The following is a 144,179-nucleotide window of genomic DNA, read 5'->3' as shown; positions in this document are numbered from 1 at the left end:
TGTATCTTCTACTTTTTACAAAAAAAAAATCACTTTTTCCTACTTTACCTACATTCTGATACTCTAGCTTTTTAAACCGCTGTATTCCTTACAGTCTAGAAAAGATGCTGGGACAACCTAACTAACTTCCTTCATAGAAAATACTTCTTTCCTACATACCCTCTATCAGCTTTCAGACTCCACCTCCACTAAATATCCTTCTGCCCTGCAACTTTTTTTCCTTCTTGATCCCTACTTCCCTACTACCTGCCACCTATAACATACATATCCCTTTACTTAATCATGCTACTCCTTGGCTGGGCCATCTGCCATCCTGCCATGACTCTATAATAGCGTTGAACACATCTCCAACTTTGTCCCAACCACCTATTCATACCTCCTCCCTACACTCTCCACACAGACCCATTTAATGATGGCCCTCATCTGTACTCCACATATAGACTGATTAACTCCATTTCAGCTGAAACCAAAACAAAATTAAGTGGAAAATACTCTACAAAAACAAGTATCAATAATTTCCCAATATACTAGAATCCTTCTAGGAGGAGACCTTCACCCTAATCCTGTCCCCACCTGTCACAATGAGCATCAAGACAATTCACTTCCACACACTACTCTAACCCTGCAACCATCAACCCCTAATTCCAGTAATCTAACTTTTGCTGCCACAAATGTTAGCAGTATAAGAAATAAAATTACTGAACTATATGCGTTGCTTACCCAAAATAAGCCTGGTATTCTTGCTGTAACTGAAACTTGGCTTAAACTCAGTATAAACAACTGCAGAATTACACGTCCTGGCTACAGTATCATCGGTAATGACTGTATACAGAGGAAATGTGGTGGTATTGCTTTAATGTTTCCCAAAAACTACCACAGTTCCATTTACATACAGCAGACCTTATACTTTCCTGAAATTAAACAATTATAAACAAATATGTATTACTGTCCTTTACATGCATCCTGGCAGAAATCCAGCTGTAGTGGAATACACCCCACATTGGATATCAATAAGAATTCCACAGGAATAAATACTACTAGGTAATGTGGATGTCAATTGGTTGGACATAGACACTAATTCCCCTACATCTAGTGTGAACTTATTTGGTTTCACCCCACTAATTAATAGCCTCACTTATTATTGCAAGGTATCAAATTTCCAATTAGACTGGATCCTAGTACCAGACCCTAGCAAATGCACCACCTCTATTACAATTTCGGACTGTTTCAGTGGTCATCTCCCCATCTATATAACCAGACATCTCACACATCTACTTAAACAGCATGTTTATAAAATAACACACAACCTTTCCAAGTTTAACCCAGAAATGTTCAGTACTACCCTATTGTCTGTTAACTGCGACTTCCTAAAAATCCTCCCCTTAGATGATGCTGGAAATGAATTCAGTATGACTTTTAGAGTTGTACCTCCTAGAAGGAAAAGACTAAAAACAAATAATGCAATTTATCTAAAAAGAATAGAATATCTTGAAAACTTCAAATTGCTTTGCAATCATACTTAAAAGCAAATTAATGAAGACAAAATATACTGTAATAACTTTTAGAATAATAGTAAACACAACCCTAAAAAGTCTTGACAACCATTAATGAAATATTGCATCCCAGCCATAATTTCACCCCCTAACTCCTCTCCCAATAACTCATCATTCAAAATTGCAATACAATTTAACTCTTATTTCCTAGATACCATAGTATCTCTAACCAAGGATTCCCAACATCTAATCCTAACCCTGCCCAACAGCTATGCATCGTCACATTCACTTTTACCTTCAAACCTGTGCACATATCCTATATAAAACAACTCTTAAAGAAACTCAAACTCTCAACTCTACTTCAGCTGATGGCCTTCCACGTGAGTACCTGAAAATACCAGTGAAGAGCATTGCCTTCCCTGTCTCAATCCTTATAAATAGATAAGTCCAGGAATTCCACATTCCCTCGGTCTTAAAAAGTCATACATTATTCCTCTGCACAAGGAGGACATTCAACAGACATTACTAACTTTAGATGTATTGCAATCTTATCCCCCTTCTCCAAAATACTTGAGAAATGTATTCAAAAACAATTGCTAAACTGTCTCCTGCAGGAAAAACTCCTGTCCCCCACACAACATGGCTTCCATCCTTTCCGTAGTACTTACAGTGCACTTCTAACCTATATAGATACTGTCAATAAAACTAGAGATAATGGCAAATTAGTCTTCTACTTATTTCTAGACTTGTCTGAAGCCTTTGACACAGTTTGTCACAGCACACTTCTACTTTAAATGTCCTCATTATGTCTCTCACAGCCCACCCTTCTATGTTTCAAAAACTATCTATCCAATAGGTATAAGACAGCAAAATGGCACTCCAACCTTTCTCTCTATACCTCCTAGCCATCACTGTTGTATCACAAGGCTCTGTCCTTGGTCCCCTCATTTTTAACATTCTCAACAAAACCCTCCACACATCCACACCTAAAGTCAGCTCCTCATTGGTCAGATCCGACATTAAGCTAATCACTCTAGATATCCACATCCCACCCCCACCCCCACCCCCATTAAGGAAACCATAGTAAAAAATTTCTCAAAAGCCAACTTCATGCTTCTTAAGACAGACGTGGCGAACTTCATGACACCCATGCAGATGGACAATACAGTTGTGACTACTGAATCCAACACAAATGCACTCTATAAGCACTTATACGAGTGCATGGATCGTGCTATCCCAAACAGAACCAAGACACAATCCTCCAAAAAAAGGAAGCCAATCTGGTGGTCCCCTGCCATAAACAAACTCTGCAACAGAAGGAAGAAACTGTTGCAAAAGAGAGTAAAATCCCATGAAAGGAGGAGCTCCCTGGTCAGCCTCGGTAAGAAGCTGAGATCCCTTATAAATTCTCCAAAGCTAGCTAAAAAGAAATTTGCCACTGATTCTAAGGGCAACCACAAAGCATTCTATAGCTATGTTAAGAATCTCAATGGCAACACCCAGATCATCTCTGAGTTACAGCATAACGGCAAGAAAATTACAGAACCAACTGATATTGCCAACATCCTGGAAGATAGGTTCAGTGCTAACTTTACCCCCCTCTCACCCCATAAAGGGCCCATATCTATGCAGGAAGAATGCAGAGTCCCTGTAATCACATCTATGCAGGTAAAAGCTGAAATCTCTAAAACCAAAAACACAGCATCTATGGGACCGGACAACATCCCAGGCTGCGTTTTACATGAACTTCAGAACAAACTAGCTCCCCCACCTATGCACCATGTTCAGTCATAGTTTCATGTCAGGCTTTGTGCCCACTGAATGGCACACAGCAACAGTTATCCCACTCCACAAAGGGGGAGCCACCATTGATCCTGGGAACTATCACCTATTAGCCTGATGAGCCTGGTCTGCAAGGCCATGGAACATACCATCATGGAACTCATAAAGAAAGAAATTGGTAACCTCCAAACTCTGGACTCCACCCAGTTTGGGTTTGTGAAAAGTAGATCATGTCTTCTGAACCTGATCAACTTCTTTGAGGCAGTCACCAAAGCCGTAGACGAGGGTAAGGTGGCTCACACAGCCTATCTTGACCTTGCCAAGGCTTTCGACACCATCCCCCATTCTGGAATTATAGCTAAACTCACTAAACTAGGTATAAATCCCTACATCACAAGATGGGTTGCCAACTGGCTCACTGACAGAACCCACACTGTAAAAGTTGCAGACTCCAAATCTGACTTCAAACCAGTGACAAGTAAAGTACCACAGGGTTCAGTCCTGGGACCTCTCCTGTTTGGTATCTACTTCTCTGAAGTACAGACTAATAATACAGAAGGCCTCTGGCTAACGAAGTTCACAGGTGACTGCAAACTAGGAGCCATAGTCGAGTCACTGAGACAGATGCCTGGTGTCAGAGGCATGGCCTCAAGCTCAATGCCAAAAAGTGCATTGTCATCCCCTTTGGTAAAAACTCTGTACCCATGAACTACCACATAAATGGCAGTCGGGTTCCTATCAGTTCGTTGAAACTTCAGCAGTTTGAACACCATATGTTCAAAGTGTGAAGTTTGAAAACTGATTAGTGTGAAGCCACAGAACACCAAATTATTTCTCAGGGAATGAATTCAGTGGGTCGTTTCTGTGGCTTCACAATTTTCAACACTGTGGTGGAAAGTTACAGGTTGGGATCAGGTTAGTGTGTGATTGTGTGGACGTTAGGGTTAGGGCATGGGTTAGGTGAGTTAGGGTTTGGGTGCAGGTGAGGTGGGTGTGTGATAGTGACAGACTTTAGGGTTAGGGTGGCATAGGTGAGTTAGTTAGAGTTAGGGCACGGGTCAGGTGAGTGTGAGATAGTGACAGACCTTAGGGTTAGGGTTTGGGTTAAGGTAAGTGGATAGATAATAGTGTATGTACAGTTTAGTGTAGGGTTAGATGTAGGATTTTAAGTGTATTTGTGTGGATTGCTGTTTATTTGGTGTGTTTGTGCTGTGTGTGTGTGTTTGTTGGAGCAGCAATTTTTTTCCCTGGAAAAAAAATCGCTGTTCTAAGCCTTCGATGGTTTTGCAAATCAAGGTTAGAAGTTCAAACATATGGTGTTCGAACTTTTGCCATTTCGACAAAGTGATATAGACCCATGGCAGTCTACTTAATGCTGAATGTATGATAAGAGACCTTGGGACCCAGGTGGACAGTATTCTCTCTTTTGATAATCACATTGCCACAGTAGTCAGGAAATCCTTCTCTGTGGCACACCTCATCCAGGAAAAAAGAGGTCATCATTCCCCTCTACTCGGCACTCATTAGACCCATTATATAGTACAATGCCCCTTTTGGAATGTACCTCACAAGACATCTGCAGCAGCTGGATAGGCCACAGAAGTACCTCACAAAGAGGATTACTGGCCTCAAACAGATGCCCTACACTGACCGTCTCAAAAAACTACAGCTTTGCTCAGTAGCATATCACCTACTCTGTGGAGATCTCTGCCTAAGATATAAAGCTATGTTAAACCCAGAGCTGATGGACATGCTACACCTAAAGAAATCCCAATCCCTCTGAGCTACACACTCTATGGACCTAAACCTTGTCACCACAATAAACAGGACATGCTGGAAAGATAGATTCCTGTCCCAGAGACTTCCTATACTCTGGAACAAGCTACCCATCTATGTCAAGCAAAGTTCCTCATTAGCACTCTTCAAGAAAAATCTTGATGAGTGGATGGGAAATAGGAAATACACCCTGGGGATCACTTCTGTGACTCTGCTCGACAGGGGCCCAGGAAATTAACTTTCTTGGGTGGCGTAAGCCAGGGAACCTTGTTGGCTAGGCTTACTTAGGCCCTTGGGCCAATAGCCTAGTACCTATCTATGAACCTATGAACCTGTGAACTCCATCATTACTAACCTTCAGGATTCATAACAGCCAAAACTTACACAATGGTATAACAGAGTTGCTAAATATGCAGCAAATATCCATTTCTGAACCCACCACTTTATAGCTCCAAAAAGCTTAAATTGGTTAGAACTACCCCATCAACTAACATATACAGAGCTTCTTACCACCTATAAAGTTATTCAGAATCCATCTGTCTGTCCAGCATTAAATAACATTCTACACAACTACGTCCACAGTCTGTTATGATCCAGTGACCAAAAACTCCTGTCTGTCCACAAACCTATCAAATCTGCTGAGCATTGTCTGTACTCATACCATGTTGCTAATGCCTGGAATTCCTTATTTCTATCCATCAGTTAAATACCCTTCCTACTGTTCCTCAAAACTTTTCTAAAAGAATTCCTAGGCAAAGGCTGGCTGTGTTCTTGCTCAACATCCAAATAAACTATATCCCTAAATGTAAACAAATACCAGTTCATACCATATTTCTCCTTACTCTCTCTTCTTTACTCACTTTCTTACTTATATCAATATCTATCCCCTGGCTTTCTCTCTAAATAAACCATAATCCTGTTTTTCTCTCACTTCATATTACAATTCCTGTTTGTATTTTACTAACTTATATTTAATTTCTCTATAAACTGCTTAAAGTTATTTATTAAATCATTGTTATCGAACTTGAATCTGTTATTAACCAATGTTTTCATATTATGTCTAATCTGGTATAATTATTTAAACTCGCTGGGTTTTTTTTGTATTATTTCTAAAGACTGTAAAATTATTGCTTTTAAAATTTTTTGTAATACTTTGAAGCTTTTCTCCTGAGGCCTCCACTGAAAATGGTTTAGAAGTTAGAGCTAAATTTGTCTGCTAGTAGACTGGCTATGTCCTTAGGGTCTGAGTATGTGATATCACTTAGGATTACATCTGTGCAGTGTTGAGCATTGCTTCTGAGGTTTCTAACACACTTAAAGAAGGGCTTAGGATTGTCTTTTGAATAGGTGCCTATTTTTACCTAGAAATCATGAATTAAAACTGAAGGGAAATTTACTACCACTTTAATATGGAATACTGAATAATAAACAAGTCATACAGGACATCATCATAAATAATTTAGTACAAACAGCATATCCTTTTCAACACTGGAAAAATAATCACATGATACAATTAAAAAAATGCTATGAAAACATTTGAAAACATTTAAAAACATTCATAGTAAATGTTAGGTATATAATATAAACCTCCTACCATTTATAATAGCATAACCCTACACTTTACAAGAATGTAATTTTAAAATAGAGGCAAAGGAGTTTTGATTGTTGCGGCCTGGAAAGTTCTCTGCATTAGTTTTCAATTTCCAAAATAAGTAATGTGCTTCAAGAAATTCATTCCAAGCTCCCCACATGGACTGCCTCCAAAACAAAAAAAAAACTATCATAATGGTGAAGTTGCTTAAATAAAGCATTACCTTTATGTTTTTCCTGATGTGATAAAGGCATTCATATACCTTTTCCTTAAAATGTTCTGTTTATCTATGTAAATCTCTAGACAAACTTTACACATTGCAAAGTATGCCACACTTTTAGAGCCACAGTCAATATAACTATGGCAATAAATAGTCCAACATGCTTCAAGAATGATTTTGTCATCTTTCATAATAAATTGACATTGTGTCTACCTTCTGCATCGCTCTGTTGTTGATGCTTCCAAATAATTGTTGGTCCATATAATTTTTAAGAATATTTTCTCCCTTATGCAAAAATATGTGTTTCTCCCCCCAAATTCTAGTCAGTTAACCACTATACATAAAAATATTCCATTTTTATATATATATAGCACCTCTAATAGGATTGATATCAACACTGTGAATCATAGCTATGGCCCTTGAATAGCAAATATCATTCCCTTTGTCCCTTCTGGGGGGGGGGGTCATCATTTCATAATATTGAGAAATAAAACCCTTAATGTTGTTTACTGATGCTATTTAAAAAAACTGTCAGGTTATCCTCTATTACTAAACATACCTCTAAGCTTCTGAACTTCAGACCCAAATGTAATGAACTCTGATACCATCCCTGCCAACAGAGCTAACTGTCCTTTCACCAAAGACTTTTTCTAATAGAAAAGATGACAGCTGTCATAATGCAGAAATTAATATGAATAGGTGGGCTTTCTGTAAATATTGGAGATACAATTATTCTTAATATTGTCCTTTGTAATTTCAATGTCCAAATAGCACAACCTATTATGTGATGTTTCATAAGTGAGGTAAAAAATTGGGTTGTAGAATTAGTACAATTAATAAACTCAAGCAACTTTTCTACAAGTCCTGTCCACAATATACATATATTGCCTAAGACCCTAACATTTTCAGTTCTTTTATGATGCGTCACATAATAGTTTGTGCTATCTGGACATTGACATTAGAAAGGACATTCATTGCCTGTATTCTTAAATTACATTCTCATAAAGTGTAGGTTAACTTCATTATAAATGCGTGGAGTGTTATATTATACACATAAAAAACTATGAAAAATTTTAAATGTCTTTAAATGTTTTCATAATTTTCTCAAAAACTGCATTATGTGAATATTTTCCAGTCTTTAAAAGGATGTGATGATTATTACTTCTGATGAAGCCCTATATCAGTTTTCCATAGTAAAGTGATAGCAATGTTCCATGCAGCATCCTGTCCCACCCAGAAGTAAATATAATGCCAAATTTAAAAATAAACCCTTATGGTAGGAACCCAAAGATAAATAAATATATATATATATATATATATATATATATATATATATATATATATATATATATATATATATATATATATATATATATATATATATATATATATTCTACAATAAAAGAAAAAAGCTCATTGCACACAATAATAAATGAAACTCTTAAAAGGACCAAAATGCTCTTGTTAAATTTAACAGTAATCTCCAGTCCATGAGCAAGTCAACCAAGGCTAGATAGGAGGTAAAAATAGACGGGAACCTCAAAAAAATTAAGAAAAAATAACATGACTTCCGAAAGATAAACTAAAAAAGCACAAAGGATGCTGCATGGAGCATTGCTACCACTTTAATATGGAAAACTGATATGGGAGTTCACCAGAAGTAACAATCATCATTTATTTTTTGAGACAGTTGTAGCCAATCCACACTGGGGGCTTGAAATGAAGTTCTTGAAGAACATGACTTATTTTGGAAATTGAAAACTAATGTGAGAACTCTCCAGGCCTCTTGTATTACATTGTTGTCCCAGATTATTAATTATTAAGTTAATTGCAAAAACTGTCCATCTTCAGTAGCAATTATGATAAATATCAGACTATCAAACAGTTTTACAGCAAGGTCCTATTGAAATTCACTGACAGGTTAGCATTCTGTCCAAACCTGCACAGCTAAATAATACAGGGAGAAAACAATACACTGGCATGCATAGCAGATAACAACTCCAACATAATCTCCTCCAGTAGGATCACATTCATTGAATCAACATGAATCCTCATTAAACAGAGCACCATAGAGTATCCTTTTGAAAGGATCTGATATTAGCATATTTGCAAGAAGTGAATGTATAGTGATCAAAGTTATAAAGTTAGTGTTTAATAAATCAATATTTGCAAAATATGGCATGTAAAGCTTAACTAAAAAAATTGAACCTTGTTTAAGATTTGACTTAACGAGCATTTATCAAATTATGGGGTGCATTAAAAAAGATCAGTTGTTACTTCTTTGGTGGCAATTAGCTGTTGCATGCAAATGAAAAACTAAAACTGGAAAAATGTCTACTAGCCTCATCTTTCTAAATTTTTGATTATAACCAATTTTATCTCTGAAAATTGCAGTAATAAAATTACAAAGACATCTGAAAGGATATCTACCAAACTACAAAGTTTGATAAGTTTTTCCCTTTCAGGAAAATTGTAGCACATTAGATGTTCAAGTACATAATTATAAAAATTTGAGTGATTTGGCATATATTGTTTACAGAGAAGGATTTGTATTTCGATATGACTAATCTGTTCTGATTGTCCCTATAACTGATTCAGCAATAGCTTTTAATGATTATTCTAGTCAGAGTTCGGATATCACTCATTAACAGTATGGGATGATTATTTATGCTACATATACTGAAAACAAAGATTAAAAAAGCAGAAGTAGTGCAGAGCTCATTTCCAGTTCAGATGAAGTCAAGTCAACTTATTTAAAATTATAGTGCGCCATTGGCTTGGCTAGCTATAGTAGTCATAAGGGAGGTATTTTGGACTTATTTTGCTGGATTATATTCTTTTGCAAACCTTTTCTGAGTATTGTTGCCTTGGAGACAAAGTCAATTAAAAAATGGAGAGAACACAGAAAAATAGAACACAGAAAAATAGAAAACTAGACCATAGAAAAAGTTTTTAGATTGTCTGCAGATTACACAAACATAAGGATTGCCTAGTAACTTCAGCATTATAGTATTCTTTTTAAACTTTGATTTCCAATAGAGAAGAGACAGGCCTTTTGTTGTAGCAATTTTAGGGGAAAAACATATCCCAAAATATTACCAATTATCCAAATCCAAGACTATAAAAATCAACCAAACAGATTATAATGCCATAAGAAAGACAATAGCAGGTACTCATCATATGGTATGTTATTATTTGCTGATATATGCTACTGTGTAGATCATTGTTTGGGCACATGTATTGAATGTATATTGACAATATAAACATGACTTGATGTTGTGTCATTTTATAAAGACTGATGATGTCATGTCAATGTGCGATTTTCTAATGGTATGATGATGTCATGTCCAGCAACAGATATGAATGTGTTCTATAGCAGGCAGCTAATTATAGCAGAATCTTGGTCACCAATAACATTGATATATCCCACAGAAAAAGCTGAAGATCAAGACAATTTACAGATGTATTTACATGACTGCAGCTGGACAAACCATGAGTCTTAAAGGAGGATAGAAAAAGCAAACATCAACCTGAAAGCAGACAGCATGGACAGATACAAATTATAGTTAGACAATGCTTGTATTATAACAGAGATAAGTATAATGCACTGCCAAAATTATGTAGAATTCAATGTATTTTACTTTATGAAAAATATCCAATCATAATAAATACCATTTTCCATATTTTAACATCAAATTCTGAATATATTTGCCAGTACAATATTACAGCTGTACATCTATGTTAAATGTAATAAACTGACATGATAGCAGCGTCTTTGCCATCCATACTCACTCATTTCTTAAATGCACTGCTGGCATAAAACAACTTAATTATTTTAGCACAGTACTTCATGATGAAATAATGAAAGCCCTCACATGGATACAAGCTGCCCACTATCAAAAACACTACAACCTATACTCATGTATTATTCAAATCATTTCCCAATAGAACCAAGGCTTGTTAAATTAATTGGAAAGGTTACCTAAACTATTAGCTGCAAGGCAATCTATGATGCAGTCATATTACCAGCATTCAAATTTAAATTCCTTGACAGTATATGAATGATACATTTGTTTTACTACTTTCAAATTTCCAAGTAATCTGAAAGAGAAAAGCCATAAAATGTGTCTGTATTGATTCATAATTACTGTAACAAATGATTTTTCCTACTGAATGCCATTCTGACAAAACCTGTAAGCAAAACACACTTTTGTCAAATAGAAAAAAAAAACACCTCCCAGCATGTGTATATACCAACTCCAAAGTCAAACAACAGTGGTAAAAGGTAAAACCTCAGTGCCTATGGAAATGTTTTTCTTATGTCATTAATATTTAACTGAACAGCATGCTGAAAGAACCCATTCAGCATATTGACAAGATCTTGGACAGTTTAAAGTAGCCACTCAACCTGCAAGTTTTTGTAGGAAAGCAGAGTACCTGGAGAAAACCAATGCAAGCACTGGGAGAACATGTGGACTCTTCACAGACAGTAAACTGAGGTCAGGATTGAACCATGTAGCCAAGAGGGCTAAGGCAGAGATCTTAACCTCTGAACCACCATGCTACTCTATCAGCAAGATCCCAAAATACACAACGGATAGCAGCATTAGACAAAAGAATAAAGGACACGATACAGTATGAGAATTTATACAGCATTCAGAAACATGCATGAAATGAAAGCATGTATAAATCTGTACGCTGTATATTGCAATATGAATGTAACATTTTTCATTGCATGTAAGTGTGAATTTTATTGTACTCTTTTTGTCTTAGCAAAGATGTTTGCTCTCTCTGTTTACTGTATGTATCTTATATGTATATGTGTGTATGGATCAACATCACTTGACCTAAAGCTCATTTGACTGACTCCCATTTCACTGACAGCTTACAATGCTGAATTTCAACATACTAAATCTTAAACCATAGACAAGCACACACAGAACACCAATAACTAACCCTTTCCAGAACTTAAAAACTACTTACGTACCCTCTTAACAGAAACGGGACAATGTACAACCAAAGTATGGGTGCTATGCCCCCCCTCCAATGTAGGGTCTGTGCCCCCTACACTCCTTTTAATTATATACATACAGTATATACAGTGGGGAAAAGGGCATATACCCTTAACTTGCCTAACAGTACTCTACACGCTGCCACTTCTGTTGGGAACGCACAAAACATTCGCCAAATTACTTTAGATACTTTGCATAAAAATGTAAAGAGACAAACCTACATTTAGAAACACTACAACACTACCTTCTAAATGACTATCGGAATTCAAACAGTCAGCACTGTAAGATACAGTAATTCTTTTTATCACAAGCAAGTCACAGGTGAAGGAAAACCCACAACAAGTCTATGTCTTAAATGTCGGTCAAATGGGAGTCAGTCAAATGAGTTGCCAGTCAAATGAAATTTAGGTCAATTGGGTTTTGGTCAAATGGGTATCAGTCAAATGAGTTTTAGCTCAAGTGAAGTAGACCCATGTGTGTGTCTGTGTGTGTGTGTGTGTGTGTGTGTGTGTGTGTGTGTGTGTGTGTGTGTGTGTGTGTGTGTGTGTGTGTGTGTGTGTGTGTGTGTGTGTGTGTGTGTGTGTGTGTGTGTGTGTGTGTGTGTGTGTGTGTGTGTGTGTGTGTGTATATATATATATATATATATATATATATATGTGTGTGTGTGTGTGTGTGTGTGTGTGTGTATGTATATATATATATATATATATATATATATATATATATATATATATATCAGCTTGAGTTTTTCTCCCCTAGCCTCTACTGAAAAGGGTTTTTTATTAACCTGTAATACTTTCTTGGTGATCATATATAATAAATAGATAAATAGATAAATAAATAAATAAACAAATAAATCATAATTGTATATACTGATGATAAACCAGTGTAAGGAAAGAGACTATGTACAGACTGTTGCTCAATAATCTATGCTTTTGGTCCTATACATTCTTTAATATAGTGGAAATTCAGGGATTGGAAATGCCTTAGAGTGAGGCACAACAGAACTATATGAATATTATTTACAAGATTTTACCATGGTGAAGACTAGCTTTAGTTGCTTTGACAGGTGACATGCAGCCCTATAAATTTAGAAGAAATGAAGAACATAGGCACAATTACCAACTCAAAAGACACCAACCCTTCCTGTAGCTACACTAGTGATGTAACAAGTAATGTACACAGCTTATCATATAGTGTGGTCAATTACCTACACTCCACCACACGGCACCCCTGTTTCTCTCGGAATGTTTTGTCTTCACTAGACTTCAAATGGCAAGAATGGAATGTGAATCAGAGCAGCATGCAACTTCTAGAATGTACCGATAACCTGCATTATGTGGCTAGTTAACAAATCTAATAAAATGCAATTAGTCACTAAAACAAGTGTGGATATCTCAGAGGTAACAAAACCTCCTAAAAGACTAGACTCTTCTGAAAATGATATCCTCTTCTATGCAATCTACACAATACACCCTTTCAGTAAATAATTATTTCCTGTTTAAAGTTCACAAAAATCCATACATTAATGCAATCAAGGCCATCATAGACACCTAGCCAAATAATGCCCTTGCATAGAAAAATAAGTTAATTAACATTTAATTTCTCAGAGTTCCACAGCCAAGTAGTCAGCACCTCCACTATCTGTGTTCTGTAATATTTTGCTTCCTGTACTTTGATTTCATAAATGTCTCATCATACAATGCACCCATAAAACACAGGCCGCATTCATAGTTTATTTTATATTTCATGTCAGGGTCATGAATTATGAACTTAATGACAGGTAAAAAGATACCACTACAAATGCTGGAATGCTGCAGGTTTAAAGTGCATTACCACCACAGAATAGTCTTAAGACTCACTGGAAATGCATTTTGCGTTTTATTGTAAGACTCATTTAATCCAGCTTGCATTTAAATGAATTGTAGTTATTATTATTTCACTCCCTCATTAGTGCATTTTATATGTTGTTGCATTTATTAATTTTTTTATGAACTGTTACTTAATATTAAGCAGTTAAATGTGACTGAATACATCAACCTCATTGCATATCTTTAAGTATACAGGCCCTCATCCATATATATGTCACAGTCACCTGTGGTGTCATCAGACTTCAACATCCCTGACTTAAATTGTAATGCTCACCATGTTAAACATCATTATTGTTTACTTAATTTGCACTGTTTTTATACAAGTGTTCTTACCTATTACTTTTCCTTTCCTATACAAGTGCAAAACTGTTTTGTAAATTCAGTTAAACCACTTTCTTTTATAGTATATTCAATAGTCTTGGAAGGAATTTTGTCAGAAACCTGTCCATTGATATGTAGTTTTAGCAATATATCACCAGGCTTTGTTTACAAATGGCATCTGCCTCTTAAATCAGCTAAAGAGAGAGACACAGATAGAAATAAAGTATGGCATGAGACAGATTTGCCCAAGGGCACTTTGAGGCAGGGGTAGATTGTATCTGAGTGGGAGGAATGTGGGGATAAAGAGTGGAATAGGTAGGAATTCATAAGAAGAATGGAGTTAGTATAGGTTGGGGAAAGAAGGGTTCAACTTTAAGGAATAGATTGTCAGGAAATAAGATTATTAGGGAAGTGAATGAGTTGCAAAAAGCTATTTTATAGGATTAGCTCAGTCTTTTGGCATGGAAATTTAGTTATTCCCTGCCACCCAGCTCAGTGACTTGAATATTGTGAGGGTGCTGTTAAGTGGAGAAGAGGATTTCTTGGTGAACCACTCTTTTGTTCCCCCTTCTCTTCTTAGCTTGTTAGGTAAACCTAGATATGCTCTCTCGCAATTTAGGGATTGACTGAGGGAGGGTGTAACACTGCTTGCTTCCTTTGAGGGTGAGTGTTCAATGACGCCCATAATGTTAAAATGTTCTATAGGTGTTTTAACAAATGAAAGCTAATGTTCAATATTTACTGTGTTTATGAAATGTAAAAGAAGATCAATTATTTATGCTGTAATTTTCAAATGCGGTTTTGTCAATAAACTGGACGGAATGACATATGTGTTGTAATAGTTGTCTCAAAGTGCTTGGGCAAATGGATGGTATAGTGCATTGAAAATTAAAAATAATTCACACTTAAGTATATCATAAGTGAAGACTCATTTATTCATGTTTCTGTTATTTGATTAATCCAGTCCAGGGTCAATGGGAAACTAGAACCTTTCCAAGCTTAGTACATGTAAAGCAGAGAAATTAGTCCAGTACAAGGCCTTACCTCATCAGACAGTGCAAATACACACAAACTAACATAACCAGAGTCGGTTCTTAAGGACTACCAGATCAATTGTGGCACATTTTTTTGATGAGGGCAGATACCAGATCACCTGGAAAAAACTCATTTGAATACAAGATAGACCTGCACACCCCACACAGAAACTACCCTAGTTGAGAACCAAACCAGAGAACCAAGTTCTTTGAGGCTCTCAGTGATGCCCTGAAAGTAAAAAAAAAATGCATGAAATATATCTGTGCCAAATGACATGTGATTATATTATACTTACTCTCATTATTGCAAGACTTGAATTTGCCTCACAATAATACAGAAGCAAGATAAATTATGAAATACAGAGACTTGGACATCAATGAATAGTTTATTGCACAGTTAGTTGCTTTAGTGAAGCACTACAGAATGTAAAGAGCTGTTTATTTCATTATTCCCAAGTACCTTAATGAAGGAAGGAAGTTCTTATAAATGAAATCCATGATTAATGACAATTAGAATTTTATAGCTTTGGGCATACAAGGGTCAGAAACCTTCAGCCAATAAAGTATTCATAGCAAATTGCAACCAAATACTAAGGCATTCAGTTTTAAAATTATTTCAGGTTTTATTAATCTTTCAGGTGTTCTACTTAATATATAAAGTATGGCACACACCAGGAAGTTGAGTAGGATAAGGCATATTATATAGCAAATGTCAGTACTGTGCTGGTGCATTGTCATGCTTAGTAGATTCCAGCATTAGAAGAGCAAAAGACATAGGACAAGGCAGATATGGAAAAAAAGTCCCAGGATGAGTTCCATGAAGATTTAGAGAAGGTGCATGACCATATTCCATGTACTTGGAATTTGTGCCAATAGAAAGAGTGCCATTTCAAAGCAACTGTAAGTCATAAAAAGGAAAAAAGTGTTTGTAAATATGCACCTAGCAGCTACTTGAGTATTCTGCTTTCTTGGTAATTATAGATGTGTCATTTGGCTGTGTAACTTCTAATAGCTCTGTAGTTCTAGTAAGAAACTTCAGTAGTCATGTGACACAAAACAAGGATACCCAGAGAGAAGTGAATGGAAGAAAAGTTTACCAGATCTGAGCCTGTGCAGAAAATTATCATTAGACTTTGTTGCTACTATGCACAAAGCTACTCACAAGTATATATGGCAGCAAAACATATTGGTGTAAAGTCATCAGACCTGTATCTTCTTGACATATAGACCAAAAGAGATAGAAAAAGGTCAAGCACCACTTAGTGGTGGGTGAAGTCAGGTAACTAAAATGATTACTGGACAGATACAGAAATCCAAAATCATAGAGAAAGTGTACCAAAAATGCCTAGCAAATAGTTGCACAAGATGAGTTCAGCTTCAACCTGCATTAGAGCTGTCATACACCAAGAGGAGTACAGAGAAAGATTATGAGTGGGCCCTGTTCTAGAACTTAACTCCTTCTTGTTGTCTCAGCTACTATGTTCAAAAAATGGTTGGTCCTTTTTAAGATGAATAATGTGTCACTAATTTACCCTTCAGGGAAGTTATTCTAGTATTCACCTATGAACCTATGAGCAGGGTGAATGTATCCTTAAAGAAGCATTGCCTAAAGCAACTGGTGGCTTTGGATTCATTTCTGTATGCAAGGTCACTCTATAGTAGTGATTAAAAATGTCAGTAGGAGCAAGGCTGTGGGATTACAGGATATCCAACTTAAGGTGTTGGATAGTGTTGGGGTCTCATTGTTAATGTGTGCTTTCAGTATTGCAAGGAAGGTGTAGACTATATCTCTAGACTGATAACTGGGCTGCTACTCCCCATTTTCAAAAAGCAAAACATTAGGGTGCTCCAAATAAGAGTCATGATCCCAACCTTCATTGAAAACTATAAAAGTCTTGTTAATAGTCATGTTTCTAGTCCAGGAGGAGCCATGTAAATTCTAAATTGGTCTGGTAACAGCAGTCTATCCTTCTTCAGATGTTGGAGAGGGTCAATGAGTTTGCTATCACTACTTTTCTATGTTTTCTGAACATGGACAGGGCAAATGATCATTAGCTGTGAACATTATTTGGACTCCTAATGGTATGGGTTGTCTCAGTGCCACCACTGTGTGCCATTCTGTAACTATATTTGCAAGCCAAAAGTTGTGCCTTCATTCCCAGGGTTTAAGTGTATCACATTCATTTTCAGCATAGGATTCCACTGATGGTATGTACCATCTCCTACTTGAGTTTTTCATTTGTTGATATCAAGTGATGGTGAATGATTGAAGAGAATCTATTTTGGATATATGAGGGCTGCATCATATGTCTCTTACAGATAAATGTTACTTTATTTTCCTAAACTGACTGGAATTCTTTAGCATGTACTGGAACCACCTACAGCTTAAAATGGTATAACTGTGAGGAAAAAACAGACCTCCAAATCAAAGGTCATGGTTGCTCCCTGGAAGATACTTGATTGCTCCCTGCAGGTGTGGAGATAAATTGGTACTTCAGGTGGTGTTTGGGTATCTCGTTCACAAATGAGGTAAGAAGAATGAGGAGAATGACCAATAGGAAACTTCAGTGATAGCAGGACTTCAAGCCTCACATAGGACTGTGATGAAGGGATAGTTAGGTCATAGAATGAAGCAGTCAGGCTACCAGAAGAGCCATGTTCACACCTTTTCTTATGGTCATGTGCTTTGGCTAATGATTAAAAAGATAATATCACTGACATAAGTAGAGGAAATATAATTCCTTGTTTGGGTCACTTACTCTGACTGATTGAGATTATTTGCAATCTTGGAGAATACCACTCATAGATACTTTGGACAGACAGAAGTTAGTTGAAGTAGCTTGGTCACCTAACAAGGATGCACATTCAGTGCCTCCTTAAGGAGGGGTACCAGGCACTATCTACTAAGAGTACACAGAGTAGACTCAGGACATGATAGCGAGACTAGATCTGAGGCTTCCCTGGAAATAAGGTTATAGGTATATACTAGGCTAACAACCACCAGGCCTTTTAGAAGCCTAACCCTGTAATCCAACTCAGTTGCATAACTATGTATCACATGGGCATTTATTATGAGGGGATATGTTAGGAAAATTCTAACAGTTATGTTGGGGGGCAGTATGTTAGTTTGGGCATTGCTGTCTGCCTCTGCCTATCAGAGACATGGGGGCCAGACCCAGGTGAATTTCTGATTTCTCATCCATTGTTCAAGGTTAGACTTAAATAGGGCTGGGGATAGACTCTGCTTTACATGGATGGTAAACCTTTTCCAGAGCATGGAGATCCTCTGAGACACATATATGTCTAGCTAATATAGCTTATTTATGTCAAAAACAAAATTTATATAATTGAATCTAGTAGTTCTGATGCCGTTCATTTTGTGGGTGTGCAAAAAGTGCATCAGGAATGAATCTGAGGATGTCTTGTGTGCTAGGCATATATCGTAGCTCAGTAATGTGTAGGAGACAGAATATAGAGACAGGCTGTTAAGATGATCCATATAGGACAATATGTTTATATCTTGGATTCTCCTGATAAAGATTCTCTGTGGGCATTCCAGCTATTGCATATGTCTAGTCATGTACATACCAAAGGGGGCATTATACTCATTGATGGGACTGATAAGGGTTGATTGAAGTGGCACTATGTCTTCCTTGGACCTGGCTGTCACACCCTTGCTTATCAGTTGGGCCATATGTTTCCACAAGATGAACCATGAACTGCTGCTGAGTACAAGGAAGTCTGATCTGCCTCTACAACTTGCTACTACCATGCCTCACTTTTGCAAGTGGCTTAAAAATGGATGGACAACTGACATGTGAAACATTTTATTCTATACTGAGAAGCAGAGTTTAGGAAATGTGCATATTTTCATGCCAAACCTAAAAACTGACATTGAAATTTTTGAAGTGATGTACAAGCAAACGCCAGAACCAATGGTACTAACTGAGGGTTAATAATTATAATATTCCAAATAATAAATACATGAACAGCACTTCTAGGGCAAGAATAATAGCTGTTAGATTATGTCATGGATCTGAGTTGTATGTCATTATTGTGAGTGAATACAGATACAAATTTATACAAAACAAACAAACAAAAAAAATTATGCCCCAGGATTCAATAAACTCCATGTAGGTTCTACACAGAGCCTACAAGGAATGTATTCATGTATAAGATACTGCTTATTGCATGGTATTGCACAGCCTCGCACCATTAATATTAATGATGTGCAGCACATTGTAGCAAGGTGTTTTGGCTCACCCCAATGTTGCTGGCTGTGAAATCTGTATACTGTGTATCATCCCACACAACCTTTTAGTGCCAGTAATGTAAAGGCAAGCATGCATTTCCTGAAGGATATGATGTATGGAACAGAAATGCATGTCATTATATACTGACAGCAATCTTTAGTGATTTCACAATAAACCACATATTTTAAAAGGAAAAGGCCAAAAATATGATGCAAATATCTGGACATTCTGCAAAACTGTGGAAAGTCTTCCTTTAGTGTTTTAATTTCCTTTTTTTTTTTTTTTTTTTGCCAGTGTTTGCTCAATGCGCAGCTTGGCATAAACTTGTTTAGTTGTGCTCACCTGATCTGCATGAAGCACAGCAGTGTACAAACAGGAGGAATGGACTAACCAGGTTGTAGACAAGACCTAGACACCACACATATAAACCAGATACATTCAATTAATGATATTGTGTATCGTGCAAACACGGTAAGTGGCATTGATTCACAGCACGAAACTTGCAATAACTACTATGATAAGAGATATAATCGCACTAATCCTGTGACAGCAGGTGTTAAGTGTAAGCATGGAGTACAGATGGTCCGGGGTTCTAGTACAGGGTGTGCAAATTCTGTTTTACTCTTGTGAGATTGCAGATTACAGCAATTAAGTGCAACATACACAACTGTTTTCTCAACCTTCTTGTTGTAATAGTTGTAAGTGCAGGAGAACCATATATGTGGTACATTTGACTAGGCCATTTACACAAGTGCCTTTATACCTAATAATCTAGAAATTGCATTGTTTGCCACTGTTGCACATCACTTACTATAGCACAAACATGGCACTCACCAGTGCACACCTTTGCCTAGCATGTTTGCGTGATGGAAAGCGATGAACAATTTTTTTCAAATGCTGCAAAATGTGTGCACTCTCAGTAAGCGCAAAACATGCAATAGGTGGGAAATAGCAGCATATAAAATGCAGCTGGAGGGAAATGTTTATTAGACATTGAGTTTGAACTATGGCAGGCATGTCTGGAGTTGCTGTAGAGGGTGTTCACTTTTGGGTGCAATGTTGGGGTGTCCAGAAGTCCAAGTCTTTTGTTGGACACCTAATTAAGGATCATGGAGCTAGATTGTTGCAACCAGTCTCTTCAGGCTTAGAATATAAATCTGAAGCCTGGAACAGTGTTGCCAAAGCCTTAACCAGTGTAACAGGTATCCTCCGCACAGGTAAGCAGATATCATTTTGATGACCTCCGGAGGAGGAAGCGTGATATCCTCGACCTTTGGATTGAGGGAATGTCAGACAGGGGACACCCCACATTTGTGTAAGCATCAATTTCAGTGAGTAATTGAAAGAAAAAAAGCTGAATATAGTAAAAACTGGTATTCATAATGGTGTTCTGTTTTTCCACAGTTGCTAAGGAGCGAGACTCGAATGTTTGGTCCCATGCCACACATTTAGGAAGGATGTGAGAAACAAGTGGTTTGTATGCATCAGAACAGTACTGTCTAAATAAACATTTTAACATTAATAATAATAATAATAATAATAATAATAATAATTTCTATAGTAACTTTATACAATTAAGTTAAAGAATGCTTAGCTGGTATTTAATAGAGCTGAATCACATTAAGCATGCATATCCCAACTGTAAAAGAAACTATGCATGCCTTAGTCTGTAGCACAAAGCAATGGTGCCATATTCTCAAATAACATTGAGCATGCATCTCTAAACTATAAAAGGAAAGTATGCATGCGGTAGTCTGTAGGACAAAAAATAGTATGGTATTTTAGCGTAGTCATAGGTTGTGGGTTCAAAAAATACACTTCCCAAATATACAAGACTGTTAGGTTTTCACCATTATTGGAATGTAACTTCATAACTCTATACCAGTGGCAGAAGTGACCTTTTATAAACTGAAATCAGTATAATTGAAACACACATATGTGCAATATATGCGGAAATCAAGGATTGATGGCTGCAATCTGTACCATAGTGTGCCTCTGTTATAAACTGGGTAGTCTTAAAATTAAGGAAGAAGCTTGTTAGAAGTTTGTAGTTTTAAACATAAAAGTAACAGAATAGAATCAAATAACTATATCAATGCTTTGCATGTCACATATGAAGCTACTAATGCTCTCCCTAATTTCTCTCACCCAGCCCTTTTGTCTCTTTTTTATTTATTTTTTGTTTAATTTTGTTGTATTTTTTGTTTTTTCCACAGCACAATGGGGTAGGACTGTCCCACGAGAGCCACCTTCCTCCATTCCACTGGCTACAGCACCGCTTGCCAGCACCTCTGGTGCAGAACCTGGCAGCACCCCCTCTGATGACCCTTCACTACCCGGACCCTCAGGTAGTTCTGCCCTGGAGGATAGCCCTATGGCTCCCTCCAGGAGCAGTGGTAGAGGATGTGAATTTATCACCTGTGATGAATTGCCAGGGATGGTGTGTAGGATTGTGCACTGCACTGTTAGTGCATGCAAATGCCAGATGGAGTGCAGGTCTCCATCCTCATACAGAACACCCATAGGATGCACAGATGTTGGGCCCTGCAGCTAGTGGCACAATGAGGTGACAGTGATGACAGTCCACTGGGTGAAAACTAGACTCAAACTGACAATTAGCTCGATGTGCATGGGACCGAAATTTCCCACCCTCTCCCTATCCATTGTGTTCACCCACCTCATCTGTCCTTCACCATCCATGTTGCTTGCCTTGTTTGCCTTTTCTTTCTGCAATTGCTTCCTCATCTGCCCAACTTACCTCACCCAGACATTCCTACAGCCCTTCCCCAAAATTGCTTTCTCTGTCTCAAAAACAAAAATAAAAATGGCACCTGTCCCACAAAACAAAACATCATCCCATACATGGATCTCCATTTCACACACATGTCTTCATGATACACATGATTCTTTCTAATGCTCTATACAACAGATTGTGTTGTGATCACCCCCTCTCTCTAAAGGAGAAAGTCCAAATTCAGCAAAATTTGTGCATATATGTTCATGTTTTATTCTGGAAGGGGTGTCTGAATGTGATGGAACATCTGCGGGGAGGAGAACAGCATCCTCATGGGCGTAGGTCAGCCACAACATCTGTTAATAGCCAATGTGGCTGTTCCTAATCATGTTCGCAAAATGGCAGTAGTTCCACTAGTCCATCAGTGAGTGTGTTGTCCACAACCAGATGTGGTAGGCCGTGGGGTCATAGTCCTGGATTTTCCCATGAAGGGAGCATGTCCAGCAGACATCACTCTCAGGTAGCAGCACTCCATCTGACCTTGGGTGTGGAGGTGCCAGTACAACTCCTGGCAGAGTCAGTTCTCATGGTCAGGAGTGACAATGATGAACTGCCACCTCTACCATGCATGGCTCACACCTGTCCAACATCCTAAGATATAAAGATAGCACTGAGCTTGGCTGCATTCATGCAGACTATCATGCACCACTTTTACAAGGAGGACCCCTACACAAACACACACACACACACACACACACACACACACACACACACACACACACACACACACACACACACATAGATAGCCTGCCTCCTTCCCTTTCTCTCTCACACACACACTCACTGACCTTTTGTGTCAGCCTAGGCCTCCTGCCCCCCCCCCACCCCAGCACCCAGTGCAAGTGATGATAACTGTGCCATATCCCTGTTTTCTCCCTTTTGAATTCAGGGATACAAAAGCTTTGTGTCTGATGCACAGGGTGCATAGCTATGTTAGTGCCTAGTATATATGCATTTGTGTTGTTGAACTGATAATTGTACATGTCAGTCATATTTTCCTTGCAAAATGATGCAGTGGATAGCATCATTATAACAGTACTTTCTAGTGTATTCTGTTATAAGGGTTTTGAAGTCATGAACTGCAATGTGTGTCATTACTTTATAAACTTTCTTTTTAATATTTTCCTGTACATACATATGGTGCACATCATAAAACCCGCCACTGCATTCAGATCTCAGGATTGTATGACAGCATTGTAGTCAAACTCATCAGAACAGTAATGCAGTATAATGCTGTCTTTTACAGGAACCTCACCAGACACATGCAGCACTTGAACAGACCACAGTGCTCTCTCAACTAAATAACACAGGGCCTACTAATACTAACCATAACATGATGTATGTGGGCAGATTAAAATACATGTCAAGAGAGAGAGAGAGAGGTGCCAACAATATAATCATGTCATATAGCCAACTGCACTGAATCAAGTGTTTCAAGAAGACATGTTTGTGACATGGAGAGCTATGGTTTGGTTCTGGCTCTGAGCTGAGGGCAGCAGAGCTCACAGAGTTCTTGTAATGTGTCCCTGTCCACCCTGTAGCACTCTACAATTTACAGCTCATGTAACATATGGAAAGTTACCCTGGGCTTGAGCACTCTTCTCCTTCTTGGTCTAAGCCTATTGTCACCAGCACCAGCAGCACTGGCTTCAGCCTCTAGCATATATGGATGTAGAATAGCTGCAGCAGCCCCTAGTATTGTGTCAATTAAAATGTCTTTGTCTCTACTCCAATGGTATTGAAGGATTGAGGAAAAACCAGGATGGAGGCTACATGGATACTTTATACATTGTTGAATAGCTCCACCATGTTGGATTCTTTGATTAACATGCAATTCACTTGCTTTTGCTATAACTAGCATCTATTAAACACATCTGTTGCTTGCTCATTAGTGTGCTATGCACACATCCTCACACCTCCATGCACCTCTACACACCTTTGCATAATTAAGGTAAGTATAGGCAAAATATATATTTCCTCTGTTCGTGTGATATTGCACAAACATGGACCACAAAAAGTGCAGGAAAGGTAGCACACCCTGTAGTCGAACACAGGACCATCTATATTCCAGCCCTAACACATACATTTGCTGCCACAGAAATAGGTACACAACAACCCAGAGAAACTTGCCAGTCATTCCTCTGTTTCTTGTGATTGTGCTAAGGCGCTAAGCACCATATCGAGCAAACAATGGCAAAGTAAAAAAAAAAATAATTAAACTGGACAGAGACCACACATTTTAACAACTAAATAATGAGGATGACACAGAACTTGGGAACTGTGCACTGGTTGCATGCACTTTCACCCTTCACAGCCCTACATGTTCACCTCTATAAGTGTAACCTGACACAACCCCACCTGATGTTAGCATTCAGTGTTGCTATGCAGTCAACTCGAACACTCTGGAAGTGCCCACACAAATTGAACATCCCTACATGGTTAGTCTTTTTTGGGATTCAACAATTCTAATGAGTTTTTACCTCATTTGCATATTGACCATGCTAACAGTACAGAATCTACATGGTTAGTAACCATATAGGCAGGGAAATTGCATGGGAGCCCAGTGCTGTAACACAGGAATACATGTTTTAATAAAATGGGACTGTAACCCATCAGCTACATCCTGCATATACTTACATTACAGTATAATACTCTGTTTCATGACATCTAAACATTTTAGCAGCCTGCATTACTTACGAGTATATTCTTCATTTGGGGGTGAGGGAGTAAAGCTGCAATTATGTCATGGCATTTAAAAAGGTATTTTTATATATGTTACTCAGATTGTCTAGTATCCACAATCTGTAATTAGGTAATATGTGTGGTGTTACATGTTAAGATCAGTTCTGTACAATTGTAAGATTCTTTACTTGCTCTTCTTTCCATGTAGACTCCTTTCTGTGGCTGTATTTGGAAAGTTTTGAAATGCATGGCCAACTGGAACACATAGTCTACATGGTTGCTTTAGGGGTTATTGAATCACTCCACCATGTTGGTTTGCTTCATTATAATAAAATTCAGCTATGTTCATAGGTTCATAGGTTCATAGGTAGGTACTACCTGGGGCCTATACAAGCTCAGCCAAAAAGGTACCTTGACTTTTGCCACCCAAGAAAATTATTTTCCTGTGCATCTGTTGAGCAGAGCCACAGAGGTGATCCCTGGGGTGAATTTCCTAATTCCCATCCAATCATCAAGATTTTTCTTGAAGAGTACTAATGAGTGGTGTATGTATGGTGTAATTGCATGTCACAAAGGTTTCCATATTTGCACATGAGTGCATGCCGCTATGCAGAGTTTACTGAATCTAAAACTTTTCACGGTCATGTGTGCATCACGCCGCAATGCTTACATGGTCAAAATTATCATGTAGTCACTATTGACTACCCCCCACCCACCCGATGGTCTTACATTTACCAGAGATAACCTTCATAACATGGTTAATCAGGTAGGGAGTATTGTGACAGCAATTATTCTGAGTGTGAGAAATAGGATTTAACCTTTAAGTAAACAGACGCAGGCTAGGAATATGCCCTATAACTTTATTATGTGCTCAGGTTAGACTGCCCAAGACATGACTGATCATTACTGTTACTGTTCTATGTTTGGCTTATGTTATAAAGCTTAATTAGTACAGTTATGTTGTTGTGTTGAGCAGACCATACATTTTGTCCAGTGCTTTTTTATAGCATGAACCTTGGAAATACTTCATATGTATCAATAATATATTTCTCACAATGGCATTATAATTAAATGTTATAATTTCAAATAAAGCTTCTTTTTACTAACATCAATCTACTGAGTGACTATTCTATGAAGTCTACCTTTACACATTTTTCATCTGATAATGAAGATACTGCAGCTTTCATTCTGTATTTGCTATTCTACATTATTTGTCATCCATATGGTTACCCACAATTATTTATCTGAAAAAAAGATGACATTTGACAATCTGCTTTGACATCAACCCCCTTTTCCCAATTTTGTACAGGGGGTGCAGGAGTCACATGAACAAATGTCATCACCTTTAGCCAGTGTTCACATCACATGGAGGCTAGCCCTGCCACAATAAGTCTAGCAATAGTAAAAGTACAGACTGAAACCTGCATTACTGGTGACAACATTACTAAGCAAAGATACACTAAACAAGGAAGCATGCATGTATACAAAAGAAAAAAAATAATGATTACGAATAAAACAAATGATTATGCACAAAATCACATTAACTTAAATTACTCAGCTTTACCATTTCTCCCCTTCTCATATAATAATGAAATAATTCAGATTTATTCCATTTTATATATATATATATATATATATATATATATACACACACACACACACACACACACACACACACACACACACACACACACACACACAGGTTTTCACAGTTTGAATACCTCCATATTGTGTCACATCTCAGCAAGTCACTAATGTATATCAGACCATTTCAAAACGGTTAAAAAATAGTGTGTAGAGATTGTTCAGAACCATTATAGCAAAATAAAACAGTGACAGTTAACTGATGTAACAACTATTTAAGCAATGATTACACAGCTGAGTTTTAAGCAATGCCATATAGTGATCCTGTGCCTGGAGATAGACCAGACACTTGCTAAACTTGTACAGTCTTTGCTGTTATGAACTGATAAACCCATGTCATTCCCTACTACAGCCCTTCTTCTACACAGCAGAAAAAATACCTGAATTTAAACTCAAACAGTTACATCACATAGTTCAACACAGGTTGTTGCCAAAGGCTTTGAGGAAATCACATGAAAAAGTAAAATATACCACCTTCCCCAGTAGCAATTTATTAAAAGCTTTCCAAAACCACTTGTTTTGGCTATAAAAATTAAACAGTTTCCAATATCAATTTATGAAATAAGGCATTCTATAATTGCAGTTGCTCGATAGCTGCAAACAAAAGTCACAACTACCTTGCAACAATGTTGTCTGAAGCAGACACGTTTTCTTCTAAAACAAGCTCCTTAAGGAGGAGGTTGGCATAATGGTTAAGGTCTTAATCTCACAGATAAAAGATTCTGGCATCTGATTATTGGCTAGGCTTATAATAGTCCATAGCCTGATAGACTAGTATTTACCTATGCACCTACACTAGATAAAGCTTTTAGAACAAATGCAAATGATGCTGCTGGCAGATGAGCTCTAACAAATGTATAAAACTTAATTGCGTTATTTTGATTTTATACAAGTATGTTAATTGCCGACAATTCCACTTCACACCTTTGTAGCAACAGAAGTGACAGCTTAACATGTAGCCATTCACAGTAGTTATAATGTCCATATAAACAGCTAATAATCAGGGACATAATGTTTCTAATTCGTATACAACTTTCTAAATATTAAACATTCATTCTCTCAGACAAGTGTGATGCTAAGCTATGAAGTGAACACAGAGTGCACATTTTAATTTATCAGGCATAAAGGAAAAAATGTATCGAGCAGAAAGGAAAACTGAAGCTGCAGACTTACTGTACTTCTTGGCAAGGTGACATTTTTATTATGTTATTTATTTACAATCTGTTGATTGGGTGAGACAACTGGTCTGCTAACTCCTTTCAGTTCTGGCCCGGTAATTTATACAAGTAAAACAATAACAACTAGAAAAAAACCACAAAATCAAAGCATTACATAAAATGAATATCCAAGCAAGTTTGCATTACTCTGTTGATATTTTATGTAGCATTTGTATATAATGTGATCTGTGCAGTATCAAATGCCTGGTTAAGTTAGGGGATAATTGTAGATGAGGTATTCAACACGGGGATGGAGAGGAGCTGTAATAGGAGGTTGAAGAACATAACCAGCATCATGAAAGCAGGTACATTCAACCTCCTTATGTAGGTGTTCACTTCATGATTTGCTTTTGATGTCATTGGGACATTGTTTCCATATGACAGAGCCCAATCTGAAAAGGCTATTCCCCATACTGTTGCATTTATATTTGGGCTGGTTTAGAGTGAAAAAGTCAGACAGACTGCCTCTTACTGTGCAGGTATGTTTCCTGGTGAATGGAATTCTTTTTAGAAGTGACAGTAACCAAGGAGAATAATTTTGCATAATAATGTACCATAGTGATTTTCTGAGTAATGAGTCAACAGCCAAATTTTTTAAACAGTTACAATGATGCATATTCATCAGCTATGAAAACAAAATTCATTATTTTGTTTTTGACAACTTATAATTTGTTTGGGTGTGAGTGTAAGTATAGTAGGGGAAACCATATTTGAGTTTGGGGATTAACAGCTTTTTGGAAATAGCAGTACATGAAGCCAATGAGACTAAATATGAGATGCAATAACAAAATCTAATATGGAAGACAGTTTTAGATATGGCACTGTTCATATGTGTTATAGAATTGATTGAGGGATCCATTGCACTTCCGAGATACCTTCACTGATGGCCACTGAATGTTAGAAAAAATGCCTGGCAACCACAATCAGAAGACTGTCTCATATAATATGATGTTCTGAGAAAGAACATAAAGCTTATCAGTCAATAAAATAATAGACAGTTATGAATACCAGATAACAGAATGTTTTTTGGCCAAGTGAAAAGATATAGTTAATATTATGCAGTACAGTAACTGACAGATAATTAGAACTAGGCACATCGGCCAGCCATATTGTTGCTCACAGTCAGTAGGCTAAACACTTTGCATGAAATCTCAGGCTAAAGGTAAATAGTCCACTTTTCTGAAGACATGGGCTGCAAAATGAAAAGTTCAGTCAAACTTTAAGATTAGCTTATAGTTTCCCCTTTTTAAGTTATTGTGTTTTGTTAACGAATGGAGTCCTCAGTGCACTAGATGCCCCCCACCCTTTTTACAGGGGAGCTCAAATTTCAAACAACTTATGCAGAATAACATAAAATTACTAATGTACTTTGACATATACAGAGCACTGCCTAATATTAATAACCAGCATCAACTTCAAAAATTCCCTCATCCAAGTAAAATTTCGGTATCTCACCATTTCAACATACAGTTCAACCTCATATTTAAAGAGAGAAAAAGTAGAAGTGAGAAAGATGTAAGCAGAGAGGGAGATGCATTAGAATTTAGAGGACTCCTAGACATGTTCAGACTCAAAACTCTGATATTTCCTTATCCCAAGTGCCTAAAAACTAAATATTATTTTAATCACTTCAGTCATGAGACAAATTATTCCATGCCCAAGAGGACTGAAATACAAAGTTCTGCTGCCTGAACTCAATCATGTTTCAGAAACTACATTTTACTTACATCAGCAGATCAGGCTAGTCTTATCACTAAAGGAACAAAGAGCTGAGAGTTCGGTGAGCACTGGTCATGTCTGAGAGAGGTATAGATTATAATTTCCGGAATGTGTACAGAGACATGATGAAGCTTGCCATATATGTGCCAAATGCAATTTAGAATCTAGCCCCAAGTAAAATCATATCCTCACCAAGAATAATGTCCAGATAAAAAGAATGATTTTTTGATACAAAAAAAAAAGATTATGGGCTTTAAAAATTTAGTAGCTAGGGTTATGCTATGGGGATCCAATATATGCCAGCTTGGAACAAGGTGATTGACTGCCCAGTTTGCTTCAGAGCTGAGCTGCACTTTTCTATTCCATGACTTCCACATACTAGCCAAAACACTTCTTGCCCCCCTTTGTGCCTAAGTCCATTTTTTGGAATTCCATTATACAAAGAACGCAGTAAATACCTGTCTGGATCATAACAAGGGTGACTTGCTCAGTGCCAGAAATCTCAACAACAAACTGACAGATCTCGAGGCTCTTCCGCAAATTGATGACACTGATATTTGTAACCAAGACTTAATTTTCAGGTAAAGACAGTACTCCCTCTTTGCTAGTTATTGGTACCTATCATTCATTTTTACCTGCTAAAAGCTGAAGGGGAGTATCAATGATTATCAGAAACACAATTATCCCTAAATAGATTTTTAGCAATCTAAATAAACAGAATTCACTGAACTTCAAAGTACCCTCCTGAACAAGACAAATTATAATTTCATAGCCTGCTGTAAGTTAACTTCCATATCTCTCAGGAGAACCACTAAAAGATTTTTAAGACTGCTTACTGACCAATCAATCAAACAATCAGTCTATCATTCAATCAAAATAAAATAGATAAATAAAACATTCCTGATGGGTGATTTCAAATATCCACCAGTTAATTGGTGTACGTATACTACGAATATTGGGTAGAGCCAAAGATTCTTAAACTTCCTTGTATAAATAGTTAACCAGCTCACTGGGGTCCAACATTTTTTTGGCCTCATCAACATCACACTTACATATTTTCCCATATTATATTCCCATCTCTGATTAAATCTGATCATAAATCAGTAATCTTCATTAGGCATCTAGGCCTGCCTACAAATAGCAGTCTTGTTAAAATTATATAAGAAGCTCTCAAGACATCATCTGGAAGATTTCCTACCCAATGTAGTCTCAGCTGTCAGTTGAGTAAATGATATTTACTTCCATCCATGTATTACACAGTGCTTTCCCAATGTCTGGAATAACCTGTCACTTATAAAACAGAAGAATACCCTCACTTCCTTTAAGGTAAACATTGACAATTAGGTGGGTGCCTGTAAACCGTATCCTAAATCTGACTTATTTTGCCATCCTAGAAACAGAATGCAGCCAAAGAGAGTTGACATTAGTGAGTTCATTGTGATTCATGGACTGACTTTGCATTACAAGCTCAGTGAATAAGGATGCATGAACTCACCAGTATTAGAGTGCAGCATTTTTCAGTGCAGTAATAGATTACAAAATAGACTTTGATAAATGCAGAGCAGAGGACAGTGAGCAAATACTCCCCACAAAAGCTGTAAGAAAAGTATCTTCAGCATGTATTAGCACAGAGACAAAAGTAAATTCTGCAAGAACTAGACCAAAAAAAAAAAATCCAACATAACTGGGGTATTAAAAAGTTACCTTTCATATTGATACAGTAAGATGTATTAATCAACTCAAAACACAAGGTAGTCAAAATAGGATACAGTTTAAATAGACTCACCATTGCTTCAAATTAAACTGAGGACAGCAGGTCTGTCTTTGCCAAATGTTTTCCACCAGAATACAACACTCATGTTTAAAAGCATTAAATTTATGTTTGCAGCAGGAAGACAATTCTCAAATTAAAACCTTCCTAAAGCTTTTACCACAGAAGCTAAACAGGACCAAATAATGAAATGGTAAAAAATAATAAATAAATAAATAAATAAATAAATAATAGTAAATAATAATAAAAAATGAAATAATGAAATAATGAAATAATGAAATGGTAAGCCAATACATATCGTTCCTCACACAAGTCAAAGACCAGATCAGAGATTGTGCTTCAGTATAAGAAATACTGCCCACTTCAACTCAGTTATTTGACATTCAATCTGCTTGCCAGAATTGTGGGTTCAGCTTTATTACTGGTAGATTTTTCAAGACACTTTAAAATCTGACTTTTTAAAGGCTTTCAGAAGTCCAAATAAATGGCACAAGCAGTCTGTCCTTACCTCATCCTATTAACAATTTTTTTTTCTTCATAAAGGTTGGTGTCTGCAGAATCGCTGTTGAATACTGGATAGAATTCTATGTTTATAAATATTAAGACTGATTTGTTTCTGAAGTTTTTCTCAAACAAAAATTATCAAGAAAACTGGCAAACAGCTGTTTATTTTTTTTCTTATTTTCATTTTTTTTTGTCATGGGGAAGGTGGGACTGACTATAGAATTAATTAAATTAAGTAGAGATCAGGATTAGTTCTAGTTAGATAGCAATTTTGTTAATACAATTGGGCTTTCTTCCCACAAAGGAATAGTTTTTCTACATGCATTTTTCAGTTATTAATACTTCTGTAAGAAAAAGCTTAGTACAGATCATTTACATTTAAGGGATAACTGTTATAGTAACATCAGCTAGAGTTCCTTTAGTGAGAGGAGGGCTTATGCAAAACAAAGAAAGTGCCAGAGAAGTGTCCGGGAGACTTTTTCTTGGACATGTTTCATATAACACAACTAGGATGAGAAACTGGATTTCTGCAATGAATAGTATTGATGACTAATCAATTGATCCTTCCCTTAAAACAGAGAAAAAAGAAGGATGTTAAGTAAAAACATTACCCATAATGCCATGGACTACTGAAGTACTTGTGTGAAAGACATCCCACAAAGCTAACCTTTCCAGATATTGAGACTGACCATGTATCTTCAGAAGTATTGTGGTACAAAACACCAGGCAGCTCAGTGGTATAAAGCACTACTTGGTTGATTATGAGAAAATGAATATTACTATATGCTGTTAGGAATACTTCAGTACCAAGGGTATAGCTAGGCATATTCAGTGTACTCAAATGAGTACATTTTTTTTCTGAGCATCTCTTGAAAACTTCAATAGATCACTTGATACAGGAAGCTGGTGATTTGGAGAAAACCATCAGGATAGTTTCAACATCTTTTCTACCATTGACAGAACTATGATTGATATTTAAGCAAGAAAAGCTAAATAATTCAAACAGGACCACAAGGAATACAGTGATGTATAGCCTATCCTACCCCTCCCACTCACTTGGTACATTCTAACACAGCCCCTTGTGATACGGAGCATGTGGTTGATGACACTGAGCAGTCTGGGCCGGCCCCTTTAGGCCCCAATCCTCTCCGATGTTCAGAGAGAAGACACAACCGCCAGAATTATATCCAAATGACTGGGAGGAGGGCGAGTATCTGGAATGGGAGTTATCCTCGCCAACAGTGGAGGAACAGGAATCGGAACTAGCCTCCTTGTTTGATAATGTGAACGAGGAACCAGACATGGCTGTTTTGGGTGATTGTACACTGTAAACTATCACAAACTCAACAGGTGACATTGTTATTTACAATTATTCTAGTGAAAATTTTGACATGGCTTTGGCAGACTTGTTATGTAAAGGGTTTAACTATGTTCCTACTACCCACACAAAAATTCAGCATCTTATTGCTGACTTGAAACTATTTTTGTGTAAAATCAACTTTCAGTTGTTATTTAGAGAGAAGTTTCTGAATGAATTGCATGACGTTTTGAAAAAGAGCAGTGTATTCAACCCCCAATTGGCTTTACCTTTGCTCATATTTGAAAAACTTTGTGATTTTGAATTCAGGGCCTATTTAAACAAGGTTGACCAATGTGTTTGTAATAATTTATCAGGCCCAGAAAATTAGCTTTTTATTAATTTGTGATCAAATAGATTTATTCGGGTTATGAAACCCGATAAGGGAGGGGGGTTGTTTTAATGAATGTAGAGAATTATTTGAACAAAATGTTTAAATTCTTATGTGACAACAATTTTTATGAAGAAGTTTCACTTAACATGATTAATATTATACATTCAAGAATTGATTGGTTATTGCAGGATATGCTGGATCAAGAACAAATTGATTTTTCTACATAGTCCTTTTTAAATGTTAAATTTCCTTTTATACCCTCTATATTTGGCCTACCTAAAACCCACAAAGATTTGAGAGATCCACCTCTTAGGCCTATTGTTAATGCCTCCAAATCAAAAAAACACATTAATTGGCTAGGTATGTGGAATGTAAACTGAAAAATGTTATGTAACAGTATCAACACATTTGTAGGGATTCTTGGAACTTTTTAAGTAAGGTATCCAAGGTCGTATATGATGAGAAGTTGATTTTTTGTACAATTAATGTTGTAAACTTATTCAACGTTATTCCTCATGACATTGGCTTAGATTGGTTTCATGAGATTCTGCTAGAGTTGGGTACATTGTCAAACAATGACATTAACACCTTGGATACACTGATGGAGCTTGTTTTAAAAAACAATTTTGTGTATATAGAGGAGCATTACTTTTTGCAGAAACAAGGTGTTACAATGGGGGCAGTGTGTGTCCCCATTTTTGCAAATATGGTAATGCTATTATGGGAAAGGAAATTTGTTCTTGATTTTTTTGGGCCTTCTCCACCTTGGTCTTTATATTTGAGTTTTCTGGATGATGTCATTATATTTTGGAAAGAACCTGAGGACCAATTGTGTTGATTCATTGAATACTTGAACCAAACCACCCCCTTTCTTACTTTTACTGTTACTTGGAGTAAAACTGACGTCAACTATTTGGATGTTCATCTTTCCAAGGATACAGTTAATAAAAGGGTTGTTAGTGAGATATACAGGAAACCAACTTTTTCTAATGGGTACCTGCATTTTGATAGTTGTCACCCTATACACCAGAAGAAAGGCATTGTTAAGGCACAATTTGTACACCTTACTAGAATTACTTCTGTTGATGCAATTTATGTAAGGGGAACAGAAGTTCTTACTGATATGTTTTTATCCAGGGGTTATCCCAGGATTTTGGTTGAAGCTATTTGTTCTGAAGTTACAATGAAGAGAAGGTCTGGTTTATACCCTCCCCTTCTTTCAGGTTCAGCTGAAGTGACAAATATTCCTGTCTTGGAGACTGTTTCTGACTCTAATACTGATTATAACATTTCCTTCATTACTACTTATACCCCTGAATGTGCCCAAATATACAAAATTTTGAACACATATTGGCACACACTTAGTGTACATGATGACTGTAAGGAAATTTATAATAAAGGCATCAGAATAGTGTATCGGAGGGGTAGATGTTTTAAAGAAATATTGGAAAATGTTGTGGATGTAGAAAAGATGGTCTCTACAAGAAAGAATGGCACTCATAGATGTGGCTCGTGTAATTACTGTAAATACCTCACTGAATTGGATAGGGTGTATGTAAATGGGACCTGTATTCAAGTCTCATTTTATTGTAATTGCAACACTGAGGGCATAGAGTATCTTGCCCTTTGTAAATTTTGTAGTTGTTTTTATATTGGGAAGACACAAAGAAAACTGAAAGAACGTATATACGAGCACACTTTAGATATCAGGAAGAGAAACCATAAGAATGCTTTATCCAAACATATTGGTGAGAATCCTTGCCATGAGTTTGGTTTTGTTGGTATTGACCATGTGGTTAGAAATGTGAGGGGGGACCTTGGAAAGACTTTTTAGAACTTCAAGAACTTAGATGGCAATTAAAATTAAATGCTTGTGCTTATCCTGGACTGAATGAATTTGTCGGTATTAGCAGTGTTTTAAAACTTTGTTCTTATTATGTGTAAATATTTAAACTGCAGGTGAATATTTTTATTAATAATATTTATTAACAACATTTATTACATTTATTAACTGTTTCATTTATACATTGTTTTATGTAGTGCTTTTATATGCATTGTATTTTTGTATATACGTATACATTTTTTTAGGTGGATTTTCCTTTAATTGTTAATTAATCTTGTCACATGACTGTTTTTGGAGGGATATTTAAAAAGTGAAGTGATGTTGGATGGTTTTAATACCTCTGTCTGTGGATATAATCTGATGAAAGCGCTAAGGTTTTCAATAAATTCTGGTTGTCTGTTCCTGGTGTTGCTTGCTCCTTGCCTTCATTGTGGTTCTTGGTTTGTGGAGATGTCTAATAGTTTGAGTATAGAATGTCTTAGAGTAAAGTTTTTCTAGTGTAATCAAGTGGTTATTTCCATTCCCAATATCCTTAGTGATTGGATGGGAAATGAATGCTGCATTTGGGAGCTAACAGACCCCACTCTGATGCACTTCCTGCATATCTGCATAACAAACAGCACCAGAATTAGCCATTCTAAAGATTTAAACCTTGCCTGTGATATAAATAGGACCTACTGAAGAGACATGTATGTATCCCAGAGATTATCCCATCTCTGGAACAGGCTGTCCATCCATGTAAAGCAGAGTTCCTCCCTAACCCCAATTAAAGTGCAACCTGGACAGTTGGAAATTCAACCCTGGTTTGTCTCCTATGTCTCTAATGATCACAGACAATCTGTAAATGGTTCATCTCCCAGGCCCTAGCTTGTAAATGCTTCATCTCCCAAGCCTCTGCTTACACCTACCAAGGGTATCAGAACTTGTCAGAGATTTGGGATGCATAGCTAGACTTAAAAAGGCCATTTTGGTTGTTAGCCTAGTAAACACTTATGAACCTATGAACCTATGAACAGACAGAGCACCATAATGTTGCCAGATTGTCAAAAGGGTCTGTATTCCAACAGAAAGTAAAACAACCATTGCCAAAAAGAAGAATATTACAGATATAACTATTGTAAAGCTTGCAGTGTTAGAGATGAACATTGATTGCCCATGCGGTCCACCTCAGTTAGGGCTTTACATGGGACTAGTGCCAATGGCCAGAGGTGGTTTAGATTAGGAATGAGGCAAGAAGACAAGCAGGTGGCACTGGTTAAAGTTATCCCAGCAGGTATAGTAATAGGCAAGAATTTTTGACAAAGCACCTTGTGAGATTACATTTGCATGGAAAGAAGTATGTGGAGAAAGTAGTGGGAAAGAGCCAAAAAGCATGCACACCTCCAACAGATGCTGGTAATGTGGCTACTGCATGGAAAAAATTTAGTTAAGCAGAGGGAAGCTTGAACCTGAGCCCCAGTTGTCATAAGATGCTAGGATTCCACTTTGACGAGCTACCTTGACAAGTCTAAATCTGAGTCTGATATCAGAAAATAGTAAGCTTCCATTAAAATTGGAAGGAGAGTCACCACAAAGAAAGAGTTGAGTGAGGCAGCTTTCTCTCCAGATCCTACCATATAGAACCTGAGCTATGCAACCAAAGATGTGGCTTCCTCACATGTCCTCGATTCATATAGCTAAGAAAATAACTTTCCAGCTATAAATGAAATGGGAAAAGTGATTTTGCAGAAACCGTTATGTACTGTTTTGGGAGATTTTCTACTTTCTTCAGTGGATGTACAATCATAGACAAGGTATATATATATATATATATGTTTGAAGATTTAGGGGCCACTTTTGTATGTGATCTTGCAGCTGTCTTTCTTGCTGAAATATGGGAATGGCTTCTCCTTCTTTATTCCCATTATCCCACCCATGTAGAACCAGGCAGTTCTCATATTCTGTTCTGTCTGTCCTGATATGTGCATTCAGGTGACTCATTATCAACACCAGTTCATGTGGTACTTTATCTAGTAAGTCCTGCTATTGCTGTCTGAAGGCACTCTTTTCATCAGTATCACAATCCTGCTGTGAGACATTGGCTGAAATTATGAATAGAGACCCATCCTTACACTGGAGTGGCTTGTCATGAGTCTGTCACTAATCCATGCCATCCATATAAACCTTTATTTTTATATCATCAGTATATATTAACAGTTTATTTTATTATTTGCTGATTCAGAAAAACATTTAGACGCTCTGGTTTTGAAGTAGAACTGCAACCTAGTAAAGTTATAATATAGATGCGTAGATACTGAAGGGAAAAGGGCTAATGAAACCCTAAATGGATAGGGGTGTATGTTTACATAAAAATGTATATTAAGATCATATATAGTTTGTGCTTGTGGAAAATATAAATGCAAACATAACGTAAACTTTTGGTATAGTGAACATCCAGCATTAAGACGTTTAGAAGATTAATGCAACTAGGAAGTAAACTATTTAAGAAAAGAGAAGAATGTATAAGCAGCAAAGTTTGAATGAAAATGTATTCCATTTTATTGCTAGCCAGAAAACAGTGCCCTCACCTTCATAATGCAGTGTTTATTATTTAGAATCTAGTTTTCTGGAAAATTTAACTCTTACATCATTGTTTTTGTCTCTTTCACAGTGAAAATCAGGATAGCTCGCTAGGAAAAGCAAGAACATTTGCAGCTCAAACATGCACAATAAAAAGATATGAAACGTAGTTGCGATGTTGCTGCTAACTAAATAACATACTATTTTCAGAACTAGGGATGTTTACCTATATTATGCACAATAGGAGAACCATGAAGCCTTATTCTTCAGTGGCATTTTTCTGCATGTTCAGGTGTGTGGTACAGTACAAGAATGACAGTCTTCTCATTACGCCAACAAAGAACTTCTGTCTTCAGTTTACAGAGTATCTGAATGCATGGTTTAAATCATACAAGAAGCCATTTCATAAACTGCCGTCAATGACTTCCACTACATTACAATCATCTTAGTGCAACAAGAAAGTCTGTACACAGCCCTAAGGAGGACTGCATAACACTGAAATTAACAAGCCACATAATATGTTATTCAATGGTAGCTGTGCTTTTTAAATCAGATGTCACGCATCTATGCTTTTAGTCAGATGTTATTTAGGTTGAGTATTAGTTGTTTTAGAAAAGGCAAAGAAATCTATCAGTTTTATTATACTCATAATGTTGCCTAATTCTGTGGGCCAATCACGAATATGTATACAGAGAGAATTTTAAGCACAGAATACCCTGATAGTCCCAAAATATGTTAAAGGTAGTGTCAAATGCCATGGAGAATAGCTTATTGCCTATTTTATACTAAAACCAGCTTGCATCAGGGAAATTAAAGTGATGCAATTATTGTCTAGCATGAATGTTGCCATTAGATGACAACCTAAATGACTGGTTGCCAAAATATTGGAAAATGCCTTAATAAAGCAAGAGAGCAGGCATTTTTTGTATAAAAATAAGAATATGTAGACAGTGATCTCCATTTTCACCTGTATAAGTTATACTGTTTTATAAACACCCAGACTATATTTCTGCTACTTATGTAGATTCACATAAAACTGGTATATATAAATCCGTACATATATAACCTTACTTTTATAGCATCGGTATATATTTATTTTCAAAAATGACAAATTAACTTATTAAGGAAACTGTTTACTTTAACAAAATGTACTTGAAGACTCAGCAATTAAACTCATGAAATTCAATTACCTGGCTCCTTTTTGTATGAAAAAATGACCTCTTCAACAAAGGTCAAGACACTTTTTAAGCAAATTGCTAGCATTCTGCCTATGTGCATGATTTGAATTTCACTAATAATTTTTTAAGTGTTTTCCACCTCTCACCATTCTGTGTGCATTTTTGTATTTAGGGAGGTACAAATTTGAACATTGTCACTTGAAAATTAATATATGAAATAAAGAACCTGATATAATTCTAAGAATATGTTTAAGTGGGATTCTAATGTACAAAAGGCTTCTTGAAGGCAAAAGTATACATGAGAAGACACACTGAATGAATTAGCTTCAGGCTGTAATTCCATGTTTAAGTAGCAAGTTACTAGAAAGTTAGAGAAATTGAAGTCAGAGTGTTATATTTTGGATGGAATTGGTACAAATGTTTTAATTTTATGCTTATTACATAAGCTGATGTTTTAACTTATAATGAGCAATGCTGGCATTCATTATACATGGCAAACATTATTCTATTTATAATAATATGAGTTTTATATACAGTATACTTAAAGCATAGTATCTACTGTTTTGGGGGGCATCAGAATTCATTTGCAAGTCACTCTCACTGCTGCAGTGAAATGTACTAAACCAAGAAATTTGGGGAAGGAGAGATGCTGAAGTCACTTTCTAAATCTCATCTTGTTGTTTGTTGACAGCCTGATTTCCCAGTAGACTATTTCTAGCTGTGTTTCTGTTGTCTTCGGTGTGTACCTCTCTTTCTTCTTTCCAGTCGCTGTCTCCCAAATGGCTTGTGGAGACTTTTCTCATCTCTGCCTCTCTCTCATCCTTTTTTACAGTAAGGACTATTAGCTTTTCTTCCAGTCACTGTGTAGCTACTGGTTGTCAGTGCTATATTGATCCCATGGGATGCCAATTTTCGTTTCAAGGGCAGGATTCAAAAGCTTCTGCTACATATAGTTTCAACATATGCCTTCAGATGAGCCTTCAAATGGTCTATGACTACTTCATTTGTCCAGAAAGTAGGCTTCACTTATTGGTTACCTTATTAAGGTTATATTGCAGATACACACTGGAAAGTGTGAGGAGTATTTTGGTTTGTTGACAAGTGTTTTTTCATGCAGAGAAAGTAATATTTACAACTCCTAGGGTAAAAATAAAAGCATAATAGGAAGAACTGGAATACTGCTTTACAAGCTAAACTAACCTACATTTTCTGCACTAATAACAAACTTACAATGCTACTGTGAATGTGCACTACAAGGCATATTCTACATTTTACAATACAGCATTACTGCATTATTCATTTCCTACGTAATATTTTCAAACATTAAATTAGACAAGTGCTAATTACAAATAATTTTGACACTGTACTAAAAAATAAATAATTTAAACCAAATGATGTGCACATTAATAAATCCACAATGCTAGTGTTACATACTCCAAAATAAAGCTCATGTTACTTTGTTTGTGTTCAAGCCTACAGAAAAGATACTCCTTCCTAACAAAAAAAAATAGTAGCAGCTAGATGTGTATGGAACATCAGTATATTTGGAGACACAAGAAACATTGTCACAAATCTCTTCATGTGTCCAGAGTTACAGTTGAGCCCTTTCCCAACAAATGCTTCATCCTTTCCACATGCTACTATTATTCGTATTGCCTGGCACATTCTTCCAAGCAAAACAATAACAATGAGGCACAGCTCAAACGAGATAACTGGTGCTCTTTCATCACTTAATACGTGCCCTAAACTACAGAACAGTTGCCAGGGGTGGCTCATGCTATCGGACTGCAGGACTGCAACCACCCCCCCCAGCTGTAAAACTGAAAAAATATATATTTTTTAAACTAATTGAAAAAAAGAATTTTTAAAACAATTAGCTTGTGAGTCCCGAAACGAACTGCACATGCATGCTCGGCGAGTTCCGGGTTTCTGTAAATCCAGACTACTGGTTAACCAGTCTGGATTATGAAGACAAGGCATCTATGCACTGTTGCCCAGAAGTCTATGTCGACTGGAAGGGGATCAGACTGCAACATCTGCAGTTACATACGTGAGGATACAAGTACATGGATAGCTACTGATTGGCTTTGGGAAATTTGTATTTCTTACAAGGAAAGGTTTGTTTCATCTCCAGGAATGAAGAGGCAGGGACTTTATTTCAACTAAGTTGCTGCAGGGAATTTGTATATCAATGCTGCAAGAGAATGTAGAGGTAGGGAATTTGTGTGTGTGTGTGTGTGTGTGTGTGTGTGTGTGTGTGTGTGTGTGTGTGTGTGTGTGTGTGTGTGTGTGTGTGTATACAAATGCCCCCGGAGTTACTCAGGTTCAAACCCTGTATCTTGGGTACAGGTAGCAAGAGCCTGAATTCCCTACCCACCACTACTTGTGAAAACTGTCCAGATTTTTTACTCATATTTTTGTTCTGTTCTGTTCTGTTCCTCATAAAATCTGTGGTTTTCTGGATTTTTTTAATGAGTGAAGGATTGAATTTGTTAAATAATGACAGGCATTTAAATTTCAGACTTCATATTCTTCAGAAAAAACATGGTAACAAAACCTTTTATTCTAGCAATTTTCCAAGTTTATAAGATCAATATCTGAAAATGTTCCCTATTTTTGGGGCTGTATGAAACAATGAAATATAAAGTTGTTTGCTAGGAGCAACCTCTTCATTAGTTACAGATCTCTTTAATGTGGAATTATTTAGATGACTTTTACTTCTGCAGAGATTGTGCATATTGACTGATATTGGTGGATTGTAGAAGTTTGAATAGATTTTTATAGGTTCATAGGTCCATAGGTACTAGGCTAGTGGCACTGTTGCCTTTACAAGCCTAGCACATAGAGGTGCCCTGGCATCATGTCGCCTGACATTAGTTCCCAGTGCCTCTATCAAATAGAGCTACTGGAGTGATCCCCGGGGTGAACTTTCTATTTCCCATCCACTCATCAAGATTTCTTATGAAGAGGCCAGTGACGTGCTCTGCTTGACATGTATGGGAAGTCTATTTCAGAGCAGGAGCAGTCTCTGGGTTATGAACCTGTCCCTCCAGCATGTTTTGGTGATTGTAGTAATGAGGTTGAGGTCTCTGGAACATGTGTTGTGGAGGGATTGGGATTTCTTTAGATGGAGAATTTCTAACAGAGCTGGGTCAGACATGGCTTTGTAAGTCAAGCAGAGATTGCCTCTTAGTAGACGATATGAGACAGAGAATAGCTGGAGGTTTTTTGAGTCTGTCCATGTAGGACATGTGTTTAAGGCCTAGGATCCTCTTCGTGAGTTACTTTTGTGGCCTTTCCAGCTGTTGCATGTGTCTAGTGAGGTACATGCCAAATGGGCATTATACTCAATGATTGGCCTAATGAGTGAAGAGTAGAGAGAGATGATGAAATTTTTCTTCCTGGATGCAAAACCCAATGAGATGTGCCACATTCTCACCACAGTGACAATGTGGTGGTCAAAGGAGAGGTTACTGTCAACCTGTGTCCCCAGATCTCTTATAACAACTTCAGTGTTCAGTGGGCTCCCATCGATGTTGTAATTAATGGGAACTGAGTTTTTCCCAAAGGGGACGACAACACATTTTTTGGCTTTAAGCTTAAAGCCATGGTTTCAGCACCGGTCAGTGGTCTCGGTGAGGCCTTTCTGTAGGATGTCTACATCACTTGGAGAGTTAATAGTGACTCCCAGCTTGCAGTCATCTGTGAACTTGGTCAGCCAGACTCCCTCCTTGTTGGCCTGGACTTCTGAGAAGTAGATGCCACACAGGAGAGGACCCGGGACCAATCCCTGTGGGACTCCAATTGTGACTGGTCGGCAGTCTGACTTGGGAGTCCACTACTTTTACACTATGGCTCTATCTGTGAGCCAATTTGCAACCTACCTAATGATATAGGGGTTGATGCCTAGTTTGGAAAGTTTATCAATAATTCCTGAGTGGGGAATGGTATCAAAGGCCTTAGCCAGATTGAGGTAGGCTGTATGAACTGCCTTGCCCTCATCCACAGCTCTGGTGACTGACTCAAAGAAGTCAACCAGGTTGAGCAGGCATGTTCTACCTTTCACAAAATCAAATTGCATGGGATCTAGAGTTTGGAATTCCCTATATCCTTATTAATTAGGTCCATGATGATGTGCTCCATAGCCTTATATATCAGACTCGTCAGGCTACTGGGGTGATAATTTCCAGGGTCTGTAGTCACACCCCCTTTATGGAGAGGGAAGACTGTAGCAGTGTGCCATTCAGTAGCAAGTAGCAACAAAGCCTGAGGTGAGGCTGCGATTGAACAGGGCACACAGATGTGGTGCCAGTTCACTTTGTAGTTCATGTAGAACACATCCAGGGATATTCTTGGGTCTTATGGAAGCTGTATTCTTGGCCTTGGACAATGTAGCTTTAACCTGTGCTGCAGTAATGCTGGGTGCTTGGCATTCCTCTGGTATTGATTTATGATGGAAATGTTCTGAATTGGGCAGTTTTGTCATTATTGATGCATGCATTTTGTTTCATTGTTTACTGGAAAATGTTCAAAACAATAAATTTAAAATGCCCTCTAACAACTGTACTGTATTATACAAGGAATATAATTTAATACAACCAGGAAGGTGTTTATTGATTATCTGATCAGCTCAGGTACGCCCACTCCCAGTTCTTAGTTGGATGTGTTCAATTAGGAACCAGTTAAATCAATTGTCTACAAGCACAAACTTTTTTGTTACTGAATATTTTCACTGATTGAGTCTGAATGCTACTGAAAGTGATGAAGCCAGATTGAAGCAATCACTTCTCTTAGATTTTAGTTTTCTTTGGGGGGGGGGTTACTTATTGTCCACACCTAGGGAGCTAAGTCCATTGTGTAGGATTTCTGCTGTGAAATTCTGCCAGCTGAACTATACCTCTCAACTGTCCAGATTTTCGCAGAAGGAATAGATTTTTGCTTCTTATTTTTGGTTTGTTCCTCATAAAATGTGTGGTTTTCTGGCAAATCATTCAGGAATGAAGTTGCTAAATAATAACAGGCATTGAGTTTCTGATTTCATACCCTTCAGAAAAATGCATGCTAAAGCAAGACCTGTTATTCTATCAACTAAGTTTATACAAGTGCATTTTTTAGAACTGTTTGTTTGTTCCCCCAATATATTTGGCCTTGTCCAGATTTCCTGTGTTAAGAGGTTGAGAGGTATGCACAAATAAATCTCTTTATAGAATTGGTTATATCCAAACCTCTCAACTGCCCCCAATTTTGGCTCAAAATGTTGCTCTCCCCCTAATAATCCCTCTGCAAAATGGCAATTTTGGAAGAAACATGGATGGTTTACAATTAATAAATAACTGTAATGATCAGAGTTACAAATTACTTGTATTTCAGAAATGCATGTAGGTTCTCTTATTTTGTCAGCTGTCCAACTTAACAGTACTAATATTAAAAAACTGTCCCTTCTTTGACAGGTTCCCAGATGTATTTTGTGCCGATTTTATATTTTTGCATCATATTTTTGGTCCGTTTTTCATACAATTGTGGTTTTCTGGCAAATTAGTGGCAAATCATTAAAGATTGAAGTTAGAAAATAATGACAGACATTTGAGTTTCAGATTTCATACCCTTCAGAAAATTCATACTAATGCAAGACTTACTATTCTATTATCTTTCTAAGTTTATAAGATCAATATTTAAAAATTGTCCTTATTTTTGGGCCTTTGTCCTACTTCTATTTATGGCTTTGCCCAGATTTCTTGCTCTGAGGTTGAGAGGTATAACAAATGTGTCAGGGCCATCACCATCAGCCGGAGACATACTTGTTGTACCCCATTCCTCCATGTAGTGACTCTGGATGTGTCCAAGCAAGGCAAGGAGTAGTTATGCAGTTTAAGTGTGCAGAGTGTCCCCCCATTCAAGGTAGACACAAGAATTGCAGTGGCTTTCCATCTGTCCTTGATTTTGCAGAATGTTCAGGATTTCTGTCATATTTTTATACTGTTGATTTATACTTCTTATTATTCAGAAAATGCATGTTGTTGCAGTGCCTGTTGCTCTGTGTTTAAGTAGCAATACTTTAATGACCATCAGGTAAGCTGGTCTGAGATTGTAAGATGCAAGTAAGCTTTAATAAGCATACTGTTAAAGAATTATCAACATTGAAAGCCTTTTTGCTGTTGCCATGCAGAGAATATTTACATAACTAGATAACGTATAAGCCTTAGGTATTGAAATGCATATGACAGTATTTGTAATAAAGGACAGGATTACAGTATTTTCAGATGCTCGTTACATTTGTTGGAGACTTGCAGTCATCTTTGCAGGCTTTATCCATAAACTAAACAGAATGCTAGTCTATCATGTGTGGTCTATAATCTGTGCAGTAATCCTTTAAGCAATTTATCTTGAGCTTGTTTCTTGCTTGATGTTCATTTTTTACTTTGATCATGTTTTCCCCATGAAACAAGTAGATAGCTGTGGTCAGGCAGCAGGTCTTTTTTGGATAAGAAACATTTTTACAAGTCGGGGTATCACAGAGATTGCTACTTTCAGCATGTTACTTGGTACTTTTATAAAGCTGAATATAAATTATAATTAGAACTGCAGTGCAAGGAGAAGTGGTTTAAGTTGAGTGCTGCTTGTTTTATTTATACTTGATTTTGACTGGCATTCCAGTAATGTATTTAAAAAGTAATTTATTTTTCATGCCTCACAACCTTTTTGTTTCCATCTAGATATTAAGTAAACTGTTATGTAGCCAATGCATTAAAATATTTTATTTTCTTCTCCACTTCATTTTGTCTTGATTGGACTCTGATAATGATGGTTTGGTACCCAGGGCAGCATATTTAATTAAAGTCCCATTTTTTGTGGATTTGATCATAGCTCCACCCCTTTCTAGTTGGTAACACCCTTCCTGTTGGCCCCACCCATTCAACTGTTGCCTGCAGCCCCCCCTATGATTTGAAGTCACCAGTTGCCACTGACAGTTGCAAAGAAATGTGCACTCTATACCTCAGGAAAAAGTTTCAAATGTAAAGGACAAATCCCACACTTAAGGAAGAAAAAGTACAAAGTACATAGCAGAAATCTGTGCTATTGACTACAATGCAATATAGCTGAAAAGAGAGGTTAAGCATGTATCTTTTGTCATGCCTTTAGCTTATATCCTGATTGTATAATATTTTCTTATAAGTTATATTATTTTGAATGCACATACACCAGACTTGATTCTCTTTGTGCAATTAACAGGGAAACATGAACAAGTTATGTGGTATAAGCATCATTCCATAAGCCCCAGTAAAGGAAAGGAGGCTGAAAGCAGATCTTAGGGAGCTGTAGGCAGGTTAACAGGGACACCCCAATACTTTGAATGTCCATCCATAGTACCAGTTCTCCACCATTTGCCACAATACTCTAGATGTCTATATAATATTTTGGGGGGTACGTTGTTTAAAGATGTGTTGAAATTAATTAAAATTCTATGTAAAATGACATATCCTGGTATGTTCTGGCATTTGTGCCCAAGGGCCATATTTCAGTGTAAGTCATGCTCACTCATAGCTTGTGTGATAACATGGACTCAGAGTGTTTCTAGTTTGCAATATTCTATTTTATGAACTTGGAATTATCTGGCCTTCCTATCTCTGTCTTTAACACCTACCTGATGAATACTTTAATTTGCACATCTTACCTCCTGACTCCATCATTCTTAATTGCTATCTATGTCATACTATTTCTTTAAATACATATTAACTTCTGCAGATACTTTTGAAATGTGTTTTATTTGTAGACTTAGTTGCCATGTAAATAGCTTGAAATGTGATAGCAGTAAAATATTTTTCTTAAGTTAGTGGACTCTTGGTTGTAACCCCTCAGCTGAACCTGAAAATGGTCTGTTCAGATATGTGCTCTGCTTCAGTCAGCAAATGCATACACACACACACACACACACACACACACACACACACACACATAGACTCACACACACACACACACACACACACACACACTCACGCACACACATATATGCATACATATGTATGTATGTGCATACATACATAAAAATAAATAAATGATAAGTAAATATAGTTGCATTTACAGCCATTCCTGACTCAGGACTTCAGCATGCAAACTGACTGTTTTTTTTTTTTTTTTTCAAAAAAGGGGAATGACCTATGTAAAACAAAAGTCAAACTTAATGTCCAGTAGACAAAGACATCAAGATACTTAAAACAAATCAGTGCAAACAGTTTATAAAGCATGTCTTTCAGAAAACTTCTAAGTACTATTTCATGATAAGAACAAATAAAGCACATTTATAAATCTGGTGTTCTTTAAGTGAATACATGCCCACATGCTTACTGTTCAAATAGTCCTCATATTGCACAGCCAGCTATTGGCATAATTAAGACAATATTTTATTAGAGCAATATGTGATAATAAATTGATAGCTTCCCTTTTCTGCTCCAATTACCAGAAACATCATTAAGGTAAAATTGCCTTATAGAGAGCACAAGTCTTGCAGAATTCATAACCTTACAGCTTGCCAAGCATGGCTAATTTTGTACTGTGTCAAGGCAAAACTGGACCAAGATCTGAACATCTCAGGTTTCTGGCAAAAAAAGGAAATTATGACTTTGGTCATTGAACGCTAAGCTGTAAAGATCAACCCCGGGATTCATGAAGCTTGCGCCAGGTGCAGGCGTAGCGTAGGCGGTATAATGCTAAATATGGCCGCTGAGCGATTCAGGTACCATCCAATTCTATGTGCACTACTGGCGCATGCCAGATCTGCGCAGCCCTCAGCTTAGGTATGCTAATCACCCCATGCGCAGTGCCGCACCATGCAAATGAAGGTACATAGCAATACATGAAGTGGTGCAGATGTAGCGTAAGCCCACAGAAATGTAAACCAAAAAACACGGTTTACATTTTTCCAAACAGAACATCGGAGCCATGAAAGTGGACCAGACTCATGTATTACAAAGTTAACATATGCCAATGGCTAAATATACAGTCAATGGCATAAGAAAAGATGCAGAACACCTAAAAAACAACAGTTAATGTCATGTCCACAGTAACGCAAAGTACAACCACAGGGCATGTGTGCGCAAACGGGAACACAAAGAAAATATATACAAATGTCATAAAATCGCAATGTAATGCAAATCAGGATTTCACCATAATGCTCAATGGTATGCATGGTACACCACAACCAAGCTGCAAGGGTTGCTAAGGGTCTGTGACAGTGTTCGGCACAGTAACTATGAATACACACCCTATGACATCATCTGTGTTCACAGCACAATAGTATAAAGTGTGATAGTACCCCACACCGACCTGTGTATTCCCAAACACTGCACCATAGGTGTAAACATACGGGTAAATTTCAAAATGTACATGTTGGGAGCTGCCATAGCTGTGATTCATCACCATGTGTTAGACACTGACGGTGTTGTGGAGGATGATGCTGACAACCACCGCAGGCCCTGGAGGAGGAGAAGAGTGTTCAGACCAAGGGTAACCTACCAGGGGCTACATGATCTGGAGATAGTAGAGTGTTACAGGGTGGACAGGGACATCTTACAGCAAATATTTGAGCTGTGCTGGCCACGCCTGAGATCCAGGAAACAACAGAGGGGAACCCATCCCAGTGGACATGAAGGCATGTGTAAGCTTGCGAATACTAGCCACAGGTACCTTTCAAAGGCCAACTGGAGATATAATGGGGATCTCACAGGCATCAGCATCCAGGGTACTACACCAGTTCCTGGATGCCATGTTACCACATGCCAATGAGCATATATACTTCCCCCGAATGCAGGAGGAGTTGGCCAGCAATATGCATCACTTCCACCATGTGCCTCACTACCCGGAGGTACTGGGTGCGATAGACTGCACGCACATACATATCAAGTCACCACTCGGTGAGCATGGTAGGAGCTACATAAACTGCAAGGGATTCCACTCCATCAACTGCCAGGTGGTGTGCAATGCCCAGGGCATTATCATGGATGTGTGTGCTGGCAGCCCTAGAAGCTACCATGACTCTCATATCTGGCATGCCTCACAACTGTATCAGGTATTTGTCAGGGGGGACATCCCACATGGCCACCTTGTGGGGATGCTGGCTATGCACTGGAGCCATGGATGATGACTCCCATCAGAAATGCACACACACCCATGCAAGAATGCCATAATGAGGCACACGCACAAACCAGAATCATCATAGAGTGTGTGTTCGGGATGCTGAAATCACGGTTCCGTTGCTTGGACATATCTGGTGGAGCCTTGCAGTACTCTCCAGGCACGTGTGCCCACATCTTCATAGCATGTGCCATGCTACATAATATGATCCTGCGGAAACAGCTGCAGCAGGGACAAAATGGTGAAGGCCCTCATAGCCCACCGCAATTGCCAAGGCCATCACAGGCACAGAGGGATTCAGACCATGAACACCCTGTGCCAGCCCCAGTAGGCAGATGGAGGCATGCCCAATATGCCTATGCCTTGGCAAAGAGGGAACTTATAGCACATAATCTGACAGTTTTGCTCCTACGGACTGACACACCTCTCCACCTGCACACACAGTAAAATGGATGGCACACACACACGACCACCTATAAATTGTAGTGTATAGGTGGGCTACTGTGTGAATCCTACATAGGCAGCCCTCAACTATTGTACACACAACAGCTATTGGAACAAGGAATGTCAACACCTGAACAGTACACGCACCTATCAGCATATGTTGGTACTGTGTGTATAGGTTCCCAGGTACATTAGTAGGTACAAGTCCGATTGTCAGAGGCCATACATAAATCAAGGCAAACAGTGTCTGCTGTCGCCACAACATTGAGTAACCAACTGTTGCTCAGTGGAGCAGAGGCAATTGTGGGATCCCATGTGTGTAATCACTGTTCCCCACACACTCTGCATGGAATCCCTGGTGTGTTAATGAGGGGCTCCAGATAATGTAATCATGGATGTCGTGTCAAGGCATGGGGTGTACCCATGACAGGTATCTGTCACCCCAGCATGCTCCACCTATGGTTGTTTAAAGGTGTAGCACATTATAGTGTGTGGCTCACTGTGATATACATACCCAACGCTGGAGCACATCCATTACACATCACATGGACATACCATTAATAGGACTCATCCATAAGTAAACTAATTGAGTTACCCATGTGATTGCAGTATGGAGTAACAGCCGTAGTATAGTCCACATACAAAACGCCATAACACATATACAAATCCCGGATGCCTAAGTGGTAAATGCAGTGACCGTCGTGCATGTTCCTGGTACCACATCCTGCAAGGGATGTAACGTAATCCCGAAGACACGAATAATGCATGTCAGATGCAGGTCAGCAGATCATGTTTAGCACTAGTGGGAATATGCGTTGCCCAGTGCTGGTAAGCGTCATTTAAATATAACTATACGGATATGCGCGAAACAGGGTTAAGCTTCTCTGATTATCGCGCAGATCACGGTCAATGATGTCCAGAACAGGTGAAACCAGCATTAATCACCCCTGTACTAATAGTGCCTGCTCTGAAGGGTAAAACGACCACTGCCAGGAGTAGAACACGTAATCATGTACACAATCACCTAACACTATGGTAGCCAAGATGTACCTACGGCAGGTGTGTAATGTGACAGGTTCAAGCACAAACGTGCAGAGTCCAGGAAACAGTATACACCAACAAGTACACAATGACACAATGAAAGGTGTATTCTGCCTGTCACTATCTCTGTCAGATATATATACATATATATATATATATATATATATATATATATATATATATATAAAATACAGATAGAAAGGGTGATAGAGAGATATATGTTGATATATACGGAGTCACCGATATCTGCAAATATATAGATAGGTCAACAACATGTACACAACCATGGAGGTACAAATAAACAGGATACTGCCAACTATGGAATGTGTCACATACTGACACGCGTAACCACGAGGCTGAAAGACCAAAAGAACACAGTAACGGAACACTAGAACCACGAGTAATATTATCACGATATGAAGGGACATTTAGTTACCGCTGCCAGTGTTGCAGTCCACGTAGGTACTGTGTTCAACTGTGTTTGTGATTGCCGTAGTCTGTGTATATGTGTGTTGAGGGTGCTGTGTGCATTTCCGTGTGACTGTAATGTGTGTGTGTGTGTCTGCATCGTGTGTCTGTTAGTGCTAACTCGGAGGTAGATCATTATGGTAGGTGTGGTTATAGCTAGCCGTAGGCATACAGTTACCACCTGTCCCACATTAGGAAGGACAGCCCCTCCCTGGGCAGTTGTGTCCTGACATAAAACATTAAAAAGGGCAAATGTCCGAGATTGTAGGACATAATTATGTCCCATATATTATGTAATAGTTGCATTAAATAGTTATGCCTGTATGTAAGAAACGTAAATGATACATGAAATATGATAAGTAGCCAAAGTCCTACAAGAATAAGTATGTATTCAGGATAAAAGTATGTGCTATCCTGTGTACTGACCGTGGGTATGTGTCGGCCTGTAAACACCGATGTGTGTCCCGCAAATGTCCCACTATGGCCATTTGAAAAGGTGACAACCCATGCCAAAGAGGTTCAGTTACCAGCACAACTGCAATGAGTGCAAATATCTGGGACAGAAATACACGGGACAGCTGTCATTTAGTAACATTCCTTTACATATCGCTGTATTTCCGGAGGTATGGAAGTATCAACCTCACCTGCATACTATATAGAAACCAATTAACAATGGCCCAATGTATATGCCCGTAGCAAAAGTATACTGATAGGTCTTTAATTAGGGAAGGAGCCCACACGCATATATGGAATATGTAGAAATGCAAGCCCCACAAACCTGTATATGCTACATACACCCACCTACATCTCCCACACACGAAACTATAGCAATACAGACTGTAATAACAGCACAAACATCCACTCACTCAATTACATCTGCAGAAGCGTTAACATACCTTGTGAGAGACACATTTTTAAAGGCGCCATGTGAAATCGTAGCCATTGTATAATGGAACAGATGGCGACAACCACCACCTCAGAACACAACACCTGCAACACATAGACCTCACAGTCAGAGTGTCAAACAGTCACAGCCCTTAAGGCCAAACACAATGCCAGACACACTAGTCATTGGTGACTCCATAGTCAGACACACTGACGTCCCGCTCACCAGACTGAGTAAGGAGAAGGTCACAGTAAGCTGCCTGTCGGGCGCTAGAATCCGCCACATAACGCAAGCACTCAGGTCTCTCAACAGCAGGTACAAATATGACTCAGTCATTGTCCACGCTGGTGTAAACGACCTGAGACGTACCTCCTTGGACTACATGAAAAGAGACATTGAGGAGCTCTCTGATTATGTAGCCCAGGCAGGTATGACCCTGACCTTGAGCAGTATCCTACCTTCACCAAGAATGATGCCACAATACAGAGATAAGATGATCAGCTTTAACAATTGGCTTAAACTCTGGTGTCATTCAAAGGGGATCCAATGTCTGTCTGCCTGGGATGACATGCTGGACAAGCCACGCTGCTTACAAGGGACGGCTTGCACCTGTCACCCTGGGATTCGGATATTGGCAAAGGCTCTTGCCACCCCATAGTGCCTTTTTAGGCAAGGCTCAAATTCTAAACCTACCACCCTAGAACACAAAAAGGAAAAAACTAAGGGTAATGCTGCTCAATGCCAGAAGTCTAAATCTCAAAATGCACGCACTCGAGGCCCTTCTCAGTATGGAGAACATCGATGTCTGTGCAGTGACAGAAACCTGGTTCAAGGCTCCTGTGAGCACCCCAGCACTATCAGGTTTTACCTCTTATCATGCGTTCCGGCCCCAAAATCCGGACAATACCAAGAAAGGAGGGTATCCATATTCATCAAAGACACCCACACCTCAAGACTGGTGGCAACGCACGATGCATCGGAGACCATCCAGGTGCAATTAACCATAGGCAAGACTGCTCTGCAAATTGTAGCATGTTACAGGCCACCCTCACAAACTCAGGAACCTCACATGGCCTTCCTGAAAACACTAGAGGGGATAAATGTATCACCAAACACCATCATACTAGGTGACTTCAATTACCCTAATATAGACTGGGAACACTACTCAAGCCCAAACACCCTAGCCCAAAAGTTCCTGGAATTCATAAACTCAAATGCCATGGAACAACTAGTCACCATCCCCACAAGAGGAGAAAACATACTTGATCTCATCATCACGAACATGGGAGCACAATGTTCAACACCGAAGTATACCCCTCACTGGTGAGATCAGATCACAAACTAATCTCGCTGGAGGTCCTCATCCCACCCCCACCTGAAATAAAAAGACCACAGTAAAGAACTTCTCGAAAGCCGACTTCACACTTCTAAAGACTAGTGTGGTCTCCTTTAAGGCCCCGAGCCGACGGAAAACAGTACTCAAGCCGCTGAATCACTTACAAATGCCTTCTACCAGCACCTGCAGGACTGCATGGATAAGGCAATCCCAAGCAAAACAAAGACTCTTTGTACCAAAGGCAAGCGTCCACTCTGGTGGACCCCAGCCATAAACAAACTCTACAACAAAGGAGGAAGCTACTACAAGATAGAGCAAAATCCTTAAAAGGTAAGACACCCTTGATCACTATAAGTAAAAAACTAAGAGCTCTCATAAAATCATCCAAAGCAAATTTTGAGAGAAAAATAGCTAAAGACTCAAAAGACAATCATAAGGCCTTCTTTAGCTATGTTAGAAACCTGGGAGGAAACTCCCAGATATGCTCAGAACTAGTTCAAAATGATGTGAAGATTACTGATCCTACAGATATTGCCAACATACTGGCTGACAGGTTCAGTGCAAACTTCTCCCCCCAAAAGGAGAGATATCTATACCAAGCGATTGCAGCCCCCAAACATCTCCAACGCCCAAGTGAGAACTGCTCTCTCCAAAGCAAAAACACAGCATCCATGGGACCTGATGGTGTCCCGGCTGTGTGCTCCACGAACTCAACGAGGAATTAAACCCACAGCTAGGACAGCTGTTTAATCATAGTCTTACCTCTGGATACGCATTCCAGGAGTGGCACTGCAACTGTGGTCCCACTTCACAAAGGCGGTGCCTCCACCGACCCTGGAAATTACCGCCCATTAGCTTGACAAGCCTTATCTGCAAAGCCATGGAGAGGATCATAATGGACCTCATAAATAAAGACATAGGGAATTTGCAGACTTTGGATCCATCCCAGTTTGGCTTTGTCAAAGGCAGATCATGCCTTCTAAACTTGGTTGACTTTTCAAACAGTCACCAAAGCCATTGATGAGGGAAAGGCAGTCCATACAGCCTACCTCGATCTGGCGAAGGCCTTTGATACAAAACCCCACTCGGGTATCATTGAAAAACTCATCAGCTTAAATGTTAACCCATACATCACAAGATGGGTTGCAAACTGGCTGAGTGACAGAACCCACAGGGTCAGAGTTGCTGGCGCCATGTCAGACTCAAAGCCTGTCACAAGTGGTGTACCACAGGGCTCAGTCCTGGGCCCACTCTTGTTTGGCATCTACTTTTCTCAAGTACAAGCAAACACAGGAGGGTTATGGCTGACAAAGTTTGCAGATGACTGCAAACTGGGCGCCATAGTAGAAAACACATCTGACACAGATATCCTTCAGAAGGGTCTCACAGAAACGGATAACTGGTGCCAGAGCCATGGCCTAAAGTTAAATGCCAAAAAATTGCATAGTCATACCCTTCGGGAAAAACAAGGTTACCCCTAGCTACCAAATAGGTGGCAATCCACTGAGTACAGAAGAAGTTATCAGGGACCTGGGGACCCAGGTTGATAGTAGACTGTCATTCGACACCCATGTAGCTAAAGTAGTTAGGAAGACCTTCTACATTGCCCACCTTATCATGAAGGGATTCTCATCTAGATCAAGGGAGGTCATAGTCTCCCTATACTCATCACTCATCAGACCAATGATTGAGTACAATGCCCCATTCGAATGTATCTGACCCGACACTTGCAGCAGCTGGAGAGGCCACAAAGTTCCTCACCAAAAGGATAAAGGGTCTCAAACATCTGTCCTATGCTGCCCGACTGAAAGAACTCCAGCTCTATTCAGTAAACACTGCTCAGAGGTGACCTTTGCCTAACATACAAGGCCATGTCAAACCCAGATTTGATGAATATGCTTCACCTCAAAAATCTAGATCCATCAGAGCCACAAGGGCGGAGACTTAAACCTCAACACGGCTATTAATAGGACGTGCTGGAGGATAGATTCATCACCCAAAGACTCCTATGCTGTGGAATAAAATCCCGGTATATGTGAGGCAGAGCACCTCGCTGGCCTTGTTCAAGAGAAATCTTGACCAATGGATGGGAGATCGCAGATATACCCCAGGGATTACCTCAGTGTCACTGCTCAACAGAGGCACAGCAAAATAATGGGTATAGTTCCCCATACTAAAGGGGTGGCGTAAGCCACAAAACTATGGGCTAGGCTTGTAAATGCCCTCGGGCAGATAGCCTAGTATGAACCTATGAACCTATGAACCTATGATGTTACAGGTTTTGTTTGCAGTAGTCCCTTATCAGATGGTTGAGATGACACGTACACTCACATGTAGAACCACATACTCTAGCCGTGACACACAATCCACGGGGGACATGAATCCAAAATATCTATGTCTCTACACATAGCAGTTGCAATTACACACAACAAAACCCATACAGGTCGTCTCCCCGAAGGTAGGGCAAATGGGCAATGCCCAAGTGGAGAATTCAATTATACCCCACTGTTGCCGCATAATCGGCAAATGGAGTAGCTGCACAGCTGATGTGCATGTAATAATTTACTCAGGAACACCAATTGGCGGCAGGAAACCACATGTTACAGGTATCGACGTATATAAGGATGACTTGCCAGACATTCAAACCGTATGCTCATACCATAGAACTGTTTAAACAGTGTAAGAGAGAGATAGTTACAAAGGTTCGGAACGCTAACAAGGTATGTAGAACACTCAGTATGTTAGTGTATGTATAGCCTTTGTATTTAATTAAAAGTGTCCGCAATGCATAAAGTGGGAAAAGGTATTATGTAGTGATGTCTTGCTGAGCATAGTAACGCTTGTAGAAATTGTGTGTCCTGCAGTGGGCCACAAGGTAAACATCACAGACACCACAAGGGATGCTACATGAGGGCTTTAAACAGAACAATTCCATACCACCCGCCGTCAGTGGTAGGGTATGTCCAACAAGTACATGCCATAGCAGGGGATAGTATATGTTGATATACTGTCACAGTAGGCATGTGTATGGGCATATAACGACAATGACATGCCTAAGGTGGTCCTGCTGTGCAAGTATGCTTTGCATTATGGGATAATATGTAAAATATGTGTAATGTACAGTATTGTAGGTAGATATGTCAGATATTCTACACAGCATAACAGTCATATCATGCATACCAAAGGTATCGTCTATTGGCATGTACAATATACAATAACAGGATACATATGGCTTGTAGTCACGGGACACTGTAACAGCATGATAGCTAATCAAAGTGGAACATCTACTCAATTAACCATGCACAAAGGACATGTAATAGCTTCACAGGTTCATAGTGGGGTAATATGCTGTCTGGCAAGTCTATGTGTAAGCCCAAATACAGTGTTTACACCAGCGGCACCTCTCTAGGGTAGTGTCCTGTCTGTGAATAGCAGAGCCATGCTCTGCACCTCTGCACAGTACAGCCACTGCAGTGATCCCTGGCGTACGTGTGTCTCCCATCCACCAAGTGAGGTATCACATGAACAGTGCTACTGACTGCCCCTGCGTGATGTTCATAGGAATCATTTTCCAAAGCATGGTGAGTGTCTGGTTTGGGAATGTAACCCTCAAGCACATCCCGCTCATCATTGCGTGTGTGCAAATATCCATGAGCATGTTGCTCTCAGTGGCTTTTGCTTATGTCACTTATGTGGAGTATATCCATGAATATTGTTGCGGACATGGGCCCTGTATGTTTAGCAGAGGTCACCCCTGAGCATGCAGTATGCAAATGTGTACAGTCGTGGTGTCCGTAGTTCAGCCGCATACGTCAACCTTCGGAGCTCAATAATCCTCATGGCGTGTTAATGTTGTGGTATGTAAAGCCGTAGCTGTTCTGTAAGGTACACCCTAAACGGGGTGTTGTACCCTTGAATGTGTGTATACGTCAGGAGTTCAGAGGTACAATGGGTGCTTATGTTCCAGCTACAAACCCAGTACAGATAAGGGTGGCCACGTAGAAGGATATCCACGCCACATTGGCAATATGGTTATCAAAGGAGTGGGTGCTACATACGTGTGTACTACGATCACGTACAATGTGACATGTATGTAGGGGACTACCACCTATGTGATAGTCAGTGGGTGATTCGTGTAATGCAAAGGGAATGTTCATGCACCTTGTGTCATGCAGCTTGAGGCCATGATATTGATATCAGGTATCCGTCACAGTGACACCCTTATGGAGGGAGTCAATATCAGCTAGTGGATCAATCATGGTGCTTTGTATGCAGTTGTCTGGAAAGCTAGTCAGGGAAATTCCCTCTGTGCTAGCCTGTACCTCAGGGAAGCATATACCGAACATGAGGGGCCCTATGACTGAGGACTGGTGTAAGCCAAGTGTAACTGAAATAAAGTAGGTACTATGGTATGCTACCCTCATTGTGTGGGTCCTGTCCGTGAGCCACTTTGCATAACATCCTGAGACAAAGGGGTCGATGTGCAGGTGGATGTGTATGTTGTCAATACCAGAATGAAGAACAGTGCTGAAAGCCAATGAGAGGACAATGTAGGCTGTGTGGACCCACTTACTGTCATCAACTACCCTGGTAACTATATCAAAGGAGTCCACCAGATGTAGGAGTCATGCTCTGGTCCTAACAAGTCCAACCTGGGTGGCATCAAAGGACTGGAGCCCACCAATGTCTCTGTGAATGACTTCCATGATGATGTGCCCTATAGCCTTGCAGAACAGTCCAGTCAGGCATATAGGGCAATAGTCCCTCTGGTTCACTGTGGTGCCACCTGTGTGGAGTGTGATAACTGTTGCTGTGTGCCATTCAGGGGCCACAATGTCTGATACAAGGCTATTACTGAATCTGGTGGCCAAGTGGAGAGACATGTCATTCAGAGGTTTGTGTAAATCACAGCCTGGGATGTTGGACGGCCACATGGAGTCAGTGTTCCAGGCCTTAGAGAGTGCAGGTTAGTACTGTGTAGTTAAGACCGCAGGGACACTGCAATGTTCCTGCATGGATTGTGGCCCTGTAGGGAGTGAGAGGGTGTAATGTTAGCACTGAACCCATCCGCCAGGATGTTGCCAACATCACTTGGTTCTATAATGTTCCTGAGTAACTGTCGTATGTCAGAGCAGATGTGGGTATTGCCATTGACTACTGACATACCTCCATAATGCCTTGTGGTACACCCTGGAATGTGTCGCAGTAATGTTTACGTAGCTAGGTTCGGAGTATGTGATAAGGTATCCCGTAGCCCTACTGTGGCTGACCAGTGAGCTACCCCACCCATGGGATTGTACTCCACTTTGCAACAGCCTCCACCTTTTGTTGTACATTATATCCATGGAACTGGACCCGCAGAGTGGCGTCCGTTATCTGGTGGGTGCCATCATGGCTCTGTTTGGAATAGCATGATTCATGCAGTTGTGTAAGTGATAATGAAGTGCACTGGGGTATGTTTCAGCATTTGTATGTGCATTGTCCATCTGCACGGGTGTCATGACATTTACTACTGCTGTCATAAGATGTCTGTAGTAGGCATTGTAGTAATCTTGTACTGTGTATGCCGTGAAGGGTGTGGTGCCGGGATGTGGATAACAAGGATGATTAGCATATGTTCAGAAACCACCAACGAGGGGATAACCCCAGGTGTGGACCACCAGTCACATGTTGGTAGTGTCCATATCTTGGATATTGTTGGTCTTGGAGGTAGTGTGTATGGGTTGATCCAGCCGAGTGGAGGTTATGAATCCCGGACAACGTTGGCCTAATGTGTCGGTACATGAGTGGCTATCCCAGTTAAGTGTGGGGTAGTGTTAGTCTCACATCAGTAGTACCTGTCTGAACCCTACTGTCCAGTACACCAAGAAATGAGGGCTAGTAACCGTTGGGTATGTTGTTGAATCCGTAGCATGTTACAATGTGTATAGCAGTTCTGGCCACAGTTAGTTGCATGTGGATCACCTCTGATGCATTGTGCTAAGTAACTAGCCAGGAGGTGTGTACAACATAGTTGAATATGGGAACACCTCAGCCGTGGGTGTTTTGGTCCAGGTTACATGACTGAAAGGTGTGGTCTGCGTATACATGACTGAAAGGTGTGGTCTGCGTATAACGGATATATATATATATATGATATATATGCGGAGCCTAGAGGCAGGTCCCAGTCACTACAGAGATATTGAAGTGGTCCATTATAAGGAGTGCCTTGCCTGCGTGCGTCAGAGATGAAGATGTCAAGCATCAAGTCACATGACCCCATGTTTTGCTTGCCTGTTCCCATTCTGGTGGTGAATGTTATTGGAAACTGTGCAAGACAGGCAGTATAGGAGCAGCAAGAGCCTCACATGTTATCTGTACTCCCAGGGCTGACAGGTGCAGGTCATCTGTGCCAAAGCATCATGTTTTGTTGACCATGTCAGTCAAAGCGGACAGATACTGGATGCCTGTGGAATGACAGCAGAAGCATAGGCAACTGTTTAAGTGAAACAGTCAGTCATTGTACAGTGGTATCAAGTCCGGATGAATGCATAATGCTCCCCAGGGCTTGGCCGATACCTTCAGGGCTACAAGACCAGTGAGCTATTGCATGTCCCTGCACATGTAGTCTGTGAAGTTGCATCTCAGGGCAGTCACACTAACATGACAGTCAAATTGTACCTGGCGAGGTGTGGCATGGGTGCATAGGTTATGCTGCAGAACCAGTTACCCGACAACTAGATGTAAGCGACTATCGCCTTGTGTAGCCTGCTGAGTGGGACATCAGTGTGACCACCTACAGAGTCACCTATGACTGGTGTGTTGTGTATATTATAACACCCTATTGGCTGTATGTGATGGGCACACATGAGTCTGTGGGCTATAAGTTATTGTTGTTGTGTTTGGTGATGGGGGCTGCCTTTGGTGCCTACACAGAGTATGGAGAGGTTCTGCAAAAGTTGTACTCATACTATGTGTGGCCTGTGGTGGTGGAGATCTTGTGAGACTATGTGATGAGTGGGGTGTGTTGCAAATGTTACACATCCCCACATGACTGTCAGGTTCAGTCTGGGTTGGTGAGAGCATTACCCCCAGCATGGCTACATGTGTGCATCTCCCACAGGCTATAGTGTCGTATGTTGGGAGGTGAGCATTGACTGTGTACATGAGACAATTGCTCTTTTGCCACATGTATGCCATATTCATCATATAGACAGGCAATAGCACTGGTACATGACAGTTGGACATGCCTGTATATTCAAGCATGTCTTACAATATATGTGAGTTACGTGTGTACAACAGCTGTTGTACTGTAAGCAAGCTGGAAATGTAAGGACAGACAGTGTACTTGTGAGAAATGGTTTGGAATGGGTGCTATATTAATTAGTAGCTCATGAAGTGCTTACAAGTTCTGAACAAGTGCTGAGCATGAAGATACAATACAGATAGGGTGTTGGATAATATCAACCCACAAGTGGTGACGACAGTCATAATTGGAGGCACTGCACTATTACCCTGCTGAGCATGGTCTGCAAGTCCATTAAGCTTTATCAATGTAGATGTTAGCAGTACAGACGTAGATGACAGTACGGATGTTTGACTGCATGTACCTTCGTATGTCACAGTAGTGTTCTACCAGTGGCCTGTTGACAGAATTAACACTACAAAAGGTGTCAGAGTGACATGTGCATATCACACCAGTGGCAGCTACAGTAAAACAGGGTTAATGTGTTGTACTCCCCCCTCATTGTAGCCCATACCACACAGACAAATGTGAGGCATCTGTGTATGTAAGGATGTGAATGGCCATGACCTATGAGCAATAGCTGTCTCAGTGTTGTGGACAACATACAGAATGGGCTTTGTGGGTGAGGTGTGTGAAATATGTGCACAATCTGACAGATGATATTAGCATTGTCACCGCTAGGTGAATATCCCTGTACCCATTAACTACCACCTAGGCTGCGGTCAACATTATGGACACTGTGTAAGGGATGGTGCTGTGCAGTTCACCTCCCTGAGTTGGTGACATCTCCAGGCCTATTAGGTAGTCATACGAGGCACCCATGTCATGACAGGGTGCCATCCATGAGCAAGGAGATCATTGGACAGGCATACTCAGCACTCGGGTGACCAATATTGGATCACATATCACCTTTAAGGGGTAATGGCCATGCATGGATGGGCGATACCAGCCTTCACAATCCTCACTTCCACTATGCAGCATACTGGCTACCTTGCATAAAGACATGTGCTACACTATGATGTTGGACATGCTACATGTACATATCCTGATCTGAAAGACATACATCATGGACAGCCACCGTCCTACTACTAGGATCGCCACATGCTGGACAGATCCCTGTGCCATACATGTGACATACTCCCACCATACCATGCAACCCTGTCCATCAAAGCTGCACATGTCATCTCTGTCATACATGGTGTGATGACCGCATGGTCAACTGTCTGGATCAGTAATGGGGCACTGATGCACCTCGCGGTGGCAAAATGGCTGTCGGATACAGTTAGGAAACCTTGCCCGTACATGCTATAGTTGATAACCATCCCTGTGAATGACGTCCGGGTAGCCATTGTCCCATGTCTATCACATGTGCAACACAGGTGATCCGTAGCAGGATGTTGAACTGCTGTACAGTGCCGTGTAGATGTATATGGCAAAACACATGCATGTAAAGATTCCCATGTGTATGTGTGCATTGTCACTGCTCAAGTCCATTAAGGCAGTGTATGTGTTGATATGTGACATATACACAGCATCAAGGTCAACAGCATTACTGTGGACACATTCAGGCATGTGCTGATAGGTAAGAACACCAGTGCAGGCAAACAGACATGCCCACATCAAGACAGCATTCACGTGGAGTATGAACAATGTAATGAGGTGACACACATATATGGTGATGATATCCAATGCATAACGGGTGTTACATGTGTGTGACACAAACATGTCAGTCATGTCAATATCATGATGATTTGCAAAGATAACTGTGCAGATGTACTAGATTTAATACAAATGTATGTGCAGCAGCATCTCTGTACATCTCTGTGATACTGTGACCTGTCATTATCTTACAGATAATGCCTTGTTCACACCTGCCAGCGTACAGCCGCCAGGAGGATGATGTCCTCATCCCGTACCTCTATGAGAACTATGAGGTGTTGTTCAGCCATGTGCCACAGCATGCCCAGCAGTGTGACGACCTGTGGCAGGACCTTCGCAGGAGGGTTAATGATGTGGGTGGCCATAACCGCACCTACCAGCAGGTGCGCAGACACTGCACAGACTTGATACGACATGCGAAACAGCGTGCCACTGCAATCACCAGGGAACAAGGTGGAACAGGTGGTGGGCCACCAACCCAGCCCCCACTCACACCCACCGAAGAGCTACTGGCCAGTCTGGGGACACCCTCAGAACAGCATCCACAAACACTAGCTGCCATCGTGGGGGTGGGTGTCTCCCAACCAATGAGCCTGGAGTTGCCTGGTAAGTCAGTACTGCACATATGACTATTATATCCCATTTAGTTGCATGTGTCACTGTACATTATGTAATGTAACATCTTATGCAAGGTATGTTTACACACATGCTGCATACTACAGTATGCTACCCTGTGTATGCACACATGTGCATATTATATGCTATTGTACAGGTGAATGTGTTAACATGCACAGTGCACCCTGTAGCTGTCATACAGTCATGGATAATGTTCAAACTGCTGTGTCACCCCTATACAGGTACATCTGGCGTGCCGCACAGACATCAGTCCGTTGCAGGTGAGACTGTCATCAGTATCAGGCATGTTAAAGCATAGAACTATTCGCCATGTGGCCAGTTAACACTTGTATACTTGATGTTTGGTCCAGTCACGATATACAGGTCACATCTCCCATCATTCACACTGGCTACCCATGTGCAATATATACAAATGAAATGATACACTGACATGAAACCACAGTATCTGTCATTGCTACATGTGTGGACAGCTGTGCATACAACGGTGGAGGTGTTGTACAATGTAGGCATATGTACTATACATTGGAACAACACATGTGTGGTAACAGTACCACACATTGAGCTGGGATATGGGCAGCCCACAGGAGTCACCATTGTGTTGTATGCCCCTGCAATGGGTGCACACATTGTGATGTGCCATCTGACATGTCCCAGACACGTAGAGTTCTGGCTGCAATATTGTCACACTATCCCATAACACATACCCCACATACCAAACATACAACCCATTGTCTGCATAGCCCTGTGGATGGTGACATATCTGACATCTATGGGTGTATGTCATATGGGACAACACAGACATGTGAGATAGATGGCCATCACAAACATTTGACCAACACATGTTCACACATGGCCATGGGGGATGGCCAGAGACATGTAGCCACACAGTAGATGTGATGTGTTTACACCCTGTTGCACATTGTCCACACATGGTCCAATTATAGCCTTAGTTGACTGATTATACAGTTGATGTGGTACACTGGACATCATAAAAGCCTGTGCACAGCTAGTGGAGGTGTCACTTAAGTCTACCATATAAGATGTGTTGAACATCACGACTGTGTCATAGCATGACAGTAGTCACCTGTACAGCTTCCACAGACATTGACACCACATCAGGCCACAGATACTGTACATTTCCCTTGCTGCTGTAGACATCACCATTAGCTGTGCACCTCGTGTGTGTGGTACATCAATGTCATGTGGGACATGGTGAATTGACAAGTCTGCCATGTATGGACATGGTTGCCAGGTAGCTAGACTCTGTAGTAGTTGTGCAGAGGTGTCATCTGTAGGTCTTCCAGTGACCTGTCACATGACACAGCATGGTTTGGTGTGTATGCACCTCAGCATCGTGGGTCACAATCCAGTAATGTCATGGGTATGCATGCAGTTATGGCTATGCAATGTGTGCATATTACACACTGTATAGCAATATAGATGCCTCATGATGCCATGCAATGGCACAGTGTCTGTACTTCACACTGTATAGCAATGCAGAAGCCTCACACTACCCTTCCATGCTCATGCACATTTGCTAAACATGCATTCTATCTGTAGGGCATACAGACAACACTGCAATGTGATGCCCATTACAACACTGTACTTGTGTCAGGACACCATTGTGTCAGACATGTATACATGTTAATGCACACGTCAGCAGATTACATGTCAAGGTCACTTCAGCCATGTGTACTGTTAACCTGTTCTGGTCCACATGGTGTATCACAGGGATGCATGCTTACTACCATGATTGTGTGAACTGCATGGCTACTGATATGACACCTGCTTGCTGTTGTGTGCAACCCAGGGAGGTATGCTAACTAACACTATTAATGTCTGAGCTGCATGCCGTCTGCTGTATCACATGCATGCTGCATGCCGTCTGTCAAATCACATGCATGGTGTGTCTGTGTGTGTGTGTGTCTGTGTGTGTGTCTGTGTGTGTCTGTGTGTGTGTGTGTGTGTGTGTGTGTGTGTGTGTGTGTGTGTCTGTGTGTGTGTGTGTGTGTCTGTGTGTGTCTGTGTGTGTGTGTGTGTGTGTGTGTGTGTCTATTGTAATTTAGAGTCTTTCTTTGCATTCACAGGTGATGTAGGTGCGTTATCCTCCTGCGGTCCATCTGATGTTAGTGTCCCAACAGATACTAGCAGTGATGAACATATGCATGAGGTACAGGCAGGGTTGTCAGAGGCTGAATCTGTGCCAATGGTTGCCATCCCAGCTATGTCCCCCTCTTCCCCACACACAGTTCTGCTGCCAACACATACCGCATCACCAGTGGCCATAGAGGAAGGACAGTCAATGTCTGTTAGCGTGGGACAGGCACATGTGGTGGCTACAGAAGGTGTGTCTCCACACCATGGTGTCAGTGTAATGACTGCAGATGTGCCACACAGGCATGTGGCCAGTGCTGCTCATAGGAGGACCTCTGGCAGACATGCACCTGCAGGACAGAGCGCAGCAGCTGGTGTCACCAGACGCATGTTCCAAACTGTAATGGCGGCACAGGCACATGCTGAATGGCAGAACAGAGAAGGGCAGAGGCTGCAGAGGGCTGCTATCCGTACTCTAAATGACAACATCCAGGCATTGGCAAATGCTCAACAGCAGATTGCTGATGTTCTGGACAGGCGATTGGGTGACATGGTCGGAATCCTTGACCATGGCATGGCAATCCACAAGCATGAGCTGTCTGTGCTGGAACATCTAGTAGGAGTGAGGCATAAGCCACATGGATGTAGGCCAGCTACACCACCTAGTGCAGGTCAACGTGAGCATGCCACCTCACATGCCCGCTCCAATAGTGCCGGCAGCAGTAGCAGTGCAGCTGGTGCTGCACTGTCCACACCAGGCCATGTGGATGTGGCCCTGGATGTTCCCAGTGGGGACACAGTTCCAGTGGACATGTGTCGGACAGTAGCCAATCTGTATCTCTGCCCGGTAGTGCCCGTTTAACCCCTGGCAGGCACAGGTCACATGGCCGTGGCCGGACACAGTGAGCTCTACATCCTGGTCTGTACAATCTGGAGCTGTCAATAATACCCCTGTGTAGGCCTCACAAAAGGCAGAACTGTGTGCACACATACACGCACAAGGCAAAAACATTTGTAGGGCACCGCAACACCCACATGCATAACGACCACACATGTCCAATCAGATCACCGGCCCTTACCCACACACATGATGTCATCCATTGGTGCAGCCTATGCCTCTGGCAAACATTATCACCCTATGCATATGATGAAGCCTGTGCCACATCCCTGTCATCCACACCATCGGTGCAGGGTCACGCTCAAATGGTCTGATGCACAGGGTGAACAGAATAGTGAGAGAAGTGTATATTACATTAGTTATGTAGTGTTGACATGCACCAGACATACCATGTAGTACAGGTTTATCATGCATTGTTATATGGTCACAGTATGTGTCTTGGTAACAACAATAACAGCATGTTGGTAATGATGCCATGGTTCCCTCCTTACGGTCTACTTGCATGTGCTAACAAGTAGCAGTGTTTGCAGTTTCCCATGTGTAAATGTGGAGTACTCACAGGCACGTATGGCAATATCAGCATGCTATACGTAGCCTCAACCTGACTGTTGGAAAGGCTAACATACCACAGATGTCCACACTTCTACTGATCCAGAAGCATGTGGACTGTTTAATAGGCTACAGTGGCTAGAGACGTGACATCCATACCAGGTCACATCACAGGTATGTTGACATGGTGCGGGGGGTGTACACAGCGGTCCGGCCGATGATAACTTTAGAGGCCACTTGATAGCATGAGGCCTCACTGTGTAACAGTAATACCCTGTCACATTACAGGAACATGCCCACACTCATGGGGTCAACAACACTATAATGCACACTCCATAGTGTTGAGGTGAGGACCCCTGCCTATGTGGTAATCACCCTCACAGTACTGTGCACCCACACAACGCGACACAGAGAATGAACATGTACAGGTAGCCAGTAAGGCTGAGACCGATGGCATCAACAGGGTAGTAGACTGCATCACCATGAGGGGTTAGGGATCCTGTCTGTTCTGTATGGTAGCATACACCCTCGCTCCATGCACCAGACAGCCATACATACACACACACACACACACACACACACACACACACACACACACACACACACACACACACACACACTGTGGAGTCCAGAAATGTCATTCACATATGGATAGCTGACATGTGTGTGATACACACCACCCCTGCCTATGTCATGCTTTCCACACTGCAGTATGTACAGATCTCTACAACAGTGTACAGGGGTGTGTAACAATTGGGATGTATTCCCCACCATATGTGGCATATATGGTCACACAAGCAAACAAACATGGCAGTACTGTGAATGATACACCTGCTATATGATGATACTTCTGACAGACATGCAGCAGTATTGGCCGCATTATGTGTACCAATGCTACCTCCGGCAATTGTGCTACTATATGCACATGGGAGGATGTAAGTGTTACAGGTGTCAAGTGACTTACAGTCAGTAACACCCAACCGCTGTGTAGGGTTTATGTCTTCACCGTCAAGTAACAGTAACATAGCGTACTGTTTGCACATGTAATGGTAGGATGGTGTGTGACACACCTGTGAGCCGTCCCCGGCAAACATCCATCTGCAAAGGTGGATCACCACTTTATGTACACACATCCAGCCATACCTGATGTACATCCTACCGTACTGTCAGTATTTCACCATATACAGGTGTCAATGTTGGGGCTGCATTGCAACTGCATGTTGTAGTTAGGCACAGATGAATTACATACATCAGCTACTGCACATGCATGGTAGCTGCATGCACACCACTACATGTACATGTGTGTTGGTCCTACATGCCTGTCATGTAGCCATGTTTGTATGCATTGCAATTGGTGGACATGTGTGATGACATACATAACACATGGACTGTTGTATGATATGATGGGTGTCATGGGTAACTAGTACAGAGGGAATGTGTCCTCAGTCAACATTGCTACCTCATGTACTGTTAGCATTCAACAGCCATGGACCTACCTTCCATTTGCATGCGTGTGATTGCTGTAGCCACTTGTCTGCACGGAGGACAGCAAAAGCTATGCTATGTACATATGTGTTTTGTGTGTGTGTGTGTGTGTGTGTGTGTGTGTGTGTGTGTGTGTGTGTGTGTATGGTCCATGCACATATTCACTGCGATTACATGTATGTCATATCCAAACATGTGTGTTCTTTGGTGTACAGCGACAGTCATCTTTCACAGCTGTGTAAGACCCAGGGACCCTGTTATGTGTAGAGCCGACCTGGTCATGTACAGTGGTATCATTGCATTGCATAACACATGATGGAACCCTGTCAGTACATGTGTAGTCTGCACAGTTGCTGTAGACCTATGTACAGTCCACTGGTCATGAGTCACATGGTGTTGTGGTAATGTATGGCTGTGTGTTGCTGGTCCAACGACATGGTGATGTCTGAGGGCTACATAGTAGACTGTGGTGTTTACCTCTGTGATCTGCACCTGAGACATCTGTGATGGCTCTTGCGTGTGTACTGGTCAGTACATGTGAGTGGCCTTCATGTACGTGGAGACAGTAACACCATACTGTGCCCTTCCATGTTTAGAATCCGTGTGCATGCAAGACGGCCCTTTGCAACTGCTAAGTGTGTGAGCATGCCCAGTACGCTGTTGTGTAGATGGACACACAGTACATTCCAAACGGACGTGTGATACTAAGTCTGTGAGCATACCCACTGACACCTTGTGTCAGTGATGTGCCTCTGTGTATGGGCATGGCCATTGACATCCTGTATAGCGATGGTGGTCATCCAGGCAACAGATGTCCATTTTCCATGTCAGGATGGATGCCTACATTGAACACACTGGTTGACTGTCTTGAAGGGTGTACTGTCTGTGGTGCGTCTCGTATCTATGTAGTGTTGTAATAGTGCTCCATAGATGGGCAGTTGTCCCGCTCACACCACTGCCGTGTGTTTGTCTACGTCTACCTTGGGACAGTAATATGCTTTTAGATTGCTCATTCTCTATACATTCCCTATCGGCATGTTTGCCTTTGCGGATGATGTCATCCACCTAGAAGTATGCCTCTGGAAGTGCTGTGTTCCAATAATCTCGGTAGCGCATTCTGTAACTGCATAATGCTGTAGTGTGATAAGGTAGTTAGGTGTATGTTCAACTCCCAGCCCTGCCAAGTGTGTGTGTGTGTGTGTGTGTGTGTGTGTGTGTGTGTGTGTGTGTGTGTGTGTGTGTGTGTGTTTCTAGCTGCCTGAGGACAGAGTAATGCTTTTAGATGGCTCACTCCACATACATTCCCTATCGGCGTCTTTGCCTTTGCGGATGATGTCATCCACCTAGAAGTATTCCTCTGGGAGTGCTGTGTTCCAGTAATCTCAATAGCGTGTTCTGTAAATGCGTAGTGCTGTAGTGTGATAAGGTAGTTAGGTGTATGTTTGACTCCCAGCCCTGCCAAGTGTGTGCCTGTGTGTGTGTGTGTGTGTGTGTGTGTGTGTGTGTGTGTGTGTGTGTGTGTGTGTGTGTGTGTGTGTTTCCAACTGCCTGGGGACAGAGTAATGCTTTTAGACGGCTCACTCGACATGCATTCCCTATCGGCTTCTTTGCCTTTGCGGATGATGTCATCCACCTAGAAGTATTCCTCTGGGAGTGCTGTGTGCCAGTAATCTGGATGGTGTGTTCTGTTACTGCATAATGCTGTAGTGTGATAAGGTAGTTAGGTGTATGTTTGACTCCCAGCCCTGCCAAGTGTGTGTGTGTGTCCAACCAGTAATCTGGATGGTGTGTTCTGTTACTGCATAATGCTGTAGTGTGGTAGACTAGACAGGTAGGTGCTCAATTCCAAGGCATGGCAGGTGTGTGTGCTTGGCAGTTATACCGTATGTGTTGGTATCTGTGGGTGGCTAGATGCAGGATATGTTCAGTTTGTTTTGTTGCTGACCTATATAGTGTCCACAGCCCGCATATTCTGCCAAGACACTGGTTTGTCAACACATACATTCGCCAATAAGTATGGTGAGTAACTGTCAGCAGCCCTACTCTTACCCTTGATACGGTCTGACCTGTGTGACGCAACATAACACACGTGCCTTCATAGTAACAACACTACATGATGCAGGTGGCACATGTAGTTTCCTTTTCATTCCTATCTAATGCATTGCTGTCATGTGGTCCGCTGTTGTGATATAAATGCCATATCTACATATGTGTATACATGTATATGTGTGTATGTATATATATATATATATATATATATATATATATATATATATATATATATATATGGTTTCCTATGAAACCATCGAATTTACACTACATCGAAAATGAGAAGATCGGGACTTCTATATTGAAATTGCAAACCATCGAAAACGGAAATCGTCGACTTCCAAAGCGTCGAAAATGAAATGTCACAGCACTTGTGTATGTTTAACGGGTCCCCTTCTAAAGACCGAACCCGATTGATTCCCTAGTGTGCGACAGTGACGGAGGTAGGAGTGGTCAGGTAAGTGAGTTCGGGTTAGGGTGCAGGTAGGTGAAGTGTGCGTTAGTGTCGGAGCTTGGGCTAGGGGTGGGTAAGTGAGTTAGGGTTAGGGTGCAGGTAGGTGAAGTGTGCGTTAGTGTCGGAGCTTGGGCTAGGGGTGGGTAAGTGAGTTAGGGTTAGGGTGCAGGTAGGTGAAGTGTGCGTTAGTGTCGGAGCTTGGGCTAGGGGTGGGTAAGTGAGTTAGGGTTAGGGTGCAGGTAGGTGAAGTGTGCGTTAGTGTCGGAGCTTGGGCTAGGGGTGGGTAAGTGAGTTAGGGTTAGGGTGCAGGTAGGTGAAATGTGCGATAGTGTCGGACCTTAGGGTTAGGGTTTGGGTCAGGGCTAGTGTGTATGGTATGTAGTGTAGTATAACTGTATTTATAACTTCTCTCCTGTATGTTCTGCACTTTCCATGTAGTCGATGTTTTCAATGTCGACGATTTCTGTTTTCGCTGTTATGTACTTTCGATGGTCTAGTCTCAATGTAGTCATTCTCGATGTAGTGTAAATTCGATGGTTTCATAGGGAACCATATATATATATATGTCCATGTATATATGTATACAAATAATATATATGATATATGTAGATGTAGAGGTGGATATAGATGTGAACATATGTCTGGGGACATCAGCACTATTGAATGTTTGTGCCGGATGATCTGTACATGATAACCTGGAATCTATGTATATCTGCCATGGCATGGTGGTAATGCACATCATCTGTAGTGTGCAGGGCCCCATGTTGTAGTCGTGTAGACACTGGTTATTTTGTTGCTGGGAAGACCATGGGACATCGAATATGGTGATGGTAAGGCACCTGTTGCCAATTGTGTATGGATCTGAGCGACACTGAGCAGTGATTAATAATTTGGAGGTTCGGTACGGGTCATATAACTATTCATTAGAAGACTATACTATGCAGATGAGGTTGACTATGGTGTATCACATTTATCATCAGGGTGTGCTGCTGGTCCCTGGAGTGTATGTGTGTAGTCAACCGGGTGCAGGTCTCGAATATAGTTGACAGCATGGGAGGGGGGGGTCAGGCATACTGTACGTACATTGCAGAACTGTGCCTCGGTACTGTTCCTGCCTTAGCACACCTAAGCTAGGGGTGTGTCTAAACCTGCCTGGTGACATTGGGAAGGATGACAGCAGTGATGGGGTAGTCAGAGTGTACAGGCTGCACAAACAGGTGTTGATCAGCACAATCAGCAGATGACATGGCCAGCCTGCACATGAACAGTACGTTAATGCGAGCAAGCAGCAAACACACAGGTTTCGTCCACACTCTACACCACCGGTGTATATCTGCAGGGACATTTCACAACACAGTCCAACCAAATGACACGGGCTGCAGCAGGCAATATATACCAACATGTGCAGGAGGCTGGGGCAGTGAGGATGTGTATGCTGCCGAACAACCCTTACTGGGGTGACATAAGACTTTATAGACCGAGGGTGACTTACCAGGGGCTACATGGGCTGGGGATGTTGGAGCACTATGGGGTGGACAGAGACCTCCTACAGCAGCTTGTTGACCTGTGCCTGCCACACCTGACACATCAAACAGGCCAAGGGAAATGCATCACAGTGGATACCATGGGATGTGTTGGCCTAGGTGTACTAGCCACAGGTACCTCACACAGCACAACTGGGGATATAATGGGTATCACACAGGCATCTGCATCCAGAGTATTGCACCAGTTCACAGATGCCATGTCAACACATGCTAGTGAGCACGTACATGTCCTCAACACACGTGATTAGTGGACCAGCAATATGCATCTGTTCAACCACATGGATGACTACCCTGGGGTATTGGGTGCTATAGCCTGCACACGTAGCACCACCCGGGGAGTGGGGTAGGGCCTACAGTCACTGCAGGGGCATACCCTCCAACAGCTAGGCCATATGCGATGGCCAGGGCATGAGATTGAATGTGTGTGCTGTCTGCCCTGGAAGCTATGATGTGTCCAATATATGGCTTCTGACACAGCTGTAGCACACCAGTGCCTATATGGACATCCCCTACAGTCTCCTAGAGGGGGATTGTGGGTAAACACTGGTGTAGTGGCTGATGACACCCATCAGCAATGCACACACACCTGAACACTCACACCATACTGAGGCGGATGCACAGGCAAGACATATACATGTACATGTGTTTGGGATGCTCGGTTCACAGTTCTGGTATCCAGACACATCCGTTGGAGCTCTGCAGTATTCACAAGCTACATGCATACAAGTTGTTGTGGTATTTGCTATGCTACACAATGTTATCCTGCAGTAACAGTTGCAGCAGGAGCAGCATGGGGCAGGGCCACACAGCCCAACACCACTGCCAAGGCCTGTACAGGCACAGTGTGACTTGGTGAAGGAACTACCTGAGTAGGGCACAGTCGGCGAAAGCCCGTGCACAGTATGACCTGCCCTTGGCAAAGAGGCAACACAAGGCATATGCACTGACACAGCAGGCACCCATGGATTTTCCCTCTCTGACCCGCACACAGTACAATGGATGCCAAACATGACAGTACCTGTACTCGGCCATGTATAGGAGGTGCACTGTGTGCAACCAACATAGGCAGCACTCCAGCACCATCCTCAAGTCCGGAACACACCCAGGGTATGTCTATTGACCTAACAAGTGGCAGTTGTATTAGAATGTGTAGTTACCCATTGCTATGATATGCATGTGAGCATACAGGTGACTGTGGTGGCCAAATGTTAGGGCAGCAGACAGTACACATCCATAGTGGCACCATGACCTCTGTAGCACATACGGGGGTCACAATGGTAGCCTGTAGTACACAGGGTGTCCTACCCACTGCAGATTATGGGCTGACCATCATGTGTGTCCGTACAGCCCACACACGTTCCATGCACCTGGACAGATGTGGACCAATACGGACGAATGATATACGATGGCCTATGGATATGCCCAATGAATGACCCCAACCCCCTAAGACACACACAGATGACAGCAGGCCAGGCAGTTTGATGTAGGTTGTGTAAGCTAGGACGTCCAACACCACTGTGCTGGTAATTAAAGCTGGGAACTGACGTACCCTGGTATCCCTCCAACCAGCAATTTAGGTAGGTCCACACACTGACATGGAGTACCCGGCATACCAGTACAGTAGCGGCAGATGTGTACAACTGTTGGCTGTGCCCCCCGTCACACCTACACATATGAGAGTCATGTGCACCACCCACGGTGCTGTGTAGGACTGTGGTTGTGGTTACATGTCCCCCCACACTATGCAGACATGTAGCAACTGTCAATGCCACATGACCATTAGCTACCCTGCAGACACAGCATGACACCTGTCTGTGTAGAACGGAGGGGTCAGCAACACAGTACTATCTATCTGGACATGTGACACATGCAATACAGTTGACCATACTTTGCATGCTCACACACATGACAGTATGACGGTATTGTCGGTCGACAACATGCGTAACAGTCATACTGGGCATGCTCACACACTGAAACACAGGACGGCCAGGCATGCATACACCAGTGGTCCGGACATATCTGCCAGTACATTGCTATACTGTTGGATGTCTGCGCTGTATGGTGTGTGTGTGGTCTATTGTCTGTACATATGCCATGGTCTAGTGTTAATTCACATGAGCTATGTGCGCAGGGTACTTCTACCATCACGTGTATAGGGCAGTTCTTTGTTTGCGGACAGGCCGACGCCTTTGGATACAGACCGGGTAAGGCACAGTCCAGCAGGTGGGAGCTGTTGTGTGTGGGTTTGCACAGTGTTAAGCACTGCTGACCTCTGGTCACAGCACCTTATACACGTTTAGACTCCACATTTCTTTGACAGTGCACTACTGGCATACTGGTAGACAAACATGCTTACAGCCGCTCGCTCTCCGACATTTCCACTTACATTTGTCACTCACGCTGGGTGTGTGTGATCCCTTGTGATGCGTATTACATTGGACTACATGACTACAGTATCGGGTATGTGTAACCATTTTGCGATGGCAGGCATTCGACTGTATGGACTCGGCGGCCTGTCCAGTGACGTAATCATATTATATACATGTTCCTCATATGATCTGCTCCCATCTGCCTGCAATGCTGACATGTGACTTGAGTTTGTTAACGCAGCTGTCTGCCAAGTCATGCTACCACATACCTACTGCACGTTGACCACCTTTCAGATTGCACGACAGGAGACTGTAGGAGTGACACCTTTCCCACTTTGCATGGGACAGTCCCTCATCACACATCTCATGTGACAATACCAGAACTCTCCACCAATCGGGGACACATTTCTGCAGAATCAGGAACAGGTCAAGAAAAATCAGGGACACTTTTACAAAAGTAGTGCTATTAACTTGACACATTGACAGAATCAGAGCATATGACTTAATACACATATTCTGAAGTAACAGTTGTTTATAACTCTTACTTATTGTCATGAGTCAGTAAGTGTAATTCACCACCTTTCCTTCAACAGCCACTAATTTTAGGAGGGATTAAGAAGAACAGAGTTAGACTTTCAGTCAAACTCAGGGACATACCTGACATTCAGGGACAGTTGAGTGGTATGTACAATACTCTAGCCATTGCAACTGTCCTGATTAGGGAACCTTCTCATGTTGTAGGTGTCTGTACTGGTTGCTTGTTACAGGTCTTGTATACCTGACACGTCGATATGTCATATGTAGTAGCATAAGCAACTATACTGCTGCTAGACTACGCTTTGATTTGTTCTGATATGTATATTTCTGTACTATGCATGGCTGTAGGTATGTTCTGCCCTGGTACATCTGACAGAGCAGGTTCCACTTTGGCCATTCAGACTGGTGGCAGCCCTATAGACCCTATATGTAGAGCAATCACATGTGTCAAGGCAACACATACCCACAGCCAGTAGTAAACGGACGACTTCCACGGTTTGCATACGTTAAGGTTATTCATGTAGCATTATAATTGATAATACTGTTTCCTATTACATGTAGCTGTTACTGATACAACAAATTGATGTCTGACACCACTACACACATTATATAGCCTCCATTCCCGAACTCACAGGCCATGTGCCATAACTGTAATTTTGCAAGACACAACTGCCCAGACGGGTGTGTCCCTCGCAGGCATATGGGTGTTGAACCTCTTCTATTATGCTATCATCTACCCAAGGTGGTCAGCAAATTATGCACTTTCCATCAGTAGCAGAACTCACATACCAATGGGTGTGAATGAACACTGTATCAGGAACAATGCATAACACCCTGTGGGACACATTTAGATGATTGGTTCTATTAACCAGACACATTCACAGTCACAGAGCATATGTATTCATTCACATTTGTCGAGGTACATGCTGTCATCTGTCATTACCTGTATTCCGCCACCTGTTCACCTAATATCACTAGTTCTGGCAGTGTTTAGTTGGACTTTGTTACATTCTGATACATAACTATGGACGTCCATGCTAATCGGGTGCAGGGCACTGTTTAGGTCTCTAAGTGTTCCCCGATGGTTTACAGACTATCCGGTAGATGTGCTCTTCAGGTTTGGGAGGTGCAGGCGTATGCTATGCCCACATAGGAATATTAATGACTTCCACTGGGCGGGCCTACTACATCTCTGCCAACCAGCACCTGCACACTTAAGCCCATTAATGCATACCCATGGTCCACCTACCTGGCACCCCTCTACAGCAGTCGTGACAAATACTTACTGCGAGCGCTGCTGGGGTATGAGCACACCCCTACACATTTCCCACTCTCCCCATCTCGGGACACATGTCGTACATTTTGTCAACCCATGTATTATCACACTTGCACAACCTACTGTTCCACGTACACCTACATCCTGCTTGTAATAATGTCAGCAGATTCACACGTACCCTGAATTGTTGGGGTCCCGCATGGGACACCGTTATCCATGTTTAAAGTGTAGACCTTGCAGAACTCTACCACTGGTCCTTTCCTACCGGTGTTTTGGACAGCGGCAGTGTATTGATCTGTATAGCCTGTCTGTATGTCTGTATGTATGTTTATTTATTGGACCTCCCAGTCCATATGCCCAGGCTGTAAATATGTTACCCCTAATTGCTGTGAAGTAACCTATTTATGTACATGTGTATATCTACATTGAAATATATATTGTGTTTTGTGTGTATGTGTATATATCACTACCTGTTGTTTGTATATATCTATATATATATATATATATATATATATATATATATATATATATATATATATATATCCTTGTGTGTGTGTGTGTGTATATATATATATATATGAATATATATGCGTATGTATATATATATATATATATATATATATATATATATATATATATATATATATATATATACATCTGTGTGTCCGTTAACCTATACATTTCCCGGAGATGGACACTTACACATGCGTATTGGTCTCTGCTTCAACTGCATACTATTGCCTTAGTCATTCTGACACCAACACTTCACTCAGGTGAACTTGCGCTTAGTATATTGCACGTTATGCAGCGGACAGATGTCGCACATTTTTCATGTCTGGGGTGCCGCTGCTAACTGGGATGTGATACAGTGTCATTCGACCTATTACTCGTATGCGCAGCCTATTATTCCTGATTCTGTGTTTGTTTCTGTGCACATTCATATTATTACTGTTGATAGGATGTGTGTTTGTGTTACTGTGACTGTACGTCAACATATTGTTGCCTTCATGTAGTTGTGTCTTTCTGCTTTTCCTGGTTTGGGGTTGTCACAGCAGAACTCTGTTCCGCTCATGGGTGGCGTATAGGTTTTACGTGCTGGGCTGCCAGACCTGACGCACAACGTCCGACAACGATACGCCCATTCACGCATGTCTCCACGCAAATGACGCTCTATCTGGGAATCGCACCTACGTACTAGCTGACCTCCACGGGCCACTCCATTGCACCCGACGCAACATATCCTAGCACTTCTGTGTCCATAATCGCATATCCATAGTTTCTCCTGCACACCTGTGTTGAGTTTCCACGTATAACAGCCATTATACACCTGATATCGCAGCCATGACACACCTTTACACATTGCCCTCTCATGAGCGTTGGGGCCCTACACACATTTTGTACCACCTCATGTATTCACAGGCTCACCATCCATTCATATTTGCACATACGTGCCTTTCCTGGTGTTATGGATTACGAACGATTTGCGGGTTACAAGTGTAGGTGGTCGCAACATGTACTACATTCCATCTGTTTACAATGTTGACGTAGCACTTTAACGATGTTATGGCCACTGGTATAGCCCTGCCTCTAGTATGAAGAGCGGTGCTCTACTCACACTTGTGCAGCTTTATGTGACATACGCTGTGAGCACTTCATAATTCCTTACTTGTTCTGGATTCCCTTCACGACCCTTATGTTTGCTTTCATCTTTCGGCATTCCTTACATATCTATATCTATATCTATATATATATATATATATATATATATATATATATATATATATATATATATATATATATATATATATATATATATATATATATATATATATATATATATATATATATATATATATATATATATATATATATATATATATATATATGTGTATATGTATACATATATATATATATATATATATATATATATATATATATATATATATATATGTATATATAGATAAATATGTAGATATATAATTGCATATTTCTGTTATGTCTGTGGATATTTATCTATACACACATCTATCTATATATATAAAAGTTACAGCTGTACAAGACAACATACATTTGCTATGCTAATAGCTGCGTACACCCGCACAGGCCCACTTGCATCTACTTATTCTGAGATATATATATTTACAGGCACTTCTTTCGGATTACATGTGCCTTATTCCTTATGACAGTAAAACTTTGATGGAATCCGGTTAACTGACCCATGCGAACGCAGTCACCTTTACATGTATAAATGTTGGCTTTACAGCACAGAGGCATTCATTGCACAATTAATATGTGCTATAGTCGTACTTGAACCGGGAATGCCTTTACGTTGGGCGGATGCTGTAACCACTACACTATTGGTGTTCTGGCTCATTTATATGTATACCCATGGTTCATAGCTACTCTGACATACGCCTCACCGCTTCCCTTACACAGCAGGCATCCATTCTCCTGCTGGGAAAACCACAGTACTACAATTAGGACATTCCCTGTTTCCTACTGCTCTGGACCCATGCTGCACGTCTACTCACTCCAAGGATATTCATAACTCCTATGCTTATAGTCCTCGCACATACTCGTGTTTGATTGTCAGGGTGTTCATGTGCTGGTCCGGGTTTAGGCTCATCCGACTGGTGACTAGAACTGCCCTGGCACTGTTCAAAGATCAGATGTAGCACATGGACAGAGTTAGTCCAGAGTTTAACATTCTACCTGTGTTTACAGATGCAGGTGTTTGGGCACCTCTGACCACATTATTGGGTCGGCGCTACATAATTTAGGGTGGGGAGTAGTTCCACTACATAATGCAGGTTGGGGGGTGGTTTCCACGTGTTTCCCTTCCCATTTGACTATTTCATTAATTTATAGATACAATGAATATTATTCTGGACATCTGTTATAAATTCACTACAGGTATGCAATAGTCCTGTCAACAGATGTGGCAGTTGGTTGGTGTACTTCTGTGTACGGACCTCTCTGATACTCGGGGAATCATTTCTACAGGGACAAGGATATGACAACTCAGGGATAATCACGGACACTTCTACCATATTAGTACTATTAACTTGGAATGTGTTGACAGATTCGTAATACTACTAATTTTCTGCAGTTAACTGCATCAATTACTCTTCATTGTAGTAAGTAGTCATTCACATTCAACACCTTTCCCCCAAAGGCCACTGGCTTTGTGAGTGGTTAAGGGGCTGGCCAGTTATTATGCGAATGCTCTGACCGTTGGTATCATTGACATTGTCATATGTACAGGTTGGGATGTATTCTGGGGACTAGGGTTGCCACCTTTTCAAATGGCCAAATGGGACATTTTCGGAACACACATCAGATTTTACAAGCCGACACATACCCACGGTCAGTACAACGGATAGAACTTTACTTACTTGCCTACATAAAATATTGTTGTAGCAGTTTAGTTGCTTATTCTGTTTCTTGTAACATTTATGTATTGTAGATACTGCAATAATTATTTTCTGCAACTATTACATAACATATGGGACATAATTATGTCCTACAATCCCAGGACATTTGCCATTTGTAATGTATTTTGTCCAGACACAACTGTCCAAAGAGGGGCTGTCCCTCGCAAAGGAGGACAGATGGTAACCCTACTGCAGACACCAGATTGTTTGGGCTAACACATAGCCATGGTCAGTGCAGGTTTAGAACATTCATTTGTTTCCTAGCTGTGAGACTTATACCTTTGGCACTTTTGTTGTTTGCCTGTTTCTTGTACGAATTACATTTATTCTATCCTGACATGACCGCTTTAGGCAACTGTTACATGCAGTATGGTACATAGTTATTTCCTACGATCACAGGACATTTGGCATTGTATCATTGGTCAGGTCACACCTACACACACATTAATTGTCCCTCACACAGTGGATCAGGGGGTATCCTGTTTACATCAGTACCTTCATCACCCTTATACCATGTGTCACTATGCGAATGTGTGCAATATATTCTCTCGCTTATTCGTGTCAGGACACGTGCGTCACTGGCAGGTGTTTGATCCTGGGTAGTAGGTTATGCATGACCATCTAGGGCTAGACAGTCTCATGCTCCACTAATGCACATTCAAACATGTCCAGATATCTACAGGACTGGACTTCGTGTCTTCCATTCTAATGTTTACACAGGTTACTTATCCCATGAGAGATATCCCAAAAATTGAACAAGACCGAAACAAGACAAATACCGACCATTCTTCTGGTGTTATGAAAATGTGCTGGGGGTTTTACATGCAAGGGATACATAGTTTGCAATCCTGAAACTGCCTAGGGTGACACTACCTACTACATATGCGTAGTGGTCACTATGGGTAGATGTGGCTGCACCAAACCAGTAGGCCAAGTATGGCTGGATTTGGTGGACGTTCAGGTATGGGAGCGGGTTGTGTACTGTGGAGGGGATGCTGGGTAGTCCATTATACATCCAGGTGTGTTGCATTTGATATGGCCAGTTCCATCAGGACCAATCTGTGGGTATGTGCTGGTGACATGTCTATACATTTGTATCGCACATTTTAATATTCATATGTTTGTGAGATTGTGTTCTACTGTATGGCGTATCTGGTTGTATTGCAGATGTTTATACATGTTTTTGTGTTTCTTTCTGCTTCACCCACTGCTCCCTCATACACCTCCAGTTCATCTATTCTGAATACGACACAGTATCACCTTGGAGGATTGTACCATTACCCATCCCCCCCAGACACATATTCCTGACACTCCATACATCACTGCTTTGGTTGTTGGCCCATGACACAGCCAGAGTAACACATTGCATACCCTACATATGTCAGGTACCTATATGGTTGTGTGGACTACCCTGCCATGTTTGCTTTCCACATGCTATACCTCACGCACATAGGTACACACCCATACTTAACTTTTATTACATGGTTGGAATACCCGGGTAATACCCGTTCAACTGTGACACATCCTGACAAGTTCGACTTGTACCGCTGATGTGCGGATTTTGGCAGACTGTTCTAATCATTGGTAGGATGCCACCTTTTCCTATGTCCAGGATGGGATATATTCCGGACACATATCCGAATGTACTGGACAACACGTACCCACAGTCAACGGTATGTATAATACTGTTCCTTTCAGCCTACATGTTGCCTTATTGTTGTAGCAGTTTATATGCTCCTGTTTCATTTACATGCTTATTCTATTTCCTGTCACATTTGGTATGTGAAATACGGACATACCTTTTTGTATGTGACTATTACATGCCTTGTGGGATATGATTCAGTCATATGGTCGCTAGATATGTACATTTATCGTGTATTTTGTTATGGACACATCTGCCCAGCTGTGTACCCTCCCTCACACTATGGGTCAGCTGGTGACTCTAACCATTGGGCTGGACGTACCTATTGGTGGCGCGCTAACATATGATGCATTTCACTTCCACTTGGTATAGCTATCTACACTGCGTTTGACTACAGGCACACGGTTTTCCATGTCATTTGTTCGCGGGATAGGGACCCGTTATTCCCTACCGTGTATTTTTGTTTGCTTCTTCATTTTGTGTTCGCAGGAACTATCTTGCATGCTTTGCATACGTTTCAGTATCCACGGACACTGACAGATGTGATTACTATCTTGCAAGTTGTTACATGCAAGCATTTAAGGTTGCACGTCGACAGCTGGCATTTCCACGCCTCTGTGCGGCACTTCGACACGCCCTATGCACTCACACTCTTTTCCTGTGCACGTGGCTGTGATGGCAGCGCACCTTCATTAATATGCATTTGGCGCTACTGCATCATCTTCACGCCGCACTGTCGGTGCAAGCCTACCGCCGGCCTTGCGCCGAGCTTCATGAATCCTGGGGCAAGTCTGTTAAATGAATTAATTTGAGTGGAAACATTCCATCTTATCAGTGAAGCATTCATTACACAAAATTATTGCTACACACCTACATTAAGCAATATGTAAAACAAACACACATACAACACCCATACACTCAAACACAGGTCTCATAAGTCAAAATTAGGTTCTGGTATACCTGTATGAAAAGACATTGGGCCAGATTCACGATGGCTTGCACAGAGTCTACGAGTAGAGTAAGACTCCATGCAGCCATCATGTCCGACGAGCGATCCAGGAACAGCCTGTAGGGCGTAAGAGAGCTCCTAAAATGTCTCCTACACGGACAGGGCTGGGATATGCAAATTACCTCACTTGCAGCCGAAAGGCATGCAAATGAGGTAAATTTGCGATCCAGGAAGCACAAACCTGTCCGAGTAGGAGACGTGTTAGCTGCAGAAATGTACTCAGTTGACAACTGAGTACCGTTCTGCAAATAGCACAATGGAGCCTTGTCAGCTCCAAATAAAGGTTGCATATGGTTGAGGAAGCATGCCAATGACCAAATATACGGCCATTGGAAAGTTCCCAGATGCAAAATTAAAATAAAAAGAAATTTGTTTTTCGGCGATTTCCGATGTTTAAGCGTAGGGCAGCGCCGCACAAACGGGGTGCGCTATAAAAATCATATAATAAGACAATAAAAGCCACAAATGTGGAATTTATGAAAATTGTTAAGTGACAATGTAAGGGAATAGCAGGCTGAAGACAACATGGCCACCGAGTAGGGGTTGCTAAGGGCAGAAGCCCAGTCTAAGACATGTAACCAAGCATTAGTAGGCAATCCTATGTAAATGAGTGTTAGGATAGTGAATCACACGTTTACATAGCAAATGAGCACAGTCAGTGGAGTGTAGGAGTAGGATATGGGGAGGAACAGAGTAGGAGATAGGTGACATCACAAGGAGGGTATGTATGAAAGTAGTAAAGCTCATTGGAGCACAGTGGCATGTGTTAGCTGTCAGTTAGACATCATGGAAAGAGGTGTGTCAATAGGTAGGCCAGGGAAAGCCAAGAAATGGAAGGTGTATACTGTGGATAACACCAAAGTTTCTTGCTGAGCGGGTATGCGCGTGTGTGCACGCCTGTGAACTCGAGTAAGACAGAGTGTGCGCGTGGAAGCGTGAGTGCGCACGTTTAAGCTGGAGTACGCATGTATAAGGCTGTTGGAAGACCTGTAAGCGTGTTTGTGCTGGTGTGCACGCGTTTTAACCCGAATAAGCAAGTTTTAGTCTGTCTAAGCATGTGTGCGCGCGTGTGAGCTGCTGTGAGCATGTTTCCGCTTGTATGCGCGTCGCTCCTCCGAGGAAACAGAAAGGAAAAAGGAAGCACAACAAATAGTAGGAAGCTACCAGGGAATACTAGTAGAGCTAGCAGGTGAAAACAATCAGAATCAGGCAATTACACAGACAGAACACTAACCCAGCCCAGCACTTAAAACTCTGCAAACAATAGTGCAGTTTGTTTCTCTCAACAGACACTGCAACACTGGAGTAATCTACTAGAAGTGAAAACTGAAAAATCTACACTCAGACAAAAAATGCTAGGGGCTGCCATTGCTGTTATAAGGCAACATATGCAACATGCTGAGGGTGGTGACAATGCAAATGCTGCTGGACAACCCACAGTGAGGAGACGGAGAAGAGTGTACAGGCCCAGGGTCACCTACCAGGGGTTACATGAGCTGGAGATAGTGGAGCGCTATAGATTGGACAGAGACCTCCTGCAGCAAATTGTTGAGCTGTGCAGGCCATGCCTCACACACAGAACCAGTAGAGGGTAACCCATCCCAGTGGAAACCAAGGTATGTGTTGGCCTAAGAATACTAGCAACAGGTACCTTTCAGAGACCAACTGGTGATATGATGGGGATATCACAGGCATCAGCATCCAGGGTACTGCACCAGTTCCTAGATGCCATGTCAGCACATGTCGGTGATCATGTATATTTCCCCAATTCCCGTGAGGTATTGGCCAGCAATATGCGTCTCTTCCAGCAAATAGCAGAATACACTGAGGTAGTGGATAAAATAGACTGCACGCATATACGCATCAATGCACCAGCCGTTGAGTGGGGTAGGGCCTACATTACCCGCAAGGGCTTCCCCTCCATCAACTGCCAGGTCATGTGTGATGCCCAGGGCATAATAATGAATGTGTGTGCTGGCTGCCCTGGAAGCTACCATGATTCCCATATCTGGCATCTGATGCAGCTGTACGAGACATTTGCCAATGGGGACATCCCACATGGTCACTTAGTGGGGGATGCTGGCTATGCACTGGAGCCGTGGCTGATGACACCCATCAGAAATGCACACACACCTGAACAGGAACGCCACAATGAGGCACACGCACAAACACGAAATGTAATCGAGCATGTGTTTGGGTTGCTCAAGTCACGGTTCCGGTGCCTGGACACATCTGGTGGAGCCTTGCAATACTCACCAACTACATGTACCCAAATTGTCATGGTATGTGCTATGCTACATGATATGATTCTGTGAAAACAGCTGCAGCAGGACCAGCATAGGCCTGGGCCAAACAGCCCCCCACCAGTGCCAAGGCCATCACAGGCAGAGCGTGACTCAGAGGAGGAACAACCTGAGCCTGCCCCAGTAGGCAGAAGGAGGCATGCCCAGTATGCCTTGGCCTTGGCAAAGAGGCAATGCATAGCACATACACTGGCTCAGTAGGAACCCTGGAAATGATACCTCTCTCTGACTCACATATAGTAAAAGGGATGCCTAACTTGACACTACCTGTTTCCAAACATGTATAGGGAGTGCAGTATGTGCATCTGACATAGGCAGCCCTGCAGCACCACCTGAGGCATGATTGCCATGTGTTAAGCAATGTAAGGTAGTGCTAAACAGCATTTACCACCATGTAGTATATGCAAACTTGATGACCTTGAGTATCATCCTACCCTCACCAAACATGAGGCCACAATATGAAGACAAGATGATCAATTACAACAATTGGCTTAGGTATTGGTGTCAGTGAAAGGGGATACAATGCCTGTCAGCCTGGGATGACATGCTCGACAAGACATGATACTTCGCTAGGGATGGATTTCACCTATCACCTGTGGCCTTTTGGATATTGCCAAAGGCTGTTGTCACCCCCATAGTACCTTTTTTAGGTAAGGCTCAAAACACAAACCCACCTCCATAGGTATCACAAGGGATAAGAAACTATAAGTAATGCTACTCAATGCCAGAAGTCTAAACTGCAAGATGCACGCACTCCAAACTCTCCTCAGCATGGAGAATGTTGATATCTGTGCAGTAACAGAAACCTGGTTCAAGGCTCCCAAGAGCACCCTAGCATTAACAGGTTACACCTCATACCATGCTTTACAGCTGCAAAACATGGAACAAACAACAAAAGGAGGGTGAGTATCAATATTTGTCAAAGATACCCACATCCCCAGGTTGGTGGCACAGCATGAAGCATCGGAGACTATCCATGTGCAACTAACAGTGGCTAAAACTGCCTTCCAGTTCATAGCCTGCTACAGACCACCCTCCTAAACCCAGGAACCACACTTGGCCGACTGGAGAACACATGAAAATATGAAGGTCTCCCCAAACACCATTATATTGGGTGACTTCAACTACTCAAACATAGATTGGGAGCATTACCCTAGCCCCAACACCCTAGCCCAAAGGTTCCCAGAATTTATAAACCAAAATGCTATGGAACAACTTGCTACCACTCCCACAACAGGGGAAAAATACTGGACCTGATCATCACCAACATGGGGACTCTATGCCCAAGACCAGAAGTGTATCCCTCACTGGTAAGATCAGACCAGAGAGTAATCTCACTGGATATTCACATCCCGATCCCAGCCCATGGCCAGAAAAACACAGTGAAAATTATTCACTAAAGCAAATGTCACACTCCTCAAAACTGAGGTGGAATCCTTCACAGCCCCTGTGCCTGTGGAAAATATGGCCCAGACCTCATAACCCTTTATAAACACATTCTATGAACACCTTCAGGAATGCATGGATCATGCAATCCCAAATAAAACCAAGACCCAATCCTCCAAAGCCAGGCATCCTGTCCGGTGGACCCCAGCCATAAACAAACCATACAATACAAGGAGGAAGCTACTATATGATAAATCAAAATTCCAAAAAGGGAAGGCATCTCTGATCAGTATTATTGAAAAACAATGGCCACACATAAGATCATCTAAGGCCATCTTTGAGATAAAAATTGTACAGGACACCACGGATAATCACAAGGCATTCTTTACTTATGGTAGGAACCTGTGTGGAAATCCCCAGATATGCTCAGAAGTAGTCCAAAATGACAAACAATACACCAACCCACAGACATTGCCAACATCTGAGCTGACAGGTTCAGTGCAAAATTCTCCCCCCCTCTCCACCAAAAGGGCAAATATCTATCCCGGCAGAGTGCTGGCCCCCTGACATCACAGATGCTCAGGTAAGAGCCAGCCTCTCCAAAGCAAAACACACAGCATCAATGGGACCAGACGGTGTCCTGGGCTGTGTCCAACATGAACCCCAAGAAGAATTGAACACAAACATAAAACCACTGTTCAATCTCAGCCTTACCACAGGATATGTACCCAAAGAGCAGTGTACAGCAACAGTGGTCCCTGTCCACAAAGGTGGTGCCTCAATGGATACTGCAAACTATCGCCCCAGAAGCCTGACTAGCTTGATCTGCAAAGCTATGGAAAGATCATCATGGACCTCAGAAATAAACATATTGGGGACCTACAGACACTGGATCCTACCCAGTTTGGCTTTGTTAAGGGCAGATCCTGCCTCTTAAACCTGGTTGAGTCATTTGAAACAGTCACCAAGACCACTGATGAGGGGAAGGTGGTCCACACAGCCTACCTGGACCTCGCAAAAGCCTTCCATACAGTACCCCACTTGGTCATCATAGATAAGATCACCAGCTTCAATATAAACCACTATGTCACTAGATGGGTTGCAAACTGGCTCAAGGACAGAACCCACATGGTCAGAAATGCTGGAGCCATGTCAGACCCCAAACCAGCTACAACTGGCATCCCACAAGGCTCAGTCCTGTGATCTCCGTTGTTTGGTATATCTTTCTCAGAGGTACAGGCCAACACAGAAGGACTGTTGGTGAACAAGTTTGCAGATGACTGCAAACTGGGCGCCATAATCGACCCTCCAGCTGACACAAGCATCCTACAAAAGGGCCTCATAGAAACAGACAACTGGTGCCAGAGCCATGTCCTCAAGCTAAACGCAAAACAGTGTATAGTCCTCCCCTTTGTCAAAACCTAAGTTCCCACAAATTACCACATAGGTGATAACCCATTAAGTATGGAATAAGTGATAAGGGACCTGGGGACCCAAGCTGATAGCAATCTCTCATTCGATAACCACGTGGCCAAAGTGTTTAGAAAAACATTTCATATAGCCCACCTAATCATGAAGGTATTCACATGTACATCAGGGGAGGTCATCGTGCCTCTTAACTTATCCCTCATCAGGCCCATAATTGAGTACAATGCCCCTTGTGGGATGTACCTTATCAGACACCTGCAGCAGCTGGAAAGACCACAAAAGTACCTCACCAGGAGGATCAAAGGGCTCAAACACATGCCATTTGCTGCCCGGTTAAAGAAACTGCAGCTCCACTCAGAGGCAATCTGTGTATGATGTATAAAGCCATGTCCAACCTGGAATCAATGGACATGCTGCACCTTGGAAACTCAGAATCCCATCAAGCTACGCGCTCAAGAGACCTGAACCTCAGGACTGAAATAAATAGGACATGCTGGAGTGACAGATTCATAACCCAGAGGCTCCCCCACTCTTGAGTAAACCCCCACTCCAGGTTAGCCAGAGTCCCTCATTGACTCTCTTCAAGAGGAATCTTGATGAGTGGATGGGAGATTGTAGGTTTACCCTGGGTATCACTTCTATGTCACTGTTAGACAGAGGCACAGTATACTAACCTTGAAAAATGTCATGGCAAACTCCACTTAAAATGTGTGTTGAAAGCCAAACACACTCTGGCTAGGATTATAAATGCCCTAGGGCAGATAGCCTAGTATGAACCTATGAACAGAATCACACACACCAACTAGTACAACTGTGGTCAATGTGGAGTAATGTTTGGCAATGTCCACCCAAGTTGGTGAATACACAGCAATGTCGAACAAGCCTGGTTTAAGTAGGCCATAGCTGAACAAAATGCAACATGCTCATAATTGCCCAACTGGCCCTTAACCAGTCTGGTCTGCTCAGTATGAACATTTAAAGCAGTGATGGGACTCAAACCCATGAGACTGTGCACCATAGTGAAAGTACTGAACCACTACACCATGACAGTATTGCAGTGCTCAGCCAGTAAGAAAGAATGTTGCCAAGTCTTTGCAAACTATCACATGGAAACCCTGCAGGCACAGCATAATCCCTGTTGAGTTATGACACAAAGGAGTCTGGCAGTAAGAACACAACAATACTTCCAACACACACAGTATAAATGTCAATACTGGTCATGTTTACACACAACCAGAAATGTAGTGGACTCCAGATCACAACATATGGAAAGGTCACACTGGGCATGCTCACACACTTGGATAAATGAGACATATGTCAGGCAACAAACCATGGAAAGCCTGAACTGGGCATGCTCACACACTTAGGCCATGTCTGAGTATAGCAGTCAGTCACACATATCTGGCAGTTGTATGTGTTAAGCCAGAAACCTCCCACGATCCAGCAATCTGCCCTGTGCACACAGTTAAATGACAACAGACACATATATTAATATACTGGAACCCTGTCATGATCAAACATGTTACGCAGATACACAAGTTGATCATAGAAACTGGGAAAGCTACGGCAATAAAGAACTGCAAACAGTAGCAGCAACAAATATTGTGCATCCCAAACATAAATGTAGGTGCAGTGGTCGATACTATGCTGTCTGCCCTGGGGAATTCATAAGCCTAGGCAGAGTGTATTTGGTGTCCACCTCCCCAGTAGAGTAGCCTACTGTGCCTCTGTAAAGTAGGTCACAGAAGGCACCCTTTAAGGCTAGTTTGCTGTGCCTCTGTCAAGCAGGGACACAGTGGAGATCCCAGGGATGAAATTGCAATTTCCCATCCATGCGGCTGTATTTTGCTGGAAGAGGGTTGTCGAGGGGCTATGTCTAACTTTAATTGGGATTCAATTCCAGAGTGAGGGGAGCCTCTGGGTAATGAACCTGTCCCTGCAGCATGTCCTATTTATTTTTGTGCTGAGGTTTAAGTCCCTGGAGTGTGTAGCTCTAAGGGTCTTGGATGTTATGAGGTGGAGCATGTCCATTACTTCTGGTTTTGAAATGGCTGTGTACGTCAGGCATAGATCACCTCTGAGTAGGTGTTAAGCAACTGAGTAGAGCTGGAGATCCTTTAGTTGAGCTGCATAGGACATCTGTGTGTAGCCCATGATCCTCTTGGGGAGGTACTGTTGTGTTCACTGTAGTTGCCGCAGGTGTTGGGTAAGGTACACCCCAAAAGGGGCATTGTGGTCAAACATGGGCCTGATGAGTGAATAGTAGAGGGCCACAATGACCTCCAATGATCTACATGCAAACACCCATGTGATAAGGAGGGCTATATAAAGGTCTTTGCAATGACTCTGTCAATGTGATTAGCAAAGGAGAGGTTATAATCTATGTGGGTCTGTGGGATATTGCACTGTTATGTAGTAGCTTCCTCCTTCTGTTGTACAGCTTATATATGGCTGGGGTCAACCAGACAGGTCTCCTGTTTTGGAGGAGTCATGGTTTTATTTGGGATAGCATGATCAATGTATACCTGTAGGTGCTCATACAATGTGTTTGTAAAGGATTCTGCAGATTGGGCTGTATTACCCTCCAGCACGGGGCCTTTGAAGTATTCCACCCCAGTCTTCACAAGTGCAAAGTCTGCTTTTGAGAAATTCTTTACAGTGATTTCCTTGGCTGGGGGTGGGGACGGGATATGGATGTCCAGGGAAAGTTATTTATGGTCTGATCTTAACAATGACGGTTCTACCTCTGGTGTGGAACATAGAGTCCCCATGTTGGTGATGATAAGGTCCAAGATGTAGTCCCCCTTGTGGGTGTGGTGACTGATTCTGCCATAGCACATGGATTCACAAATTGTAGTGGCTACAGGGTGATGCTGTTGAGGGCCTGAGTAGTATCCCCAGTCAATATTTGTGTACCTGGTCAACCACTATAATGGTGTGTGTGAAGACCTGCATATCCTACACTGCTCCCAGGAAAGCCAAGTGTGGTTACTGGGTATGGGGGGGGGGGTCTGAACTACACACCAAACCAAAAGGCAGTTTTGCACAATGGTAGTTGTATATGTATGGCCTGTCATGCTTAGTGCAGTGGTACCAACCCAGAGGTGTGTGTATCTGTGATGTATATCGATACACCCCCTACTTGTGTTGTGTGTTACAAGTCCTGTGGTCACAAAGCATGCTATAGAACATAACCTGGCAGTGCCAGTGTGCATATGTGACCCTGAACTAGGCGTCTGTTAATGTACAGATATTGTTAACCCCCATACTGAGGATAACGACGGTAATATAACCACGACTTTATATAGAAAATTATGTTGGAGAAATAGTATTCTACATTATGACAGTCAACATCCATGCTATGTGTTTCGTAACATCGTGAAAGGTCAGATGACCAGAATACTTAGGATATGTAGTAATGAGCTAGATGCCATGAAACTAATAGAGTATCAAAAGCAGTATTTTATAGACAGAGGCTGTCCTGCTGAATTAGTCAATGGTGTAATGGATACCCTCCTTGGAACGTCTACGCATGTAACAAGGGTAGGCTATGTTCATCATAGGAGAGAGAATGATAAAGGTGTAGTATATGGAATTAAATATACTAATGATGTTGAGCAATTAATTAGGATCATTAGGGGAAACTGGAAGATACTGCTTTCAGATCCTGTCCTTTCACAGTTAGTAGGGAAGAAACCCATATTTAGGTTTTCTAACTGCTTAAATATAAAAAGGCTACTTTGTAAAGAAAGATTAGATATAGTCCCTATTGACATAAGGGCAAACCTTAAAACAGGCACTTATGCCTGTGGCAGGTGTTCATCATGTAAATATATTAGAAAAATCCAAGGTTTCAACATATCAGGCATTAACATGGATTTTAAACCTACTTTTTATGCCACTTGTAACACACAGAATGTCATCTATCTTGCAGTTTGCAATCAGTGTGATGCATATCATGTAGGGATGACATCGCGTCGGCTTAGGGATCGTATTTATAATCATGTCTACGATATCAAGAAAACCAACCTTACCAATGCCCTAGCCACGCACTGTCATGACAGATCCCAACATAGTTTCAGTTTTCTGGTCCTGCAGGTGGTGAACGCAAATAAGAGAGAAGGAGATCACATAGGCACTATTGAGATGTTTGAACTGAGATGGATACTTAGAATGAAAGCACACGTTCCACCAGGGCTCAATACAGTAGTCAGCATTCGTCCTGCTCTTTTAGGTTCGTCTTGATTCATGGCCATGCATTTATACTGTTCTAGTTTTTATTTCCACCTGCTTTATACACTCTGCATACAGGCTACTATATAGTGTTTGTTATTTGTCTGACACACCACATTTAGTAATTTTAGTGTTTAAATGTACTATAAGCACTTTCTGGTGCTTTAATTCTGACCAAGGTGTGTATGCCACTATAAATATTATACATCTTGAATTCCTGGTACTCATTGTTAAATCTATGCAGCTGACTAGCATGCCATCTGCATGATATACTCAACATGAAGTTGGTTTATAATATCTTTGTATGGCATTTTTGATAATGAAATGACATATAGTTGATATTATCTGCGGTAGTGGATCAATTATAAAATAGCTGAAATTCTGCATCTCGATATTGTTTAATCAATAATGTTTGATTTATGCAATATGAGAATAGTCAAACATACAGATAAGTAAATATGAAAAAGCATGCTTCAGCTATCATATCTGGATGTGATGTATCTATAGCGTCCCTTTGAATCGCGATGCTATTATATGTCTTAATGTGCAATGACTAGTGGTAGGCGGTTGATATTAGGCAAGTATGATCAGAGATCTACGGTCCCTCAGATAATTCTGAACACAATTATGTGAACAGCAAAATGTTTCAGCATAATGGTTTGTTTCTATGAATTAGAATCTTTTCATTTGGTTAATATAATATAATAAAACATTTTTTGTTAACCAGAATGTAGTTTTGAAAAAGGACAGATAGGATGTTAACGGCGAAATGTTTTAATTTAATCATCTGTGTTCTTATCAACTAGAATTCGTATATTTGGCTAATATAATTTTTGGATAATCATAATATATTTAAAAAGGATAAAAAGGACAAATATGCAAAGATGTAGCTAGCAATGCTATATATTTGCCTATGTCAAATTGACTATAGCGATTGTTATGTTAGACCGATTACGGGGCATAGTATGAAACATCTTGTGTATGGACCTGTTAATAACAAATGGAATGTTTAAATATCCCTTAAGAACATATTGGTCTATTAATCACACGATTGTCTCAAGATGCGTTCTATGGTAATGCTCTGTTGATATATGTTTTTGGGAATGCATCTTGATGAGTGAATATTTGTGCCTTAATTTGGGTTTTTAAAAAAGCTGTATACGAAAAAGTTTTATATTAAATAGTAATATGAATCTGTCTTTTTAAATGTGGAATGACCTTTGTTTTAATCAAATGATTATTGGCTGGCTAATTACTTAATTGATACTGATCTTTTGTATATAAATAGCAAGAGTTTTTTGTGTAATTTGTAACCTGATGAAGCGCACCTGTGTGTGCGTGAAAGCGCTCGTTCCATAATAAAATCGTTTTATTTGTTCATGGTGGTTCCTGGCAATTTTACTCACCAACCCAGAGGTGTGTGTATCTGTGATGTATATCGATACACCCCCTACTTGTGTTGTGTGTTACAAGTCCTGTGGTCACAAAGCATGCTATAGAACATAAGCTGGCAGTGCCAGTGTGCATATGTGACCCTGAACTAGGCGTCTGTTAATGTACAGATATTGTTAACCCCCATACTGAGGGATAGTTAAAGATGTACATTCTTCTTTGGAAAGACTGATGATGTCAGCACCCTATAAATACAGCAGGAGAAGGGAAATCATCCAGTAATGCGAATAGCGTGCTGTGCTAATGCGTCTTTCTCAAGTATCATAACATAGTTAGGTAGGGGTTTGGGGGTGTGTATGTGTATGTATGCAATTCTCTGTGAAAGGAATGACCTTTTTGAAGACTGGGATAACACACTAAAAGATGTACATCCCTCTTTGGAAAGACTGATGATGTCAGCACCCTATAAATACAGCAGGAGAAGAGAAATCATCCAGTAATGTGAATAGCGCGCTGTGCTAACGCGTGTCTCTCTCAAGTATCATAACGTAGTTAGGTAAGGGTTTCAATCCTGCAAATGCTGTGTGTGTGTGTGGGCAGGGGGGTGTGTATGTATGCAATTCTCTGTGAAAGGAATGGCCTTTCTGAAGACTGGGATAACACACTAAAAGATGTACATTCCTCTTTGGAAAGACTGATGATGTCAGCACCCTATAAATACAGCAGGCGAAGGGAAATCATCCAGTAATGCGAATAGCGTGCTGTGTTAATGCGTCTCTCTCAAGTACCATAACATAGTTAGGTAGGGGTTTGGGGGTGTGTATGTATGCAATTCTCTGTGAAAGGATTGGCCTTTTTGAAGACTAGGATAACACACTAAAAGATGTACATTCCTCTTTGGAAAGACTGATGATGTCAGCACCCTATAAATACAGCAGGAGAAGAGAAATCATCCAGTAATGCGAATAGCGCGCTGCGCTAATGCATCTCTCTCAAGTATCATAACATAGTTAGGTAGGGGTTTGAATCCTGCAAACACTGTGTGTGTGGAGGGGCAGGGGGGTGTGTATGTATGCAATTCTCTGTGAATGGAATGGCCTTTTTGAAGACTGGGATAACACACTAAAAGATGTACATTCCTCTTTGGAAAGACTGATGATGCCAGCACCCTATAAATACAGCAGGAGAAAAGGAATCATTCAATAATGCGAATAGTGCGCTTGCACTAATGCGTCTTTCTCAAGTATCATAACATAGTTAGGTAGGGGTTTGAATCCTGCAAGTGCTGTGTGGGGGGCAGGGGGTGTGCATGTATGCAGTTCTCTGGTAAAGGAATGGCCTTTTTGAAGACTGGGATAACGCACTAAAAGATGTACATTCCTCTTTGGAAAGACTGATGTTGTCAGCACCCTATAAATACAGCAGGAGAAGGGAAATCACACACTAATGCGAATAGCGCACTGCGCTAATGCGTCTCTCTCAAATATCATAACATAGTTAGGTAGGGGTTTGAATCTTACAAATGCCGTGTGTGTTTGTCAATGTGTTGTGTGTTTTGCTTTTGTTATTGTATGACAAATATTATTATAACAGTAATTTCAATGCACACATCAGGTATGTGTGTGCCACATACAGATATGTACCTGTCACCTTTAATAGTTCCTGTGTGTGAAGCCAGCCCCATATGAATACAGTTGTTACCTTTGCAGGCATGTGCTGCAGCTTACCAGACCTTAGGTCATACATGTATGTTGGTGACAATGCAGGCTACTGCAGTGATCAGTGTCCTAGGCCAGCTATGTGACACACACCCATGAAAGCTTTGATAGATTAATGTGGGTGAGGGTTCATGTCTGGAGTATATGTCAGACATGTTAAAACACAGCAAAGTCTGTGAGTGATGGTCACCCAGTGTAGGTGTATGGCAACTGTTGCCGATATGCATACAGACACCTTCTTGCTTAGGTGATACACCGAGGGACTGCAGAATACCTTTGGAAATGTGAATATCACAGGAAAGACAAGATAACACTTGTCCACATGTACACACCATTACCCGTTCTACATGATGGGTGCTACCACCTACATGGTACTGTTGGAATACTATGTTAACTACATGCCGATGCCAATGCCACAGTTGTGTTACAGCAATACAGCATGGCTTGGAAAGCAGGTATCTTTCCATATGATACCCTTGTGGTGGTTAGGTGTGTCATGTGTAGAATGCATTGTAGGCCACTGTATGTATTTGCAGTCGTGGATGGACATATCCGTAGTGTGTTGGCATGTACGTGAGACTGCTATATGCCAAAGAGTATTGTTCCCAGGGATGTGTGTGGATCAGTAAGAATATAGTGTAGTACTGCAGGGATATCACTGACACCAGGTTCCTACATCTGTGTATCAGTTGAGGAGACACCATGTAATGACCACTGAATGTCAGGTTATGTAAGCTGTGTATACTACCAGAATGCAGACCATTGACATTTGGAAACCGTATCACCCACAGCATACTGTCAAACCATGTTATGTTCCATGCTAACCATGTTCACAAATGTACACCTGCAACTCAGTGCTGCAAACATCACACATGTACTGTCCACACCCCAACACATGCAGGCACAAGTACACACAACAGCCATGTGGCACATGTGTAGACAGTGCACTTTGGGAATTAACACTGGTGTATACAAAACTGCAATGACAAACATAGGTAATGCATCATGCATGCTCGAATATACCCACAACAATATCATTACACTGTACTGTTAACAACATGATAATATTACTACAGTGCTATGTTGTCATCCTGTGCATCAGCACCATGCTACCCTGTTCCTGCATCAATGTTACAGATGGCAGGAGGTGGCACAGTTTCATCATATGTACAGGGTGTGTACTTGGTTTGCCAGAGTCTGCCATTGACACATCCAATTGACATGTATGTGTGTGTGTGTGTGTGTGTGTGTGTGTGTGTGTGTGTGTTAGTGAGGGACAACAGTACAACATGGGGCAATGTTGCTGCAGTGTGTTTGTGTATGTGTTAGCCCTAGGTGTTAGCATTATGTGTGTGTGTATGCATGCACACAGTTCCACCACTTGGCTGCCATATACGGGTGTTTGTGGACAGCCACAGACTGTACCTGCCAGGTCATACAGATCACTGTCTCTGGCCACGGACACGGTACCTGAGCCTGGCAGGGATGCTACGGACAGTATCAGGTACTAAGCCAGACTGGGTACTGTCATCAGAAGCAGTGGGTTGTTGACTGGACACATGTCCCTGCTGGGACTGTCCAGAGCCATGTGCACATGGTCTTCTCGGACGGTCTAATGACAGCACAGACCCAGCTTTGCTGGGGCTGGTACTGGCACTATGGGAGTGGCTGCAGGTTTGTTGTCGTCCACGATGACTGCCAGCTGATAATGTTGCTGGCATACGTCCACGTCAACTCCTCAACCGTCCTGCACTTTCCTGGCTCCTGGACATGTAGTTGTGGAAGAGATCTAATGTGTCCCCCCAACGTCTATCAATGACCTCGCTGATGTTATGGATGGCAGACGCAACATCACGCATAGTGTCATTCATAGCAGTGCTATGTGCTCTAAGCTCCCTCAGACCCTGTCTGGTGTACCGTTCCATACATGCCTGTGCCTGCATTACAGCCCGGAACATAGCTGAGGTTGAAAGACCTCTGTGGGCATGTCTGACAGGGGCAGTATGACCACGGATGCTCCCACGAGAACCCCTGGACATCTGCCTGTGTGGTACCATGTCAGGAATCTGGCCATGGCTGCTGTGAGGGGATGCATGTGCCAGTGATACCACACTACCCTGGTCAATGCCCACTGTATGCTGTCCCTCAGCTAAGGACATTGGTGACAATGGATGTATAGGCAGGATGACTGTGCGCATTGATGGGGTTGACTGCTGTGTAGTGTCAATTGGATGACCAACGACAGACCCTGTCACACCTCCCTGTGCCATTACACATGTATCATCATAATCACTATCCCCAGCAGTGGCTTCAGGTTCCCTGCTGCACTCCACCACAGCAACATCAGAACCTGTGAGAGGAAGATAGGAAACACAGTTTACAAATGTGTACACGATATTACCACACAGGCGCACAGGCACACATGCACACATGCACACATGCGCACAGGCACACATGCACACATGCGCACATGCGCACATGCGCACATCCACACATGTGCACATGCACACAGGCACACAAGCACACAGGCACACAGGCACACAAGCACACAGGCACACTCCTCAGTACAGCAGATACAAACACAGACACACCTGCAATCCAACACATACATAATACTGTTTTAGGGTGGGTGACAGTATCACAAGGAAAAACATCACTACACACGTGTCAGCATTAGATTATGTGTTGCACAGGAACATGCAGTGCAAGGGTAGACAGCCCTTGTTAATAACAATATACGTGTACTTGATGCTTGTGTGTAGTTGTTCAGTGATTGTCTCCACCCTGGGACACAATGTGTACAAGGACATAACAATGTTGTGCAAGTGTTACAAGCTGTGGGTGCATATATTTGCACACACACACACACACACACACACACACACACACACACACACACACACACACACACACACACATGACGGTGCACATGTAATGACTGCTATGTGTACTTTTGTGGTCGGCAGAACTGGATGTGGTGTAGTAATGTGAGCCATGATCAACATGCTTCTTGTGGTCAGTCAACAATAATAATGTGTGCCAGACAGGCAGCTAGCATGCTGTACCTGACATGCAGTAACATGACTACATCCACAATTACACAGCCACTTGTTACATGGGTTTGTAAGGTGGCCAATTGTGAGCATTGCCTAACATGAATGTATTATTTGTTCAAGACTGTTGCACAAAGACATGATAGGCCTCTACCCCTCAGGTATATTATGTGTGCTGCGTAGATGATAAGTGGGATACTGAAGGGTGGCCATACAGCAGGTGTCATAATTGCCAAACATGTGTGTGTTGTGTACATGTGTATCAGGTATGCCTATACAATGTCCAGTACTGTGTTGCCACACATGTGTGTCATGCTCTGTGTATTGCATGTGAGTGGGGCAGCTATTGAGAATAATGGGATATGCATAGTCTCACAGCAAGCATGCACAGCATGCATTATGCGTAGGTGTGTTACATGTGCACAGACTACACCTCCATATGACATGCACATGTCATTAGCAATAGTATTGCTATTACACACTCACCAGCATGGATTGGCTGCCTTGCTGTCACTCCAGAAGGACCTGGAAAAATATGACAGTGATTGCCAGTGGCCACAACTGTGCCATTGATACTGTGAGTTTGATAAAGTACTGTAGTACAACAGGTGGCTTTCACAGGTGTACAGATTATGCTCAGAATATCAATCTTGCAGAAGAATAGGCAGGTTAACAGCTACACAAACAGTACACATCTCACACATGCATAAACTACCAGTACAGATATCAGTCAACTACAGATATGGCATGTTACCTGCACGCTCCATTTCAACATGCTGGGTGGCTCTGGCCTCCATGATGACACATGTTTGTGGATGTTGCTGTTGTTGGCCTGGAGCCACAACACTTAGGAGGTGCTCCTTCACACTGGTGAGGGGGGGTGGATAGGTACCCCACCACCTGTGGCAAGCTGTTGTCTGTGGATATCAGACGCACGCTGCCGGACATGTTTAATTAAATCACTGCAGTGATGGCGTACCTGCTCACATGTCCGGTTATGTATGCCTATGTCATTTACCCGATGGACAAGATCTTGCCACAGTGCAGCCCTCTCATGCTGGTTCTGGCTGGTCCTGGAAAACAGCACACAGTAATTCTGCACCAGGCTCTGGTGGATCTCCTTATCCTCTGCTGCTGTATAAGGTGGGTTTCGCTGATGCACCATCACCCTGGAAGGAAAAGAAAAATATTTGAGCAAGTCATGTGGCACACAATATTCTAATGTACTGATATCACTTAACTGCCATCTGTCTATCAGGGGATACACATGTTCAATACCACATATCAGTGTTCAGCCCACAACTGTCTGACAGTGCCTGCCACACTCCATACAACAAACTAGTATACACAAGCACTTGGCACACTGTGTGGGATACAATGCACAACCTCACACTGGGGGTATGTATCAAGCTAATGGATGAAGAATATTGTCATCCCATGGTGCAATGAATGCAATGCACATTTACAGTTTCAATGGTAATCCACCCTAGTCTTTGATGCCATACCCCTACCTGACATATGTGCACAGTTGTTACTATAGCCAGCATACTGCTGTCACAGAGTATACATGCTGCCAGGTACACACACATACCCTGTAACACACATGTGATTGCGGCCATGGTACAGGCATCATTACACACACATTACACATACATACAACACACAAATGTATGACAACACAGATGAGCATTAACTGTGTACCTTATAGTACTGTGTGCCCCTACTTACAGATACCTATGCATGAGGTATGTAATCTGTGCAGACTACAGGAAACACACCAGACAGTGTTACCAGGGAATGTGAACATACACCATACTGTAGTGTTTAGGCCTACAACATCAGGTAGTACAACAGTTCATATGTGAGCTGGATTCAACAGCAGTACCACTTACTGAGCATACATGTATTGCTTCTGCCTACGATAGGACACCACAGTCATACACAGGGAAGTACGGCACAACATATGCCAATCTACTATGTTTGCATCCCGATAACTGACACATCTTTCTCTGGCCTCACACCAAGGACACCAACTACCATGACAGACACAAACTCACACTAAGCTATCACACCTTTACAGACCTTGCACACAATCAGTGCCACACTCATTCGACATCACATAACTGGTATTGCACTGAGTACATGTGTGTGTGCATTGTGTCATAGGTAGGTACTATGCTATTGGTCCTGGGCCTAGGGCAGCCTAGCCATATGCTACCCTGCCCTTTGGGACACATGTAATGTGATTTTACTTGCTCCTGTGAAACGGTTACACAGAGGTGACTCACAGGGCATATTACCTATCTCCATAACATTCATCAGGGGTATGAATGACATCTACTAACCTCCGTGTAGGAAGTATGCAAGGCACTCTAGTTGTGGTTTTGAGAGTCAGTCTGCTTAGGGAATGTGTTTGAGGGCATTATCAGTCTTTGTTAGGTATGTCTGTGACCTTTCCACTTGCTGTAGTTCTCATGGGAGGTACATACTGCATAGGACATTGTGAGGTGTAGAGGGGTACACTGACTTACATTTTCCAAGCTGACACACCTTTTGTGATGACACGTACCATGTACAGGGATTACAAGATTAGTGTGCCACTGTAGATATCATAGGGGAGGCTATTGTACACCTGTGTCCCATGTTCCCTTCTGACACCTCCAGTGGTAGGCGGGCAACCACCTATGTGGTAGTTAGTGGGAAACATGCTTTGGAATGGGGTATGGTACTGCAGTATCAACACTGGTGTTCAGTCCATGCTTTGGTCACCAGGCACCTGTTGCAGTACATCTGCCCCCATGTCCCCCTTTCTCACTCTCTCTTTATATATATATATATATATATATATATATATATATATATATATATATATAGCTATATATATCTATCTATATATATATATATATATATATACATATACATTTACATATAAATATATATATATATATATATATCAATATATACATATCTATATATATATATATATATATATATATTGCATCTCTATGGTTAAGCCCATTTAGTGTTTTATTTCATCCATAGTTTAAAGTTACTAGCAAATTTTAATATCTTGATTTTCACTTGATATGTAAGCTTTTGTTTATATTGCTTGCTCCTGTCAGATGACCCGAATCAGTAGTACACATATTTGCTCTTTCCTACTGATATCCACCACATACAGTTAACTAGTTTCACGTTTCACTTAAGGATGTTCTTTTATAGGGCACATTATGTATTTTTACTCACTTGCTCTCCGTTTTACTGTTGCCCTTTTAAGCTTTATCGTTGCCCCTTTAAGCAACGTTGTGGTGCTTGTGGTGATGCCGTCAATAAGTGCCAGCTACTTTGTTTTAAATGCATTAGGTTTTAATCATTTTAACTGCTGATGAAGCTTCTGGTTCCCTGGGAGCGAAAACGCTGTTTTTGTCTTTAAATAAATTGCGTTCCTTTTACATCGTTCTGGCTGCAGTGGTGTTCCGTTTGTGTTTTCAGTGAGTTTATTTGGCTTTTCCTTCAACTTGTTTATATATATATGTAAATATATATACATATCTACATATCTGTGTATAGATATATATATATATATATATATATATATATATATATATATATATATATATATATATATATACACACACCACTATATATGACCATAGATATATATATATATATATATATATATATACACATATCTATAGACATTTCATATCTATCTGTATATATGTATGTATCTACATATATATCTATATATGTATGCATCTATTATATCTATATGTATATACATATTCTATCTATCTATATATCTCTATCTATCTGTACATAACTCTCTATCTATGTACATATATATATATATATATATATATATATGGATATGTAGATATATAGATATATATATATATATATATATATATATATATATATATATATATATATATAGCTATATCGATATATGTATATGTATATATATATATATATATATATATATACACACACACACACACACACACACACACACACACACACACACACACACACTTCTAAACATCCATTGCTGTACATATACATGCACATGTAGGCACATAGACTGCTCACCTTTCATGGTGGGAATATCACTTCTGAAACAGTTGTGAGACATACCATTCTGTAATGATATTGCACAGTGTTGTGCATAATGCATTATGCTGTCCTCAGGCCGTATAGTTGTAGCAGGCCTCACTGGCTCAGTCCCACAGAAGTTCACCACCACATGACATATACCTGCACTGCATGCTGTTTTCAATGCCACACACTACAACCTACATTGATATGTGCACATAGCAACCTTCAACTACATATGTATGTCCAGCCTTCACTAACAGTTGCAGTATGTCCCTTGCCCTATGCACATCTGCATATACATATAGATACAGACTGCTAACACATATGGAGGGTTCACAGTATGTAGATTATTAGATTATGTAGTTTACATTACCTTTGTCTCTGACAGCTTTTTTCTGCTGGCTTGCTAGCTTGCTGGCTGGCTTGCTGATTTTTTATTTGTTTTTTGGTCTCTGTCTCTATATATCTCTCTCTCACTCTCTCCCTCCAGTTGCTGCAATGATATTATTGCATGTGTGGACTGGCAGTACAGGCTGTTTTGAAAGGTATCTGCACATGTGCATGTGATGGCCTCTGCACCAATTGGTGGCCAGCATTTAGTAATTGCATGCAGCCTGCTGTGTGGTAATTGCAGTTCTCACTGTGATTTCAGGACACTGCTATAAAATGATAGGTTAGGTAGGCGTAGGCCTTTCAGTTTTGCAAGGTGGGGACCATGCTGGTTTGCTGTGGACACTGTTGTGTGAGTCAGAAGGTTGGTATATCTCTCATATCTAACGCTGTGTTGTAGCCTCTGAAATGCATGTTGTACTGAAACCTGACTGTTGCTTCTTCCAGTTCACTCTTCTCAGTGTGTATGTTAACTCACACCTGCTAATGCTAACACTCTTTACATGGGAGTATGTACTTACCTGTGGGATTTGAGGATTAACTGGCATACAACAGTAGTTCTTGCAATGTGTTGCTATGGCTTTTGTATTTTCCCTTTACATTCACTCCTTGAATGCCTGATATTTGTCTTTACTGGAATGTGTTGCTATGGCTTTCCTATTTTCCATTTACATTCACTCTTTGTAATTCATGATATATTTCTTTCAACACTAAGTTCTTATATGTTTGCGGTGGCTTGGTGGCACTTCATGCAGTCTGGTGAGCCCAAGGTCTGGGGTTTGACACTTACAGGGGTATTTTATTTTGCTGCTGAGCAGTACTAGGGCCTTGTCATACAGAGTGAATAAGGCACTTTTAAACAGTTGTAAGCAGGAAGCAGGAAGTCACTGGGGACACCAGCTAGGGATGTGCAGGCTGGGTGTAGGGAAGGTCCATAGCTGCACATTTCTTTAACTGCAATAGCTGTACATATGTTTGACATTTGCTGTGACATTTGAAACCTTCCACCTCTGAGAGAGGGGTGAGGACAACTAAGTATATTGTACTAACAATTATGAATATCAGGCACATGCAGTGCTTGTGAACTGCTATACTGTCATTAGTATGTTAGATGACTACATCCTTTGATATTTCTGTGTTGTACTCCTACATAAGGGCATGCTTGTGGAAGTAATTCTACAGCTATTCAGAGTATGTAACAGCAGACAGGCTGATATGCCTGTGTGTTTCTGACACTTGCAGGCCTCAGATACTCTCAGGTATATATTTGACCAGCCTCAGGGAAAGGTACATATCAGTGGGATACACCCGTGATATATTTCAGATATTCTGCAGTTGTGACTGTGGGGTATTTTGAGCATATGTATTACTACACCATTTCTGACATGCAAGTAGTGTCTACTTTAACTTATTGACAGTTACCATTACGTGGGATTCCCCACCTTTCTGCCTACTGTTAGTACATTTCACAGGGAGTCAGTGGGGCACAGGTAACAGTTGTTTGCAAATCAGGGACATCCCTGTAAATCAGTCACAGTTGGGAGGTCTGGCCTCTTACCTATTCAAATATGGCGGTGTTTATCCTGCTCTGATACTGTGTGGGGTTTGTAAGGTGCTACTGTAACATTATTACCTACTAGCATGGTTGTTTCTCTTCTCACACTAATGTAATGCAATTCCACAAGAATTGCCAGTAAAGATACACAGAACAAGCTTTGTGTAATGGCCTTCCTATTTTCCCTTTACATTCACTCCTTTTATTTCATGATATATTACTTTCAGCACCAAGTTCTTGTATACCTGCTGTGGCTCAGTGGTAATTCATGCAGACTAGTGTTTCCCAGGTCAGGGGTTTGAGACAGACAGGGGTATTTTATTTTGCTGATGAGCAGACTACAGGCCTTGTCATACAGAGTGACTAAGGCACTTTTAAGCAGTCGTAAGTGGGTTTGCACGAGTTTGTGTGACGCTTAGCTAAGCGCACACAAGCACACACCTGCTGACTACTGCTTAAAAGTGCTTACTCCCGCTAACACTCTCGCTAATTTCTTTTAAAGAAAAGAAAATGGGGAAATAGGAAAGTGGTAAAAAAGGGGACACAAAGAGGGAAAGACAGTAGGGAAACCAGCTCGGGATGTGCAGGATGGGTATAGGGAAGGTCCATAGCTGCCCATTTCTTTATCAGCAACAGCTGTGCATATGTTTGAAATTTGGTGTGAAATTTGAAACCTTCCACCCCTGAGAGAGGGATGAGGACAACAAAATATGTTGTACTGCCAATTAGAATTATCAGTTTACATGTCCAGGGGACATGTGTGCGAATTCGGCAGCTATGTATGGGGCGTAATTTTTTTGTGGGAACAGAGTGACATTTTTTTTTTTTTTTCAGGTGGGAGTGGAATGTGAGGTACAGGAAGTAGGTATATTTGGGGAGGTAGGTTGGGGAGGTTAACAGACAAGACAAACAAGACGCATACAGGGGCGGAGTATAACACATGTGGGGGGTAAACACAATTGATGGGGACGGATGTTTGGATATCGCAAGCCCATGAGCCCACAGATGGCAACAGTGGAACTGAGATCCCCACCCATGGGCAGTTACCACTGCACCTTCACAGCCCAGGCCGGGGCTGTGCTGGGGGCTGGATAGGATGGACAGGCACACCCATGAGTTGCGCCACTCTCACCTCGAGCTGGCGTAGGGGATCAGTCACAGAACGCCTGATCTCACTTACGTACCACAGACCGGACCCTATGGAGGGTGAGTGGAGGCTCTCCCTCCGGCCACTCTTGCAGAGGGGGGACGAGCCCCATCCCCTGCAGCGCTTCTACCCGAAGGTGGCACAGGGCCACCGGAGGAGGAGGTCCCGGCCTGGGCACTGGTGCCAGGTGCACTCGGCAGCTGAGGTGGGAGAGGTGGGTCCGCTGGAACCCACCTTCCCTGTTGTCCTATGTTTAGCAGTATTTTATGGCATTTTGGGTTAGTAACAAACAACACCATTCAAAATTAGTTGTAACAGCATGCATCAGTATTCCCATTAACCAAACACCCATGAATTCCGAACATTGAGCAGCAAGCATAACACATGCATATTTAGAACAACAGTGCACATTCCAACAGCATGCAGGGTTGATTGGTGGCAACAGGCCATCAGGTCTAGATATGTGAACAGGGCACATGCATCAACGTACATGCAGATATGTATGAACCAACAGGACAAATGTCCATGGGAATTAATTGTGAATACACATACCCAGTTTGGTGTGGAATGGCATAATTTGTGAAAACAGGGTAGGGTGGAGAAATATTACATTAACAACTTACACTACCTATACATATACTGTACATTCCTAGTGGATGCAGATATATATCCCCTACATGTATTAGTACAGTTTCCTGTATGTAACCTTAGGAATGTTGGTGATGGGGATGTTACTGCTACATTAATATACATTCCATTTTTATTCATATATGTTCATATCTGGCTGTGTTCAGGTAAAGCATACTGCTACATTTGATTTATATGGGTCTAGACAACTGTGGATGTTCAGCATTTCATACAACCATACTATCTCCATAATGCAAGGGTACAGCAACATAATATTATGTAGTGACTGCAGTATACCTTTATTCCAGACGTATTACAGCTTTCTTGGTAGCTTCAAACTGTCTTTCTCATACTCTCTCACTTATTTTATATTTACATTTCAGAATGGTACTTAATTCTAGGCTTTATTAACATTTATTACTGGGTTACAACAATCCTCTCCAGCTGACTCACTTATTTCATATGGCAGAATTTACAAGGATGTATTCGACACTTGTCTATCCTTTGTTGATTGATTACCACTCATTTTCAGGCTGAAGCAGTTATCTGATATTACAATACAGGTGGAAACTCTATTTGAGACTTGTTTAATCTTTATTACTGGATTGCAATACAGTCTTTTCCAGGCTGCATCACTTATCTAATCTTACAATACTAGCAGAATCTTTATTCTAGGACTATTTCACCTTTATTACTGGGTTACAACAATGAACTATTTTACAATCTATCTCACTTATATTCTATAACAATACCAGCTAAATAATTACTAACCTGCCTGGTGGCGCAACCTCAGCAGCCTATCAGCATAGGCTCACCGATTCGTGGAACGGACACCTGCAGCTGTAATATAAATGAAGGAATATTGGAACATACCTCTCCATACTATAGGCTAGGATAGCATTTCTTACATACGTAATTACATGGATACTTACTCAGTAGTGGGGCATTGGGCATTTGGCGGGCCTCCTGAATCCAACGGTTCAGTTGGTCCTCCTTACATCGCTTCAGGTCCACATGGTGGTGACGGACCTGTTCACCAGTCCTTGGAATTCCTGTGGCACTGGTGAGATCATGTGCCAACCGGTTCCACGCCTCTGCCTTATATGCACCCCATTGAACCTGGCCCTGCATGAGTTGTGCTGCATGATCATGGACTAGGACCCAAACCATATATTTTGACTCCTCAATACCCCACCTTTGTGCTCTAAAGCGATTTCCCTCTCCTGCACCTGCCATCCTGACTGCAAATGGGTACCACAATCAGTTATGGTGTGTATTCCTGCCTATGGGGCTTATATATGCCGTTTTTCCCGCACTTATCTCTGATTGGCCATTTTGGATATTTATCAGCTTAAAGCAAACCTGCTTTGCCATGGTTCTATTTTCATTCATTCCTATATATATATATATATATATATATGCTAATACTGTATTTCTCAGTACAACTGCCATGGCTTAGTGGTTCAGTACATTGACTATGGTGCACAGTATCCCAGGTTCAACCCTTGGCATTGCTTTTTTTTTTTACTACTGTCTAGACAGGCTAGGAGGTGTGTCAGTGTAAAGGCGGCTTTGATACAGCTTGCCCAATGTTGCCTGCCGGTTAGCTGGTTGGCACGCTGCGCAGCTCCGCGCAAATGGCTTACGCTGGGTAATGCGTTATTTAGCCATAAGCACTCATATTAAGCTGGGTAAAACACTGCCCAGCTATGGGCACTCATATTGAGCTTGTTAAAGTGCTGCCCAGCTACGGGCACTCATATTGAGCTTGTTAAAGCGCCGCCCAGCTACAGGCACTCATATTGAGCTTGTTAAAGCGCTGCTCAGCTACAGGCAATTGTGATCCTTTTTATATATGCATAATACAGGTTTTGTTCAGAAATACATGGGCCATTTCATTACATTTTACTTAAATTAAATTTATATATATCGGGGAATTGTTTCATACTTATTTAAAGGAAAATGGAGGGGGATGTTGTGGGGCTCAAACCGTGACTACCTATTTTTTGGGCGACGTCTGTACCACTACGCTATTGCTACTTTGCTTAATTTGCATATATAGATCTTATATGCTTTTCAATGTCATATCTGCTAACTGTGGTTGAGCGAAGGGCATACCCGTGCAAACGAGCGCAAATGCGGGCAAACATTTTGGAAGTTATAAAAAAAAAGGAAACTGCTATTTTTACATTTTACATATTTTCAGTAGGGTTTAGTCTGTGGGGATGTGTGGTGTTGTGTTCCTTGACATTTCAGCGGACTCGCTCATGGGTGTTTACTTTCAGGACTCTGACTCTTCTGGGGGCGTGTCCCTTTGCTGTACTCGGCAGTCGGACATGCCCCCTACTTTCCTACACAGACCGTGTTAGACTTGGGTATGATTCAGCATGCCCTCATGAATATGCATGGCATGCTGACGTCATACCGTTCAACTGCAGCCTCTGAGTAAGACATATTAAGTCTTACACTGAGGTTTCGTGAATCCGGCCCTTAAACAATAACACATTAAGAACTTTAAATCATTAAAAAGGGAATGAAAAGGCTTCAAACAATAATGCTTTCAAAACTTAATATATTTCAAAAGTGACTCAGTAGATTTTTTTGACCGCTAAAGTCTTTTGGTTTTGTAAGTCCATGTGAGAGTTCAAATAATGTAAGTTTTAAAAAACATTCACTGCAGCATATGAAATAAACTTAAACAGGCACATGTTAAAAATATAAAGAAAACACCACACTTGTGAGATTGTGAAAAGCTAGCTGCTTGTTTACAAAAGTAAAGTTTCATGGGTATACTACAAGTGTTCATATGTTAATAGCTCTCAGCAAACTTGTTTCTGCAACTTGCTCAAAAAAGCAAGTTCTCTAACCAGATATCTCTTAACTACTTAGCCCTCCTATCACCTAACCCTATAAAACTGTATAGCCCTACAAAACCCCTTACTCTAACCCTAAAACCCCTACCCAATTCCTAAACCAAGTCCTCACTTCTTAACCTTAAAACTTCAACCCTTCCATAAACCTAAATTCTCAGATTGTTCCTAACCCTTAAACTCCCCTTCTGCTCCCAAAACCTAAACACACTTCCTAGTCCCTAAGCCAAAAACTCCCTGCATTCTCCCTAACCCTGAATCTCCCCTCCCGCTCTATAAGGGTCTATATTACAAGACCGAAGATGCATTCTTTCAAATGTGCCTTGGTCGAACATAAAAAGCTGAAAACACAAAATATCGAAGCGGCTGTTAAGCAAATTCTTTCCCTGGGAAAGAATTTGCTTGGCCACTTTGGTACTTTGCAATTTTCGGCACTGTAGTGCGATCTTGAAGTTGGTATATTTAAGTAGGGGGGTGTGGGGGATCAAAGCCCCCCACTTAATGTAATGTTCTAAATTGCTTTTTATTTTTATTTTATTTTTTTTTTTGTTGGAACAGCAAGTTTTTTTCCCTTGGAAATAAATCGCTGTTCTGACACTTCGACATTGTAAGCTTTCACTTACATAGGGTCAATTAATCACCATTCGCTTTTTTAAATGTTCGGTGATCTAATATAGACCCCTCTATAAACCTTAATTCCCTTCCTGATAGCTGCCCTGATCATCACTTCTACCCCCTTCCCATTCTATCCGCAGCTGCTAGCTGAAACTCATATTCATATCTGAGTGCAAACAGCAGCTGATACAAACTACAAGATGCTCGACCGTAGTCTCCGTTCACATGGGACTCAAGCACTTGTAGTCGTACCCTATTTCATTATTAAACATTAAAAATATTGTGTTAACCTCTGCATTACATTTCAAAACCCCAACTCATCACAGGCTGCTAAATTTATGAATTATACAAATATGGCCTATATATTTTATATGACAGGAACATGTAAGGCAAAAGTACAATACATTGCCGGCTTACAAACCTCTGCATTTTAATAAAAGTTCTAGTTGCCATAAGTAACTAATATTAATTAGCAAATCTTGCTGGACTACCAGGAGATTACAAGATATATAACAATAAAAAGACAATGTATTTGAATATTTGTCCGCAAAGTCATGTAAGCCATGCTAGTTATTATTTTACCAAGGAAAATAGGCACTTGTAATACTATGAATTTTTTCTTTATGTATGTGATTAATATTATGGATTTTTTAACATAATACAAATTGATAAAAGTACACTAAAAATAAACATTTTGCTCTTGTGTGACTCCTTCTGCTGATATACTTGTTAGCAGAAGGCTCTGTAGCATTTCAGAGAGTTACATCCTTAAAGTGATTCCTATCCCAAATTTTCACATGTGAATAGCTAGAATAACTGATCACTATTCCAATGACCTGTGTTTAGTTAGGATATTGGCACTTTAAGGATTGACAAGGAGGAGCAACACAGAGCATTATGTAAAATGGCTCCTCCACCAACATGTCTGAAACTTGGTGAAAGACAGATTATATTTCTGAAGCAAAATTTCTCTAGTTATCACACAATTTTAAAAGTACCTTATTTCCTCCATTTTCTGAAGGGCATGAAGTCTGAAACTCAAATGTCTCTCATTGTTTTCTGACTTCAATCCTTAATGATTTACCAATGATTTGCCAGAAAACTACAATTTTATGAGAATCAGTCCAAAAATATGAGACAAAGATCTGGACATTCTGCGAAAATCTGTACGGTTGAGAGGTATGCGGGCAGTTACTATCAAGTTATTCCAAGATATTTCAGTGTTTTACCAGTTTTGATGTGGCTCCAGTAAGTAAAAGGTTATCTGTTACTTTTTTTACATTATTTTGTTGTTGAGGAATACTACTGTGTTTTTTAATTAATACATTTATTTATTGACTTATTTTCATTTACAATTTGGCAGTTTTCCTTGAGCCCCATTTGCAAATGTATTGAGAGTTGACAGCATGCCCTCATTGAGTTTATTGATATAGTCTGTACAAAGGTATTATTCTGAGTACTTCCAGACTGTGGAAATTCTCCTGGCTGCATGGGGCAATTTTCTTTTAAGTAATTTGATGGTTATCTATCTGCAGAAGTAGAACTGTGCTCCTGTCCCTTGATTTCTTTAACATTTTTGGATAGTTGTTTTTTGCTGAAATGCTGGGTAGGCAGTTTTTTTTTTTTTTTTTTTGCATTTTGGGAATTTGGGATGAATGATTGTTTCACAATGAATAAACATATAGACTACAACTCGGTGTCTTGGCAGAGTTTCATTTTTTTCCCAGCAATTCGTCTGTGAATGTTCTGAAAGCCAATATATTAGTTATGTTCTCTTCTTCAAATTTGGCTTGATATTCTTGCATAGCTTGTCATATTCATCCTTAAGATTTGTTTCCAGCTTCCTTGTATTGCTGTGTGTTGTTGAGTGTAGTAGTATTTTGTAGTTTAACGATGCTTCATCTCTATGTATCCATCCTCTTACTTTTCCTTAGTTGATTACTGCTTGGTCAGTGATCACCCAGAATGTTGAGTAATGGGGATGAATATGGCTGAAGCAGGGTGAGTACTTTCCACTCATTTTAGATAGGTATCCTAATAACTACGGATGGATCTTCAATTCATTCTATCTCCAGCCAGTTGAGGTTTCCAAGGAAAATAGTCCTAGGTTTAAAATGGGAGAGAGGTGGTTCTCCTATATTATGGGAACTGGCTCATATATTGCTAGCAGTATACATGAGTGGTACACTGCTCTCTAAAACTCTACATATCATTGCTGGTTTCAGGAAGGGGCCACTGTACCATCATGTTACAGATAATCAGTCACTTGAACCATTAACCTGCTATTTGAGAACAGACTAAATTTCCTGCACCTGTTTTCCTACATATCCACCATAAGTTCATAGGTATATACTAAGCTAATGCTTCCAAGGCCTTTATAACCCTAGTCATGCAAACCAAGCCAATTATGACCCCATGTATCATGGGTATTTATTAGGAGGGGGTATGTTAGTTAGGAAGTTTCTAAAGGTTATGTGGGGGGGGTAGGTTAGTTTGGGCATTACTATCTGCCTCTGTCTGTCAGAGACATGGGGGTCAAACCTGGGGTGAATTTCCAGGTCCCCATCCATTGCTCAAGGTTATGCTTAAATACTCTTAAACAGTAGCAATGGACTCAGCTTCACATGGGTGAGGAGCCTGTTCCAGAGCATGGGGATCATTTGAGAGACATTTCTGTCCTTCTAATATGTCTTATTTATGTCACTAGCAAAATTTAAATCCTGGATTTAGCTGTTCTGGTGCAGTTCATTTTGCAGATATGCAAAAGGCCCATCAGAGCTGGATACAAGGATGCCTGGTATACCAGGCATAGATCACTTCTCGGTAACTTGTAGGAGACAGAGCATAGACACAGGGCTTTAAAGTGATCCATATGTATGCATAATGTGGCAGATACTGGCTCCAGATAAGCAACTTCCCATTATCGTCTCCTTGTTCAGTCTGGTGAAGTGCGGCATCTGTACATCATACAATGCAGTTCCCTGCGAGAAAAGTCCTGGGTAATGTGTTTGCTTGTATTGTGAGCTTTGCTGTTTGGGCTGCACTGGATGTAGGCATATGTGTGGTGGTTGTTGTTGCCTTTGGTGAGTGCTTTAGAGATTGCCGAGGATCGGCATTGCCATTTATAGGTTTAGGAAGTATTTGATGTTTGGAAAATTTGCTTTTTAGTTCCTCAATATAAGCTGGTGTATATGTGAGGTAGACACTATGCACAGTGGATGTAGTGTGTGTTTTTAACAACCTTATTTGTATACAAGATTTTTGCCTTCAGTGAAATTGTGCATCTCTCGCATACTGTGCTTGTTTCTTTAAGGATTAAATGATTGTCTGTGAACATAAGGCAATTGCTACATTTTCTCAGGATGCCCCTATTTACCCACTTGGCTATGGAGACATTTAGAAATTGCATATCCATGTTGTCCGGACCTGTATTTGGGTGGGATACATATCTACATTGTTAATCACATCAACAATGCAACAACACAATAAAACCTAAGCTATGTACATTTATTTCCTACTGCAGTTGCCTACAATTAGCAGTGTCACGTTTTTCCCTGGAACATTCTTGGCTTAGATCTCTCAGAACAGGGTTTTGTAAGCTAAGAAACCTCAGTGTAAGCAACTAGAGAAGTGGACAGGAAGCAGGTCAGGCATCCAAATACGGCATTATCCTGACAGATGTACTGGGCTTTTTATTATGTCCTAAATACTGAAACCAGATATTATTTAATATGTGTTATACATATGCATACTGCTCGACAACAGTTATCAGTCTTCACTGAGATCTGTTAACCCAAAGCTGACAACCTCATGCCTCCCCTCTACACAAGAAAGTTGGCAAAAACAATGTCATTTTACTTCATATATTGCCCCCATATTGACTTTTCAGGGGTGGTGTTCACTAATGGGATGTATAACACCAGTGTTGCAACCAGGTGATCAAGCCATTTTCACTACAGGACCAGCTTAAAAAATAAAATTATCAGGCTGTCATAACATTGAATGTTCAAGTAATGCCATTTTTTCATGGGAAGTGATATTAAGCCGTGTTAATACAACCACAGTACTGGTAGACAGAAGGAAAACTTCTTAAGCAAACCTCCCGCCATTTCCTGAGTTTACTCACATCTTTATTTTCACTGTCTGTACAATCTCACATTATTTCCACGTCATTGAGTAGGAGAAACTGAGTGAAGTTATCCAGCACTTGCAGCCTTAGAAAACCAATGAGATAACTGTTTTCAAATCCAAATATGATCAATAATTGAAAGAATATATGGAAATATGGTTATGTTTTAAATGTGAACTGCCTTAAGCATTAAATGATAGGTTCCTTGATATCACATTATTTAGAACCTTCTAGAAAATTTAAAGCTTATAAAAATCAGTCCAGCAACTTTCTACTGACAAATCGCTAAGAAAGTCATAACAAACATGCACTAATACTATCCACAAGCACTCATACTAGTTACTGCACCACCATGCTGAACTTTACTATGCAGCAGGGGTGGCCCATGCTATTGGACTGCCTGACTGCAGCCCCCCCCCCAGCTGTACAAATAAAGAAATTAAAAGAAAATAAAAGATAAAAAAAAAATTCAAAATTCATGGACTTTCGCACATGCGCACTAGTCCAGACTGCTGCTGAGACAGTCTGGAGCATGCACAGACTGTTTCAGCAGCAGTCCAGACTGGGAAACATGTCAGAGCAGCGATCCCAGAAGTCTACGCAGTTGTAACTGCATAGACTGTTGCTGGAAACTCATCAGACTCAGGTTGCAATGTCAGCAGTCTCATCAGAGGAAGATCTCACATGGTGGATGTGCTCCAACGGACTCTCGTCAGGGGAAGATCGCGCATGGATGTGCTCGGGCAGGGGTTTGCAGCAGCTATGGATTTATGGCATGAGATCTACTACAGGTAAGGGAGAGGTGTGTGTGTGTATATGCCCCAGTTGCTATATACTGGTGGCTAGACTCATGGTGGTGTGGTAGGGAATACCTCAGGCTTGAACCCTGTACCTTGTATGCAGGTGTTAAAGACCTGAATTTCCTACCCACCAACATTTGTAAAAAAATTGCAGATTTTTGCCTCATATTTGATCTGATCTGTTCCTCATAATATCTGTGGTTTTGAAATGTTGCAATGCTTGATATTTGATGGTGCAGTTTTAGCATCGTTGCCTCACAGCTGCAGGTTCTCAGGTTTGATTCTTGGCAGGGGTGCCTTCTGTGTGGTGTCTGCATCTTCTCCCTGTGTTTGTGTGGGTTTGCTTTTGTGTCCTCCCATGTTATAAAGACATGTCTGCATTATTTTTTCCTGGGTCTCTGCTGAAAATTGTTTTTTTGTTCCAAGTCAGACTGTCCTGATTAACAAATGTTAAATAAAATTGACAGGCATTTGAATTTCAGACTTCAGGTTTCTGAATGTTTAATTCCTTACATATTTGATGGTGCAGTGGTAGCATTGTTGCCTCACAGCTATAGGTTTTCTGGTTTGATTCTTGACTGGGGTGCCTTCTGTGTGGCGTCTGCATCTTATCCCTGTGTTTGTGTGGATTTGCTCTGGTGTTATGCCATTTTACAAAGACATGTGTCTGCAGTATTTCTCCCTGGGCCTCTGCTGAAAATTGTTTTTGTTCCGTCAGAAGTAAAATTGACAGGCATTTGAATTTCAGACTTCATGTTCTTCAGCAAATACATAGTAACACAACCTAAGTTTATAAGATGAATATTTTACATTTGTCCTTATTTTTGAGACTGTATTACCCCATTATTGGCTTTGTCCAGTTTTTTTGTGCTAAGGTTGACAGCTATGGCAAGAACTGAATTTACTGAATATGTTTGAGGGCTGAATTCCCTCATTACTGGGCTTGTCCAGGTGTTTTGTGCTAAGAGGTTGACAGCTATGGTGAGAACTAAATTCATTAAATGATAGCCATTTAAGTTTCAGTCTTCCATTCTTTCACAAAACAGCTGATTTGGCGTAGTGGTACGTTGCTCTGATTATTTTGCACAGGGACCTTGCCAGTAAAATGTATGGTGGTAACACAGCATTTTTCTTTCACAAAGCAAGTGATTTGGCATAGTGGTATGTTGCTCTGACTGTTTTGCACAGGGACATTGGTAGTAAAATGTATAGTGGTAACACAACATTTTCTTTCACATAGCAGCTGATTTGGCATAGTGGTATGTTGCTCTGACTCTTTTGCACAGGGACCTTGGCAGTAAAATCTATGGTGGCAACACAGCATTTTATTCTAGCACCTTTCCAAGATTATACAAGCAATGTTTAATGTGTCCCTGGTAGTTGGGCTTTTGAACCCCCCCCCCCCCCCAATAAATTTGGCTTTTTCCAGATTTCTTGTGCTGTGAAGTTGAGATGCAGTTGAGTATTGAGTAGATTTTACAAGGAGCTGAGAGCTGCAGGGGAAGATAAGTTTAGTGCTGCTTATGCTAAGTCAGCTTGCATTGTTAATAGCACAACAGGTTGTGTACTTGCTTTTGATGCAGAAGGTTATTGGTTCTACTCCCACAAGGGGTGAGTGCTGCCGTACTGAAAAAGTTAAGATACTAACTATGAGCCTATTATCAGTTTGCCATCCATTTCCTATTGCAATATTACTAGCTTATCATTTTTAATGTAATATAGGCAATTTATTCCTCAGGGGCATCAGACACTTTATTTTTCGATGAAACCATGAAATATAAAGGTGTTTGCTAGCAGCAACCTCTTCATTAGTTACAGATTTATTTAATCTGGAATTATTTAGGTGACTTTTTTACTTCTTCAGAGATTGTGCATATTTACTGATAATGGTGGACTGTAGAATTGTGCATATTTACTGATAATGGTGGACTGTAGAAGTTTGAGTAGACTTTTATGATGGAAATGTTCTGAACTGGGCAGTTTTGTCATTATGGGTGCATGCATTTTGTTTCATAGTTTACTGGAAAAATGTTCAAAACAATAGGAAGGTGTATAAAAGAGCACATGTATGTTTCATATGCAAGGGGCCTATGATTTGAAAACAGCCCAGAATTAATCTTTATCTGCCACTGGTAAAATGTATTTTCTTTGAATGTGGGTTTCAATGCTGTTTCAATGAATGTGAGTTTCAGCTTCAAGGGCAGAGACGTTTTAATGCTAAGTTTGTTTAGCAGATGTCTTAGTGTTTGTGCTGTAAAATGCAAAATAAAATTTTCAAATGAAGTCCAAATCATCATAGAAGTAAATCAGTATGCATATTGGTGTTTATGGTAAATCGAGTGAAATAGCCAAGTAATGGATCATTGGAATGGCTGCAGGGGGAGGCTCCATTCGACCATGATTTTGTGAGGGGGAAGGGTGGCAAACTTAAAGACAGCCACAGCTGAATTATACCTCCCAACTGTCCAGATTTTCAAAGAATGAATAGATTTTTGCTTCTTAGTTTTGGTTTGTTCCTCATAAAATTTGTGGTTTTCTGGCAAATCATTTAGGAATGAAGTCACTAAATAATGACACACTGAGTTTCAGACTTCATAACCTTCTGAAAAATGCATGCTAAAGTAAGACCTGTTGTTCTATCAACTGTCTCAGTTTATACAAGAGCAATTTTTAGTACTGTTTATATGTTCCCCCAATATATTTGGCCTTGTCCAGATTTATTGCATTAACAGGTTGAGAGGTACATGCAAATAAATTGCTTTATAGAATTAGGCATAACAAAACCTCTCAACTGTCCCTGATTTTGGCTCAAAATGTTGCTCTTCCCCCTAATAATCCCTCTGCAAAATAGCAATTTTGGAAGAAAACATAGAGGGTTTACAATTAAGAAATAACTGTAATAATCAGAGTTATAGATTACTTTTATTTCAGAAATACATGTAGATTCTTTTATTTTGTCAGCTGCTCAAGTAAGCAGTACTAATATTAAAGTGTCCCTTCTTTGACAGGTTCCCAGCTGTATTGTGTGGATATTTTATATTTTTACATCACATTTTTGGTCCATTTTTCATAAAATTGTAGTTTTTTTTGGCAAATTAGTAACAAATCATTAAAGACTGAAGTTAGAAAATAATGACAGACATTTGAGTTTCAGATTTCATACCATTCAGAAAATTCATACTAATGCAAGACCTACCCCAGGATTCATGAAACTTGCGCCAGGCGCAGGCATAGCGTAGGTGGTATAATGCCAAATATGGCCGTTGAATGATTCAGGTACAATCCAATTCCACGTCCACTACCAGCGTATGCCAGAACTGCGCAGCCCTCAGTTTAGGTATGCTAATCACCCCATGCGCAGTGCTGCACCATGCAAATGAAGGTACATAGTGATTCATGAAGTGGTGCAGGCGTAGCGTAAGCCCACGGAAATGTAAACCAAAAAACACAGTTTACATTTTCCCAAACAGAACATCGGAGCTATGGAAGTGAAACAGACTCATGTATTACAAAGTTAACATATGCCAATGGCTAAATACACAGCCAATGGCATAAGAAAAGATGCACAACACCTAAAAAACATTTAATGTCATGTCCACAGTAACGCAAAGTACAACCTCAGGGCATGTGTTTGCAAACTGGAACCAAAGAAAATATATACAAATGTCATAAAATTGCAATGTAATACAAATCAGGATTTCACCATATTACTCAATGGTATGCATAGTACACCACAACCAAGCTGCAAGGGTTGCTAAGGGTCTGTGACAGTGTTCAGCGCGGTAACTATGAATTAGTAGTCAATGCCATGCAAATGAGGCAGGTAATACTGAATCGCAAACGTCCCGCCGGATTAAGGATGTACCATACGGCGCAGTGCTATAACACCGAGGAGTGACTCAGAGGTATACATGACATCAGCAGTGGGGTGTGCCACCGTAGCTGTAAGCACATTGGAGCAATGCAAATCTGGCCTGGCCATTGCTAAGCAAAGCCGCAGGACAGGGGTGGGGAGGTAGGTATAGCATCGTTTAGCTGAGAGCACATATGGTGCCCAAAAGCGCATGTGTACGGGGATGAAAACGTGCCCGAAACCCAGTAAGCGGATGCATGCACCGCGAACCATAGTACAAACAGGAAGGTCAGGGGAAGAAAAGAAGGAAATGCCACAGTAGGGTAATTGGAGTACAACTGAGCAATTAACACCTATTAACTCACAGCGGGCAATCGACGGCAGCTGACAAGTCTGCTCGCAGAAACCTGCAAAACAGGATAGGGGAGGTGTCGGATTGCAAAGAAAGGAGAACTGTCATAGCAGAGCAAAGCAAACCTACAGTAGACCGGCAATAGAACACATTATGCAAGATAAGCCACGTCTGGGAAAGTACAAAAGAAAGCAGCCTGCAGGCTGCAGGATGCATGCCAGAAAATGGTAGGTGAAAATTGAAGAAATGTAAAGGGAAGGGCAAGAGGTAATCCACGGCAGCCAAATGTAATTCAACACCAAAGGCACCACAATAGTAGTTCCTGTAGTAAAACACATAAGATACTCTGTAGATACGATCATACATACACACCCTATGACATCATCGGTGTTCACAGCACAATAGTATAAAGTGTGAAAGCACCCTACACACACCTGTATATTCCCAAACACTGCACCATAGGTGTAAACACATGGGGGAACTTTGTAAATGTACATGTTGGGAGCTGCCATAGCTGTGATTCATCACCATGTGTTAGAGACTAATGGTGTTGTGGAGGATGATGCTGACAAGCGCCGCAGGCCCCGGAGGAGGAGAAGAGTGTTCAGACCAAGGGTAACCTACCAGGGGCTACATGATCTGGAGACAGTAGAGCATTACAGGGTGGACAGGGACATCTTACAGCAAATAGTTGAGCTGTGCCGGCCATGCCTGAGAACCAGAAACAACAGAGGGGAACCCATTCCAGTGGACACGAAGGTATGTGTAAGCTTGCAAATACTAGCCACAGGTATCTTTCAAAGGCCAACTGGAGATATAATGGGGATCTCATAGGCATCAGCATCCAAGGTACTACACCAGTTCCTGGATGCCATGTTACCACATGCCAATGAGCATATATACTTCCCCCAAACTCAGGAGGAGTTGGCCAGCAATATGCGTCACTTCCACCATGTGGCACACTACCCGGAGGTACTGGGTGCAAAAGACTGCACGTACATACATATCAAGTCACCACCCAGTGAGCATGGTAGGCGCTACATAAACCACAAGGGATTCCACTCCATCAACTGCCAGGTCTTGTGCAATGTCCAGGGCATTATCATGGATGTGTGTGCAGGCAGCCGTGGAAACAACCATGACTCCCATATTTGGACTGCCTCACAGCTGTATCAGGTATTTGTCAGGGGGGACATCCCACATGGCCACCTTGTGGGGGATGCTGGCTATGCACTGGAGCCGTGGATGATGACTCCCATCAGAAATGCACACACACCCATGCAAGAACACCATAATGAGGCACACGCACAAACCAGAATCATCATAGAGCATGTGTTCAGGATGCTGAAATCATGGTTCCGTTGCTTGGACACATCTGTTGGAGCCTTGCAGTACACTCCAGGATTGTGTGCCCACATCTTCATAGTATGTGCCATGCTACATAATATGATCCTGCGGAAACAGCTGCAGCAGGGACAAAATGGTGAAGGCCCTCATAGCACACCGCAATTGCCAAGGCCATCACAGGCACAGAGGGATTCAGACCATGAACACCCTGTGCCAGCCCCAGTAGGCAGACGGAGGCATGCCCAATATGCCTATGCCTTGGCAAAGAGGGAACGTACAGCACATACTCTGACAGTGTAGGCCCCTACGGACTGACACACCTCTCCACCTGCACACACAGTACAATGGATGGCACACACACACGACCACCTGTAAATTGTAATGTTTAGGTGGCCTACTGTGTGAATCCTACATAGGCAGCCCTCAAACATTGTACACACAACAACTATTGGAACAAGGAATGTCAACATCTGAACAATACATGCACCTATCAGCATATGTTGGTGCTGTGTGTATAGGTTCCTAGGTACATCGGTAGGTTTACGCCCGAATGTCAGAGGCCATACACCAAACAAGGCAAACAGTGTCTGCTGTCGCCACAACATCGAGTAACCAACTGTCGCTCAGTGGAGCAGAGGCAATCGCGGGATCACATGTGTGTAAGCACTGTTCTCCACACACTCTGCACGGATTCCTTGCTGCATTAATGAGGAGCTCCACATAATGTAATCATGGATGTCATGTCAAGGCATGGGGTGTACCCATGACAAGTATCCATCACCTCAGCATGCTCCACCTACGGTTGTTTGAAGGTGTAGCACATGTGTGGCTCACTGTGATATACATACCCAATGCTGGAGCACATCCAGTAAACATCACATGGACATACCATTAATTGGACTCATCCATATGTAAACTAACTGAGTTACCCATGTGATTGCAGTATGGAGTAGCAGCCGTAGTATACTCCACATACAAAATGCCATAACACGTGTACAAACCCCAGATGACCAAGTGGTAAATGCAGTGACCGTCGTGCATGTTCCCGGTCCCACATCCTGCAAGGGATGTAACGTAATCCCGAAGGCACGAATAATGCATGTTGGATGCAGGTCATCAGATCATGTTTAGCACACATTAGCAGGAATATGCGTTGCCCAGTGCTGGTAAGCGTTGTTTAAATATGACTATACGGATATACGTGAAACAGGGCTAAGCTTCTCTGAATATCGCGCAGATCACAGTCAATGATGTCCAGAACAGGTGAAACCAGCATTATTCACCCCTGTACTAATAGTGCCTGCTCTGAAGGGTAAAACAACCACTGCCAGGAGTAGAACACGCAATCATGTATACAATCACCTAACATTATGGTAGCCAAGATGTACCTACGGCAGGTGTGTAATCTGACAGGTTCAAACACAAACATGCGGAGTCCAGGAAACAGTATACACCGACAAGTACACAATGAAAGGTTCTGCCTGTCACTCCCTCTGTCAGATATATATATATATATATATATATATATATATATATATATATATATAATACAGATAGAAAGGGTGATAGAGAGATATATGTTGATATATATGCATTCACCGATATCTGCAAACATATAGATAGGTCAATGACATGTACACAACCATGGAGGTACAAATAAATAGGATACCACCAACTATGGAATGTGTCACATACCGACACGCTTAACCATGAGGCTGAAAGACCGAAAGAACACAGCACTGGAACACTAGAACCACGAGTAATATTATCATGATATGAAGGGACATTTAGTTACCGCTGCCGGTGTTGCGGTCCACATAGGTACTGTGTTCAACTGTGTTTGTGATTGCCGTAGTCTGTGTATGTGTGTGTTGAGGGTGCCGTGTGTGTGTCCATGTGACTGTAATGTGTGTGTGTGTGTCTGCATCGTTTGTCTGTTAGTGCCAACTCAGAGGTAGATCATTACGGTAGGTGTGGTTATAGCTAGCCGTAGGCATACGGTTACCACCTGTCCCACATTAGGAGGAACAGCCCCTCCCTAGGTAGTTGTGTCCTGACATAAAACATTAAAAAGGGCAAATGTCCGAGACTGTAGGACATTATTATGTCCCATATATTATGTAATAGTTGCATTAAATAGTTATACCTGTAAGTAAGAAACGTAAATGTTACATGCAATATGATAAGTAGCAAAAGTCCTACAACAATAAGTATGTATTGAGGATAAAAGTATGTGCTATCCTGTGTACTGACCATGGGTATGTGTCAGCCTGTAAACACCGATGTGTGTCCTGCAAGTGTCCCACAGTGGCCATTTGAAAAGGTGGCAACCCATGCCAAAGAGGTTCAGTTACCAACACAACTGCAAAGAGTGCAAATATCTGGGACAGAAATACACGGGACAGCTGTCATTTAGTAACATCCCTTTACATATCGCTGTAATTCCGGAGGAATGGAAGTATCAACCTCACCTGCATACTATATAGAAACCAATTAACAATGGCCCAATGCATATGCCTGTAACAAAAGTCTACTAACTGATAGGTCTTTAATTAGGGAAGGAGCCCACACACATATATGGAATATGTAGAAATGCAAGCCCCACAAACCTGTATATGCTACGTACACCCACCTACATCCCCCACACACGAAACTATAGCAATACAGACTGTAATTACAGCACAAACATCCAGTCAGTCAATTACATCTGCAGAAGCGTTAACATACCTTGTGACAGATACATTTTAAAGGCGCCATGTGAAATCGTAGCCATTGTATAATGGAGCAAACGGCGATGTTACAGGTTTTGTTTGCAATAACCCCTTATCAGATGGTTGGGATGACAGGTACACTCACATGTAGAACCACATACTCTAGCCATCACACACAATCCACGGGGGACATGAATCCAAACTATCCGTGTCTCTACACATAGCAGTTGCAATTACACACAACAAAACACAATACAGGCCGTCTCCCCAAAGGTAGGGCAAATGGGCAATGCCCAAGTGGAGAATTCAATTATACCCCACTGTTGCCACATAATTGGTGAATGGAGTAGCTGCACAGCTGATGCACAAGTAATAATTCACTCAGGAACACCAATTGGTGGCAGGAAACCACATGTTACAGGTATCGACGTATATAAGGATGACTTGCCAGACATTCAAACCGTATGCTCATATCATACAACTGTTTAAACAGTGTAAGAGAAATAGTTACGAAAGTCCAGAATGATAACAAGGTATGTAGAACACTCAGTATGTAAGTGTATGTATAGCCTGTTTTGTATTAATTATGTTAGTGTATGTATAGCCTGTTTTGTATTAATTAAAAGTGTCCGCAATGCATAAAGTGGGAAAAGGTATTATGTAGTGATGTCTTGCTGAGCATAGTAACGCTTGTAGAAATTGTGTGTCCTGCAGTGGGCCACAAGGTAAACATCACAGATACCACAAGGGATGCTACATGAGGGCTTTAAACAGAACAATTCCATACCACCTGCCGTCAGTGGTAGGGTATGTCCAACAAGTACGTGCCATAGCAGGGAATAGTATATGTTGATATACTGTCACAGTAGGCATGTGTATGGGCATATAATGACAATGACATGTCTAAGGTGGTCCCGCTGTGCAAGTATGCTTTGCATTATGGGATAATATGTAAAATATGTGTAATGTACAGTATTGTAGGTAGATATGTCAGATATTCTACACAGCATAACAGGCATATCATGCATACCAAAGGTATCGTCTATTGGCATGTGCAATATACAATAACAGGATACATATGGCTTGTAGTCACGGGACACTGTAACAGCATGATAGCTAATCTAAATGGAAGAGCTACTCAATTAACCATGCACAAAGGACATGTAATAGCTTCACAGGTTCATAGTGGGGTACTATGCAGTCTGGCAAGTCTATGTGTAAGCCCAACTACAGTGTTTACACCAGCGGCACCTCTCTAGGGTAGTGTCCTGTCTGTGAACAGCAGAGCCATGTGTTACCTGCACCTCTACACACTACAGCCACTGCAGTGATCCCTGGCGTACATGCGTGTCTCCCATCCACCAAGTGAGGTATCACATGAACAGTGCTACTGAGAGTCCCTACGTGATGTACATAGGAATCATGTTCCAAAGCATGGTGAGTGTCTGGTTTGGGAATGTAACCCTCAAGCACATCCCACTCATCGTTGCGTGTGTTCACATATCCATGAGCATGTTGCTCACAGTGGCTTTTGCTTATGTCATTTATGTGGAGTATATCCATGAATATTGTTGTGGACATGGGCCCTGTCTGTTCAGCAGAGGTCATCCCTGAGTATGTAGTATGCAAATGTGTACAAACGTGGTGTCCGTAGTTCTGCCGAATACGTCAACCGTCGAAGCTCAATAAACGTCATGATGTGTTAATGTTGTGGTATGTAAAGCCGTAGCTGTTCTGTAAGGTACACACTAAACCCAGTGTTGTACCCTTGAATGTGTGTATACATCTGGAGTTCAGAGGTACAATGGGTGCCTATGTTCCAGCTACAAACCCAGTACAGATAAGTGTGGCCACGTAGAAGGATATCCACGCCACAGCGGCAATATGGTTATCAAAGGAGTGGGTGCGACATACGTGTGTACTACAATCACATACAATGTGACATGTATGTAGGGGACTACCACCTATGTGATAGTCAGTGGGTGAATGGTGTAATGCAAAGGGGATGTTCATGCACCTTGTGTCATGCAGATTGAGGCCATGATATTGATATCAGGTATCCGTCACAGTGACACCCTTATGGAGGAAGTCAGTATCAGCTGGTGGATCAGTCATGGTGCTTTGTATGCAGTTGTCTGGAAAGCTAGTCAGGGAAAGTCCCTCTGTGCTAGCCTGCACCTCAGGGAAGCATATACCGAACATGAGGGGCCCTATGACTGAGGACTGTGGTACACCAAGTGTAACTAAAATACAGTAGGTACTATGGTATGCTACCCTCATTGTGTGGGTCCTGTCCGTGAGCCACTTTGCATAACATCCTGAGACATAGGGGTCGATGTGCAGGTGGATGTGTATGTTGTCAATAGCAGAATGGAGAACGGTGCTGAAAGCCAATGAGAGGACAATCTAGGCTGTGTGGACCCCCTTACCGTCATCAACTACCCTGGTAACTGTATCAAAGGAGTCCACCAGGTGTAGGAGCCATGCTCTGGCCCTAACAAGTCCAACCTGGGTGGCATCAAAGGACTGGAGCCCACCAATGTCTCTGTGAATGACTTCCATGATGATGTGCCCCATAGCCTTGCAGAACAGTCCAGTCAGGCATATAGGGCAATAGTCCCTCTCATGCATTGTGGCACCACCTGTGTGGAGTGTGATAACTGTTGCTGTGTGCCATTCAGGGGCAACAATGTCTAATACAAGGCTATTACTGAATATGGTGGCCAAGTGGGGAGACATGTCGTTCAGAGGTTTGTGTAAATCACAGCCTGGGATGTTGGATGGTCACATGGAGTCAGTGTTCCAGGCCTTATAGAGTGCAGGTTAGTACTGTGTAGTTGTGACCATAGGGACACCGCAATGTTCCTGCATGGATTGTGGCCCTGTAGGGAGTGAGAGGGTGTAATGTTAGCATTGAACCCATCCACCAGCATGTTGCCAACATCACTTGATTCTGTAATGTTCCTGAGTAACTGTTGTATATCAGAGCAGATGTGGGTATTGCCATTGACTACTGACATACCTCCATAATGCCTTGTGGTGCGCCCTGGAATGTGTCGCAGTAATGTTTATGTAGCTAGGTTTGGAGTATGTGATGAGGGATCCAGTAGCCATACTGAGGCTGACCAGTGAGATACCCCACCCATGGGATTGTACTCCACTTTGCAACAGCCTCCAGCTGTTGTAAATTATGTCCATGGAACTGGACCCCCAGAGTGGCATCCGTTATCTGGTTGGTACCATCATGGCTCTGTGTGGAATAGCATGATCCATGCAGTCATGTATGTGCTAATGAAGTGCACTGGGGTATGTTTCAGCATTTGTATGTGCATTGTCCATCTGCACGGGTGTCATGACATTAACTACTGCTGTCATAAGACGTCTGTAGTAGGCGTTGTAGTACTCTTGTACTGTGAATGCCATGAAGGGTGTGGTGCCGGGATGTGGATAACAAGGGTGATTAGCATATGTTCGGAATCCACCAACGAGGGGATAATCCCAGGTGTGGAACACCAGTCACATGTTGGTAGTGTCCATGTCTAGGATATTGTTGGTCTTGGAGGTGGTGTGTATGGGTTGATCCAGCCGAGTTGAGGTTATGAATCCCGGACAGCATTGGCCTAATGTGTTGGTACATGAGTGGCTATCCTAGTTAACTGTGGGGTAGTGTCAGTCTCACATCAGTAGTACCTGTCTGAACCCTACTGTCCAGTACACCAAGAAATGAGGTCTGTTAACCGTGGGGTATGTTGTTGAATCCGTAGCATGTTACAATGTGTATAGCAGTTCTGGCCACAGTTAGTTGCATGTAGAGCACCTCTGATGCATTGTGCTAAGTAACTAGCCAGGATGTGTGTACAACATAGTGGAATATGGGAACACTTCAGCTGTGGGTGTGCCGGTCCAGGTTACATGACTGAAAGGTGTGGTCTGTGTATAACCTGTCATTGCAGGTGTACTCTGCAGAGCCTAGAGGCAGGTCCCAGTCACTGCAGAGATATTGAAGTGGTCCATTATAAGGAGTGCCTTGCCTGCGTGCGTCAGAGATGAAGATGTCAAGCAGTGCGTCAATTGACCCCATGTTTTGCTTTCCTGTTCCCTTTCTGGTGGTGAATGTTATTGGAAACTGTGCAAGACAGGCAGTATAGAAGCAGCAAGAGCCTTACATGTTATCTGTACACCCAGGGCTGACAGGTGCAGGTCATCTGTGCCAAAGCCTCATGCTTTGTTGACCATGTCAGTCAAAGCAGACAGATACCAGATGCCTGTGGAATGACAGCAGAAGCATAGGCAACTGTTGAAGTGAAACAGTCAGTCATTGTACAGTGGTATCAGGTCCGGATGAATGCATAATGCTCCACAGGGCTTGGCCCATACCTTCAGGGCTACAAGACCTGTGAGCTATTGCCTGTCCCTGCACATGTAATCTGTGAAGTTGCATCTCAGGGCAGTCACACTAACATGGAGAATGACAGTCAAATTGTACCTGGTGAGGTGTGGCATGGGTGCATAGGTTATGTTGTAGAACCAGTTACCCGACAACAAGATGTAAGCGACTATCGCCTTGTGTAGCTTGCTGAGTGGGACATCAGTGTGACCGCCTACAGAGTCACCTATGACTGGTGTGTTGTGTATGTTATAACACCCTATTGGCCCTATGTGATGTGCACACATGAGTTTGTGGGCTATAAGTTAATCTTGTTGTGTTTGGTGATGGGGGCTGCCTTTGGTGCCTACACAGAGTATGGAGAGGTACTGCACAAGTTGTACTCATATGTGTGGCCTGTGGTGGTGGAGATCTTGTGAGACTATGTGATGAGTGGCATGTGTTGCAAATGTTACACATCCCCACATGATTGTCAGGTTCAGTCAGGGTTGGTGACAGCATTACCCCCAGCATGGCTGCATATGAGCATCTCCCACAGGCTGTAGTGTCATATGTTTGGTGGTAAGCATTGACTGTGTACATGAGATAATTACTCTATTGCCACATGTACGCCATATTCATCATATAGACAGGCAAGAGCACTGGTACGTGACAGTTGGACATGCCTGTATATACAACCATGTCTCACAAGATATGTGAGTTACGTGTGTACAACAGCTATTGTACTGTAAGCAAGATGGAAATGTAAGGACAGACAGTGTATTTGTGAGAAATGGTGTGGAATGGGTGATATATTAATCAGTAGCTCATGAAGTGCTCACAAGTTCTAAACAAGTGCTGAGCATGAAAATACAATACAGATAGGGTGTTGGATAATATCAGCCCACAAGTGGTGACGACAGTCATAATTGGTGGCAATGCACTATTACCCTGCTGAGTATGGTCTGCAAGTCCATGAACCATTATCAATGTAGATGTTAGCAGTACAGATGTAGATGTCAGTACGGATGTTTGACTATATGTACCTTTGTATGTCACAGGAGTGTTCTACCAGTGGCCTGTTGACAGAATCAACACTACAAAAAGTGCCAGAGTGACATGTGCATATCACACCAGTGCCAGCTACAGTAAAACAGGGTTAATGTGTTGTACCCCCCCTCATTGTAGCCCATACCACACAGACAAATGTGAGGCATTTGTGTGTGTAAGGATGTGAATGGCCATGACCTATGTGCAATAGCTGTCTCAGTGTTGTGAACAACATACAGAATGGGCTTTGTGGGTGAGGTGTGTGACATATGTGCACATTCTGACAGATGATATCAGCATTGTCACCGCTAGGTGAATATCCCTGTACCCATTAACTACCACCTAGGCTGCGGTCAACATTATGGACACTGTGTAAGGGATGGTACTGTGCAGTTCCCCTCCCTGAGTTGGTGACATCTCCAGGCCTCTTAGGTAGTCATACGAGGAACACATATCATGACAGGGTGCCATCCATGAGCATGGAGATCATTGGACAGGCATACTCAGCACTCGGGTGACCAATATTGAATCACATATCACCTTTAAGGGGTATTGGCCATGCGTGGATGGGCGATACCAGCCTTCACAATCCTCACCTCCACTATGCAGCATGCTGGCTACCTTGCATAAAGACATGTGCTACACTATGATGTTGGACATGCTACATGTACATATCCTGATCTGAAAGACATACGTCATGGACAGCCACCGTTCTACTACTAGGATCGCCACATGCTAGACAGATCCCTGTGCCATACATGTGACATACTCCCGCCATACCATGCAACCCTGTCCATCAAAGCTGCACATGTCATCTCTGTTATACATGGTGTGATGACCGCATGGTAGATGTATTATCAACTGTCTGGATCAGTAATGTGGCACTGATGCACCTCACGGTGGCAAAATGGCTGTTGGATACAGCTAGGAAACCTTGCCCATACATGCTATAGTTGATAACCATCCCTGCGAATGATGTCCGACTAGCCATTGTCCCATGTCTATCACATGTGCAACACAGGCGATCCATGGCACGATGTTGAACAGCTGTACAGTGCCGTGTCGATGTATATGGCAAAACACATGCATGTAAAGGTTTCCATGCATATGTGTGCATTGTCACTGCTCAAGTCCATTAAGGCAGTGTATGTGTTGATATGTGACATATACACAGCATCAAGGTCAACAGCATTACCGTGGACACATCCAGGCATGTGCTGATAGGTAAGGACACCAGTGCAGGCAAACAGACATGCCCACATCAAGACAGCATTCACATGGAGTATGAACAATGTAATGAGGTGACACACATATATGGTGATGATATCCAATGCATAACGGGTGTTATATGTGTGTGACACAAGCATGCCAGTCATGTCAGTGTCATGATGATTTGCAAAGATAACTGTGCAGATGTACTAAATTTACTAGAAGTGTATGTGCAGCAGTATCTCTGTACATCTCTGATACTGTGACCTGTCACCATCATTATGTCTTACAGATAATGCCTCTTTCATGCCTGCCAGCATACAGCCGCCAGGAGGATGATGTCCTCATCCCGTACCTCCATGAGAACTATGAGGTGTTGTTCAGCCATGTGCCACAGCATGCCCAGCAGCGTGATGACCTGTGGCAGGATCTTCGCAGGAGGGTGAATGATGTGGGTGGCCATAACAGCACCTACCAGCAGGTGCACAGACACTGCACAGACTTGATATGACATGCAAAACAGCGTGCCACTGCAATCACCAGGGAACAAGGTGGAACAGGTGGTGGGCCACCAATCCAGCCCCCACTCACACACACCAAGGAGCTACTGTCCAGTCTGGGGACACCCCCAGAACAGCATCCACAAACACTAGCTGCCATCGTGGAGGTGGGTGTCTTCCAACCAATGAGCCTGGAGTTACCTGGTAAGTCAGTGCTGCACATATGACTATTATATCCCATTTAGTTGCATGTGTCACTGTACATTATGTAATGTAACATCATATGCAAGGTATGTTGACACACATGCTGCATACTACAGTATGCTACCCTGTGTATGCACACATGTGCATACTATATGCTATTGTACAGGCGAATGTGTTAACATGCACAGTGCATCCTGTGGCTGTCATACAGTCATGGATAATGTTCAAACTGCTGTGTCACCCCTATACAGTTACCTCTGGCGTGCTGCACAGACATCAGTCTGTCACAGGTGAGAATGTCATCAGTATCAGGCATGTTAAAGCATAGATCTATTCGCCATGTGGCCAGTTAACACTTGTACACTTGATGTTCGGTCCAGTCATGATATACAGGTCGCATCACCCATCATTCACACTGGCTACCCATGTGCAAAATATACAAATGAAATGATACGCCGACATGAAACCACAGTATCTGTCATTGCTACATGTGTGGACAGCTGCACATACAATGGTGGAGGTGTTGTACAATGTAGGCATATGTACTATACATTGGAACAACACGTGTGGTACGCAAACAGTACCACACAGTGAGCTGGGATATGGGCAGCCCACAGGAGTCACCATTGTGTTATATGCCCCTGCAATGGGTGCACACATTGTGATGTGCCATCTGACATGTCCCAGACACGTAGTGTTCTGGCTGCAATATTGTCACACTATCCCATAACACATACCCCACATACCAAACATACAACCCATTGTCTGCATAGCCCTGTGGATGGTGACATATCTGACATCTATGAATGTATGTCATATGGGACAACACAGACATGTGAGATAGATGGCCATCACAAACATTTGGCCAACACATGCTCACACATGGCCATGGGAGATGGCCAGAGACATGTAGCCACACAGTAGATGTGATGTGTATACACCCTGTTGCACATTGTCCACACATGGTCCAATTATAGCCTTAGTTGACTGATTATACATTTGATGTGGTACACTGGACATTCTAAAAGCCTGTGCACAGCTAGTAGAGGTGTCATTTAAGTCTATCATATAAGATGTGTTGAACATCACAACAGTGTCATAGCATGATAGTAGTCACCTCTACAGCTTCCACAGACATTGACACCACATCAGGCCACAGATACTGTACATTTCCCTTGCTACTGTAGGACATCACCGTTAGTTGTGCACCTCATGTGTGTGATACATCAATGTCATGTGGGACATGGTGAATTGACAAGTCTGCCATGTGTGGACATGGTTGCCAGGCAGCTAAGACTCTGTAGTAGTTGTGCAGGGGTGTCATCTGTAGGTCTTCCAGTGACCTGTCACATGACACAGCATGGTTTGGTGTGTATACACCTCAGCATCGTGGGTCACAATCCACAGTTATGTCATGGGTATGCATGCAGTTATGGCTATGCAATGTGTGCATATTATGCACTGTATAGCAATATAGACGCCTCATTATGCCATGCAATGGCACAGTGTATGTACTTTACACTGTATAGCAATGTAGACTGCTCACACTACCCTTCCATGCTCATGCACATTTGCTAAACATGCATTCTATCTGTAGGGCATACAGACAACACTGCATTGTGATGCCCATTATGATGCTGTACATGTGTCAGGACACCATTGTGTCAGACATGTATGCATGTTAATGCACACGTCAGCAGATTACATGTCAAGGTCACGTCAGCCATGTGTACTGTTAATCTGTTCTGGTCCACATGGTGTATCACGGGGATGCATGCTTACTACCATGATTGTGTGAACTGCATGGCTACTGATATGACACCTGCTTGCTGTAGTGTACACCCCAGGGAGGTATGCTAACTAACACTATTAATGTCTGAGCTGCATGCTGTCTGCTGTATCACATGCATGCTGCATGCCATCTGTCAAATCACATGCATGATGTGTCTGTGTGTGTGTCTGTGTGTGTGTCTATTGTAATTTAGAGTCTTTCTTTGCATTCACAGGTGATGTAGGTGCGTTACCCTCCTGCGGTCCATCTGATGTTAGTGTCCCCACAGATACTAGCAGTGATGAACATATGCATGAGGTACAGGCAGTGTTGTCAGGGGCTGAATCTGTGCCAATGGTTGCCATCCCAGCTATGTCCCCCTCTTCCCTGCACACAGTTCTACTGCCAACACATACCGCATCACCAGTGGCCATAGAGGAAGGACAGTCAGCGTCTGTTAGCGTGGAACAGGAACATGTGGTGGCTACAGAAGGTGTGTCTCCACACCATGGTGTCAGTGTAATGACTGCAGATGTGCCACACAGGCATGTGGCCGGTGCTGCTCGTAGGAGGACCTCTGGCAGACATGCACCTGCAGGACAGAGTGCAGCAGCTGGTATCACCAGACGTATGTTCCAGATTGTAATGGCGACACAGGCACGTGCTGAATGGCAGAACAGAGAAGGGCAGAGGCTGCAGAGGGCTGCTATCCGTACTCTAAATGATAACATCCAGGCATTGGCAAATGCCCAACAGCAGATTGCTGATGTTCTGGACAGGCGATTGGGTGACATAGTTGGAATCCTTGACTGTGGCATGGCAATCCACGAGCGTGAGCTGTCTGTGCTGGAACATCTGGTAGGAGTGAGGCATAGGCCATGTGGACGTAGGCCAGCTACACCACCTAGCGCAGGTCAATGTACAGGTAGCCAATACGGCTGAGACCGATGGCATCAACAGGGTAGTAGACTGCATCACGATGAGGGGTTAGGGATCCTGTGTGTTCTGTATGGTAGCATACACCCTCACTCCATGCACCAGACAGCCATACATACATACACACACACACACACACACACACACACACACACACACACACACACACACACACACACACACACACTGTAGAGACCACAAATGTCATTCACATACGGATAGCTGATATGTGTGTGATACACACACCACCCCTGCCTACGTCAAGCTTTCCACACTGCAGTATGTACAGATCTCTACAACAGTGTACAGGGGTGTGTAACAATTGGGATGTATTCCCCACCATATGTGGCATATATGGTCACACAAGCAAACACACATGGCAGTACTGTGAATGATACACCTGCTATATGATGATACATCTGACAGACATGCAGCAGTATTGGCCGCATTATGTGTACCAATGCTACCTCCGGCAATTGTGCTACTATATGCACACAGGAGGATGTAATTGTTACAGGTGTCAAGTAACTTACAGTCAATAACACCTGACCGCTGTGTAGGTTTTATGTCTTCACTGTCAAGTAACAGTAACATAGCGTACTGTTTGCACATGTAATGGTAGGATGACATGTGACACACCTGTGAGCCGTCCCGGCAAACATCCATCTGCACAGGTGGATCCCCACTTTATGTACACACATCCATCCATACCTGATGTACATCCTACCGTACTGTCAATATTTCACCATATACAGGTGTCAGTGATGGGGCTGCATTGCAACTGCATGTTGTAGTTAGGCACAGATGAGTTACATACATCAGCTACTGCACATGCATGCTAGCTGCATGCACACTACAAATTGTACATGTGTGTTGGTCCTACATGCCTGTCATGTAGCCATGTTTGTATGCATTGCAATTGATGGACATGTGTGATGACATACATAACACATGGACTGTTGTATGATATGATGGGTGTCATGGGTAACTAGTACAGAGGGAATGTGTCCTCGGTCAACATTGCTACCTCATGTACTGTTAGCATTCAACAGCCATGGACCCACCTTCCATTTGCATGTGTGTGATTGCTGTAGCCACTTGTCTGCATGGAGAACAGCAAAAGCTATGCTATGTACATATGTGTTGTGTGTGTGGTCCATGCACATATCCACTGCGATTACATGTATGTCATATCCAAACATGTGTGTTCTTTGGTGTACAGTGACAGTCATCTGTCACAGCTGTGTAAGACCCAGGGCCCCTGTTATGTGTAGAGCCGACCTGGTTATGTACAGTGGTATCTTTGCAATGCATATCACATGATGGAACCCTGTCGGTACATGTGTAGTCTGCACAGTTGCTGTAGACCTATGTACAGTCCACTGGTCATGAGTCACACAGTGTTGTGGTAATGTATGGCTGTGTATTGCTGGTCCAACGACATGGTGATGTCTGAGGGCTACATAGTAGACTGCGGTGTGTACCTCTGTGATCTGCACCTGAGACATCTGTGAAGGCTCCTGAGTGTGTACTGGTCAGTACATGTGAGTGGCCTTCATGTATGTGGGGATAGTAACAACATACTGTGCCCTTCCATGTTTAGAATCCGTGTGCATGCAAGATGGCCCTTTGCAACTGCTAAGTGTGTGAGCATGCCCAGTATGCCGTTGTGTACATGGACACACAGTACATTCCACACTGCACCCTTCCGTGTTTAGAATCCATGTGCATGCATGATGGCCCTTTGCAACTGCTACGTGTGTGAGCATGCCCAGTATGCCATTGTGTAGATGGACATACAGTACATTCCAAACTTCACCCTTCCGTGTTTAGAATCCGTGTGCATGCAAGGTGGCCCTTTGCAACTGCTAAGTGTGTGAGCATGCCCAGTATGCCATTGTGTAGATGGGCAAACAGTACATTCCAAACGGACGTGTGATACTAAGTGTGTGGGCATGCCCAGTGACACCTTGTGTTGGTGATGTGCCTCTGTGTATGGGCATGGCCACTGACATCCTGTATAGCGATGGAGGTCATCCAACAGATGTCCATTTTCCACGTCACAATGGATGCCTACATTGAACACACTGGTAGACTGTCTTGAAGGGTGTACTGTCTGTGGCGCGTCCTGTATCTATGTAGTGTTGTTGTAGTGCTCCGTAGATAGGCAGTTGCCCCGATCACACCACTGCCGTGTGTTTGTCTACGTCTACCTTGGGACAGTAATATGCTTTTATACTGCTCACTCTCTATCCATTCCCTATCAGCGTCCTTGCCTTTGCAGATAATGTCATCCACCTAGAAGTATGCCTCTGGGAGTGCTATGTTCAGTAATCTCGGTAGCACGTTCTGTAACTGCGTAATGCTGTAGTGTGATAAGGTAGTTAGATGTATGTTCGACTCCCAGTCCTGCCAAGTGTGTGTGTGTGTGTGTGTGTGTGTGTGTGTGTGTGTGTGTGTGTGTGTGTGTGTGTGTGTGTGTGTGTGTTTCCAGCTGCCTGGGGACAGCGTAATGCTTTTAGATGGCTCACACCACATACATTCCCTATCAGCGTCTTTGCCTTTGCGGATGATGTCATCCACCTAGAAGTATGCCTCTGGGAGTGCTGTGTTCAGTAATCTCAGTAGCGCATTCCCTAACTGCATAATGCTGTAGTGTGATAAGGTGTATGTTTGATTCCCAGCCCTGCCAAGTGTGTGCGTGTTTCCAGCTGCCTGGGGACAGAGTAATGCTTTTAGACGGCTCACACCACATACATTCCCTATCGGCGTCTTTGCCTTTGCAGATGATGATGATGAAAAAAAGCTCCAAGACCGTCAGCAGAGACAATAGTTCAAATAGTTAGGTGTAACACCCTTAGGTTTCAGAACCACGTGCCAGGATACAAATATCCAAAAGTAAAAAGGCTTTGTTGCAAAGCATAAAAAGGTTTATTCCAAAATCACAAAAACCAAGGTAAAAGCATCCAAAATTTTAAAAGACAAGCGCTTTCCCCTGGGTCATTCCAGGCTTTATCAAGTCATGAACAAGTAAGCATCATAGTGTCAGCTGTTTAAATAGCTTTCGTAAATCAGTCACATGCTGAATTAAATGAAAATTAATTGCATCCACCTTTTAAAGCTAGTGCATAAAAAATCAATGGTCAGATGCAAAACGTCACTAGCTTTATATTGAAAAGTGAAAAATAAACTGTTATTTCATGTGAGGTATGCACATTTCAAATAAAACCCTTTGCATTAATTATATTTAAAAAAAAACTAACGAGGAAGCACATCCAAGGTGCCTGCTTTGTGGTATGAATACATAAAAACATGCTAAAATAAATAAAATTTCACAATGAACCTAATAAGACATAAAGAATTTAAAGAATTAAGAGTAAAACAAGATGCAAACTTGTGTGCAATAATTTAAAGCCTGGTTCTCCTAAGTTTGAGTACTGAACTTATGCTGATTGTACCATTCAAACCTGGGGCTTTGCTTGCATCAAGCCTAAGTTGCCAGATCAACTCCCTAAATTCCAGGGTGGACTCCCAATCTCCTCCTCTAATGTTGGGATTCACCTGTTCTAGCACCATAAATGCAAGTTTATAATTAGGACATAAAAGCGAATGTTTAAAGAATGCGTTACTTTCCTTCTTTTTTCTATGTCATAAGTGTGCTCGTATAGTCTTTTCCTAAATTCCCGTTCCGTCTTGCCTATGTAGAAACTACCACAGGTGGTGCAAAGACCAAGATAGACCACTCCTTTTGTTCCACATGAGAAGTACCCAGGAGGTCTAATATGGGTATGTCGAGCTTCTAAATAAATGTGTGAATTGTTGATAATAAGTGCACATTGCTGGCAGGCTCCACATTTGAAGGTGCCATTCTTGCGATGTTGCCTTCTGTTGGGAATAATGGATTTCCTCTCAAAAATCTCTTTTAAATTTTGCCCCCTTTTTCTCACAAATCTAGGTTTGCCAGAGATGATGTTCTTGAATTCTTCATTACCAACCAGAAAAAAACAATATTTGGAAACTATACTTTCTATTTGTGGTGAGTTAACAGAAAAGGTGTAAATAAATTCGCCACCATTCCCAGCAGATTTGTTGTTTTGTGCTTCCAAATGGGGAATGCTGGACAGTGTGTTTCCAAACAGCGGGGGATAATTAGTATCCCTTTTGTCAAGCACCTCATCAGTTAGAGTTTTAAGTAAATTAATGGGATATCCCCTCTCAATAAACATGTTGTGTAAATTGTTTGTTTCCTGCGGAAAATCGGTCAGCCTACTACACATTCTGGAGGCTCTAATTAGTTGCCCCTTAATTATACCTTTCTTTTGGTAAAAAGGATGTTGACTATCAAAATGTAGCAGGGAATTCGAGAAGGTGGGTTTTCTGTATATTCTAGAATGTAAATCCAGTGAGTCGGGGTCTCTAAAAATATTGACGTCAAGATAATGTAGTTCATGATGACTAATTTTGTGTGTGAAAGTCAGAAACTCAGTGGTGGAATTAATGTAATGTAAAAAGGCCAAAAGCTGTTCGTCAGTACCTTCCCAAATGAGACAGATGTCGTCCAGGTATCTACAATAAAAGGTGAGGTGTTGTGCCCATGCCGTGCCAAAGATGAATGTCTGCTCCCATCTATGTAAAACCACGTTTGCATAAATGGTGGCACAGGAAGCACCCATTGCTACACCTTTGAGCTGTTTGAAAAGCTCACCATTAAAACAAATGTAGTTGTTGTCTAATACCATACTCATCAATTCAATAATCAAGTTTACAAAATTGTTACTTAAATTGGTTTCTTGGGTAAGAAAGTCAGTAAACCATTCCAACCCTGTAGTGTGAGGGATACTAGGGAAAAGATCCTTAATGTCGACTGTAACCATAAAAGATGTGGGGGGGCATTTGTCTTTCGGAAACTGTTTGAGAAATTCCCATGAATCTTTGCAAATATAAGTCAGTGCGGAGGTGTGTTGCTTGATGATATAGTCAATGAATTTGGCAATAGGTTCCGTTACACCACCTGCACCAGAGACAATGGGCCTAAAATTCAAAGGGTCAGTGCCCTTGTGAATTTTTGGAATTCCAAAAATAACAGGAATGGTGTGTTTGTTAACCACCAGGAAATTGTATAATTTTTCATTTATAGAGCCCTGTAACATGTGATCATACAAGGAGTATTTTATTTTAGCCAAGGCAATGTTATACTCGTTGTGGGAGATTAAGCAATATTGACTTTCATCATGCAATATATCGTGCATGCTTGCTTCATAACTGGAGCCGTACATAAGTACAACCCCGCCACCTTTATCAGGTTTCATTATCCTAATCTGTTCTTTAGATAGCATGTTGATATATTCAAATTCATGTTTGCCCACATTTGCTTGCTCAACTCTAATGCTGTCATGATATATACTCCGTAAATCTAATTCAATCAATTCCTCATACAACCTGAGAGATGGGTGCATGGGGGGATTGAAAGTACTTTTCCTGTGGAGCCCTACAGAGAGACCTTCCTGCCCTTTAAAAAAATGTTTCAAATTTAATCCTCTGGTAAATAACTTGAGGTCAACTAGTAAGTTAGCTAGATTCACTCTGTCAGTTGGTACAAAATGGAAACCCTTTGTAAAGATGTCAAAAGCTGTGTCATTAACTATAACATCAGTGTAATTGTAAATAGTAAAATTATTCCTTCTGAATAAAGTGCATCTAGTATCCGCTGCTACCATGATGTTGTTCCTGTGTTGAGCAGGTACGTCTGTTGCGTCTAAGTTGGTGTCATTAAGTGAATGCAGCGTGTAGTTTGTATCAGGGATTAATATTGTTTGTTGTTCCACCTCCACCCCGTCCTTTGAGGTTTGGGTCCATATGCCCCGGGCCTCCCGGGGAGTGAGGGAAAATCCTGATCACGTTGCCTTTTATCTTTCTCGGCTAGGCGCTCACTTCTACGGGGAGCATCGTTGAAATTGTGTTGAAAAACCTCATCCCCTCCGTGACCTGCTTTACTATTTAATCTAGTAATATTAGAGGGTTTGCTGTGACAGGGATGTGCTAGTTCATCCCTGTATCCATGTAAATCTCTCTCAAGTTTTCTTATCTTTCTATTCAAAATTTTGGTACAAAATTGGTCAACATCGTCAAAAACCCTGTCATAGTCAAGCTTCACCATAGAAAAGTGTTTGTCAGAAGTGACCGTTTGATGTAAAGTGTCCAATTCAGTCGTTAAAGTAACGGCTCTGCTTTCGTATTCAGTAATCATCAATTGCATGATTTCTATGCCTGCCCTGTCAAAAATATCACACATTTGCTTATACTGTGTTGTACCATGCTTAACATAGTTCGGGAATTTGAAAAATCGCAACCCTTTTGGGATGCGTTTAACCTTGACACATTCACGCAAATAATCTATTTCCATTTGGTTACTCCTTAAAGTGTGTAATTTACTCTTAAATTCATCAAAATCTCCTTCAATTGTAACAGAATTGGTGTAATGAACAGTACCTTTATAAAAATTGAAGGATTGGTTAGCCCAGTTAATAAAATTGAAGTCATTAGTTTTGTCCTTGGTATGTTTATGCCGGGTGGCGTTTTTGCTGTGGGTGTCTGAAGCCTTCCCGTTCTCGTCTGCTTCAACATGTCCATGCAGTACCTCAGAGGGTGCTTTTTTACCATGTAAACCCGTCGTAACAGTTTTGTGAACCTGTTGAATACTTCCAGGTTCAGAATTGATGGTGAGCGGTGTGGCATTTTGTTGTTGTTGGAATAATCCCTTAAGTTCTGTTAGCATGTTAAGAACTTGATTAAATTCTGCCCGTGTGACAGGAAGTTGATTCTCAGTATCCTGAAGCAGGCGCGGTGTTACCGCTGGGTTGAACGCCTCCGCTTCGGCGGTGATGTTCGAACGTTACCAAGACCAAGAAGTAAAAAGAACAAAAAACTGCCAAAAAAGCTCCAAGACCGTCAGCAGAGACAATAGTTCAAATAGTTAGGTGTAACACCCTTAGGTTTCAGAACCACATGCCAGGATACAAATATCCATAAGTAAAAAGGCTTTGTTGCAAAGCATAAAAAGTTTTATTCCAAAATCACAAAAACCAAGGTAAAAGCATCCAAAATTTTAAAAGACAAGCGCTTTCGCCTGGGTCATTCCAGGCTTTATCAAGTCATGAACAAGTAAGCATCATAGTGTCAGCTGTTAAAATAGCTTTGGTAAATCAGTCACATGCTGAATTAAACGAAAATTAATTGCATCCACCTTTTAAAGCTAGTGCATAAAAAATCAATGGTCAGATGCAAAACGTCACTAGCTTTATATTGAAAAGTGAAAAATAAACTGTTATTTCATGTGAGGTATGCACATTTCAAATAAAACCCTTTGCATTAATTATATTTAAAAAAAAACTAATGAGGAAGCACATCCAAGGTGCCTGCTTTGTGGTATGAATACATAAAAACATGCTAAAATAAATAAAATTTCACAATGAACCTAATAAGACATAAAGAATTTAAAGAATGCATTTATTTACACCTTTTCTGTTAACTCACCACAAATAGAAAGTATAGTTTCCAAATATTGGTTTGTTCTGGCTGGTAATGATAAATTCAAGAACATCATCTCTGGCAAACTTAGATTTGTGAGAAAAAGGGGGCAAAATTTAAAAGAGATTTTTGAGAGGAAATCCATTATTCCCAACAGAAGGCAACATCGCAAGAATGGCACCTTCAAATGTGGAGCCTGCCAGCAATGTGCACTTATTATCAACAATTCACACATTCATTTAGAAGCTCGACATACCCATATTAGACCTCCTGGGTACTTCTCATGTGGAACAAAAGGAGTGGTCTATCTTGTCTTTACACCACCTGTGGTAGTTTCTACATAGGCAAGACGGAACGGGAATTTAGGAAAAGACTATACGAGCACACTTATGACATAGAAAAAAAGAAGGAAAGTAACGCATTCTTTAAACATTTGCTTTTATGTCCTAATTATAAACTTGCATTTATGGTGCTAGAACAGGTGAATCCCAACATTAGAGGAGGAGATTGGGAGTCCACCCTGGAATTTAGGGAGTTGATCTGGCAGCTTAGGCTTGATGCAAGCAAAGCCCCAGGTTTGAATGGTACAATCAGCATAAGTTCAGTACTCAAACTTAGGAGAGCCAGGCTTTAAATTATTGCACGCAAGTTTGCATCTTGTTTTACTCTTAATTCTTTAAATTCTTTATGTCTTATTAGGTTCATTGTGAAATTTTATTTATTTTAGCATGTTTTTATGTATTCATACCACAAAGCAGGCACCTTGGATGTGCTTCCTCATTAGTTTTTTTTTTTTAAATATAATTAATGCAAAGGGTTTTATTTGAAATGTGCATACCTCACATGAAATAACAGTTTATTTTTCACTTTTCAATATAAAGCTAGTGACGTTTTGCATCTGACCATTGATTTTTTATGCACTAGCTTTAAAAGGTGGATGCAATTAATTTTCGTTTAATTCAGCATGTGACTGATTTACGAAAGCTATTTAAACAGCTGACACTATGATGCTTACTTGTTCATGACTTGATAAAGCCTGGAATGACCCAGGCGAAAGCGCTTGTCTTTTAAAATTTTGGATGCTTTTACCTTGGTTTTTGTGATTTTGGAATAAAACTTTTTATGCTTTGCAACAAAGCCTTTTTACTTTTGGATATTTGTATCCTGGCACGTGGTTCTGAAACCTAAGGGTGTTACACCTAACTATTTGAACTATTGTCTCTGCTGACGGTCTTGGAGCTTTTTTGGCAGTTTTTTGTTCTTTTTACTTCTTGGTCTTGGTAACGTTCGAACATGACCGCCGAAGCGGAGGCGTTCAACCCAGCGGTAACACCGCGCCTGCTTCAGGATACTGAGAATCAACTTCCTGTCACACGGGCAGAATTTAATCAAGTTCTTAACATGCTAACAGAACTTAAGGGATTATTCCAACAACAACAAAATGCCACACCGCTTACCATCAATTCTGAACCTGGAAGTATTCAACAGGTTCACAAAACTGTTACGACGGGTTTACATGGTAAAAAAGCACCCTCTGAGGTACTGCATGGACATGTTGAAGCAGACGAGAACGGGAAGGCTTCAGACACCCGCAGCAACAACGCCACCCGGCATAAACGTACCAAGGACAAAACTAATGACTTCAATTTTATTAACTGGGCTAACCAATCCTTCAATTTTTATAAAGGTACTGTTCATTACACCAATTCTGTTACAATTGAAGGAGATTTTGATGAATTTAAGAGTAAATTACACACTTTAAGGAGTAACCAAATGGAAATAGATTATTTGCGTGAATGTGTCAAGGTTAAACGCATCCCAAAAGGGTTGCGATTTTTCAAATTCCCGAACTATGTTAAGCATGGTACAACACAGTATAAGCAAATGTGTGATATTTTTGACAGGGCAGGCATAGAAATCATGCAATTGATGATTACTGAATATGAAAGCAGAGCCGTTACTTTAACGACTGAATTGGACACTTTACACCAAACGGTCACTTCTGACAAACACTTTTCTATGGTAAAGCTTGACTATGACAGGGTTTTTGACGATGTTGACCAATTTTGTACCAAAATTTTGAATAGAAAGATAAGAAAACTTGAGAGAGATTTACATGAATACAGGGATGAACTAGCATATCCCTGTCACAGCAAACCCTCTAATATTACTAGATTAAATAGTACAGCAGGTCACGGAGGGGATGAGGTTTTTCAACACAATTTCAACGACGCTCCCCGTAGAAGTGAGCGCCTAGCCGAGAAAGATAAAAGGCAACGTGATCAGGATTTTCCCCCACTCCCCGGGAGGCCCGGGGCATATGGACCCAAACCTCAAAGGACGGGGTGGAGGTGGAACAACAAACAATATTAATCCCTGATACAAACTACACGCTGCATTCACTTAATGACACCAAGTTAGACGCAACAGACGTACCTGATCAACACAGGAACAACATCATGGTAGCAGCGGATACTAGATGCACTTTATTCAGAAGGAATAATTTTACTATTTACAATTACACTGATGTTATAGTTAATGACACAGCTTTTGACATCTTTACAAAGGGTTTCCATTTTGTACCAACTGACAGAGTGAATCTAGCTAACTTACTAGTTGACCTCAAGTTATTTACCAGAGGATTAAATTTGAAACATTTTTTTAAAGGGCAGGAAGGTCACTCTGTAGGGCTCCACAGGAAAAGTACTTTCAATCCCCCCATGCACCCATCTCTCAGGTTGTATGAGGAATTGATTGAATTAGATTTACGGAGTATATATCATGACAGCATTAGAGTTGAGCAAGCAAATGTGGGCAAACATGAATTTGAATATATCAACATGCTATCTAAAGAACAGATTAGGATAATGAAACCTGATAAAGGTGGCGGGGTTGTACTTATGTACGGCTCCAGTTATGAAGCAAGCATGCACGATATATTGCATGATGAAAGTCAATATTGCTTAATCTCCCGCAACGAGTATAACATTGCCTTGGCTAAAATAAAATACTCCTTGTATGATCACATGTTACAGGGCTCTATAAATGAAAAATTATACAATTTCCTGGTGGTTAACAAACACACCATTCCTGTTATTTTTGGAATTCCAAAAATTCACAAGGGCACTGACCCTTTGAATTTTAGGCCCATTGTCTCTGGTGCAGGTGGTGTAACGGAACCTATTGCCAAATTCATTGACTATATCATCAAGCAACACACCTCCGCACTGACTTATGTTTGCAAAGATTCATGGGAATTTCTCAAACAGTTTCCGAAAGACAAATGCCCCCCCACATCTTTTATGGTTACAGTCGACATTAAGGATCTTTTCCCTAGTATCCCTCACACTACAGGGTTGGAATGGTTTACTGACTTTCTTACCCAAGAAACCAATTTAAGTAACAATTTTGTAAACTTGATTATTGAATTGATGAGTATGGTATTAGACAACAACTACATTTGTTTTAATGGTGAGCTTTTCAAACAGCTCAAAGGTGTAGCGATGGGTGCTTCCTATGCCACCATTTATGCAAACGTGGTTTTACATAGATGGGAGCAGACATTCATCTTTGGCACGGTATGGGCACAACACCTCACCTTTTATTGTAGATACCTGGACGACATCTGTCTCATTTGGGAAGGTACTGACGAACAGTTTTTGGCCTTTTTACATTACATTAATTCCACCACTGAGTTTCTGACTTTCACACACAAAATTAGTCATCATGAACTACATTATCTTGACGTCAATATTTTTAGAGACCCCGACTCACTGGATTTACATTCTAGAATATACAGAAAACCCACCTTCTCGAATTCCCTGCTACATTTTGATAGTCAACATCTTTTTTACCAAAAGAAAGGTATAATTAAGGGGCAACTAATTAGAGCCTCCAGAATGTGTAGTAGGCTGACCGATTTTCTGCAGGAAACAAACAATTTACACAACATGTTTATTGAGAGGGGATATCCCATTAATTTACTTAAAACTCTAACTGATGAGGTGCTTGACAAAAGGGATACTAATTATCCCCCGCTGTTTGGAAACACACTGTCCAGCATTCCCCATTTGGAAGCACAAAACAACAAATCTGCTGGGAATGGTGGCGAATTTATTTACACCTTTTCTGTTAACTCACCACAAATAGAAAGTATAGTTTCCAAATATTGGTTTGTTCTGGCTGGTAATGACGAATTCAAGAACATCATCTCTGGCAAACCTAGATTTGTGAGAAAAAGGGGGCAAAATTTAAAAGAGATTTTTGAGAGGAAATCCATTATTCCCAACAGAAGGCAACATTGCAAGAATGGCACCTTCAAATGTGGAGCCTGCCAGCAATGTGCACTTATTATCAACAATTCACACATTTATTTAGAAGCTCGACATACCCATATTAGACCTCCTGGGTACTTCTCATGTGGAACAAAAGGAGTGGTCTATCTTGGTCTTTGCACCACCTGTGGTAGTTTCTACATAGGCAAGACGGAAC

The sequence above is a fragment of the Protopterus annectens genome, chromosome 4.part0 (assembly GCF_019279795.1).
Source record: "Protopterus annectens isolate FY-2018-M chromosome 4.part0, PAN1.0, whole genome shotgun sequence".
Lineage (NCBI taxonomy): Eukaryota > Metazoa > Chordata > Ceratodontiformes > Protopteridae > Protopterus > Protopterus annectens.
The sequence above is the reverse complement of the archived record's forward strand: the minus strand, read 5'-3'. Positions refer to the sequence as shown.